This window comes from Anolis carolinensis, unplaced genomic scaffold (assembly GCF_035594765.1).
Source record: "Anolis carolinensis isolate JA03-04 unplaced genomic scaffold, rAnoCar3.1.pri scaffold_11, whole genome shotgun sequence".
In the NCBI taxonomy this organism is placed as follows: Eukaryota; Metazoa; Chordata; class Lepidosauria; order Squamata; family Dactyloidae; genus Anolis; species Anolis carolinensis.
Window position 1 is genome coordinate 23247029 of NW_026943822.1, and position 144179 is coordinate 23391207.

General features: G+C 40.5%; 2 protein-coding genes across 3 annotated transcripts in view; both read left to right on the top strand.

Moving 5' to 3' along the window:
• The window catches only part of LOC100566515 (uncharacterized), an 8456-nt gene extending 8424 nt beyond the window's left edge, over window positions 1-32 (top strand). For both annotated transcript variants that reach the window (XM_062962996.1, XM_003227433.4), the window contains exon 7: window positions 1-32. This exon is cut by the window's left edge and continues 294 nt beyond it. The gene's annotated coding sequence lies outside the window, so the exon portion shown is untranslated.
• An 11926-nt stretch (window positions 33-11958) lies between these two features.
• On the top strand, window positions 11959-73709 carry chrfam7a (CHRNA7 (exons 5-10) and FAM7A (exons A-E) fusion). Its single transcript, XM_062962997.1, has 10 exons — window positions 11959-12338; window positions 19065-19204; window positions 39255-39299; window positions 47134-47243; window positions 62380-62459; window positions 62791-62958; window positions 67579-67773; window positions 68038-68124; window positions 70104-70213; window positions 72946-73709. The coding sequence occupies exons 1-10, from the start codon at window positions 12284-12286 to the stop codon at window positions 73462-73464; spliced, it is 1509 nt and encodes a 502-aa protein (XP_062819067.1). The 5' UTR covers window positions 11959-12283; the 3' UTR covers window positions 73465-73709.
• The last annotated feature ends 70470 nt before the right edge of the window (window positions 73710-144179 follow it).

Below are 144179 nucleotides of genomic sequence, written 5' to 3' on the forward strand. Positions count from 1 at the left end.
AGGTGGATATTCCACGTTTTCGGTCTCCTTTAGCTACCCTTAGACTTTTTTTGTGAACTGACTATATTTCAGCTTGCTTTGTTATTGACATGTTTTAATAATAATAATAATAATAACAACAATAATAAAATACATACCAAATAGGGAGCAAGCTTGTTTTTCTGCTGCTCTAGAGACTAGGGCACAATGGAGTGGCTCCAGATGGTAATAATAATAATAATAATAATAATAATCATCATCATCATCATCATCATCATCATCATCATCATCATCATCATCATCTATCTTGTTTGCTGTGTCATACAATGTCATTGTGTCAATAACAACAACAACAACAACAACAACAATAATTAAATACATACGAAATAGGGAGCAAGCTTGTTTTTCTGCTGCTCTAGAGACTAGGGCACAATGGAGTGGCTCCAGATGGTAATAATAATAATAATAATAATAATAATAATAATCTATCTTGTTTGCTGTGTCATACAATGTCATTATGTCAATAACAACAACAACAACAACAATAATTAAATACATACCAAATAGGGAGCAAGCTTGTTTTTCTGCTGCTCTAGAGACTAGGGCACAATGGAGTGGCTCCAGATGGTAATAATAATAATAATAATAATAATAATAATAATAATAATAATAATAATAATAATAATAATAGTCTATCTTGTTTGCTGTGTCATACAATGTCATTGTGTCAATAATAATAATAATAATAATAATAAACCTTTATTTATATACCACTCCATCTCCTTGAGAGGATTCAGAGCGGTTTCCAACATAAACATAAAAAACATTCAATTGTCAAAAAAACACCATATAACAAAGGTAAACATAGTCAACATAATAAACAACATCATAAGACAGAATCAAAACAAATGATATTAAAAACAGACACAATTACCAACCAAGAGCTGTTTGATAGTGGGATATGTAGTCTGGTGGAGCCTGCTTCTTTGGAAGTTTTTAAACAGAGGCTGGATGGGCATCTGTTGGGGAGGATTGGATTGTGTCTTCTTCAACAGCAGAATGGAGTTGGACTGGATGACCTTTGGGAAAGCAACAACTGGCTGAACTTTACATATTGGCCACTAGGTGGCAACCTTAACCTTAAGAAAAGATCTAAGTTTGGAAAACTTTCCCACCATAGTTTCTTTTTGCATTTTTGCCAATTACAGGTCCTTTGAAACTCTCAAATTCCATAGCATTGAGCCTTGCAATTTAAGACCTTGCTACACTACAACTTCCAGGATTCCATAGCATTGAGGCATGGCAGTTAAAGACACTTCCAAACTACAACTCCCAAATTCTATAGCATTGAGCCATGGCAGTTAAATACCTTGCTAAACTACAACTCCCAAATTCCATAGCATTGAGCCATGGCAGTTAAATACCTTGCTAAACTACAACTCCCAAATTCCATAGCATTGAGCCATGACAGTTAAATACCTTGCTAAACTACAACTCCCAAATTCTATAGCATTGAGGCATGGCAGTTAAATAACTTGCTAAACTACAACTCCCAAATTCCATAGCATTGAGCCATGGCAGTTTAAGACGTTGCCAAACTACTGTATATACTCGAGTATAAGCCGACCCGAATATAAGCCGAGGCGCCTAATTTTACCACAAAAAAAACTGAGAAAACATTGACTCCAGTATAAGCCGAGAGCAGAAAATTTCAGAAATAAAAATCGATACCAATATAATTACATTAATTGAGGCGTCAGTAGTTTAAATGTTTTTGAATCTTTACATCAAACTGGAATTTAAGGTAAGAGTGTCCAACTCTGATCAAATCATGATTCTCATCTTCTTCAATGTCAATGTGCTTATGTATCCTTTTAATAATAATAGAGTAAAATAATACATATAATAATAATAAATACAGGAAAATAATACATGTAATAATAAATACAGGAAAATAATAAATGCAACACCAATAATACAGAGTCTCACTTATCCAAGCTAAACGGGCCAGCAGAAGCTTGGATAAGTGAATATCTTGGATAATAAGGAGAGATTAAGGAAAAGTCTATTAAACATCAAATAAGGTTATGATTTTACAACTTAAGCACCGAAACATCATGTTATACAACAAATTTGACAGAAAAAGTAGTTCAATCCGCAGTAATGTTATGTTGTAATTACTGTATTTATGAATTTAGCACCAAAATATCGGATATATTGAAAACATTGACTACAAAAATGGCTTGGATTATCCAGAAGCTTGGATAAGCGAGGCTTGGATAAGTGAGACTCTACTGTAATATCAGAGTGAAAGAATAAATGTATTATTAATAATAAAAATAGAGTAAAATAAATGTAATAGTAGCAACAATAATAGAGAAAAATAATAAATGTAGTAATACCAATAATAATAGAGAAAAATAATAAATGTCCCATATATTCTCGAGTATAAGCTGACCCAAATACAAGCCAACCAGGACCCTCACCCACGTATAAGCCGAGGAGGGCTTTTTCAGTCTTAAAAAAAGGCCTGAAAAACTAGGTATAAGCCTAGTTATGTGTTGTCGAAGGCTTTCATGGCCGGGATCACAGGGTTGTTGTATGTCTTTCGGGCTGTGTGGCCATGTTCCAGAAGCATTCTCTCCTGACGTTTCGCCCACATCTATGGCAGGCATCCTCAGAGGATGCCTGCCATAGATGTGGGCGAAACGTCAGGAGAGAATGCTTCTGGAACATGGCCACACAGCCCGAAAGACATACAACAACCAAGCCTAGTTATATCTCCCAAATTCCATAGCATTGAGCCATGACAAATATCTTGCTAAACTATACCTCCGAAGTTCCATAGCACTGAGCCATAGTGGTGCAAAACTGCATTAATTCAACCATGCAGATGCACGCCATGTCTGCTTTTCCCAGGCCTATGAATAAATGATCTGCCTAGTACGATCCATTGGGTATGATTGACGGCTGACTGATCCACATCCAGTGTGAAGGGCACTCCAGTTATTTTTTGTATATATCTGTATCTCCCTGGAAGCAAAGTGGGGGCCTATTTAGAAAAGGAAGAAGGGGGAGAAACTATCAAGGCTGCATCATAATCTCATGCCGACAGTTGCAATTTCCAGGCAAAGCGGCGGGAATCTTCGTTTCCGCCGGGTGACACCCTTGAGCCGCAGCTGCAGGGAAACAACGTCAAGCGCAGGTGCTTGGAAAGCGTCGCATCCAAAATGGGCAAAAAAAAAAAAAAGGGTCAGACTGTTGTCCAGGCCGAAAGGCATCCTTCAGACCCAACAAGGGATCCCCAAACTAAGGCCCTCCAAGGCATTTACCTGGCCCTCGCCCTCAGTTTTAGACTTAGGCTCACAAGTACCCAGCCTTCCAAGCAGCAAGCCTATTCCATTGTATTCCAGCTCGTCAAACAAGGATTTGCATAAGAAGGAAACAGCTAGGCTTTGAGGCTGCAAGGCTATTCACTGCTATTCCACCTGGCCAACAAATGATTACCATCAGCCACAGCAACATGTGGCAGGGCACAGTTAGTATCATATACAGTGTATACATATAATATTGATAATATTATAATGTAATCTATATATATAAAAGAGTGATGGCATCACGGCGACCCACAAAACAACAAAACTACAGGCCCCCCAACCTCGAAATCTGACAACACAACCCATCATCCACGCCTCTAGGTTGATACAACAAAAAGAAAAGAAAAATAAAGTCCTAATTACAGGGAGAGGAATAATTGCTTTTATCCAATTGCTGCCAGTTAGAAGGCTAAGCTCCTCCAACTTGGTCTCCTAGCAACCCAGTAAAAAATAATTAAAAAACACTAAAAATAATTTAAAAATTAAAAATTTTATTAAATGTATTAAAAATTAATACAATAAAATAATAAAATATAATAAATAAAAAGATAACTTACAATAAAATTAATTTAAAAAATACAAATAACGTCAAATAAAAATTACACAACAATTTTTAACCAATACCACCACCACTTTGCCACAGCAACGCGTGGCCGGGCACAGCTAGTATAATACTAATAATAATACCATATAATAATATTAATTATATATTAAATGTAGTATTATTAATAACATTACAATACAGTGGTATAGTACAATCTATATATATAAAAGAGTGATGGCATCACGGCGACCCACAAAACAACAAAACTACAGGCCCTCCAACCTCAAAATTTGACAACACAACCCATCATCCACGCCTCTAGGTTGATACAACAAAAAGAAAAGAAAAATAAAGTCCTAATTAGAGAGAGAGGAATAATTGCTTTTATCCAATTGCTGCCAGTTAGAAGGCTAAGCTCCTCCAACTTGGTCTCCTAGCAACCCAGTAAAAAATAATTAAAAAACACTAAAAATAATTTAAAAATTAAAAATTTTAAATTTAAAAATTTAAATATTTAAAAATGTATTAAAAATTAATACAATAAAATAATAAAATATAATAAATAAAAAGATAACTTACAATAAAATTAATTAAAAAAATTACAAATAACGTCAAATAAAAATTACACAACAATTTTTAACCAATACCACCACCACTTTGCCACAGCAACGCGTGGCCGGGCACAGCTAGTATAATACTAATAATAATACCATATAATAATATTAATTATATATTAAATGTAATATTATTAATAACATTACAGTACAGTGGTATAGTACAATATAGTAATAAAAGGTAAAGGTTTCCCCTGACGTTAAGTCCAGTCATGAGGATTGGAGCTCATCTCCATTTCTAAGCCGAAGAGCCGGCGTTGTCCGTAGACACCTCCAAGGTCATGTGGCCATTGGCATGACTGCATGGAGCGCCGTTACCTTCCCGCCGGAGTGGTACCTATTTATCTACTCACATTTGCATGTTTTCGAACTGCTAGTTTGGCAGAAGCTGGAGCTAACAGAGGGCGCTAACTCAGATCCCGGGATTCGAACCTGGGACCTTTCGGTCTGCAAGTTCAACAGCTCAGTGCTTTAACACACTGAGCCACCGGAGGCTCCACTAATAATAATACAATATAATAATATTAATTATATATTAAATGTAATATTACTAATAACATTACAGCACATTGGCACCACTTGAACTGTCATAGAGTCATGGGAATTGTCATTGTACAAGGACTTGGATCATTGGATTGCTGTGGGTTTTCTGAGTTGTATGGCCATGTTCCGGAAGCATTTTCTCCTGACGTTTCGCCCACATCTATGGCAGGCATCCTCAGAGGTTGTGGGGTCTGTTGGGAGCGAGGCAAGTGGGGTTTATATATCTCTAGGGTGAGAGAAAAAAGCGCTCTTGTTTGTCTGAGGCAAGTGTAGATGCTGCCATTGGCTACCTTTATTCGCATTGAATGGCCTTGCAGCTCCGAAGCCTGGCTGCTTCCTGCCTAGAGAATATTCTCTGTAGGGAGGTGTTACTTATGTCCCAAAGTGGGGCACAAATAAATATGATATAATAACGTGTCTGAGGCAAGTGTGGATGTTGCCATTGGCCACCGTGATTCGCATTGAATGGCCTTGCAGCTTCGAAGCCTGGCTGCTTCCTGCCTAGGGGAATATTCTCTGTCGGGAGGTGTTATTTATGTCCCAAAGTGGGACGCAAATAAATATGACATAATAATGTGTCTAAAGCAAGTGTGGATGTTGCCATTGGCCACCGTGATGCGCATTGAATGACCTTGCAGCTCCGAAGCCTGGCTGCTTCCTGCCTAGGGGAATATTCTCTGTCGGGAGGTGTTATTTATGTCCCAAAGTGGGGCGCAAATAAATATGATATAATAACATGTCTGAGGCAAGTGTGGATGTTGCCATTGGCCACCGTGATTCGCATTGAATGGCCTTGCAGCTCCGAAGCCTGGCTGCTTCCTGCCTAGGGGAATATTCTCTGTCGGGAGGTGTTATTTATGTCCCAAAGTGGGACATAAATAAATATGATATAATAATGTGTCTGAGGTAAATGTGGATGTTGACATTGGCCACTGTGATTCGCATTGAATGGCCTTGCAGCTCTGAAGCCTGGCTGCTTCCTGCCTAGGGGAATATTCTCTGTCGGGAGGTGTTATTTATGTCCCAAAGTGGGGCGCAAATAAATATGATATAATCATAATAACAATGACAACAACTCCCAAGATTTTGTCGCCTGGAGCCAGGGCAAGCGGCTTCAAACTATCTCCGACGAACCCGCAAAAAGGAAATGACTAATAGCGAGATCTCTTCTATGCATTCTTAATCTGAAGGAAAAAAAAATAGTATTTCCCCAAAGGAAGTGGATTTCCAAAGGATATTAGTAAATCCTCGGCCCACTAATTAAACATCCTGAGATAGCCTCCATAAAATAAAATTAACGTTGCCTGGGGAACCATATCTAAAACACATGTCATTTGTATTAGAGGGTACATTGTGTTTCTTGATAATCCACAATTAAGCGTGACCGTTGATGAATCAACCGTGTTGAATAGGGGGAGTCTTTGCTTCCCGTCATCTGGAACATATACATATTATACACACATATGCATATATATGGTATATAGGTAAAAGTAAAGGTTTTCCCAGACATTAAGTCCAGTCGTGTCCGACTCTGGGGGTTGGTGCTCATCTCCATTTCTAAGCTGAAGAGCCGGCGTTGTCCATAGACACCTCCTAGGTCATGTGGCTGGCATGACTGCATGGAGTGCCATTATCTTGCCGCCGTTACCTCGCTGTTGCTGGAGCAGTACCTATTGATCTACTCATATATGCATGTTTTCGAAATGCTAGGTTGGCAGAAGCTGGGGCTAACAGTGGGAGCTCACCCCACTCCCGGATTCGAACTTGGCAACCTTTCAGTCTGCAAGTTCAGCAGCTCACCTGCATCATCGGAGGTATATGATACAGTATATGGTGTGTATATATATATATATATATATATAGAGAGAGAGAGAGAGAGAGAGAGCTGTGCCTGGCCACGCATTGCTGTGGCGTATGGGAATCCTTTGTTGGACAGTTGGAATAGCAGTGAATTACCTTGCAGCCTCAAAGGCTGGCTGTTTTCTTCTTATGGGAATCCTTGTTTGATGAGTCAGAATGCAACAGAATAGGCTTGCTGCTTGGAAGCCTGGGTACTTGCGTTCTAGGGGAATGGTTTTTCAGGCTGCTAGAATTGCATTGAATAGCCTCGCTGCTTCAAAGCCTGGCTGCTTGCTACCTTGGGGAATCTTTAGTTGGTCAGCTTTAATAGTACAGAGTAATATCACTGCTTAAAAGCCTGGCTGCCTTCTACTAAGGTTGATCCTTTGTTGGTCTGGTTGAATTGCACTGAATAGCCTTGCAGCTTCAGTGCCTGGCTGTGTTATGTCAGAGTATTAGCAGCGCAGCAGTAGTTGGATGGAAGCAGTGGAGCGCAGAACAAAGAGATTCTCAGAGACCTTGGTAAAACTATTTACAAAGTTTTACTGAATCAACACAAACAGACGACAGATGACAGATGAACACAGGAAGGACTCAAACTCTAGGCAACCGAACTGACGCAATCAGTTTGCACAAACACTTGTGTCTGGATACTCCCTAGTTCCAGCCAGTGGTTTTGTTGTTTACTCAGTCCTACAAACGTACAATTATATATATTCTTCCTCTTTCACTCTTGGTATTTTTAATGCAAAGCATGAATATGCCGAAGGATTGAAACGCAGGCCTTACGGTTGAGAAAAAGGCAAACCTATATTTGTGCAATAAAGTGAGAAACAAACACGACTCAACTCCCCAGTGCTTTATAAATGTCACAAGGATTACGCTGGCTTTGGAAGATGAACTCGGGAGAGGCGACGGCGGCGGGAAATATCGCAAAGGTCAGAGCGACAACCCAAGCGGGCTTTTTGCCGAGTCTCGCCAGGGAGTTCCTCTTTGTCTTGCGGCTGTGAGATCAAGAGCAGTCTTGCCGTGGGTTGCCTTTAAAGCATAGAATAGCTTTGCAGCTTCAAAGCCTGTCTGCTTCCTGCCTGAGGGAATCCTTTGTTGGGAGGGTGTTAGCGGGCCCTGATTGTTTCCTGCCTGGAATGTCCCTTGTTTTCTGAGTGTTGCTGTTTATTTACTGCCCTGATTTTAGCTGCCAAAAGTGCATCTACACTGGGAATAGCCTTGCAGCATCAAAGCCTGTCTGCTTCCTGCCTGGGGGAATCCTTTGTTGGGAGCGTGTTAGCTGGCCCTGATTTGTTTCCTGCCTGGAATGTCCCTTGTTTTCTGAGTGTTGCTGTTTATTTACTGCCCTGATTTTAGCTGCCAAAAGTGCATCTACACTGGAAATAGCCTTGCAGCATCAAAGCCTGTCTGCTTCCTGCCTGGGGGAATCCTTTGTTGGGAGCGTGTTAGCTGGCCCTGATTTGTTTCCTGCCTGGAATGTCCCTTGTTTTCTGAGTGTTGCTGTTTATTTACTGCCCTGATTTTAGCTGCCAAAAGTGCATCTACACTGGGAATAGCCTTGCAGCATCAAAGCCTGTCTGCTTCCTGCCTGGGGGAATCCTTTGTTGGGAGCGTGTTAGCTGGCCCTGATTTGTTTCCTGTCTGGAATGTCCCTTGTTTTCTGAGTGTTGCTGTTTATTTACTGCCCTGATTTTAGCTGCCAAAAGTGCATCTACACTGGGAATAGCCTTGCAGCATCAAAGCGTGGCTGCTTCCTGCCTGAGGGAATCCTTTGTTGGGAGCGTGTTAGCTGGCCCTGATTTGTTTCCTGCCTGGAATGTCCCTTGTTTTCTGAGTGTTGCTCTTTATTTACTGCCCTGATTTCTACACTGTTGCATTAATGCAGTTTAATAATAAATAAAGTTATTATTATTATTATTATTATTATTATTATTATTATTATTATTAATGCCACTTGGACCGCTGTGGGTCAATGCAGCGGAATCCTGGGAGTTGTAGTTTCCCAAGGCCTTTCTCTGTCTCTGCCTCCCCCAAACTATAACTCCCACAGCAAAATAGTGTCAAACCGCATTCATTCTCCAGTGATGATTCAGCCCAGGGCTGGCAGCCAAACAAGTCTGTGTAAATTTGCAGCCTTATTATCCTTCTGAGCATTTTTATTGAGAATATCGTTTGATTCATAATGCTGTTTTTCCCTTCCTTTTTTTTTTTTTTTGCTCTTCCTTTTTTTCCTGGTCTTTGGGCAATATTAATCATTTATGCTTCTTCTCTCGCTATTTTAGCTGCCACTGTAAAACAAGGCGGGATGAACATTTCCAAAAGCAAAATGCTGGGAAAACACGATACGATACTTACAGAAGCCCGAGGTGTTTCTGAGCATGTCGTGAGTTCATTCCCCCCTGACTAGTGTTTCTAGGTATGTCTACCAGGCATGGGCAAACTCCGGCCATCCAGGTGTTTTGGACTGCAACTCCCACCATTCCTAACAGCCTCAGGTCCCGGGAGTCATAGTTTGATGAGGTTCCAACGACAACTAACCAGGATTCCATATCATGGAGCCATGGCCAAACTCTCCAAATAGGATGTCATTCCAACGTTCGAACTCTCCCAGTGGAATATCAGCCTGATCCACTGACCAAACTTGCTGAATAGGATGTGAGTCCAATGTCCAAACTCTCCCAGTGGAAAGTCAGCCCAATAATCATCATTATCATCATCATCATCATCATCATCATCAATTTCTTCTTGGTAGGATGTGAGTCCACAGGCCAAACTCTCCCAGTGGAAAGTCAGCTTGATGATGATGATGATGATGATGACAATAACGACGGTGATCCATTCCTTCCTAGTAGGATGTCAATCCAATGTCCAAACTCTCCCAGTGGAATATCAGCCTGATAGCAACAGTAACAACAACAACATAATAATAATCCATTCCTTCCTAGTAGGATGTCAATCCAATGTCCAAACTCTCCCAGTGGAATATCAGCCTGATAGCAACAGTAACAATAACAACATAATAATAATCCATTCCTTCCTAGTAGGATGTCAATCCAATGTCCAAACTCTCCCAGTGGAATATCAGCCTGATAGCAACAGTAACAACAACAACATAATAATAATCCATTCCTTCCTAGTAGGATGTCAATCCAATGTCCAAACTCTCCCAGTGGAATATCAGCCTGATAGCAACAGTAACAACAACAACATAATAATAATCCATTCCTTCCTAGTAGGATGTCAATCCAATGTCCAAACTCTCCCAGTGGAATATCAGCCTGATAGCAACAGTAACAACAACAACATAATAATAATCCATTCCTTCCTAGTAGGATGTCAATCCAATGTCCAAACTCTCCCAGTGGAATATCAGCCTGATAACAACAGTAACAACAACAACATAATAATAATCCATTCCTTCCTAGTAGGATGTCAATCCAATGTCCAAACTCTCCCAGTGGAATATCAGCCTGATAACAACAGTAACAACAACAACATAATAATAATCCATTCCTTCCTAGTAGGATGTTAATCGAGTGTCCAAACTCTCCCAGTTGAATGTCAGCCTGGTAATAATAATAATACTAACAACAACAACATAATCATCAGCATCATCACCATCATCATCAATTCCTTTCTATTATGATGTTATTCCAGTGCCCAAACTCTCCCAATGGAATATCAGCCTGAAAACAACAACAACAAAATAATAATAATAATCCATCCTTCCTATTAGGATGTTATTCGAGTGTCCAAACTCTCCCAATCAAACATCTCCCTGGTAATAATAATAATAATAATAATAATAATAATAATAATAATAATAATAATAATAAACCATTTCTTCCTAGTAGGATGTTCCAGTGCCCAAACTCTCCCAATGGAATATCAGCCTGATAACAAGGACAAAATAATAATAATAATAATAATAATGATAATAATAATCCATCCTTCCTATTAGGATGTTATTCCAGTGCCCAGATTCTCCCAATGGAATGTCAGCCTAGTAGTAGTAGTAGTAGTAGTAGTAGTAGTAGTAATAATAATAATAATAATAATAATAATAATCCATCCTTTCCATTAGGATGTTATTCCAGTGCCCAAACTCTCCCAATGGAATATCAGCCTAACAACAACAACAACAACAACAACATAATAATAATAATCAATTATATCCTAGTAGGATGTTATTCCAGTGCTGAAATTCTCCCAATGGAATATCAGCCTGATAACAACAACAACAACAACAACATAATAATAATAATAATAATAATGATCAATTGTTTCCTAGTAGGATGTTATTCCAGTGCCGAATTCTCCCAATAGAATATCAGCCTAACAACAACAACAACAACAACAATATAATAATAATAATAATAATAATAATAATAATAATAATAATAATAATAATCAAATGTTTCCTAGTAGGATGTTATTCCAGTGCCGAAATTCTCCCAATGGAATATCAGCCTGATAACAAGGACAACAAAATAATAATAATAATAATAATAATAATAATAATAATAATAATCCATCCTTTCTATTAGGATGTTATTCCAGTGCCCAGATTCTCCCAATGGAATGTCAGCCTAGTAGTAGTAGTAGTAAAATAATAATAATAATAATAATCCATTCCTTTCTAGTAGGATGTTATTCCAGTGCCGAAATTCTCCCAATGGAATATCAGCCTGGTTATAATAATAATACTAACAATATAATAATAATACTAACAATATAATAATAATAGTAACAATATAATAATCCCTTCCTTCCTAGTAGGATGTGAGTCCAATAGCCAAACTCTCCCGATGATGATGATGATGATGATGATGATGATGATGATGATGATAATGAATCCCTTGCTATTAGGATGCCATTTCCCAGTGGGGTCCCAGCCTGCCCCGTGGGCCCCCCAACCCCCTCTGACCCCCCCCTCCTGCTCCTCCCTCCCTCCCACAATCCCGCTGCAGAAGCGCTTTTGGCACCGGGACAAGGCTGGGATCTCCCTATAAAACCCGCCTCCGCCGCCGGAGAGGCTGCATTCTTTCTTCCTAGCCTGGCTTCCTCGCTTGCTTGCTTGCTTCCTTCCTTCCTTTGCTGCTGCTCTGCCTGCGGTGGGTCGGTCTCCTCGGGAGGAGGCAGCCCCGTCACGTGGGGAAGGAGGAGGAGGAGGAGGAGGAGGAGGAGGAAGCCAGGCAGGCGAGGAAGCCGAGGCAGGAGGAATCCCAGCACAGAGAGAGAGAGAGAGAGAGAGCCTTCCCTTCCCTTCCCGGATTCCCAGCCTCTCCTCTTCGCTCTTCGCTCCTCTCTCCGGAGCCCTGCCTTGACTCCACAACTTTGGGGGCTGGAGGCTTTGGGGGCTCCTTCTCTGGCCCGGGATGGGGCTCCCGTCGCTCTCCGTGGTGCTGATCCTGGCCGGAGCCATGGTCCCAGGTGAGTGGGTGCCTTCTCCTTCCTTCTCCTTCTCCTCCTCCTTCTTCTCTTCCTTCTCCTTCTCCTCCTCCTTCTTCTCTTCCTTCTCCTTCTCCTCCTCCTTCTTCTCCTTCTCCTCCTTCTCCTTCTCCTCCTTCACCTTCTTCTCCTCCTTCTCCTTCTCCTCCTTCACCTTCTTCTCCTCCTTCTCCTTCTTCTCCTCCTTCTCCTTCTTCTCCTTCTCCTTCTCCTTCTTCTCCTCCTTCTCCTTCTCCTCCTCCTTCTTCTCTTCCTTCTCCTTCTCCTCCTCCTTCTTCTCTTCCTTCTCCTTCTCCTCCTCCTTCTTCTCCTTCTCCTCCTTCTCCTTCTCCTCCTTCACCTTCTTCTCCTCCTTCTCCTTCTCCTCCTTCACCTTCTTCTCCTCCTTCTCCTTCTTCTCCTCCTTCTCCTTCTTCTCCTTCTCCTTCTCCTTCTTCTCCTCCTTCTCCTTCTCCTCCTCCTTCTTCTCTTCCTTCTCCTTCTCCTCCTCCTTCTTCTCTTCCTTCTCCTTCTCCTCCTCCTTCTTCTCCTTCTCCTCCTTCTCCTTCTCCTCCTTCACCTTCTTCTCCTCCTTCTCCTTCTTCTCCTCCTTCTCCTTCTTCTCCTTCTCCTTCTCCTTCTTCTCCTTCTTCTCCTTCTTCTCCTTCTCCTTCTTCTCCTCCTTCTCCTTCTTCTCCTTCTTCTCCTCCTTCTCCTCCTTCTCCTTCTTCTCCTTCTCCTTCTCCTCCTCCTTCTCCTTCATCTCCTTCTTCTCCTCCTTCTCCTCCTTCTCCTTCTTCTCCTTCTCCTTCTCCTTCTCCTTCTCCTTCTTCTTCTTCTCCTTCTCCTTCTCCTCCTCCTTCTCCTTCATCTCCTTCTTCTCCTCCTTCTCCTCCTTCTCCTTCTTCTCCTTCTTCTCCTCCTTCTCCTTCTCCTTCTTCTCATTTTTCTCCTCCTTCTCCTCCTTCTTCTTCTCTTTCTCCTTCTCCTCCTTCTCCTTCTTCTCCTCCTTCTCCTCCTTCTCCTTCTTCTCCTTCTCCTTCTCCTCCTCCTTCTCCTTCATCTCCTTCTTCTCCTCCTTCTCCTCCTTCTCCTTCTTCTCCTTCTTCTCCTCCTTCTCCTTCTCCTTCTTCTCATTTTTCTCCTCCTTCTCCTCCTTCTTCTTCTCTTTCTCCTTCTCCTCCTTCTCCTTCTTCTCCTTCTCCTCCTTCTTCTCCTCCTTCTCCTTCTTCTCCTTCTTCTTCTCCTTCTTCTCCTTCTCCTTCTCCTCTTATGTTGAGATGCCTCCTGTGGGCCCAGGTGGAAGGGGAAGATAAGAAGAGGGTTGACAATGCCTTCCAGAGTCCATCTCGGGTTGTAGTCCCAACTTTCAAGGAGAAGGCCACCAGCAAAAAGGACCACGGTGTCCTCAAAACTATAGAGCAGAAGCTTGTGGTTCTCCTCTGGGTCAGTGGGATGGGAAGTCCATCCTGGGATGTAGTCTGAACTTTGAAGGAGATGGCTATGAATCGTAGTCCAAACTTTGAAGGAGATGGCTATGAAATGTAGTCTAAATTTACAAGGAGATGACTGTGAACCGTAGTCCAAACTTTCAAGGAAATGGCAGTGAACATAGTCGAAATGTTCAATCAGATGGCTATGAACCATAGTCCGAACTTTGAAGGAGATGGCTATGATTGTAGTCCAAATTTTCAAGGAGATGGCTATGAATGTAGTCTGAACGTTGAAGGAGATGGCTATGGATGTAGTCTGAACTTTGAAGGAGATGGCTATGAATGTAGTCTAAATTTACAAGGAGATGGCTATGACTGTAGTCTGAACTTTGAAGGAGATGGCTATGGTCTGTAGTCCAAAATTCATGTTGTAGCCTGAACTTTCAGTGGGAAGGAGAAGAGTGTCTTTAAAGCTATAAAGTCCAGGCTGGTGGCTCTCCAGAGTCAGTGGACTGGAAAGCCTGTTCCGGATTGTAGACTGAACTTTCAAAGAGATGGCCATGGTCTGTAGTCCAGACTTTCAAGATGGTTGTAGTCTAGACTTTTAAGGAGATAGCCATGGTCTGTGGTCCAAACTTTCAAGGAGATGGTCATTGTCTGTAGTCTGAACTTTCAAGGAGATGGTCGTGATCTTTATCCAAACTTTTAAGGAGATGGCCATGGTCTGTGGTCGAGACTTTCAAGGAGATGGTCATTATCTGTAGTCTGAACTTTCAAGAAGATAGTTGTGGTCTGTAATTTGAACTTTCAAGGAGATGGCCATGGTCTGTAGTCCATATTTTCAAGGAGATGGGTATGGTCTGTAGCTCAAACTTCAGGTTGTAGTCTGAACTTTCAGGGAGACAGCCACCCATGGGATGGAAAAAAGTGTCCTCAAAACCATAGAGAAAAGGCTGATGGTTCTCTCCTGGGTCAGAGGGCTGGAAAGTCCATTCTGGGCTGTAGTCTGAACCTTGAAGATGGCTAATGTATATAGCTCCAATTTTGGGTTTTAGTCTGAACTTTCAAGGAAATGGTCAAAAGTGGGAAGGAAAAGAGTGTCTACAAGGCTGTAAGGAAGGGGTTGGTGTCTCTCCAGGTCAGTGGGTTGAGGAGTCCATTCTGGGCCATAGTCCAAACTTGGATTATGTATCATTGTCTGAACTTTCGAGGAGACTACCATGGTCTGTAGTCCAAACTTGAGATTGTAGCTTGAAGTTTCAAGGAGATGGACATCAATGGGAAGGAGAAGAGTGTCCTCAAAGCTGTAGAGTGGATGCTGGGTCAATGAATTGCAGAGTTCATTCTGGGTCTTAGTCCTAGTAGATTACAAGGGCAAGACCAATGCGGTCCATAGTTGGGGATATTGGGATCTGGAGTCCAAAAAAAAAAGGAACTTCCCTGGGTCAATGAATTGGAGAGTCCATTCTGAGTCTTATTCCTAGTAGATTACAAGGGCAAGACCAATACAGTCCATAGTTGGGGATTTTGGGATCTGGAGTAAAAAAAAAAGGAACTTTTCCAAGTTCTGGCCTGGATAGACTGATGGTCTGAGCCAGTAGAAAGCAAAGCTTGCATACATTTTGCCCAAACTGGCTCTGTTTCCTTTTCTCTGCATAAGTGGACACATTGTCCAGGCCATTTCGGATGGATTTATGGAAGACTTGGTGGCGATATATTAGCAAGATGGATTTCTAAGCTTAATTAGTTTTGACGGGTCATTCTGACAGGTCATTCTGACTCTCCTCCTCCTCCTCCTCCTCTCATCCAAGGCCCTTCTTGTGCTGGTAATTCCCAAATTATCTCTATACATTATGTTCTCCTGGCAAATCCCTGCTGGACTCCAGCCGTGAAGTTTTATATTTTCAAAAAAAAAAAAGATTGTAATGGCTTCTTGGCTGCAGGAATCAGAAATGAGTGGTTTTCTAATTCTTCCATCTCTCAGCCCCTTAATACTATGAATACATAATGTTCATCATTGCCAATAATAATAATAATAATAATGTATATTGACTTGTGATTTTGTGATACGAAATCCAGCATATCTGTCTTGTTTGCTGTGTCATACTATGTTGTTGTGTCAATAATAATAATAATAATAGTAATAATATACTTTATTTATATTCCACTTTAATTCACTCTATCTTCCGTGCTGAGGAGCTTTGTCATCCTTAGACATCCTCCGATCGATGTCCTTAAGGGCAGCCTTATTACCTTCCCGATAAAAGCAGTACCTATTTATCTACTCGCATGTCTGCTTTCGATCTTCTAGGTGGGCAGGGAGCTAGGGCTAACGACAGGTGCTCACCCCGACCCAGGCTCAAACTGCTGACCTTTCGATCGGCAGGATTTTTCTGCAACTAGCAGTTTAGCCTTTCCAAAGATGCCCGTTTAGAAGAATCAAGGAGCTAGTCCTCATTAAGTCTGGGATGACAGTGGCTGATGGATAGACTCCATTGGGTGAAATGCAGAAAGTCTCACTCTCTCAGCCTCAGAAGAAGAAGGCAATTGTATCTTCTTGCAAAAAAGGGGGTTGGATTGGATGGCCTCTGGGGTTCCCTTCCAACTATGGATTTACATGAAGACTCATAACAGCAACAAGCAGACTCTCTGTAACCAGAACCCTTGGTTAACTGAGAGTGTTCATCCATCCATTCATCCATCCATATATCTCCATCTACCAATCCCAATGGTTAAATTAGAATCTATATAATAATAACCTGAAAGCTGCCAGGTTCGAATCCCACCTGGGGAGAGTGCAGATAAGCTCCCTCTGTCAGCTCCAGCTCCATGTGGGGACATGAGAGAAGCCTCCCACAAGGATGGTAAAAACATCAAAACATCTGGGCGTCCCCTGGGCAACGTCCTTGCAGACAGCCAAGTCTCTCACACCAGAAGCAACTCAGGTTGCTCCTGACACGATAATAATAATAATAATAATAATAATAATAATAATAATAATAATAATAATAATAAAAATTACAATCTGCCAACTGCAAAAGGCCACCCTGCTGGGATCTGCGCGCATCATTCGAAAATACATCACACAGTCCTAGACACTTGGGAAGTGTTCGACTTGTGATTTTGTGATAGGAAATCCAGCATATCTATCTTGTTTGCTGTGTCATAATAAAATAATAATAATAATAATAATAATAATAATAATAATAATAATAATAATAATAATAACCACACAGTCCTAGACACTTGGAAAGTGTTCGACGTGATTTTGTGAAACGAAATCCAGCATGTCTATCTTGTTTGCTATGTCATACAATAAAATAATAATCTTTACATGCATACATGTATTATTATTATTAATAATAATAATAATAATAATAATAATAATAATAATAATAATAACAACAACAATAATAATCACACAGTCCTAAACACTTGGGAAGTGTTCAACTTGTGATTTTGTGATATGAAATCCAGCATATCTATCTTGTTTGCTGTGTCATACAATAAAATAATAATCTTTACATGCATACATGTATTAATAATAATAATAATAATAATAATAATAACAACAACAACAATAATAATCACACAGTCCTAAACACTTGGGAAGTGTTCAACTTGTGATTTTGTGATATGAAATCCAGCATATCTATCTTGTTTGCTGTAATATAATAATAATATTATTATATTACATTATTATAATATAATATTCACTCATACACATATGTATACATAAACCTTCTCTGGAAGCATTTCAACAGAGGTTGGAGGGCCATCTGTCGACATGGATTAGATTGTCTTTTCCTGCATGACAAGGGGTTGGACTAGATGGCCTTTAGAGATCCCTCCCAATTTTATGAATCTACATACATACATATATACATACACAAACATCTGTACGACATGATTGTTGTACATGATGGAACGTTCAACATTCGTGTTAGACTCAGAACTGTGACAATCTGACCATAGTTAGGAAATAATATGAATTTGCATGCCATGGCTAATGCAGAGGCATGGGCTCTGTTGTGTTGGGCACAGAGTTGTTGAGTTGTGCCTCATTGTGCCAGAAAATATCCTATCGCTTTAATGCCGCCTGCAGTTGTGCCAAGAGCTGGCTCCAAGCAGGGATTCTTTAGGGCAGCTGCCATGTCTGGTATCCAACTGCGCTTTAGTTTGTGATGCCACTTTGTCAAGTGTGGTGTAAATCCCACCCTGCTTTAATAAATAGTTAATAAGTGGCAGAGCTGAGGCTGAGTCTCGGGATCCCAGCTTTTATCCTTTTGGACCCAGTGTGATGTCTATGATATTATTCAACAGGAGAGCGGTTTCGGGAAAGGTATCTCTGAGTCATTCCACTCACAGCTTAGCAACTTGCTTCCGGCCGGGAATCCATTCCCGTAAGTTATTGGGATGATTAAAAATCAATGCTGGAATCCTTTGTGTTAGTTCTAACTAAAAGGTGCATCTACACCATAAAGTTTGGCACCACTCGAATGGCTATGGCTCAATGCTATGGAACAATGGGAGTTGTAATTTTACAATTTTACTACTTCGACTGTATTGATCAGATCTTCCACATTTGATAATATTAGATCAAGAGTAGCTGATCTCCTTGTTGCCTCTTCTACCTTCTGGACCATAAAATTGTCTGCAAGGCAAATGAGGAATTTGTTGGACTTTGTGCTCTTGGCCGAGTTTGTTTTCCAGCAGATATCAGGATAGTTAAAATCGCCCATGAATACTATATCTCTTCTTTGTGCCTGTTTGTACAACTCCTGGGATTCCATAGCATTAAGCAACGGAAGTTCAAGTGGTATCAAAATGCATTAATTCTATAGTGTAATTCAGGCATGGGCAAACTTGGGCCCTCCCGGTGTTTTGGACTCCAACTCCCACAATTCCTAACAGCCTACCGGCTGTTAGGAATTGTGGGAGTTGGAGTCCAAAACACCGGGAGGGCCCAAGTTTGCCCATGATTGTTGCTATGAGCCAATCGTCCATATATGGAAGGATGTTGTTGAAATCCAAAACACCTGGAGGGCCAAAGTTTGCCTATGACTGTTGCTATGAGCCAATCATCCATATATGGAAGGATGTTGTTGAAATCCAAAACACCTGGAGGGCCAAACTTTGCCTATGACTGTTGCTATGAGCCAATCATCCATATATGGAAGGATGTCGTTGAAATCCAAACACCTGGAGGGCCAAAGTTGGCCCATACCTGGTGTAGATGTCATGAAGAAAGGAGTGTGTTAAGCTTCTTATTCTTTTCCCTCCGTCTCTCTCATAGTTTCCTTACAAGGCGAATATCAGAGGAAGCTCTACAAGGAACTCCTCAAGAACTACAACCCATTGGAAAGACCCGTGGCCAACGATTCCCAACCTCTCACTGTCTCCTTCACCCTCAACCTCCGGCAAATCATGGACGTGGTAAGTCTTTTTACTCAAATCATCCTACAATTTAAGTCAGGCATAAATGGTCATAAAGTCCCCTTGATGACCAACCATGGAGTGAGAAGACCAGAAAGTTGGGTTGAATAAGACACCTTGAATGTATAAAATCAATCAATGTATTCATCGATGACATTTTATGTGTCCTTCATCCTATTCATGTTAGTCGAATCCATCCTTGTTTCCCTTTACGATTTGGGTCAGCCATAAATGGTCATAAAGTCCCCTTGATGACCAACCATGGAGTGAGAAGATCAGAAAGTTGGGTTGAATAAGACAGCTTGAATGTATAAAGTCAATCAATATATTCGTCGATGACATTTTATTCATGTTAGTCGAAACCCATCCAGGGAGAAAGGTGAGTTATAAATCCAATAAATATATCTGTCGATGACATTTCTCTTGTTTTGAAGGATACTCATGATTGCATTAATCCTACAATTAGCCGCTTTGTGGCTTTGTGGAGAAAAAAGTGGGGTATAAATAACCACAACCAACCATAAACATTACCGTAAACATAACCATGAACGTGAAAGTAAACGTGAACGTAAACATAAGCGTGATATTTAAGTTAGTTGGACCTGAACGGAGCAAGAAGTGGGCCAAGTTGATGTTCATCTGGATTCATCTGAGATCAGGTATCCATCTAAACATCCTGAGATTTGTAGTCTAACAAGTCTTCTCTTCCCAAAAGCGCTGGTTCCTCTCCAAACTACAACTCCCACCGTTCCATAGTATTGAGCCACGGAGGTTAAAATGGTGTCAAACTGGATTAATTCTACAGTGTAAAACAGTGTTTCTCAACCTGTGGGTCGGGACCCCTGGGGGGGTCGCGAGGGGTGTGTCAGAGGGGTCGCCAAAGACCATCAGAAAACTACAACTCCGAAATGTCAAGGTCTATTTTCCCCAAACTCCACCAGTGTTCACATTTGGGCATATTGAGTATTCGTGCCAAAGTTGGTCCAGATCCATCATTGTTTGTGTAGGTGAACGACAACTCCCAAACTCAAAGTCAATGTCCACCAAACCTTTCCAGTATTTTCTGTTAATCATGGGATTTCTGTGTTCCCAGTTTGGTTCAGTTCCATCGTTTGAGTTCAGAATGCTCTTTGATTGTAGGCGAACTATAAATCCCAGCAACTACAACTCCCAAATGGCGAATTAATACTCCTCTGAACCCACCAGTATTGTGCCAAATGTGGTCAAGTGGATGAAACTGGCCTCCTGAATTGTTCCTGCTGCATCTTTCGAGGTCACCTCTCCGCTTAATTCCTGAGATTTGTAGTGTAACAAGTCTTCTCTTCCCAAAAGCGCTGGTGCCTCTCCAAACTACAACTCCCACTGTTCCATAGCTTTGAACCATGGAGGCTACGGTAATATTTTAGCCGCCTGCTTGCCATGATCTTGGCTGTTTATCTTTCACAACGGTGGAATGGTTTCCTCTGATTTACGGTGGGCATTTATCTCTTTTGCTGCCCACGATTACAACGAGGAGCATTTTACGCCCGAATAATGCGCTCCAGCGCTGCATAGAAGGCAATGGATGGGATGGACGACTCCGTGACTCCCTCCTTTTTTGTTCTCAGATTCCATCGCAACCTTACTGTGCTAACAATGTTGTGTAGGTGGGTCGGTATCCAGAGTGGATGCGGGAAAGGCTTTAAGTGTGTGGTTTGCTGACAATTACTTGGATTAACCGGAGACAAGGCGTTCCTGGGAGGAACACTAAGAGCGAATTAGTGGAAAATCACATCAGGGAGAAGTGACTTTCGATCCCAACTCTTTCTCAATCGGTTCCTTTCTACGGCTCGAACTCCAAGCTTGGAAAAGTTCCTTTTTTCGACAACAGTTCCCAGCATACTCCATCCCGAAGGGTTTGGCTCTACAGCTCCCAGACTTCTCTCTCCAACTTAACAGTTGGGTGGCTTTGGAGATTACAATTCCCCAAATCTCTGTTGGATTTTTGGTTGTGTGTATATGAAATGTAAATCAAGTGTTTCTGCTGTTTTGTAAGTGAGTGTTTCAGCAAATGAAACCGTTAACAGCAGGCCAGTTTGACTGACAGGCTGCTGTGACCTATAAGGCATGATTTCCAGCCTTGGAGGTCGGAACTTCCTTCGGACTAATCTCTCTATTACTACGGTGTCTGCCCTATATTTTGAACAATTTTTTGGACTACAGCTCCCATAATCCTCACTATACTTTGAACGGTAGCTCTACAAATCTCCCAGCTAACATGGCCTTTGGCTTTCTGTTTGGACTACAATTCCCAGAGGCCTCCAACATGGCTACTACCTTATCTTTGGTATTACAAGTTCCCAAATCCCCCGACCAGAAAGACCACTGGTTGACTTTGTAGACTACAATTCCCAGAATCCTGTTTCCAGAATCCAGAATCTTTGGTATTGCAAGTCCCCAAATTCCCCCGACCAGAAAGACCACTGGTTGACTTTGTAGACTATAATTCCCAGAATCCTGTTCCCAGAATACAGACTCTTTGGTATTACAAGTCCCCAAATCCCCCGACCAGAAAGACCACTGGTTGACTTTGTAGACTACAATTCCCAGAATCCTGTTCCCAGAATCCAGAATCTTTGGAATTACAAGTCCCCAAATCCCCGACCAGCAAGACACTGGTTGACTTTGTAGACTACAATTCCCAGAATCCTGTTCCCAGAATCCAGAATCTTTGGAATTACAAGTCCCCAAATCCCCCGACCAGCAAGACACTGGTTGACTTTGTAGACTACAATTCCCAGAATCCTGTTCCCAGAATCCAGAATCTTTGGAATTACAAGTCCCCAAATCCCCGACCAGCAAGACACTGGTTGACTTTGTAGACTACAATTCCCAGAATCCTGTTCCCAGAATCCAGAATCTTTGGAATTACAAGTCCCCAAATCCCCTGACCAGCAAGACACTGGTTGACTTTGTAGACTACAATTCCCAGAATCCTGTTCCCAGAATCCAGAATCTTTGGTATTACAAGTCCCCAAATCCCCGACCAGAATCCTGTTCCCAGAATCCAGAATCTTTGGTATTACAAATCCCCAAATCCCCTGACCAGAAAGACCACTGGTTGACTTTGTAGACTACAATTCCCAGAATCCTGCAGCCAGTATGGTCACGAACTTACCCTTTGCACTATGATCCGTTAAATCCACCAACCAGCCTTACTATTGACCTTTGAGACTACAACTCCCAGAAACTCACAGCAGAGTGGCTGACTTACCATTTGGACTACAACTCCCATATTCCCACATCCGGCATAGCCAGTGGGTTACAAATTGGATTGCAACTCCCCAAAGCCCCCAGCTATTCACTTCTTGGAATACAGGTCTCAGGATTCCAGGGGATTCTGGGAATTGTAGTCCAAAAGGTGGGATTTCAAAGCTGTGCATGCTCTTTCCTTCTATCCAAACATTACTATGTGATTCTTCCCAATTTTATTTCTCGGTAGATCCCCCTAAAAGAGTTTTATTGCAACCCATTCCCAGCAATTTCGGGTTTTGTGGCTTCTCCCTCGAATGATTTACAGCTCCGTAATTGTTCTTTCGGCACCGAAATTGTTTCCTCAGATGCTTCCAGAAACTACGTTTTCTCGGGCCTCTGCTTCTCAGCGTGGTCCTAATGGAATATATATATTTTTTTGCAATCCAATCGCAGCCTCTTTGATATCCAAATGCACATTTAATATGAAGTCGAACCAACTTGTCTGGGATGTATTTATGCGTTTCCAATATCCTGCATTTGGGATTGGTGTTCTTTTTTAAAAATTTGCAAGGTCTTTAGTCTTCTTTGCAAACTACAACTCCCAGGATCTCGAAGCATCGAGTGGCACCAAACTGGGCTAATTCTTCAGTGTGGATGCACCTGAGAATAGCTTCATAATGGTCCCATATACCGTATATACTCAAATATAAGCCAACCCGAATATAAGCCGAGGCATCTAATTTTACCACAAAAAGAACTGGGAAATCATTCACTCAAGTATAAGCCGAGGGTGGGAAATTTCAGAAATAAAAATAGATACAGTAGAGTCTCACTTATCCAACACTCACTTATCCAATGTTCTGGATTATCCAACGCATTTTTGTAATCAATGTTTTCAATGCATTGTGATATTTTGGTGCTAAATTTGTAAATACAGTAATTACTACATAGCATTAATGTGTAATGAACTACTTTTTCTGTCAAATTTGTTGTATAATATGATGTTTTGGTGCTTAATTTGTAAAATCATAACTTAATTTGATGTTTAATAGGCTTTTTCTTAATCTCTCCTTATTATCCAACATATTCGCTTATCCAACGTTCTGCCGGCCCGTTTACGTTGGATAAGTGAGACTCTACTGTACCAATAAAATTGCATTAATTGAGGCATCAGTAGGTTAAATGTTTTTGAATATTTACATCAAGCTCTAATTTAAAATAAGACTGTCTAATTCTGATTCAATCGTTATTCTCATCTTCTTCAATGTAAATGTGCTTATGTATCCTTTTAATAATAATAGAGTAAAATAATACATGTAATAATAATAATTATTAATACAGGAAAATAATACATTTAATAATAAATAGAGTAGAATAATAAATGCAATAATAGTAATATCAGAGTGAAATAATAAATGTATTCTTATTAATAATAAAAATAGAGTAACATAAATGTAATAGTAGCAACAATAATAGAGTAAAATAATAATTGTAATAATAAATAGAGTAAAATAATAAATTCAATAATAATAATAATAATAATAATAAGATCAGAGTGAAATAATAAATGTATTAATAATAATAATAAAATAGAGTAAAATAAATGTATTAGTAGCAACAATAATAGAGTAAAATAATAATTGTAATAATAAATAGAGTAAAATAATAAATTCAATAATAATAATAATAATAATAAGATCAGATTGAAATAATAATAATAGAGTAAAATAATACATGTAATAATAGTAATAATTAATACAGGAAAATAATACATGTAATAATAAATAGAGTAGAATAATAAATGCAATAATAGTAATATCAGAGTGAAATAATAAATGTATTATTATTAATAATAATAAAATAGAGTAAAATAAATGTAATAGTAACAACAATAATAGAGTACAATAATAAATGTAACAATACCAATAATAATAGAGAAAAATAATAAATGTACCATATATTCTCGAGTATAAGCTGACCCAAGTATAAGCTAACCAGGATTCTCACCCGAGTATAAGCCGAGAGGGGCTTTTTTAGTCCTAAAAAAAGGGCCGAAAAACTAGAATCATAGAATCGTAGGGTTGGAAGAGACCTAACGGGCCATCCAGTCCAACTTCCTGCAACTAGGCTTATACTCGAGTATATACAGTAAATGGAAGTGCTTCAAAAGAACTAGGAAAGTGAATCAAAATGACATTAAATTAGCAACCGTCTTCGAATGGGTGCCCAGAAGATATATAAGCTGCTTATCGAAACACAGCAGCCCTTCGCGCTCGTAGTCGTCGAGAAGAGAAGCTCATCAAATCGGCATTGTTCGCCTAATTGTTTGCGTTTTTGCAGGTAGATTGGAGTGGATTTATACATCTATATACTCACTCCAGTCTCTACCCCACGCACTATTTTCCCTCTCTCTGCTTCGGATTTGCTCTTTGTCGCTCAGAGAGAAATCAAGCAAGAAAGAAAGTCCCCCTTAACGGAGACTGAGAGACTTAAAGAAGACCACGTTGGCTTCTAAACCATCTTGTGTTCGCAACGATTTCAAGTTTTCTCCCCGATGGATGATGGGATTAAAGGAGCATCGACTTGGCACACTTTAGTGTCCTTTTTTATCATTTCAGGACAATTTTGCAAAAGTTTTGTTTGCATTGCAGCGTTGGCTGAAGTCTTATGTTGCCCTTGAACAATGATAATCCAAACTGAAATGGATGCATGGAAATGCAGGGCCGGGCTGTGGCGCAGCTGGTTAGTAGCCATCTGCAACAAATCACGACTGACCAAGAGATCGTGAGATTGAAGCACGGGTTGGATTGAGCTCCCAACCATTTGATAGCCTAGCTTGTTGTTGACCTAAGTAACTCAAAAGACAGGTTGCATCTGTCAAGTAGAAAATTTAGGTACCGCTTTATGGAGCCCTAGGTGGTGCAGCGTGTTAAAGCACTGAGCTGCTGAACTTGCACTTGCCACAGGTTCGAATCTGGGGAGTAGAGTGAGTGCCCACTATTAGCTCCAGCTTCTGCCAACCTAGCAGTGCAAATGTGAGTAGATCAATAGGTACCGCTCTGGCGGGAAATCACGACTGACCGAGAGATCGTGAGATCGAAGTCTGGGTCGGATTGAGCTCCCAACCATTTAATATCCTAGCTCGCTGTTGACCTAAGCAGTTTGAAAGACAAGTTGCATCTGTTGAGTAGAAAATGTAGGTACCGCTTTATGCGGGAAGGCTAATTTAATTTCTGGGAGTTGTAGGCCAAAACACCTGGAGAACCACAGGTCGAGAACCACTAGTCTATGGGGTCCCTTCCAAGTCAATACTACTACAGTAGAGTCTCACTTATCCAACATCCACTTATCCAACGTTCTGGATTATCCAACGCATTTTTGTAGTCAATGTTTTCAATATATCGTGATATTTTGGTGCTAAATTCGTAAATGCAGTAATTACGACGTAGCATTCCTGCATATTGAACTTCTTTTTCTGTCAAATTTGTTGTATAACATGATGTTTTGGTGCTTAATTTGTAAAATCATAACCTAATTTGATGTTTAATAGGCTTTTCCTTAATCCCTCCTTATTATCCAAGATATTCACTTATCCAAGCTTCTGCCGGCCCGTTTATGTTGGATAAGTGAGACTCTACTGTATTTCATAATTTCATATGGTTTGCAAGTTTATGACTTGCAGGGATGAGCAGGACCATCGATGTGAGTTCATGGAGAAAAAGACATACCGTATATACTCGAGTATAAGCCGACCTGAATATAAGCCGAGGCACCTAATTTTACCACAAAAAAACTGGGAAAACATTGACTCCAGTATAAGCCGAGGGTGGTAAATTTCAGAAATAAAAATAGATACCAATAAAATTACATTTATTGAGGCCTCAGTAGGTTAAATGTTTTTGAATATTTACATAAAGCTCAGATTTAAGATAAGACTGTCCAGCTCTGATTCAATCATTATTCTCATCTTCTTCAGTGTCAATGTGCTTATGTATCCTTTTAATAATAACAGAGTAAAATAATACATGGAATACATTGATATTTGCAGCATTTTAATGTTTTAATGATTTATATAGGGTTTTAATGGCATGTTTTATATTGTATTTGATGGTCTGATTTTTGTGTATTTGTTTGTTTGTCTTGCATGCGAAAGACCTATGGTCTAAGCATTAAATAAATTTGGATTTGGATTTGGATTTTAATACATGTAATAATAATAATAATAATAATAATAATAATAATAATAATAATAATAATAAATACAGGAAAATAATACATGTAATAATAAATAGAGTAAAATAGTAAATGCAATAATAATAATAAGATCAGAGTGAAATAATAAATGTATTAATAATAATAAAAATAGAGTAAAATAAATGTAATACAGTAGAGGCATTAAGGAAAAGCCTATCAAACATCAAATTAGGTTATGATTTTACAAATTAAGCACCAAAACATCATGTTATACAACAAATTTGACAGAAAAAGTAGTTCAATATGCAGTAATGCTATGTAGTAATTATTGTATTTACGAATTTAGCACCAAAATATCATGATATATTGAAAACATTGACTACAAAAATGCGTTGGATAATCCAGAATGTTGGATAAGCGAGTGTTGGATACGTGAGACTCTACTGTAGTAGCAACAATAATAGAGCAAAATAATAAATGTACCATATATTCTCGAGTATAAGCTGACCCAAATATAAGCCAACCAGGACCCTCACCCGAGTATAAGCCGAGGGGGGCTTTTTCAGTCTTAAAAGAAGGGCTGAAAAAACTAGGCTTATACTTGAGTATATACAGTAAATTAATTATATTTGTGCATTATTTGTTTATTAACTCTACAGTGTGGATGCCCCACAAGGTGACTTGGAGAGAGCTCACCCGTGGAAAGAGTTCGAGTTCAACTCACTGAACACGCAAATGCAGCACGCCGACGTGCCACACGCTGAGCTTTGCCCCTCTTTTGTAATTGGATATATTTATATCATGCCCTGGCACTCGCGCAGAATTAAAAAGCGGGCAGAGGGTGCTTGAACCGTGCGCGCCCGTTGCATAAAAATGACTCGCGGAGTTGTAATTCTCTCGCTTTCGCCGGCTTAATGGGGAGCGTTCCCGTCCTCTGACGTGCCGAAGTGCTGAGGCTGTTGTTTTAGCCAAAGATGTTAAATACGGCCGCTTTTATGTTCTAGTTCAGATGGTCTCTGTGGCCATCCATCACGTCCCATCGCTCTCCGTCATCCCGTCCAAAGTCCTTAATCACAAGTGACGTTTTCTAAATGCTCACTTTGAAATGTGTATAATATATACATATTTAAGCCTCTGGAATGCATTGAACCTCTTATGAAATGCATTTTGTTATTGGTGTGCATCTATACTGTAGAATTAGTGCAGTTTAACAACATTTTGGAGCCCTCCGGTGACGCAGCGGGTTAAACCACTGAGCTGCTGAACTTGCTGATAAAAAGGTCGGAGGTTCAAATCCGGAAGCAGGGTGAGCTCCCGCTGTTAGCCCCAGCTTCTGCCAACCCAGCGGTTCGAAAACATGCAGATGTGAGTAGATAAATAGGTACCGCTCTGGCGGAAAGGTACCCAAATCCATAACCCATAAAATGGATTAAGGGAAGTCCTTGTACGAAGATCCCATTTCGTTAACTTTTTTAGTACAGTAGAGTCTCACTTGTCCAACACTTGTTTATCCAACGATCTGGATTATCCGACGCATTTTTGTAGTCAATGTTTTGAATACATCGTGACATTTCATCCACACCTATGGCAAGCATCTTCAGAGGTTGTGAGATCTGTTGGAAACTAGGCAAGTGGGGTTTATATACCTGTCGAATAATGTTCAGGGTTGCTGTGAGTTTTTCGGGCTGTATGGCCATGTTCCAGAAGCATTCTCTCCTGACGTTTCTCCCACATCTATGGCAAGCGTCTTCAGAGGTTGTGAGATCTGTTGGAAACTAGGCAAGTGGGGTTTATATACCTGTCGAATAATGTTCAGGGTTGCTGTGAGTTTTTCGAGCTGTATGGCCATGTTCCAGAAGCATTCTCTCCTGACGTTTCTCCCACATCTATGGCAAGCATCCTCAGAGGTTGTGAGATCTGTTGGAAACTAGGCAAGTGGGGTTTATATACCTGTCGAATAATGTTCAGGGTTGCTGTGAGTTTTTCGAGCTGTATGGCCATGTTCCAGAAGCATTCTCTCCTGACGTTTCTCCCACATCTATGGCAAGCATCCTCAGAGGTTGTGAGATCTGTTGGAAACTAGGCAAGTGGGGTTTATATACCTGTCGAATAATGTTCAGGGTTGCTGTGAGTTTTTCGAGCTGTATGGCCATGTTCAAGAAGCATTCTCTCCTGACGTTTCTCCCACATCTATGGCAAGCATCCTCAGAGGTTGTGAGATCTGTTGGAAACTAGGCAAGTGGGGTTTATATACCTGTCGAATAATGTTCAGGGTTGCTGTGAGTTTTTCGAGCTGTATGGCCATGTTCCAGAAGCATTCTCTCCTGACGTTTCTCCCACATCTATGGCAAGCATCCTCAGAGGTTGTGAGATCTGTTGGAAATGAGGCAAGTGAGGTTTAGATATCCGTGTAAGTTCCAGGGTGGGAGAAAGAACTCTTGTCTCTTTGAGGACAGCCTCTGAGGATGCCTACCATAGATGTGGGAGAAACGTCAGGAGAGAATGCTTCTGGAACATGGCTAGACAGCCCGGAAAACACACAACAACCCTGTGATACCGGCCATGAAAGCCTTCAATAACAATGTATGGGAATACATTGTCAGTCCTTCCAGAGTTCTTGGGTCGAGCAGCTTTTGCATTCGGTTCCTTTTTCTTACAAAGTCCTCCGAGTGAAGCAAAGTCATTCAAGTTTACCTACAGAACTCGCTGTACAAAGATCCTTGGCGAAGATGTTTTCCTTCCTTCTTCTTGTGCCTCCCACACATTGCTGTGACGGGAGCCTTGTTTGCATACGAAGCCTGGCAACTTTCTGCTGCACATCTAAGCTTCCCGTTGAAAAGCTGACCCAGGCCGGGGCCCAACCTGTCAATGTCTGGAAGCGAGTGCCGGCTTTAAGGATTAGTTCAAGCATTTTCTCAAAGACAAAGACATGAATCTTCTTCTGTTCCTTTGCCGTTGAAAAGAGGAACTTCGGAGACTGAAGCAAAATATGGAAATGCCAAGGGATTGTTTAATACCATACATACTTGAGTATAAGCCGACCTGGGGCATATTTTTAGCCTTAAAAAAGGGCTGAAAAACTCAGTTTATACTTAGGTATATATGGTAATTATTGTACATACTCGAGTATAAGCCGACCTGGATATAAACCGAGGGGCACTTTTTCAGCCTTAAAAAAAGGTTGAAAAACTCAGTTTATACTCAGGTATATACAGTAATTACCGTACATATTTGAGTATAAGCCGACCTGGATATAAACCGAGGGGCACTTTTTCAGCCTTAAAAAAAGGTTGAAAAACTCAGTTTATACTCAGATATATACAGTAATTACCGTACATATTTGAGTATAAGCCGACTCGGATATAAACCGAGGGGCAATTTTTCAGCCTTAAAAAAGGGCTAAAAAAACTCTGTTTATACTCAGGTATATACGGTAATTACCGTACATTCTCGAGTATAAGCCAACCCGGATATAAACCGAGGGGCGCTTTTTCAGCCTTAAAAAAGGGCTAAAAAAACTCAGTTTATACTCAGGTATATATGGTAATTATCGTACATACTCGAGTATAAGCCGACCCGGATATAAACCGAGGGGCACTTTTTCAGCCTTAAAAAAAGGTTGAAAAACTCAGTTTATACTCAGGTATATACGGTAATTACCGTACATACTTGAGTATAAGCCGACCCGGATATAAACCAAGGGGCGATTTTTCAGCCCTAAAAAAGGACTGAAAAACTCAGTTAATACTCAGGTATATATGGTAATTACCATACATACTCAAGTATAAGCCAACCCGGGTATAAACCGAGGGGCACTTTTTCAGCCTTAAAAAGGGGCTGAAAGACTCAGTTTATACTCAGGTATATAGGTAATTACCGTACATACTCAAGTATAAGCTGACCTGAATATAAACCGAGGGGCACTTTTTCAATCTTAAAAAAGGGCTGAAAAACGCAGTTAATACTCAGGTATATACGGTAATTACCATACATACTCGAGTATAAGCCAACCCGGGTATAAACCGAAGGGCACTTTTTCAGCCTTAAAAAGGGGCTGAAAAACTCAGTTTATACTCAGGTATATACAGTAATTACCGTATATACTCTAGTATAAGCCGACCCTAATATAAGCCGAGGCACTTAATCTTTGTGAGTTAGAGAGTTTGGGTTTTGGAAAGCCTTCTCCTCGTTCACAATTATTTTGGAGTTTGTCGGTCGGTTGGACGTCACCCAATAATTCTCCGCCAGGAAGCGACAACTTAACCTTGGGTTATCATCGGAAGATGCGGATAATAATTAAGCCGAAAGTGCAGAGGAGGATCAGATAAGCCGTAATGAATGGATTAATCTCCGGGTCTCTTTTAAGAAGGATCATGCGAGAGTAAATAACAACCGCAAAGAGATGGAGCCATCGCGGCACCGGCAACTTGGCCTTATCTTAATTCTCAGAGGAAATATCTCACTCCGCTGGAATTACGGAATGTTTGTCTGGAGAATGAGACATTTTTATGATAAGGTGTGTGTTCGGTGCTTGGTTATTATATTGACATTACACTATCGTGGCTCCCTGTTTCAGTCATTGCAGAGGTCAGAACTCTTTATCAACCGGTCGATGGCCCGTATTATCTTCCCGATTTCCTTTTTGTGTAGCATCGCTACAGTACAATGTTGTGACTCGCAATGCTAGCCCATAGACACACACAAAAGCCACGTTTTCAACAAGACAGACCCTCCAACATGGGCATTTCCATAGTGTTGGAGAGCAGGAGGATCAATGGAGATACCTTATCCATCAGTCTCTGGAGCATGTTATTATAATAATAATAATAATAATAATAATAATAATAATAATAATACTTTGTTTATACCCCGCCACCATCTCCCCAATGGGGACTCGGGGCGGCTTACATGGGGCCATGCCCAAGACAATACAATATAGCAAAATATAAAAACAACATATCATAATACAATTAAACAATACAATAAATAATAAATAAGTTATCTCTTGTGGTTTATGTGGCTTCCTCTTGTGGCTTGTTCATTTCCAAAACAATAGCCTAACACATCTCCATGGGTCTGCATTGCTTAAAACATGTGCTTTCTCCCCATATGTGGGTTAGTATTATGAGATGCCGGAGATGAAAAAAGAGGGAAGCCTTGCCTCTGTTTATGCACTGTCTGTCTTTGTTGTCAGTTGTATAATAGCACTGAATGTTTTCCATACCCCGTAATCTTCCCTGAGTCCCCTCAGGGAGATAGAGCAGAATATAAATACAGTATATTACTATAACAAGGACTTCTTTCTTATGATCCTCAGTCTTTGAATTTCCCAATCTCAGGACACATTTGGACACCTTCTCCTTGTGTTTCAACAACGGGTCAAAATCCGTTTGATGCTGGTTGCTGCCATGGATGCATCTACACTTTCTCTTCAATCTGGGGCTGGTTTTTAATATGAATTTAAAATGTTTTGTCCATGGTGCTGAACCCTAGACCTCAACTAGCTTCAGCACTTCGGATAGCTCCTTTAAGGTTCATGCTACAAACTGGATTGGATTGACTCATTTGATTCTGGTCGCTGCCATGGATGCATCTACACCTTCTCTTCAATCTGCAGCTGGTTTTTAATATGAATTTAAAATGTGTTGTCCATGGTGCTGAACCCTAGACCTCAACTAGCTTCAGCACTTTGGATAGCTACTTTAAGGTTCATTCTATAAACTGGATTAGATTGATCCATTTGATTCTGGTCGCTGCCATGGATGTATTTACACCTCCTCTTTAATCTGGGGCTGGTTTTTAATATGAATTTAAAATGTGTGCTCCATGGTGCTGAACCCTAGGCCTCAACTAGCTTCAGCACTTTGGATAGCTCCTTTAAGGTTCATGCTACAAATTGGATTGGATTGACTAATTTGATTCTGGTTGCTACCATGGATGCATCTACACCTCCTCTTTAATCTGGGGCTGGTTTTTAATATGAATTTAAAATATGTTGTCCATGGTGCTGAATCCAAGATCTCAACTAGCTTCAGAACTTCGGATAGCTCCTTTAAGTTTCACGCTACAAACTGGATTAGATTGACCTCCCTACTGACCTGGGAGTTGCCAACTGACACTATCCAAAAAGTATGGAATGTTCTTCCATTTGTTGTACTTAAACTTTTTATTACAAAGCTACACATTACTGTGCTGCTAACCCATCTTGGGGCCAAGAATAATAATAAAATTATTATTACTAATAATATTACCATCTAATGATATAGTACAATACAGTAATTAAATGCTTATATTGTGTTATGCTAATAATATATTGTATGTACATTGAGAAGAGCGGGATATAAATGTAGTAAATAATAACAATAATAATAATAAATAACTGTTTTAATCAATGCACAAGAATTGGGGAAGGGGAATACTCCTTGTTTGTAGAAGCCTGTAGATCAGGGTGTTTTCTGGCCAAAGCATCTTTCTCATATTCTGTCTCAACCATATGTACTACTTTCCCCCAATGCATCTTTGAAATGCTGCCTTCCAGAAAGACGTGGAGATGACACACGATGCTCCTGAGTTTGTCAGTTCGGTTTTATTATTCTGAATAATGAGCTTTTCTTTCTGCACATTTTATCCTTGGGTTTTTTAAAAAAAAGATTCGCTCCCTTTTCCCCTCCCTTCCTCCCTCCCAGGTTATTCCGTGTGCCTGAAGGGAAATCTGAATTATTCATCCTCAGTAGGTTGCTAACCTCGCCTAGAACTACCATTCTCTTCGCGGCGCATGGGACTGGGAGGACGTTTCCACTACAGGCCATTTGTGTGAATATTTTCCTGAAACAAGATGGGGAGGTGATAAAATATAAATGCTCCCTCGGTCCCTTGTTATATTTATTATTGATGGCAGGACCAGCGTTGGTTTGCTTTCTCAGTCTTGGAAAGCCACAGGGAGACCTTGGTCAAGCTGCTCTCTCTCAACCTCAGAAGAAGACCTCCTTCTCCAAACAAATCTTTCCAAGAAAACCCAAACAAATTTGGGCACAAAAATCTGGAAATGTACAACTATTAAAATAAACATAGTGTCCCTACTTCGCGGATTTTCACTTATTGCGGGTGGTCCTGGAACCAAACCCCAGAGATAAGTGAGGGTTGAGAGATTTCATGGGAAAGTTGGGGAGGAAATTCACGGGAGACATCATGCTTTCATGGGTGTCTATGAAACAGCAAGTTGTTAACATTAAGGGCAGTTCAGGCAACACTGTGTTAGAGTGAGAAGCTAAACCTGAGTTCTCTTGTTCGTGGTTCAAGGCAAACCTATCAGAATGTAGAATGACCCTCAAATCATTTCAAATTTTATAGTTTACACATGAAGTCGCCTTACACATGGGTATATACCAGGCATGGGCAAACCATGGGGTGTCTTTTCTGAAGCAGCTATGCATGGAATAGTTTCAATAGTGGCATCAATAGTTCGTGGCTTCTATGGATTGGAGTTTGGTGAGGCACCAGCCCTCTTTGCAAAGAAGGCTAAAGACCATATCAAACTACAACTCTCAGCATTCTACAGCATTGAGTTATGGCAGTTAAAGTGGTTCAACACTGCATTCATTCTGTAGTGTAAATGCACCCCATGTTGCAATGAATCCATCTCAAGTTTACTCCATCTATAGATGTGCTCCAAAGCATTGGATCCAATCCTCCATATTATTTCTTGTCAGTCTCCTTTCCTCACCAACTGCTCAAATAGTCATGCTTGTCGCACCTCAGGTTAGCTTCACCTTGCTAAAGACACCAGGCTGCACACAGAATGTCGTCTTTTGTAGTTTATTAGGAAATAGAGAAAAGGCAGTTCATAAAAGTCAAAAGTTTAGTTCCAAAAGATAGTTGCAAAGACAAGGCTGCAAGAAACAAATCCATAGAGACAATAGACATAAAGCAAAGTCCTTTCAATAGACACCAAAGTCCCAGAAACAAAGATACATCCAAACCATAAGATAACACAGGAAAGCAGTCTTGGTTCTTGATTCAAGCGAGGAAATTGCTTTGACGAAGATTTCCCTCTCAGCCGACTGCTTTAATAGCATAACATGAAGGCATTTCTTTGCCCTTTGACCTCCCTCTTATTTGGTATTCTAAGACTTTTGCGCAACTCCCGAAATCCCAGATGACTAACCCGATCGAGAGATGCGGCCTCATCATCAAGGCCACAGGCTTCGTTAGTATTATCAGACTGAGGCTGGGAGCTACTCTCCCTTTCTGCTTCTTGCACCTGAGAACCATCCTCGTTAACAACATCATTTCTTCCCATGGGAAAGCCTCCCTGCTCTTCATTTTCCACAGCAGGAACACCCTGCACCTGAATCCCATAATTCCCATCCAGTCATCTTGAAACTCATCCTGAACCTGAATCCCATCATCTTGAAACTGCATCCCAGAATCTTCATCAGAATCACACAGAGGCTGAGTCACAACAATGCTCTTCATTTTTATTTTATTAGATATTATTTGAAAAAGTCATTTTTTTGTATTTTCCAAAATGCATAATGTCGTGGGTGAACTACAACTCACACCGTGAAACTCCATCAGTGGTTAAAGTTTGTCATCTTGGGCAAGTTTGCTCTCTAGATGCATCATCGGTGGGGTCCGTTGTTGTTGATTGTTGATTTATTGTTGTAAACTTGTGTTTTTGTTGTTTTGTTTTTATATTGTGATGTTTGGGCAAGGCCCCATGTGAGTCGCCCCGAGTCCCTTCGGGGAGATGGGGTGGGGTACAAGAATAAAATTATTATTATTATTATTATTATTATTATTATTATTATTATTATTATTATTATCCGTGAGGTCTCTGGCTGTAGGTTGCACTACAACTCTCACAATGGTGGGTTAATCCCCTCAAAGTCCTCCAGTAGGTTCAGTTAGTCATGGGGATTCTGTTGCCAAATTTGATCCAGATCCGTCACCATTGGTGGCCACAATGTCTCTGGGTTTAGGAGAACTACAACTCCCAGAAATGAAGGTCAATTCCCTTCAAAACCTACCAGTATTCTAATTTGGGCATATTGGGTATGAGTGCTAAATTTGGTCCAGATCCATATCTCTGGATGCGAGTGAACTACAACTCCCTGAAATCAAGGTGAATCCCCCCAAAGCCCTCTAGTACTTTTAGTTGGTCATGGGGGTTCTGATGCCAAATGTGGTCCAGGTCCATTGTTGGTGGGTGCCACAGTGCTGTGTCTTGATGCAGGGTGAACTACAACTTCCATCCTTTCCGAAATGCAAGGAGCAAAACTTCTTCAGGATGTCAATCTTTCTCTGGCCTCGACGAGAAATGCTCCAAAGTCTTCGGGAGGGGGGAAAAGCTTGTGAAAGCCTTCCCTTTTAGGCAGACGTTGTCAGCCGGCTGCGTTGTTTTTACGGTCGAGCAACAATTGCCCGGGAGATGCGTTTTGTGGGAAGAGGCTCTTCGACACTTCAATCCGATGGGGAACAATTATTTCCGAGGAAGCACGCTCGTTCGTGCCCGCTGCATTTTTAAAAACGAGGGGGAGAAAAATCGTTTTTCCACAACATGCATCTTCAACGCTCACACAACGTTGTGCGCCCTGCCAAACTGTACAAATTTGCGATTCGGGAACAAGTGGAAGGACATGGTTCTTCACTTCCTTCCCTTTCCCTTGGTGCTGTTCTTGACATTTGAGTAAAGAGGCTGCTAAAAGCAAGCGCAAACACAGAAGTAGTCCTAGGAATTGTTTTTTTCCCTTTTAAAACATCTTTTTTTGGATATTGGCATATGTAGCCAACCACTCAACTTGCTGTTATGGAGTACCGCATATGCAATGCTTACTCATGTATAAGTCGACCTCAGGGCCCTTAAACAAACATTCGTATGAAACCAAAAGTATCCCAGCCATTGAAATATTTAAAAGCAAGAGCTTAAAAAGACACGACTAACACTTAACAGATTGAGAAATAAATTTGCTGATATACATTGGCTATCTAGTTAAATACTGTGTAACCAGGCATGGGCAAACTTTGGCCCTCCAGGTGTTTTGGACTTCAACTCCCACAATTCCTAACAGCCTACCGGCTGTTAGGAATTGTAGGAGTTGAAGTCCAAAATACCTGGAGGGCCAAAGTTTGTCCATGCCTGGTATATACATATGTGTAAGTCGACTTCATGTATAAACTATGAAATTTGAAATGAATCGAGGGTCATTCTACATTCTGATAGGCTTGACTTGAACCAAAATCAAGAGAACTCAGGCTTAGCTTCTCACTCTAACACAGCATTGCCTGAACTGCCGTTAAAGTTAACAACTTGCTGTTTAATAGACACCCATGAAAGCATGATGTCTCCTGTGAATTTCCTCCCCAATTTTCCCACATAATCTCTCAACCCGGTGTACTCTATTTTCGGCTCTCATTTGTAAACAGAGACTTTTGTTGATCTCTGTAGCTACAAGTGGCTTCTGGGAACCCTCCTTATCACTCAGCTTTTCACTCGAAACCTTATCTACTTTTAACTCCTTGGACTGGCCTTGAGGCCTTGCACTTTCCAAGCCAGTTTTCTCATCATTTCCTAGACCTGAATTTCCCAGACTTGAGAGTCATAGGAAAGTCCACAATCCTCTCTAAATCCTCAGGTAAACCATCAGCCTCTGGCTGATTTACAACAGGACAAAACACATTCTTCCCCATGTAAAACAATGGGGCTCAGAAACATTGGAAGAATAAAGAGCTTCAAGCAGTGACAGAAAGACAATCAACACAACAAAGAGACTTCCAAATTTTTCAAGATCAGATGTTGGAAATGAAAAAAGAAATAAAGGAGGAAATAGGACAAATTAAAAACGAATTAGCGACGGTGCATGATGAGATTAAAGACATTAAAAGTAACAAATATTTTGGTCCGGTGTGAAATTAATAATAATAATAATAATAATAATGTCTGTATTCATTTGAAGCTTCAAAGAAGTGGTTTCTCACATGCCGTACTGTTGTCCCTGTGCATCATACATGCAAGTGAGCATTGCACTATTTGGTTACACCTCAACAAGGCACTATTAATGCTCCCTCTCTGCAAAGTAGCCCATGTATGCACATTTAGAGAAGCATTTATATGCATTAGTCTTTTTATGCATCGCTTCTATCTTCCCTTTTCGGATCGTTTTTATCCCAGTGTTGATTCCAAGGAACAGGTGGATACTAGGTGCAAAGCTTAATAATGGATTAACGGCTCCCTGCTTGACTGATGCATTACACAAATGTTTGTATGGCTTGCAAGTAATAGCCTTGCCATTAACATTGATGAGGCATTGCCCAGAACTGCGGCGGTAACAAGCAACACCTTTATGAAGCCATTATTAACAAAGCCTCCAAGGAAACCACACCGATAATGACTAATGAGTGACTCCGCGGTGAGAGCAGGGCAGAGGGAACAAGTCCATTTCCACCACGGTTCTTAAATAACTGCTTGGCTCAAAGGCTGACAGGGTTTGCTGGTGATGGATTGACTCTGGCGATGTGAGGAAGCACAGAGAAATAGGACTGACGGGCTTACAAAATAGGAGTATCAGTGGCAGCTTGTGGTGTGGTGAGTGAATGAATTGGACCAGAGTCAAGAACCTTGAGTAGATCTTCCCATGTTGACGTGAAAGCCCAGATTGAATTACGTCTCCTAAGACATGAACATCACAAGATGCTGCAGGAATGTCCAGCAAACTCTATCCCTTTTGGGCTTGGTCAACCTTCAGGTGGACCTCCATTGGCTTTGACTCTGCCCACCATCAGCTGTAGACCTCCCTTGACTTTTTCTTTGCAGTCCTTCATAGGAAACAAAGGTGTTCTCCACATCACTTCTTAGAAATGAAGAATCTCTTTCACTACTCCGAGCAACCGAATGATTGGATTGTTAGTCAAGATTGGTCAATGCTATACATCTGAAACTAGCTAATAGAAGATATTCCAGTTGGCCTTCCACTTTTGGAGTTTTGACTTTTGTGGTTGTGATTATTCACAGATTGGATGAAAATGTTATCTCTAGGAACCACTCGTTTCTCCACATTCTTCATTCAAAGTTCATCATATACTCCAGGTATGGGCAAACTTCGACCCTCCAGGTGTTTTGGACTTCAACTCCCACCATTCCTAACAGTTTTGGGAGTTGAAGTCCGAAACACCTGGAGGGCCGAAGTTTGCCCATGCCTGATATAGTCGCAGTGAAGGATCTAGAGATTTTTGGACAAAACGCTTCTCTTGGAATCTCTAGGTCGTCCTATGAATTCTATACCGAACTTCAGGTGGAAGTCAACCATAGGGTCCTGCTGGAGAACCTAGAAAGTCCTCAGAGAAATTTGTGGAAATGAATATCCAAGTCCTTCCACCAAAAGTTGACTTTAGAATCATGAACTTCAGGTGGAAGTCAACCATAGGGTCCTGCTGGAGAACCTAGAAAGTCATCAGAAAAATTTGTGGAAATGAATATCTCTTTATTATGAGTGTGAAGCTATTTTAGAAGGCCTGGAGAATAAGGAGGAGGTTGCTATTATACAAGCTTTTTCTTAAGATTATAACTCTTATCAGAAGAGAAATAATGCCGATCTTGATTTGTTTCTTTCCTTTCCTTTGACAGGATGAAAAAAACCAGGTGTTAACCACAAACGTTTGGCTCCACATGGTGAGTGTAAATGCTCTGGGTCTTTCTTTGGAAATTGTGATTTTCTGAATGTGTTTTTGAGGTCAGGAGAACATTATCGCAAAGAGTCAGGTCGTATTTCTAAGGTTTCGTGTATTTGGCAAACATAACATTGGCCTAAACTCGATGGATGGAAGGAGTATTTTAAAAATATTCCCCAAATGTGGTTTTGAGTTTTGAACAGAAAATCTGACAGAAGTATGGATTTCTACACTTTGGGACATTTGTGTAGAAAATTCGCACATTTTGCTCAGAACGTAGTATTTTCTGTTCAGAAAGCAGAATTTTTCTGGAGAATCATTCTGCACGGAAAATTGTGTTTTGTTTGCAGAAAATTCTAAAAACAACTCCAGGCTCTGTCATGGTGACCCCGTGCCATTTGCATTTGTCATTTTAGTTGATTTCCACATGCCAATCATAGGTGTCTCTTATAGTCACCGATGGGCAAATCAGTTCATATTTATTGTAAATTAGTTCTTTATCGTTCTGCATCTTATACTTTGAAATTTTTTCAATCTGGGAGCACAAATCTCAGCATGTCAATGGCATCCACAACATCTCTTTTGGGAAATGAAAAAACCAACTGGGAAGGGAGATGCTAATTCAATTTGTCATCGATGTAGGTGTCGGCACCAGATGCCAGAGTTTCTAAAGCAAATTATTCAAGCGCCGACAGTCCAGAAATCATTGTGTGTAGAAGAGATGACGCTTTGTTCTCAAACACAGAGAGAGAAAAGTACCTACAAAATGGATTCATTAAGGATGTGGCGGTTCAAGATGAGTTGTCTCCCACACTGGACCTGATCCAGAACTCTCCGACTGAATGATCGAGATATATCTCGGCCTTCCTCTTCCCTTCTCTGGATGATTTCGCATCCTCTCTGTTCGTGGGCCAAGTCATGTTTTAAGCTCTCCTAGGCTTGAAACATTGGCCTCCGTACAGAGCCATTCCTGCCAGTCACTGGCATTTTGACACACAATCCAAATGGATTTCCATTCTTTTCCAAAGAGAGAGCCTCGAGATCACTTTTCTTGGGCAAGTTGAGGAAACGTTTCTTGCAATGGCTGTATCTCCAGAGGCACTTGCATCCACAAAGAAAATTTTGAATTTTGAAACTGTAGAATCAATGCAGTTTGACACCACTTGGCTCAATGCAATAGAATCCCAGGAGTTGTAGTTTGGACGAGACCATAATACAGTAGCATCATGACATAAGAATGTTCCAACGTAACTACGTTTAACTTACAAATCCTTCTCTATGATCTTATGAAACCATCTAGATGGTCTTTGAGGGTCCCTTTCCTTAGCTATAGTCTTCTGATGGCCTTATGAGATCATGTAGATTTTATTTATTTATTTATTTACAGTATTTCTATTCCGCCCTTCTTTCTCACCCCGAAGGGGACTCAGGGCGGATTACAATGAACACATATATGGCAAACATTCAATGCCAACAGACAAACAACATACATTAGACAGACTCAGAGGCATTTTTAACATTTTTCCAGCTTCACGATTCCGGCCACAGGGGGAGCTGTTGCTTCACCGTCCAGTAGTGGCTGTACTTCCTCATTCCTTTCCTCGTGTTTTGCTGGCAGTTTTATGGTGTTGTAAATTAGCCTCCCTGCATAAAGCGTCCCTAAATTTCCCTAATTGACAGGTGCAACTGTCTTTCGGGGCTGCATAGGTCAACAGCAAGCTGGGGCTATTAATGGTTGGAGGCTTAACCCGACACGGGATTCGAACTCATGACCTCTCGGTCAGTAGTGATTTATAGCAGCTGGTTACTAGCCAGCCCGCCACAGCCCGGCCTTTGAGGGTCCTTTTCCTTATCTATGGTCTAATGAGACCATCTAGATGGTCTTTGGAGGTCTCTTTGCTTACCTATGGTCTTATGAGATTGTCCCCAAACTAAGGCCCTCCAAGGTCATTGACCTGGCCTCTGTCCTAAACTTTAGACTTAGGGTTGACTTAAGTCTGAAATGACTTGAAGGCACACAACAACAACAATCCTAATTTTGGACGATTTCATCATAGTCCGGCCCCGCAACAGTCTGAGGGACTGACAATCAGTCCTCCACTTAAAACGTTTGAGGACCCCTGGCCTATAGGAACCCTATTGAAAGTGCTGAACTCTGTCTCTAAGATATATCCATCTCCTTGGATAGTTGTTTTAGAGACCGCAACATGGATACACTGCTCTACAGATAGTAGTCTTCAAAGAATGGAATCGGTTTAATTCGTAGTGTCGGTTGTCAGTGTCAGAAGCATTGGAGAGACAAGAGCTAACCGTTGGCCCTCCTGGCGGAAGTCTATCTCCCGCAACCGACATCTGTAGAGCCGCAGGATATGTCGAAGCATGACTTTGATCACAGCCGGCCTTGACAGCGTGGTAAACAACATGCTGGGTTGGGAAAGAATAGCGAATGGCCAGGCAGGAGCTGCACAAGAGGTCAATGGGGCCTGGAATGAGGCTTTCGTGGAGAAGAAGGGAGCAGAAGTGTGTGACTCTCCAAAGGTAGAGCAAATGATGGGCGCATTGATGTGCAAATGGAGGAAAGTTGGCACGACAGGTTGACCCTGTTGAGGAGGCTATCGAGGGAGTTCAGGTCGATAGGGTATTGTCAGCTCGCCTTGTTTGCTTTGTCTTAGACTCTTCAGGTTGCCAATTTGCAATGCTGCGAAGAAATAAAGTTGTGGCAGCATTGCAAAGCCAAAGCCCGCATGGCAATTTCCGTGGTGGTAACTTAGGCACGCATTAGGTTCCCTTATAGAAGCAGATGGACATGGTAGGTATAATGCAGCTACAATGGTTCCTTTCATTGGGATATTTTAATAATAATAATAATAATAAGAAGAAGACCTGGCTCTGGCTCACGAATGGGACCCTGAAGAAGGAGACAGAAGGCCTGATCCTTGCAGCCCAGGAGCAAGACATCAGGACAAAAGCAATTAAGGCCAAGATTGAAAAATCAGCTGATGACCCAAAATGCAGTCTGTGCAAGGAAACCGATGAAACCATGGATCATATCCTCAGCTGCTGTAAGAAAATCGCACAGACAGACTACAAACAGAGGCACAACCATGTGGCCCAAATGATTCATTGGAACTTATGCCTCAAGTACCACCTCGCAGCAGCAAAGAACTGGTGGGATCACAAACCTGCAAAAGTATTGGAAAATGAGCACGCAAAGATACTGTGGAACACAACACACCAGACATCACAGTTGTGGAAAAGAACAAGGTTTGGATCATTGATGTTGCCATCCCAGGTGATAGTCATATTGACAAAAAGCAACAGGAAAAACTCAGCCGCTATCAGGACCTCAAGATTGAACTTCAAAGACTCTGGCAGAAACCAGTGCAGGTGGTTCCGGTGGTGATGGGCACACTGGGTTCCGTGCCAAAAGATCTCAGCCGGCATTTGGAAACAATAGACATTGACAAAATCACCATCAGCCAACTGCAAAAGGCCACCCGACTGGGATCTGCACGCATCATCCGAAAATACATCACACAGTCCTAGACACCTGGGAAGTGTTCGACTTGTGGTTTTGCGAAACGAAATCCATCATATCTATCTTGTTTGCTGTGCCATACAACGTCGTTGTGTTGATAATAATAATAATAACAACTTTATTCTTATACCCCGCCCCATCTCCCCGAGGGGACTCGGGGCGCCTTACCCAACACAACCATGTAACAACAACAACTAGACAATAAAACAAATATCCCAACAATAAAACATCAGCGTCAATAAAACAGTCATAAAAAACCAACATACAGAATAAAATGTTAAAAACAGGAAACTAATACACGGATCTGGGCCAAAGTGCAGAATATTTCAAAATCGGGGAGAGGTAGTTTCACATCTAAAATAGTCAATAAAGTGCAATATAATACTGGCAAGGCATGGCATTTTAATCTAATGATTTTATCTTATATTGCTGCTATAGTCCCCCCCCCCCCCCACCTTTGAAGTTGACTGAATTGCATTGGTGGTTGTTTTATATTACTATTGATATTATTACTGTTGTATAAACCTTCGTTTTAACTTCTGTTTTATCATCTTCTTGTGTGTATTGTTTATGTATTTGCATTGTTACTTTTGTAACATTGTGAGCCACCCCGAGTCCCCACGGGGAGATGGTGGCGGGGTATAAATAAAGTATTATTATTATTATTATTATTATTATTATTATTATTGACACAACGATGTTGTATGACACAGCAAACAAGATAGACATGCTGGATTTCGCTTCACAAAACCACAAGTCGAACACTTCCCAAGTGTCTAGGACTGTGTGATGTATTTTCGGATGATGCGTGCAGATCCCAGCAGGGTGGCCTTTTGCAGTTGGCAGATCGTAATTTTGTCAATGTCTATTGTTTCCAAATGCCGGCTGAGATCTTTTGGCACGGCACCCAATGTGCCCATCACCACCGGGACCACCACCGGGACCATTATTATTATTATTATTATTATTATTATTATTATTATTATTATTATTGGTAGATATAATGCAGTTAAATGCCATGGCTCAATGCTATGGAATCCGGGGAGATGTAGTTTTAAGAGGTCTCACCAAATTATGGGAAAATGTGAGACAGAATGTGTTTCTTGCACATTTCCTCATTTGTCATAAAGCCCTTTTGTGGTCTTCTCTTCCATCTCGTTCCCATGTCTTTTCCTTTCACACGAGAAAGACCTTGAGTGGAAAACAGCCTCACAAGTCAGACCTAACACGTTACCTCTAAATGCCAAGCTAAATAGGATTACACAGGACCAGCCTTTGCTGGGGAATTAGCTTCTAACAAGCCTCTTCTAGAATGCACTTGAACTCCCATTAGCAGCTTACACATTCATTAAGCGAACACAGCATCCGACATACTAATGAACTAAACATGCCTATAAACAAGGTAGCAACATGTGCAGCATGTAGCATTAATATACATAGCAAGTACAGAGCATAACGCGTATCACATTTCTTTGATTTTAGGACACACTTTCCCCCTCGTACAAACATTTGTAAAAATGGGGCACATCTTAGAATCCCATCTGCTTTTCATACAAAAATAATAATAATATTAATATTAATAATAATATACTATTTTATTGTGTCATACAATAAAATAATAATAATAATAATAATAATAATAATAATAATTTAATACTACACTTTATTTATATTCCACTCTGTCTCCCCGAGAGCAATTTACAGATAAATATATGGCAAACATTCAATGCCGTTATACAATTGAAAAAGGCAGACAGTACACAAACAAAGGCAAGGCTTCCCTCTTTTTTCATCTCCGGCGTCTGGAGCCTGTCATCCATGGATGTCTTACTGGTTGAACCACCAGCATGTTTTTCAGGAGCACTTTTTACCTCCCCGCCAAAGCGGTACCTATTTATCTACTCACATTGCTGTGTTCTAACTGCTAGGTAGGCAGAAGCTAGGCTGATAGCGGGAGTTCATCCCACCTGTGGCTTGAATTGCCAACCTTCCAGTCGGCAGGATCTTCTGTAGCTTGTGGTTTAACCTGCTGTGCTTTTTACCTCTCTGCCAAAGCGGTACCTATTTATCTACTCATTCTAACTGCTAGGTAGGCAGAAGCTAGGCTGATGGCGGGAGCTCATCCCACCGTGGCTTGAATTGCCAACCTTCCGGTCAGCAGGATCTTCTGTAGCTGGTGGTTTAACCTGTTGTGCTTTTTACCTCTCTGCCAAAGTGGTACCTATTTACCTACTCGTTCTAACTGCTAGGTAGGCAGAAGCTAGGCTGACAGTGGGAGCTCATCCCACCCGTGGCTTGAATTGCCAACCTTCTGGTTGGCAGGATCTTCTGCAACTGGTGGTTTAACCTGCTGTGCTAGTATAATATAATGTAATATTTTATATATAATATAATAATAACATAATATAATATATAATATAATAATAATGTAATATAATATAAAATATAATAATAATGTAATATAATACAAATAATGTGTTTCACTCTGTTGGTAGTCCTAAAATTAATGTGTACCTTACAATCGATGGTGTCTTAGAATCAAAGAAATATAGCATATATCACAATATAAAATATAATAAGTATGAAAACACTGCAGTTCCTAAGCACAGGATCTTGACATTTATGCTCCTCATGGAAACAATTAGACATTTTTCTCAAATGCAGAATGACCATATTCAGATTAAAGTTGTGGAAACTAACATGGTGTAGCATTATATGGTTGCACATTGCAAATGGTTGTGCATGCAGCATGCGACTGAGCTTGCAGGTGGATATTTAGCTATAATTATTATTATTTATAATAATTTATAAATATATAATATATTGTATATACATCTAATATTGATAATAATATTATAATGGGATACAATATTATACTTCAGTAGAGTCTCACTTATCCAAGCCTCGCTTATCCAAGCCTCTGGATTATCCAAGCCATTTTTGTAGTCAATATTTTCAATATATCGTGATATTTTGGTGCTAAATTCGTAAATACAGTAATTACTACATAGCATTACTGCCTATTGAACTACTTTTACTGTCAAATTTGTTGTATAACATGATGTTTTGGTGCTTAATTTGTAAAATCATAACCTAATTTGATGTTTAATAGGCTTTTCCTTAGTCTCTCCTTATTAGCCAAGCTATTCGCTTATCCAAGCTTCTGCCGGCCCGTTTAGCTTGGATAAGTGAGACTCTACTGTAACTAAAAATAATACAAGAAAATAATAAAATATAATAAATAAAAAGATAACTTACAATAAAATTAATTAAAAAATACAAATAACGTCAAATAAAAATTACACAACAATTTTTAACCAATACCACCACCACTTTGCCACAGCAACGCGTGGCCGGGCACCGCTAGTATTACCATATAATGATATAGTACAGTATAGTATTTTAATGCTTATATTGTGCTATGCTAATAATATATTGTATGTTCATTTGATTTGTAAGCCGCTCTGAGTCCCCTTCGGGGTGAGAAGAGCGGGATATAAATGTAGTAATTAATAAATAATAAATAAATAAATAAATAAATTCACTAACAAGGCAGTGTAGCTTGTGAGCATGGAATTATGCTCCGTTTCCAGTGTGTTTAGTGGAGAAATATGCTGAGCAGACACTAATCAAATGGTTTGCTTGTTCGTGTGAACTTCTCACCCGCCGGCCTTGAAACTCTTTGAAAAATTCATTTCTGACGAGGGCTTTTATGTGACCAGAATGCTACTTCCTTCCTATTAGGAGACATTTTCTCAAAATCTTGGGCCTGCCTTGTTCCGTTGGAGAACAGGATTTGCTCACGTATCTTATCCGAGAGGAGACCTTTCGCCGTCCAGGCTAATGTGCTTCTAATCGGTTATTACAGTCTAATCATTTCTCGGCTAAAAGGAAACTCTCCGAGTTATGGCTCCAAAGACAAATGTAATTGGAGGAAATGCATAGACTTTGCAAGCCCCCCAAAAATAATAATTTGCCATCGTCCAATTTTACGCTTGAGGCAACCGGAGCGGTAAGTCACAAACACACCGAAAATATCTTTCCTGGGCCGTCGTGTGCGATAGGGTGACCCAAAATGCAATTTTAATGCTTTCAATTTGTTTTCCTGCTTAAGGTGGCTAAATGTGCCATCTGTAAAGGGTTTGTGTTTATAAGCAAAATGTTGCTTTTTTGCGAGACCGGAGCAATACTTTCATTTAGGAGGGAAATCTGGACTGTGAGGCTGGAGAAGAACGCGGGGCCTAATGGAAATGGAAATGATTGTATTTTTGGACTGCTTTTCTTTCTCATTTTCAAGTATTGGACAGACTATTACCTACAGTGGAATATGTCGGACTATCCGGGAGTGAAAAATGTCCGTTTTCCAGATGGACTGATATGGAAGCCAGACATTCTTCTCTATAACAGGTAAGCTAACTGTATGTAAATAGAGAGAAAGAAAGATACATAGATTAAATGAATCCACAACACTTTTGTATTATGGTAATTTTGTCTGCTGTAGGAGATTGTTATTATTTCACTGCAATACTGTATTTCAGTATCACAATGGAGGTCACAGACATTGTGATCCTGCAACGATATCTTGTTGCTTGTCTTAGGATCCATTTTTAGAAATGAAGAAATGCATTGTATTTTACTAAATTCCTTGTATATTGCTGATGCACTGGCTCCTGCCTAGGATTCAGAGGAGCTATCCAAGGTGCTGAACCATTGCCTTCAAACCAAGTTCAGCACTTCGGAGAGTTCCTTTAAAATTCTAGTTGTTTGTGCATATTTATCTGAAAAATGTGCACCACGATAAAGGTTCAAACCATAGAACACAATATGTATATTAGAGCATCATATACATAATAATGTTAACAATAATATGAATAATACAAATAATAATAAGATTTATAGACTGCAATCATCCAGATTTAAATGCTACACAGAGCAGTTTTCAATATAAAATATTGAAAATATATCAGACATATATCAACAATATCAACAAGATTCCAACTAAAGTTTGTTAGCGACTCAGTATGTGTACATCCAGTCTCTCCAAATGCATGTAATATGTTGTAAAACTCAATATATCAGTGTGTAATCACTTGGCTCAAACTTGGCTTGGAGTCAAAACAAATCAAAGTCTCTGTAGTCTTGGAGCAGTTCTGTAGGACTCCTCAGGATGTAAATGCAGTCAGTAGGCTGTAGCTTCAGTTTGTTGACAGTTTGTTGTGCATATTTATCACCAGATCCTGCTCCCATTGGTCACAGTGACCAACTGGTTGAGATTGGGGCACCCACAATGGGTCTGGAAACCAAGCATTTTGAGAAACAACTTGGGCGGTTGGATATGTTTAGTTTGGAGAAGAGAGAAAAACAAGAAATGGTATGATAACCACCATTAAAATACCTGAAATGCCCTGTAGAGGATGGAACAAGCTTGCTTTTTGCTACACCGAAAACTAGAATGCAATCCAACTAATTCAGATTACAAGAAAAAACATCCCGCCCAAACTTTTGGAAAAACTTTTTGAGCATAAGAACAATTCAACAGTAGCATAAACGGCTTTAGAGAATCTAAAACTCTCCCTGTTTGGAGGTCTTTAAATAGAAGATAGATGGGACGAGATCGGGCAGAGTGGGAACTGATATTGAATAAAAAACTAAAATATACATATGCCTCGGACCTACAAGAAAATTGGTTAAAAATTTATTTCTTTCTTTATTTATTTCAATTATTTATACCCCGCCCTTCTCACCCGAGGGGACTCAGGGCGGCTTACAAGTGGCAGTTGATGCTGTTACACTGATATACAATGAACTAAAATGTTAAAACAGTTAAAAACAGTCATAAAATACAATATAAAAAGTTTAAAACAATGTTTCATAGATTGCATATAACACCGAAAAAAATTAGGAATTATGTATGAAAACACTCAAAACAAATGCTGGAAATGCAAAGAAAACAGGAAGGAACTTATTTTCATGCTTGGTGGACGTGTCCAGAAACAACAAACTATCGGAAAAGAATACATGAGGAAACACAGAAAATATTACAAAAGTCATTCCCGATGAAAACAGAACTTTACCTACTGGGACTATCTGAGAATATAATGAACTTTGACCAGAATGAGGACATTATTTTTGCATCTATATCGACAGCCGCAAGAATAACTTTTGCCAGAGATTGGAAACAAGGAGAAATTCCTACAACAGATCTTTGGTTAGAGAAATTGAATGAAATTTATGATATGGATAAAAGGTTTCCCCTGACGTTAAGCCCAGTCATGTCTGACTCTGGGGGTTGGTGCTCATCTCCATTTCTAAGCCGAAGAGCCGGCGTTGTCCATAGACATCTCCAGGTCATGTGGCCGGCAAGACTGCATGGAGCACCGTTACCTTCCCGCTGGAGTGGTACCTATTGATCTACTCACATTGGCATGTTTTCGAACTGCTAGGCTGGCAGGAGTTGGGGCTAACAGCAGGCACTTATTCTGCTCCCGGGATTTGAACTTGGGACCTTTTGGTCCGCAAGTTCAGCAGCTCAGCGCTTTAACACACTGTGCCACCAGGGCCCCCGATATGGATAAGTTAACCTATTTAATGAAAACAAACAGAGGAAACGTGATAAAAAGGACAGACTGGAGAACATAAGAAGAATACAAGAAAAAGGCAAAGAAGGAATATTATGTATACCTAAAATTTCTAATAAAAAAAAATAGAGGATGGATGGGCATTTTTCAGGTGTGCTATCATCGAATATTCTTCCACGGCGTGGTGTTGGACTAAAATCCATGCCATTGGGCTAAGATCCATGCTGTTGTGTTGTCGAAGGCTTTTATGGCCGGGATTACAGGGTTGTTGTATGTTTTCCAGGCTGTGTGGCCATGTTCCAGAAGTATTCTCTCCTGACATTTCGCCCACATCTATGGCAGGCATCCTCAGAGATTGTGAGGTGAAGATGCCTCTGAGGATGCCTCACAACCTCTGAAGATGCCTGCTATAGATGTGGGTGAAACGTCAGGAGAGAATATTTCTGGAACATGGCCACACAGCCCGGAAAACATACAAGAATCCATGCCATTATTATTTTTAAGACACTCAAGAACTTCTCCAAAGTTGTCTCCTGGCTTCCTGCTGTTTCTCAGGCAGGTTGCCCTTTCCGAAGGATGTTGTGTGTTCACAGCTGTCTGTGCCCATTTGTCTTGCCAAGCTGGCCGGCCAACTGTCCGCTGCACAGGGACAGATATTTATGCTCTGGATGGAAGCTCTTGCCTGCTGACCGCATGTGAGAGAGAAGGATTAAGCCAGACAGCGTGTTTAAATATTCCCAGGTCGCTTGTCATTTCGTTTTTCACTCTCTGGCTCTCCTGGCCTAGCTTCCTCCCCGCTGACTCTTTCTGTTGTTTGCAAAATGTAATACCAAATCCCCAGCTGAATATGCATAGTCAAAGGATGGTTCATAGAAGCATGCACGAAGCAAACAAAGGCCAGGGCAGCGCATGACCTGCAATGTGTCAAACCCAAGGCATGCACCCTCCAAATATTTTATAAATAGAAATGTCTCTCTGTTGCCCCACGGTCCTGTCTTCACCCCGCAGTGAGCATGGCTCCATCTGTATTTTGCTCAAAAGCTTTCTGACCTGCTTCCACATCAATCGGTGGCTGCATTTTAAAGTCCTACAAATTCATGTGATTTCCACTTCCCCCGCACAGGGTAGGCATTCTTGTTCGCACTTTGCTGTAATATACAAAAATTGATCCTGAAATACACATGTTGTGTATGGTGCCCAGTTCAACTTCAAACAGGCTTTGGTTTCAAAAGTAAAAAAAGGAAAAAGGTTATGCTTTTCCTCTATCCCAACTGCCACTGCCTTGACCTTGAAGAGAACAAAGAAGAGGAAGGTACATCTCCATCATGTCTAGGCCTAGAAGCAAATGAAAGGCCTTCCCTCCATCTCAACTGCCACTGATTTATATCCTTCCATCCCAACTGCCACTGCCCTAAGTTTGAAGGAAAAGAAGAAGAGGAAGGTACATTTCCATCCTGCCTAGGTCTAGAAGCAAATGTAATGTCTTCCTTCCATCTCAACTGCCACTGATTTATATCCTTCCATCCCAACTGCCACTGCCCTAAGTTTGAAGGAAAAGAAGAAGAGGAAGGTGCATCTCCATCATGTCTAGGTCTAGAAGCAAATGTAAAGTCTTCCCTTCTTCTCAACTGCCACTGCCTTCTATCCTTCCATCCCAACTGCCACTGCCCTAACTTTGAAAGAAAAGAAGAGGAAGGTACATCTCCATCCTGCCTAGGTCTAGAAGCAAATGTAACGTCTTCCCTCAATCTCAACTGGCACTGCCTTAGATCCTTCCATCCCAACTGCCACTGCCCTAACTTTGAAGGAAAAAAAAGAAAAGGAAGGCACAGCTCCATCATGTCTAGGTCTAGAAGCAAATGTAATGTCTTCCTTCCATCTCAACTGCCACTGCCTTAGATCCTTCCATCCCAACTTCCACTGCCCTAACTTTGAAGGAAAAGAAGAAGAGGAAGGTGCATCTCCATCCTGCCTAGGTCTAGAATCAAATGTAATGTCTTCCTTCCATCCCAACTGCCACTGCCCTAACTTTGAAGGAAAAGAAGAAGAGGAAGGCAGAGCTCCATCATGTCTAGGTCTAGAAGCAAATGTAAAGTCTTCCCTCCATCTCAACTGCCACTGCCTTCTATCCTTCCATCCCAACTGCCACTGCCCTAATTTTGAAGGAAAAGAAGAATAGGAAGGTACATCTCCATCCTACCTACGTCTAGAAGCAAATGTACGGTCTTTCTTCCATCTCAACTGCCACTGCCTTATATCCTTCCATCCCAACTGCCACTGCCCTAACTTTAAAGGAAAAGAAGAAGAGGAAGGTGCATCTCTATCCTGTCTAGGTCTAGAAGCAAATGTAAGGTCTTTCTTCCATTTCAACTGCCACTGCCTTCTATCCACCCATCCCAACTGCCACTGCCCTTAACCGTAACCATCTGCCACTTCCTTGGCTGTAGAGAGAGCCAAGAAGAGTTGGATTTAAGCCTCTTCTCCATGCCCTTTTCTTTGTAAGCCGAAGGGAAAGGAATTGTTCTGTTCTGTTTACTTATAAAGCACAGTGTACAGCTAATAATAATAATAATAATAATAATAATAATAATAATAATAATAATAATAATGTGTTGTCAAAGGCTTTCATGGCCAGAATCACTGGGTTGCTGTGAGTTTTCCAAGCTGAATGGCCATGTTCCAGAAGCAGGTTATACAGCTTGGAAAACTCACAGCAACCCAATAATAATAGTAATAGTAACAACAACAACAACAACAACAACAATAATAATACTTCTATCAGGGTGGAAGGTGACCCTGTTATACTGTTATACTGTGGCAGAGAATTCCAAAACTTGGAAGTAGCAGCCAAAAAGTACTTTTATCTTTTTCTCACCTCTGAGAATGTTGGATCAGAGGATCCGAGGAAAAGAGCATTTCCTGAGAATTATAAATTCCGAGCAGGCATTTTGCCAATGCGTATGGCTTCATGATAGGCTTTTGATAAAACTGTGGTCCCATCAGGGCTGGCATGAAATAAAAAAAAAAACCACAGAACAACAAATGCACTTTGAGCTTAGGTTCCCCTCCTGTTTTTCCCTTTGGTCTTCTCGGCAGGCTTAAATGGATTCTTGCTTCTCATTAGCAATTCAATTTCGATAGCAGCACAACCTTGGATTCCTATGGAGTTTGCCTTCCTTACAGAAGATGATTACAACATGGGTTCTCTTCTTCTTCTTCTTCTTCTTCTTCTTTTCCTAACTGGCTTTGAACAGCTGAAGATCAAAAGCGCCTGTTATTTTACATGTCACTTTGGTTGAAAGTGCAGGCGCCACAGGAACCGGTTGGAAGCTGCTTCCCGATTCTCTTACTTCCCTGGGCTCTCAGGAGAGATCAGGAGAGAGCGGCAGTTCCCTGAACATTAACTGGGAAGTCGGACTTCTTGAACTAGGTGGGAGGTGGGCCAAAAGTAAAGACACAGTATTGAACATGAAAGAGATGTCTGCATGGGAGTCTGAGTCCAGGCATCGCCAGGCGTGGATATTTTGCATTCGGTAACTCAGACAGACTCTTGGGTTTCGGGAGGATCATGAGATGACGCGACTCATTGAGCAGAAAACTGAGAAAAGCAGAAAGCAGCAGGAAAAGAAAATGATCACATAATAGATGGACTGATTCCATCAAGTAAACCATGGCTGCCCTGAGTTTGCAAGAACTGAGTAGTGTGGTTCATAACAGGATCTCTTGGAGGTCTCTCATCCAGGAATATTGGATGACTTGATGGAACTTAACAACAAATACCAGCAGATATGAAACAGAAAGGATTATTTTCTTGAGTCCAAGACCTCATTCTGGTTTTCTGAAGAACAAATATACCCACCTGTGTTTGAACTAGGTCCACTTTTTCACCAATGATAACTTCAAGCAGTCGAGCCTTATTATGCAACTGTTTACACTCAGGGACACACCACATTAAACCCTATTGGTCGTCCAAAATCAAGTAGTGTTTCTCAACCTGGGGGTTGGGACCCCAGTTGAGTCATGAGGGGGGTGTCAGAGGAGTCGCCAAAGACCATAAGAAAATATTCATGCCAAGTCTGGTCCAGATCCATCATTGTTTAAGTCTCTATGGATGTTGGTGAACTACAACTCTCAAACCCAAGGTCAATGCCCACCAAACCCTTCCAATATTTTCTGTTGGCCATGGGAATTCTGTGTGCCAAGTTTGGTTCAATTCCATTATTGGTTGTGTTCAGAATGCTGTTTGATTGTAGGTGAACTATAAATCCCAGTAACTACAACTCCCAAATGACAAAATCAGTCCTCTCCAACCCCATCAATATTGAGCGTATCGGGTATTTGTGCCAAATTTGTCCAGTGAATGAAAATACACCCTGCATATCAAATATTTACATTATGATTCGTAACAGTAACAAAATGAAAGTGATAGAGTAGCAACAAAAATAATTTTACTTTTGAGAATCACCACAACATGTAGAACTGCATTAAGGGGTTGCGGCATTAGGAAGGTTGAGAACCACTGGAGTAGATCCATTGAATTGTTTGGATTTACATTGATTCAGGGGTCTACTTTTGTTGGGAATCCTGACACTATTGAGGCCGTCTTATGCGTAGAAAAAGTACCATGGTTGGTGAAGCCTTGAACGCATGATGGATTGTGTTCCTGGCTGGGAGAAACGCAACCTCAATAAGCATTAAATGGACATAAGGACATGAAGAACATGGCCTGGAAAGTTGTGCTCGTCCCTATTCTCAACTCCATCCCGGCGTTCCAGCCTCTCTGCACCGCATTGGATTAATCGGTTGAAGAGCAGATGCTGCACATCTTCCGCGCCATGTGTTTCCAAGACCGGAGGCACAGTCAGTTGGCTGCTCCGTCGGAGGAACCGTGCCAGCCCCGGAGCAAGAACCATATTCCTCCAACCTCCTGTGGCTCCTGCCCTTCTCGACATGTCTCTCCCAGGCTGGAAGGATAAACAAACATGGCATCTGTCTTCTCCACTTCCTCTCCTGGAATAGGCCGCTTGCTTTCTTCTGCCGTGGAAGCAACGCCGCATTCTGGTTTCCTTGGTGCCTGCGAGAGGCTCCAGTCTTCTTTGCCATATGTCCTTTGATTCAACACATCCTTGCTCGGGAGAAAAGGAACCACATTGTCTGCCTTTGTCTCAAAGAGATGTGTTTCCGACAATGGTAGTGTTGTGACTCAGCTGGAGTCTCAGAGTGACTTTGATGGGGATTGTGGGATTCAGGTTCCAGATGTTCAAGATGATGGGATTCAGGTTCAAGATGCCTCTGATGGGGATTATGGGATTCAGGTTCAGAGTGTCCCTGCTGTGAGAGATGAGGAGCAGGGAGGCATTCCCATGGCAGGAGATGGTGTTGATGATACTGGAGATGATACCGAAGCTAGCCAGGTGCAAAGGGAGGACAGCTCCCAGTCAGATAGCATGCAGACAGAGGCTGCTGGCCTTCGTATATATATTTTTTATTATGAAGTTTATAAGCAACTTGCACCTTTCTTGTTACAATAATAATTCTCTTTTTCTCAATATAATAAAATACATACATGAAGTCAGGGTATTGGGGGGGGAGAAAGGGTAGGTAACTTCGACATAAAGGAATACATTGACATAAAAGGTGAATGACAATATTGAAGCAACAGAAAAAACAAAACAAAACAAAAAACAAAAACAAAAACAAAAAGACTCACAACAACAGCTTGGGATATACATGTATACAGTTGCTTTAATGTCCTTGTTACTTCCAGAGCTCTGGATATGGTCCTTTTGTTTTATTTTTCCTGTCTTTTAGTTTTGTAGTTACACATATTTAACTACCTTTATTTTTATGTTGTTATCCCCTGGAATTTCCTTACTCAAACACTACCACAATGGTAGTGTTGTGACTCAGCAGGAGTCTCAGGGTGACTCTGATGGGGATTGTGGGATTCAGGTTCCAGATGTTCAAGACGATGGGATTCAGGTTCAAGATGACTCTGATGGGGATTATGGGATTCAGGTTCAGAGTGTCCCTGCTGTGAGAGATGAGGAGCAGGGAGGCATTCCCATTGCAGAGAATGGTGTTGATGATACGGGAGATGATACCGAAGCTAGCCAGGTGCAAAGGGAGGATAGCTCCCAGTTAGATAGCATGCAAACAGAGGCTGCTGGCCTTGACGAAACGGAATCTCTGGATCGAGCTGGCCGTTTGGAATTTCGGGTTCGCAGGAGTGTTAGATTAGCAAACAAGAAAGAGGTCAGAGGCCAAAGAAATGCCTTCATGCTGTGTAGGGAATATTAAAGAGTGTGCTGAGAGAGAAACCTTTGTCAAAAGCAACGTCTCATTTGAGCTTAGAAGCAGCTCTTGCTTTCTCAGATTATCTTGCAGCTTTGTGTATTCAAGTTCATGGGACTTTGTCATGCATTCATGGATCCTTGTTTTCTAATGCCTAATGTTTTCTTGGATTATTCTTCATAGCCTTGGTTTTGCGACAGTCTTTTGGATCTTTACTTTTGCTTTTTAAGAACTATTTATTTCCTAATAAACTACAAAAGACTTCAACTTGTGTACAGCTTGGTGTGTTCAGCAAGGTGAAGCTAACCTGAGGTGCGACAGGTAGCTTGGTTTCTACTTGGAGTATGCATTGTTACCAATGGTTCTCCTTCATCTCGCTGGTCCTCTTGATGCTGCAGATGCTGGTGATGCCTCATATTGTTTTTTCTGCTGTTGTCACTTTCCCTTCCTCTCAAACAATCACCTTTCCGCTCCTTCTCTCCGACCTGACAAATCCAGTTGGCTTAGCGCATGTTTTGAGAGAGCTTCCCTCTATCCCCATGCTGCGTTTCACAATCAATTGTTCGGGATGAACCTTGCTCCGGAGTTCTTTGTGGAGCCAGCTGCATCTTGTTGTCAAGTTCTTGTTTAGTTTTTCCGCACTCGTGTTAAAACCTTGACCTGTGTAGCTATATGAATCTCAAAACAGGGGGAAATGAAAGCGAAGGGCTTCCAAAATGCTTCAAGGAAGGTCAGCATGGGCTCAGAACAGGTGTGTTCAACAAGATCTTATCAAAGATTACAAAGACTATATTATTCCAATGCCTTGGGCAGCTAGTTTGTTTCAAGGCATGATTCGGTGTTGTTTATGACATACAAAGCCCTAAATGGCGCATGTCTAGCCTATCACAACCTCTGAGGATGCCTGCCATAGATGTGGGCGAAACGTCAGGAGAGAATACTTCTGGAACATGGCCATACAGCCCGGAAAATATACAACAACCCTGTGATCTCAGCCATGAAAGCCTTCGACAACACATTGTCTAGCCTATCGATTGAGTCATATTTCTCTGTGTGAATGATGATTCTGGAGACCAGGATTTGAATCCCAGCTCAAGCCATGAAACCTTCTAGATGTCATTGTGGAAGTCACATTCTCTCAGCCTCAGGTGAAGGCCATGGAGAACCTCTTCTGGACAAATCTATTCAAGAAGATTTGTTCAGAGGTCATGAGTTCGAAGCCAGCCTGGGTCAGAATGAGCTCTTGACCATGAGCTCTTGACCATTAATAGTCTAGCTTGCTGTTGACCTATGCAGCCCGAAAGACAGTTGCATCTGTCGAGTAGGAAATTTAGGTACCGCTTTGTGAGGGGAGGCTAATTTAACTAATTTTCAACATCATAAAAAAACCTTTCAGCAGCTTGCGAAAGAATGAGGAAGTACTCCATCAAGGACTCGGTGTCACAAGTGGATGATGAAGCGGTAGCCGCAATCGAGCAGACCCTCATGAAGCCCGAAATTGGAACATTAATTTGCCTCTTTGTCTGTCTATATATGTTGCATGTCTAATGGCATTGAATGTTTGCTATGTATATGTGCATTGAGATCCGCCCTGAGTCCCCTTCAGGTTGAGAAGAAAGGACAGAATATAAATACTGTAAATTATAATAAATAATAGTAATATGTTCACCTTAGATTAACATAAGCTAAAAATGTCCCGAAAAGTACAATTTTTATCAAATGGAGACACACAGATCGTAATGTCATGGACCCCTTAGCTGAACGTGGACATTGTGAAACTTCTCAGTACAGTTTTGTACATATGTAAGGATATTTACGAAGGTGAAAATCCCAGGCAGAATAACATCCATCACTATCAACAATATCATCGTTGTTGTTAACCTTCTTTGCTTACACCGAGAGGAATGATTTGTCCTTGTCGGCGTTGGAGGATCTTCTCACCTGGAGATTCTGAAGATCTTCTATATGCAAAGCCTGAGCAGAAATCATCAGGATTTTCATTTTAATTTGGCTGGTGAGGGGTTTAATGTGCAGCCAAAGAGATCCATCCACGCTTGGCTCAGCCGCACTAAATATAGTCTCCGGAAGAGACTGGGAAAGCACAGTTGTGTTTTGCAGCTGAGCATATGCTTCGCTCGGAAAAAGACATCTTGGCAGACTTTTGTTTCTCTTCAGTCTTTGCCAACATTTTCATTTGCCAGTTTATCAACTTCTGTAAGTGTTCTAACTGAAGCCATGATGACTCGAGTTAACCAAGACCCTGTCACTAGTACGGAAATGGAACAGACAGCCGAATAAGAAAGGAAAGGCTTTCTTCAGACAGGAAACAATCAGGGTCAGCTAACACCTCCCAACAAAGGATCCCACCAGGAAGGAAGCAGCCAGGCTTTAAAGCTCCAAGGCTATTTGATTCTAATCATAGTGGCCAGTTGCAACATTCAAGCAGAAAAGAGTTCTTTCACCCTGGACATCATTCCACAGATATATGAACCCCACTTGCTTAGTTTTCCAACAAACCTCACAACCTCTGAGGATGCCTGCCATAGATGTGGGCGAAATGTCAGAATATAATGCTTCTGGAACATGGCCATACAGCCCGGAAAATTCACACCAACCCAAAGGAAAGGCTGTTTAATAATATATATAAAGTAGAGTCTCACTTATCCAACATTCGCTTAGCCAACGTTCTGGATTATCCAACGCAGTCTACCTTTTAGTAGTCAATGTTTTTGTAGTCAATATTTTCAATACATTGTGATATTTTGGTACTAAATTCGTAAATACAGTAATTACTACGTAGCATTACTACGTATTGAACTACTTTTTCTGTCAAATTTGTGGTATGACATGATGTTTTGTTGCTTAATTTGTAAAAATCATAACCTAATTTGATGTTTAATAGGCTTTTCCTTAATCCCTCCTTATTATCCAACATATTCGCTTATCCAAGCTTCTGCCGGCCCGTTTAGCTTGGATAAGTGAGACTCTACTGTACAAATAACATTACATTATTTTGAGGCATCAATAGGTTAAATGTTTTTGAATGTTTACATAAAATTGTAGTTTATAATAATAATAATAATAATAATAATATAATAATAATAATACTTTAAGAAGATAAAACTGTCTAAGTCTGATTACCTATATACTTGAGTATAAGCTGACCCGAACATAAGCCAGCCAGGATCTTCACTCGAGTATAAGCCGAGGAGAGCTTTTTCAGCTCTAAAAAAGGGCTGAAAAACTAGCCTTATACTCGAGTATATACAGTACATTAAAATTAAGTACAGTAGAGTCTCACTTATCCAAGCTAAACGGGCCGGCAGAAGCTTGGATAAGCGAATATCTTGGATAATAAGGAGGGATTAAGGGAAAGCCTATTAAACATCAAATTAGGTTATGATTTTACAAATTAAGCACCAAAACTTTATGTTATACAACAAATTTGACAGAAAAAGTAGTTCAATACGCAGTAATGTTATGTTGTTATTACTGTATTTACGAATTTAGCACCAAAATATCATGATATATTGAAAACATTGACTACAAAAATGGCTTGGATTATCCAGAGGCTTGGATAAGCGAGGCTTGGATAAGTGAGACTCTACTGTAACGAAATCTAATAAACAGTAACAGAAAGTAAAATTTAGAAACATTAAAGTTTTGAAAGATCTAGATAGTGGGTAAGGGGTCAAACATAAAAGAAGGGAAGGGAAAAGAAAATGATAAGGTGATAATATTTTTTTAAATGACTCCAAAAATGTGTTGCCTGATTATCAGAAAACGGATGAGAACAATGCAACGAAAGCAAAGGGACAGGAGACGATAAATAGTTTCCCGCTTCCCATGTTTTGTGGCCACATCCCACCCAAGGTTGCCAGCTTAGCGGTAGCTTTTGACAGCTGTGATGTTTTGCTCTCCGTGGCTGCCGATTCCAAACACACGCCTTGCTGGGAGATTGACAAATGTATTAAACACAGTGTTGGAAGCTTTCTGCTGGCAACGTGAGCAGTCGGAAGGCGACAGCTGGGAACTTGATTCCTTTGGAGTGCGGTGCCGAGCTTTGTTTGCAAACCGTTCCTCTATCCATCCTGGTTTTCGTTCTGTAGGATTGCCCGGGCGTATGCCTACCTAATCCTTTTTGTAACATTTTTTAAAAAAAGTTTTGTTATTTTGCTCTGGGAAGAAAAGTACTTGAAGAAATGCATCCGGCTTTCAAGAGGCTCTCAAAGGAAACCCTTAAAAGTGACCTGCTTCTCTTGAGCAGAAATGCAAAATAAAATATATATATTACCTTCAAATAGAAATCAACAAAGATGCAGAGCTTTTCTTCTTCTGAAGGATACAGGCTGAAGGATGCCCTAAGGCCATCAGACAAAGCCTTGCTCCAAATCTGTCGTTTATATGGTTAGATAAGCTACGGACGGAAAATCTAGTCCCGTCTCCTCTTTTATAGATTGACTAGCTGTGCCCGGCCACGCGTTGCTGTGGCAAAGTGGTGGTGGTATTGGTTAAAAGTTGTTGTGGAATTTTTATTTGATGTTATATGTATTTTTTAAATTAATTTTATTGTAACTTATCTTTTTTATTTATTATATTTTATTATTTTGTTGTATTATTTTTAGTTATTTTGTTATAGTATTTTATTGTATTAATTTTTTAGTGTTTTTAATTATTTTTATTGTATTATTTGTATTTATTTTATTTTTTATTCTTTTATTAACACTGGGCTGAGTGGGTTGCTAGGAGACCAAGTGGGCGGAGCTTAGCCTTCTAAGTGGCAGCAATTGGATAAAAACAATTATTGCTCTCCCTCTAAGTAGGACTTTATTTTTCTTTTCTTTTTGTTGTATCAACCTAGAGGCATGGATGAGGGGTTGTGCTGTCAATTTTCGAGGTTGTGGGGTGTTTACTTTTGTTGTTTTGTCCGCTGCCGTGATGCCATCACTCTTTTATATATATACTAGCTGTGCCCAGCCACGCGTTGCTGTGGCGAAGTCTGGTGGTATGGGAAATAAAGTATTGAGGAATTGGTGGTAGTTAAGGTCAAGGGTCCCCTGGGCTGAGTGGGTTGCTAGGAGACCAAGTGAGCGGAGCTTAGCCTTCTAACTGGCAGCAACTGGATAAAAACAATTATTCCTCTCCCTCTAATTAGGACTTTATTTTTCTTTTCTTTTTGTTGTATCAACCTAGAGGCGTGGATGAGGGGTTGTGCTGTCAATTTTCGAGGTTGTGGGGTGTTTACTTTTGTTGTTTTGTCCGCTGCCGTGATGCCATCACTCTTTTATATATATAGATAGATAGATATAAGCCAGATGTCTGTTGGATGTGATGCAAATGCAGCAATGTTTTTCCTTGGATTGGATGCCATTCCTGAGTCCCATGTTTTTAAATCTCCATGTTGATTTTGGATCATTTTTCACCAACGTAGGATGGAGATTTGAGTGTTGCATTAGGATTCCAATAAACCAAGGATTCAATCTCTGCTTGATCATGAAAATCCACTAGTTAAGAACTGAAGTCACTTTCCTAAATCTCCAAATTCTTCTTTTTTGCTCCATCTGGAAAATCTGAATCAGGTGAAGTACGTTCCCAAGGCTTCCACACTATCCATTATATGTTGCACAAGGAAATAACGAATTCATTATTCTTCTTGTGTGCCTTTTTAGGGCTGAGAGTAGGTCACTCTCAGAAGACCACTCAGTGTGTTTCCATAGCTAAACAGGGGACCAAACCCCTGTCCTCCAGAATCATAATTGGGCCGGGCTGTGGTGCAGTTGGTTAGTAGCCAGCTGCAATAAATCACTACTGAATTCGAAGCCAGCCCGGGTCGGATTGAGCTCCCGACCTTTAATAGCCTAGCTCGTTGTTGACCTAAGCAGCTCGAAAGACAGTTGCATCTGTCAAGTAGGAAATGTAGGTACCGCTTTATGCAGGGAGGCTAATTTAACTTATTTACGACACCATTAAAAAGTCTTCCAGCAGTGTGCAGAAAGGAATGAGGAAGTACTCCATCAAAGACTTGGTGTCACAAATGGACGGTGAAGTGGCAGCTCCCCCGTGGCAGGAATTGAAGCTGGAAGATGTTAAATTGCCTCTGTGTCTGTCTATATATGTTGTATCTCTAATGGCATTGAATTTTTGCCATGTATATGTACATTGTGATCCGCTCTGAGTCTCCTTCGGGGTGAGAAGAGCGGAATATAAATAATGTAAAATAATAATAATAATAATAATAATAATAATAATAATAATAATAATAATAATTCAGTGCTCAAACCTCTATGCCCCTCTATGTCACCAGCGGGATTCCAGCCAATGCATTTGATATTGGCCGATTCCAAAGTTGGTTCTCCATATGTTGCAAGACATCTAACCTTTTGTTTAGATCTTTTATATTTTATATTTTTATATTGTATTTATAATTTTTAGCTGTTTTATATACTGTGTGTTTTAACTGTGTTTAGGCATCGAATTGTTGCCATTATTGTACGCCGCCCTGAGTCCCTTCGGGTGAAAAAGCCGGGATATAAATGCTGGAAATAAATGAAATAAATAAGACTTTGGTGGCCCAGCTATGGCAACCACATCTTGGTACACTTTTCTCCATTATACCAAACTGAATTTGACAATTGATGGAATAATTTTCCTTTCCTTTGTTCTCGTTTCAGTGCAGATGAGCGTTTCGATGCCACGTTTCATACCAACGTTTTGGTGAACTCCTCTGGATATTGTCAATATCTTCCCCCAGGTAAGAATAGGTCCGGATCGGTACAGAAATGACATTTCTCAGGATATTGTGGCGGAAAATCAGCGGGATGGAGCTTTGCCACAAAACTCCACCAATGAAGTTATACTGGGGCTGTTGCAATTGCAAAAAATAGGTTTTGGATTGAGTCTCAATGGATCGGAGAGAGTCACGGTGGGCTTAGCTTTTGGAGATATCTCTGGATAAGCATTGGGGATATGTGAAATAATTCTTCTGTGTAAACCTTGGTGTCTGGTTAAAAAAAGAGCCACCGAAGTGGAGTGCACAAAAACGGCATCTACTCACCGGTATTTCCTGGTGAACTTCCACGTAGGAATATTCAAGAGCACTTGCTCCATCGACGTGCGTTGGTTCCCCTTTGATGTCCAGAAGTGCAAACTGAAGTTCGGCTCCTGGACGTACGGCGGATGGTCCCTGGATCTGCAAATGCAAGAAGCTGAAATCTCGGGGTACATTTCGAACGGCGAGTGGGATTTGGTGGGTAAGTTCCGTGGGTCTTCTTCCAACATTGGGTTGCTCCAGTTTAGCAGAGGAGACCTATCTCTATATATAAAAGAGTGATGGCATCACGGCGACCGACAAAACAACAAAACTACAGGCCCCCCAACCTCGAAATTTGACAACACAACCCATCATCCACGCCTCTAGGTTGATACAACAAAAAGAAAAGAAAAATAAAGTCCTAATCAGAGGGAGAGGAATAATTGCTTTTATCCAATTGCTGCCAGTTAGAAGGCTAAGCTCCTCCAACTTGGTCTCCTAGCAACCCAATAAAAAAATAATAAAAAACACTAAAAAAATAATTAAAAACACTAAAAGATTAATACAATAAAATACTATAATAACAGAAAATAACTAAAAATAATACAAGAAAATAATAAAATATAATAAATAAAAAGATAACTTACAATAAAATTAATTAAAAAATACAAATGACGTCAAATAAAAATTACACAACAATTTTTAACCAATACCACCACCACTTTGCCACAGAAACGCGTGGCCGGGCACAGCTAGTATTCTTATATAAGGTGTACATTCAAAGAAGTCTTCTCAAGAAATGTTCTAGGTCCCCCGGTGACTGTATGGTATGTTTCCATTAGGAGTTACAATACAGCCTCACTGGAGGAACTAGAAAAATCCTACTGAAGAATTTTCACAAGGAGTGAAACTCTATAGTGATTTATTTATTTACAGTATTTATATTCCGCCCTTTCTTCTCACCCCGAAGGGGATTCAGGGCAGATCACAATGGACATAGACATGGCAAACATTCGATGCCATACAACATACAGACAGAGACAGATACATGGAGGCAATTTAACATTTTCCAGTTTCCGGCTTCATGAGGATGAGCTGCTGCTTCATCATCCACTGTGACACCAAATCCTTGATGGAGTACTTCCTCATTCCAAACGCTGCTGGATGATTTTTATGGTGTTGTAAATTAGTAAAATTAGCCTCCCCGCATAAGCGGTACCTAAATTTCCTACTTAGGAGCCTCCGGTGGCCTAGGGGATAAAAGCCTCGTGACTTGAAGGTTGGGTTGCTGACCTGAAGGATGCCAGGTTCGAATCCCACCCAGGGAGAGCACGGATGAGCTCCCTCTATCAGCTCCAGCTCCATGCGGGGACATAAGAGAAGCATCCCACAAGGATAGTAAAACATCAAAACATCCGGGTGTCCCCTGGGCAACGTCCTTGCAGACGGCCAATTCTCTCACTCCAGAAGCAACTCCGGTTGCTCCTGACACGAAAAAAAAATCCTACTTGATAGATGCAACTATTTTTCAGGTTGCTTAGGTTAACAACGAGCTGGGCTATTTTAATGGTTGGGTGCTCAATCTGACCCAGGCTGGCTTCGAACCCATGACCTCTCGGTTAGTAGTGATTTATTGGAGCTGGCTACTAACCAGCTGTGCCACAGCCAGGCCGCAGCCCGGCCCTGCGCCACTAGTGCAAGTTGTTGATATTCCATGTGTTGTTGAAAGCATTCATGGCCAGAATCACTTGGTTGTTGTGAATTTTCCGGGCTGTATGGCTATGTTACGGAATCATTTGCTCCTGATGTTTCACCCACATCTATATAGTTTATATAGGTATATAGTTTCTAATATACCTCACAACCTCTGAGGATGCCTGCCATAGATGTGGGCGGAACGTCAGGAGATAATGCTTCTGGAACATGGCTATACAGTCCAGAAAACTCACAACAGCCCATTAATTGTGGCCACTATGTACATGCTCAACATTGGAGACAATGTTATGAAGGCAACTATAGTTTATTTATGTAGGATCTCTGCCTGAATTGACCCCCAGTTAATGTGAGTAGAGCAATAGGTACTGCTTCTATGGGAAGGTAATGGCGCTCCATGCAGTCATGCTGGTGACATGACCTTGGAGGTGTCTAGGGACAATGCCGGCTCTTCAGCTTAGAAATGGAGATGAGCACCAACCCCCAGAGTTGGACACGACTAGACTTAATATCAGGGGAAAACCTTTACCTAACTTTAACCTTGACTTCAGGATAACACTTAAAACTGTTCGAGTCTTCCTTTTGTGCCTTCTATTTTTGGATAAACGGTTCCCTCTGGTCAACGAGAATAGTCTCATATGGAAATGATGCAACCTCGAGAGAGAGAGAGCGAACGAGTGTTAAGGAAATGCCATTTATTTCAGAAAGTCCCGGCGGACTTAAAACTATAGGATATGTAAAACTCCTTAAAAGGGCTCGGAGATGAGATTTGCAAAAACATCTCAGGGATTTAGAGGTAGGAGTGGGCCTTTCTTCTCTAAATCACCCGAGGGATTAGCCAAATCTCAACTAATGCTCTCTTTTCTTCCCCTTGTACATTGCTCACGTTATCAACCTTTTAATTCTCGGAAACATGAATATGAATCGGAGCTGCGGTATTATAACAAGTGTTCCGAAAAGGCTTAGCAACATTGATCTATACCGTCCATCTTCTTGGATTCCTTTTTCTTACCCAACCACCTGATCTACTTCTAGTTCAGGAGTAGATGTGAAAGTGGTGAGATTTCTACCTAAAATGGACAGGATCCATTGTAAATCCCTTCTTCTTGGGGATCGGGGAGTTTTCTTAGAGCTTAAAAGGCTACAAATGGGATCCCAAGGAACAGGACAACTGGTCAAATATTGTATAAATTCCATTTTGTGGTCAACAAATTCAAGACACATCTCAACTTCATACTGGCTACCATAAAATCCAGATTATCTAAGCAGATAATCCACATTATCTGCTTTGAACTGGATTATATGAGTCTACACTGCCATATTAATCCAGTTCAAAGCAGATAATCTGGATTTTATATGGGACCTAAGACCATTAGATCCTTTTCACACATCAGTCCAAGTGACATCAATAAGTCAACCTCATCATTGATATTGTGCCGTTTCCACCAAGGTGGAGTCCATCATCCTTCATCAAAAGTGTCTAGTTTCCTGAAGTTTGCAAAAAGTTTCTTTTTGATTACTCTCCTGGTTGCAAACAAACACAAAAGTAACTATCCCAAGTTCTGTCCACTTCATTGATGAAGCTCACCAGCTAGCAAGCAAGAGATAATGGTACAAAACCTGTTCTCAGGTTTTAGACTCCAGCCCTGGGACCTTCAGAAAGGTTTGAGGTATGTTCCGTCTCCCAGGAGTTTGATTTTACAAGCTGCCCATAGTTGTAGAAATAGCACCTGTTTGCATTTGTTCCAGGGTTGCTGCAGATTCTGCAGCACTCTGATAGTCAGCTATTAGTAGAGTTTGTAGCCAGCTCAGCAAAGCTTTGCTGCTTGCAGCCTGCAAATGTATCTTATTGTCCTGGGGAAAGAAGGCTCCATTTTGAGAAGCCTCTTGCCTTCTAGACTGAAGAAGAAAGAACTTAGATGTGCTTGTGTGGCCAAGCCTGGTCAACTCTGACAAAGCCATCGTAAGTACTGACCTGCCTTTAAAACCAGTGCCGAGCATAGATAGGGAAAGACCTGTTCTTTCTAAAAATAGTAACTTAGCACTGGGGCAGGGAATATCTCAGGATTTCTCTGCCACTGGAGGAAGTTCTGCCTACTTCGCCTCAAAAACTAGCTTGGAGCTTAGATAGTTATAGACCTGCTCTTTCTGATAGCTCAGGGCTTGGGTAAAGAGGACCTCAGGATCTCTTCGCCTTTGGAGAAAGTTAAACCAGAAACTAAAGGGGTAAAGCAAGAAAGGAACATCTGCAAGGTTTTATAAGTTGACTGTTTATATTTGCAACCTTAACTACGTATGCCAAGTCTGCCATAGACTTTGCAAAAATAAAATTTTGTTTGATTGTTCAACTCAAAGTGCCTTTGGTTACTGGGATTTCCAGAGCTTCTACGTAAGGCCCCGCAGTTCACCTGGGCAAAGGAAGAAGCACATCTCAAAGCTTTAAAAGGTGCCTGGGTGTGACGGCATAAGGTACAATGTATGGATGACCACGTTCAATCTCTTCAAGTTGTCTGTTGACTTGTAGTAACCCCATGAAGTTCATATTTAGTATTGTTTTATGGACTCTACCTTCGGCAAAGAGGACCCAGAATGGGGTTGCCAGTTCCTTCTACAAAATACAGCCCACCACATCTGGAAGTCATTGGTAGTCTCCCATCCAAGTAGTAACCAGAATGACCCTGCTTTGAGGTACAATGTATGGATGACCACGTTCAACCTCTTCACGTTGTCTGTTGACTTGTAGTAACCCCATGAAGCTCATATTTAGTATTGTTTTATGGACTCTACCTTTGGCAAAGAGGACTCAGAATGGGGTTGCCAGTTCCTTCTATAAAATACAGCCCACCACATCTGGAATTCATTGGTAGTCTCCCATTCAAGATCAGATGTGATCTGGTATCTTTAAGGTATTTTAAGCCCATCAAACCTATGGATATCTGATGATTCCATGAATTTAGTGTTTTCTTAGGCAAGGTGGCTTTGAACGTTCCTTCTTCTGAACTGGTATTCGTTGATGGCCTCCAAGTATTTGCTAGGATTGACTCTGTTTAGCTTAAGATCAATAATTGATAAGATATTGAGGTCCTTCCTATCCCACACATACGTTTCATTCGTCTTTCCTGAACAGGCGTTCCTGGGAAAAGGACCGAAACCTTCTACGACTGTTGCAAAGAACCCTATCCAGATGTGACCTTCACGGTGACGATGCGACGGAGGACGTTGTATTATGGGCTGAACCTCCTTGTCCCGTGTGTTCTCATTTCTGCTCTCGCTCTTCTCGTTTTTCTTCTGCCGGCAGACTCTGGAGAGAAGATCTCACTCGGTAAGCATATGGTTTTGTTTCCAAGCAAAGATAACGCGGCGTGTGTTTCCTTCCTTAATACTGCATTTGATGGGCGCAACAGAGAATTGGCACAAACCGAACCCCCTGAGAAATCACAAAATGCTTGGATAGCTGGCGAATGAAGATAAGTCTATGGCGTGCAAAGGGATTGGAGTACGATGCACACATTGCTTTGCTATTTTCGCGCTTTCCTTTTCTTCCAAGTTTTAGCCCTGACACCAGAACCTATCATTTGTTTTTCAGGGATAACTGTTCTATTGTCTCTCACCGTTTTTATGCTCCTGGTCGCCGAAATTATGCCAGCCACATCCGATTCGGTGCCATTGATAGGTGAGTCCTTGCAAGGTTCATGTTTTGAAGGGAAGACCTCAAACGTTGGCGGAAATGATATCTTTACAAGATCGGTAGCCCTGGTGAACTTCTCTGCTGTTCCCGTAATTGCCGTTATAGGCTGTTTTTAAAATGTGTGTTTTTGTGAAATGCCTGCTATTTTTATTTTCTCCTTTGGAGGGTGTCAAAGCATTTATAAAAAAAATGACGGAAAGGTTAATAAAAGAAGAGCTCGGTTAGGTTCAGGAGCTCAAAGGAGAAGAGCTTCTCAGTTGCGATGCCACACCTCTCGAGTTTCCTTCTGGAGAGCCAACGCTTGACTTCTGCCCTGTTTTCTTGGAAGCGGATCTATTTCCAGAATTGCTCTCTACTTCAGTCCTCCAAGTGCTAAATGCCATTCCCCTCATTTTTTTAAAAAAATGTCTAGCATACTTGCACTGTAGTTATTATATTCGTAAGCAAGTGTTATGGATATGCAAGTGCTCCATATTCAGTAAGGCTACGTAGTTGGGTTGGAAGACAGCCCGGGCTGTGGCGCAAGCTGGTGAGCAGCCAGCTGAGACCAATCACTCTGACCAAGAGGTCATGAGTTCGAGGCCAGCTCGGAGCCTGCATTTGTCTTGTCTTTGTTTTATGTTAAGGCATTGAATGTTTGCCTTATATGTGTAATGTGATCCGCCCTGAGTCCCCTTCGGGGTGAGAAGGGCGGAATATAAATACTGCAAATAAAAATAAAATAAATAAAGACCATGCAAATGCCCTCTGGTCCACCTTAAGAGCCAGCAGACACACAGTAGAAGTCTGTTTTGCCCGAGGCAAAGGCTCTTTTTGGATTCAGAGGCCATAAGCACAGAAATGGCTAAGATTACAAGATTTCATTCAGAAGACAGCCAAAACATCAAAGCATGAAGTACAAACCTAGCAAGTCTATACCGAAGAATGCACATGTCTAATTCTGCAGCATCTTTCCCGGTATATGCAGGACCGGCTCTAGGTAATTTTCAAGTGTAAGCAAGGAGTATTTTTGGTGCCTTCCGCAATTGCGTAGTTCGCCTATAGCTTGAGCCGCCCCTGGGTATATGTATAAGCAAATCCCCTAAGTCAGCATTGTTTTTTCCATCTCTGTGGCATGACCCTCAACTTATCCATGGATCATATCAATATCTATACAGTGTTTCCTTACTACTTCGCAGTTCACTTTTTGCGGATTCACTGTATCACAGTTTTTCAATAAACTCTAAAAGACTATTATAAATCATAAAAATTGTAATTTACAGCCTAAGGAAGGAAGGAAGGAGAAGCCAAAGGGAGAGAAAAGGAGCCCAAGTGGCAATGGGAGGAAAATGAGGCAATTTTCAACACAGGATTCGTTGATAAAGACTTAAAATAGTGTATAACTACTAAAATAATGTATAAACATTAAAATAAATATACTATCCCTACTTCACGGATTTTCACTTATTGTGTGTGGTCCTGGAACCTAACCCCAGCGATAAGTGAGGGAACACTGTAATTTTGACCCTCAGTCCTGCCCTTGACTTACACATGAGGTTGGCTTATATCTGGGTTATACTAAATAGCTAATGTACAATATTGGCTATTGTTCTTATCCATTTGTTAAGTGTTGGTTATTCCTTTTAAACACGTATTTCAATGGCTAGAATTCTGTTAGTATCATACACATATTTAAGACCCTTATGGCACGTTGATGTATTTTTTACTTTTGGTGCACTGAGCAAAGAATGTATTCCTTTCCTGGATGGGTCAACCATGAATATAGTCATTTCTGATGGGCTTCAATTCAATGGTTAGGTGTCACTACATGTATAATTCGAATTCTCCAACCGTAAAATGAATCTCAGAACAAAACAAAAACACCCGACCACTTCTGTAGGGGATTTATACATGTGTAGTGTTGTTTGAGTCGAGTGTTATATTGAAAAGAGTAATCTAATGTCCTTCTTCGTCACCCTTTGCAGCACAGTATTTCGCCAGCACGATGATTATCGTCGGCCTCTCCGTGGTTGTGACAGTCATTGTGTTGCAATATCACCACCACGATCCGGACGGGGGCAAAATGCCCAAATGGGTAAGAGCCAATTTGAAGCCTATATTATTTTCTCCCTCCATCCAGAGCTTGCGAATTCTTTAGGCTCCCTAAATCCGAGCTCAGCAAGGCAGAGTGAGAAAGGCATTGGGGCAACGGCATTGCAATTCCATGCACGTACCAGCCTGCCATGTACAAATTAACCGACTGTAAGCCCTGTATGTGACACACTGTCACACAGACACAGCGGTGGTAATGTATATTTTATTTACTAAAATGTTTTACGCTGCCTCTTCATCCACAAAGGCCCTCGGGGCAGCTACCAAATCAATTATGGATTGCTTTCCAAAGAGAGCTTAGAAATATGAACACTGCCATTAGAAATACAAATATTAAAACCCACCCAGATGAATCAGACCACAGATTTACAGGGTTCTCAATGCCTGTGCGGCCTTTCCATGTACCTTCAGAAACAAAATGCATAGAATAACATTCTGGGAAATATCCATTGGAAAGGCAGAAGGCGAACACGAACCAGTCCTACCCATGGTAGACCCAACCATCCATGGGTCTACCAGAGAAAAGAACATCCAGAAATATCTAGATCATGACACAACCACAGTTTCTCTGGTACAAAGGAGAAGAGCATCCATCCTTATTGGATGAACTGCAAACCATTGGGGCGATAGATCACACTGTTTTCTTGGCCAATCTCAACATTATGCAGGAACTTCAGGAGGAAGCTTCTCCTATCCTTGTTAATACTTCAGGGATGGACAATGACCTGTGTCCTACTGGGTTAAAGTTTCTATCAAAGAAGACTTTAATCTTAAGTTTGGAAGCCACACGAAATGGGCTTTGACTTCCTTCTCATCAATTCAATGGATAAGGAGAGTTAGATGTTTCGAACCATCACGGCTTTCAGATACAGATGTCCCTCCATATTCATGGGTTTGACTTCAGCTGGATTCATTATTTGTGGATTCAATTTATACTTCTCTCTCGGACTCTGTAGGTTATCCAGTACAACACTATAATCAACTTGTTCCAAAAGTTGACCACAGAATTGTGCTGAAGGACCTAGACAAGTGATGGCCAACCTATGACACGCGTGTCAGCACTGACACGCCTAGCCATTTTTGCCGACACGCTGCCGCATGCAGATTGATTGGATGACTAGATCTTTTGTGGCCAAATTCGGTGTGATTTGGTCCAGTGGTTTTGTTGTTTACTCCATGGGAATTATGCACATTACATTATCATTATATCATTCTATTATTATTCTATTATTATTGTAGTATATTATCATATTATTACTATTATATTATTATTATATTATTATTCATTATTCATGACTACATTGAAACTAGAATAGAGAGAAATCAGCATGGAAACTGCAAGAGGTACCATAGATTGTTGTACATGGAAATAATGGTAGTAAATAGTTTTTGATTTATTAAATACAGTTATATATTACAATTATACATTTTTGTTATTTAAACTATACATATTGCGAAATTATGGGGTATTTTTCTCAAAGTGACACACCAGGGCAACCTTTTGTGCTTAGTGTGTCAAAATTCACCAAAAAAAAAACCTAGCATGACTTGGGTGGTGTGTCACTTCGAGGAAAAAACCATAATTTCGCAATATGTATAGTTTAAATAACAAAAATGTATAATTGTAATATATAACTGTATTTAATAAATCAAAAACTATTTACTACCATTATTTCCATGTGCAACAATCTATGGTACCTCTTGCAGTTTCCACGCTGATTTCTCTCTATTCTAGTTTCAATGTAGTCATGAATAATGAATAATATATAATGAATAATAATATGAATAATGAATAATATAACAATAATGTAATAGTAATGATATGATAACATACTACAATAATAATAGAATAATAATAGAATGATATAATGATAATGTAATGTGCATAATTCCCATGGAGTAAACAACAAAACCACTGGACCAAATCACACCCAATTTGGCTACAAAAGACATAGTCATCCAATCAATCTGCAAGCGGCAGCGTGTCAGCAAAAATGGCTAGGCGTGTCAGTGCTGACACGCGTGTCATAGGTTGGCCATCACTGCTCTAGGAAGTCCTTGACTCTTGACCAGTCTGTTATTTTATGTCCCAATTTAATTATTTCTGTCAGAATGTCCATTTGCATAATCTCAAGTACTTTAGTAGTCCATTCATGTACGAGGGCTATCCAGAAAGTAGGTTACGTTTTGGATTTTAAAAAGGACAAAGTATAGGATAAATTATTTACCATATGCAGCTGAAAGACACATTCCAAGACTACAATCTCATGTAATCCCTATTGAAATTTAGGCACGTTTCATATAGATAAATGAGTTTGAAAAGTACTGCTCCAGTAAATTCCCCGCTTGTGTCCTCAGCTCTTCCCCCTTCTCCCTTCCTGCAGCGTAGCCAAAATGCTGTGCTGCTAGACATGCCCCCATTGTTGGAAATGGAGGAGAGAGGCGGCAAATTTACTGGGGCAGTACTTTTCAAACTCATTTATCTATATGAAACATGCCTAAATTTCAATGGGGAATAAATGAGATTGTAGACTTGGAATGTGTCTTTCAGCTGCATATGGTAAATGATTTATCCTATACTTTGTCCTTTTTAAAATCCAAAACGTAACCTACTTTCTGGATAGCCCTCGTATGTCTGGTATTTCTTTTTGTCTCCATTTTTTGGCTATGATAATTCTAGCGGCTGAATGATGCGTTCTCTCCCATGTTCCCCAGACCAGGATCATCCTTCTCAACTGGTGTGCCTGGTTCCTGAGGATGAAGCGGCCTGGAGAGGACAAAGTCCGCCCCGCCTGCCAACACAAGCAACGCCGATGTAGCATGTCCAGCGTGGAGATCAACACGGTCAGCGGGCAACAATCCAGCAATGGGAACATGCTCTATATCGGATTCAGAGGCTTGGAAGGGGTCCATTGTACTCCGACCACCGATTCGGGCGTGATTTGCGGAAGGATGACGTGTTCCCCGACGGACGACGACAACCTCCTCCACAGTGGACACCCTTCGGAAAACGACCCGGACCTTGCGAAGATCTTGGAGGAGGTCCGCTACATCGCCAACCGGTTCAGAGACCAAGACGAGGCGGAAGCCGTTTGCAACGAGTGGAAGTTTGCCGCTTCCGTCGTGGACCGCCTCTGCTTGATGGCCTTCTCGGTTTTCACCATCATCTGCACCATCGGCATCCTGATGTCGGCGCCCAATTTCGTTGAGGCCGTTTCGAAGGATTTTGCTTGACGTGGGAAAGTCGGCGAGTTATAGATTAAAAGGGGGGGAAAAGAGTTACGTAGCAATAGCCTGTTCGGTGCACTTATATCCAGGATGTGGGGATGCAAACCATGTTGGGGTGGGCACAGTATTACAAAAGGACATTATAAGAATTAATAGTCCTGGCAGTTGTCCTGGGCCATGTGTATACGGCATCACCAGCCCTTGAGATAACCACGTTTGGTGTTTGGAATAAATTATTTAAATTAAGTCTATCAGCATCTTCTTGGCATTATTTGATCACCTTCCAGAATCCAAGTTATCAAATTTTTTTTCGTGTCAGGAGCCTAGGATAATCCAGAACCTTGGATAAGTGAGTCTTGGAAAAGTGAGACTCTACTGTAATAATAATAATAATAATAATAATAATAATAATAATAATAATAATGATAATAATAATAATTTTTTTCATGTCAAAAGCAACCGGAGTTGCTTCTGGAGTGAGAGAATTGGCCGTCTGCAAGGACGTTGCCCAGGGGACATTGCCCGGATGTTTTGATGTTTTTACCATCCTTGTGGGAGGTTTCTCTCATGTCATGGAGCTGGAGCTGATAGAGGGAGCTCATCCGCACTCTCCCCGGGTGGGATTTGAACCTGGCAGCCTTCAGGTCAGCAACCCAACCTTCAAGTCACAAGGCCTTTATCCCCTAGGCCACCAGAGGCTAATTAATTAATTAATTAATTAAGTTATCAATTAATCCCCTTCTTAAGCTTCCGTAGAATGGAACCATGACTATTAAAGTGGAACAAGAGTGGTTTTGTACCCCAAGGAAGCACGAGCACTCGAAAACCAGACAAGAGCCAATATAACACACTATATCTTTATTAAAGCCATTATTTATCCCAAGGAAATCAGGTATAAAGTCTGAGTAAGGAATAGTTCTTTTAGAAAGTCGGTGGTAGTTCCAAAATGGGTAAAGGAAAAGCTCAGATATTATAATCCACAATGAGAACTCGATAGCTTTCCAAAGAAATCAAAGTGTCAATGAGTTGAAACAGAGAAACTGTCAGAGTAATTTGCAGCGCAGCAGTAGTTGGATGGAGTCAGTGGAACGCAAAATGAAGAGACACCCAGAGATGTTAGTAAAACTATATACAAAGTTTTACTATATGCAGTAATAATCAAGACAAACAGACTTGCAGACAATGGACAAACACAGGACTCTGACTCTCAGCAGACAGCACTCGACACAACTCAGAACAGAACTGATGCAATCAGCAATGCACACACACTTGTGTCTGGACACTCCCCAGTTCCAGCCACACATCAAGGACATCACAGCTTCTCAGTAATTAACTCTTTCCAGACTATAGCACACTCTGGATGATGCAATCAGTATGCAATACAGACAAGACACAAATTTCATTTAAACACTACCAATACACAAATCCCACATTAACAGAAACAAGGCTGGCAGGAACAGAGTTCAATCCATTGGAAAAAACTTCATAGCAATCAAAGCAGCAAAGTTGTCAAGGCTGAGGCAAACTTGAATCAGGAACAAGGAATCAACTGAAGTAAAGTCAAGGTCTACTCAAGAGTTGTGGCACGGTACGGCACGGCCCAACTGGAACTGGAAAACTTGGCTTGGAAACAAACAAGAGCTGGAGACGAAGAAAACCTCTCTCAAGGAAGAGCAACGTTGACACCACAACAATTCTACTGAGCAAAACACTTTTAACAGATTCCAGGTGTTTTGGACTTCAGCTCCCACAATTCCTAACAGCTGGTAAGATGGCTGGGATTTCTAGGAGTTGAAGTCCAAAACACTTGGAATACCAAAGGTTGGGAACCACTGGCTTAAATGAAGGAGGACAAGATTGGGTTTCTCCAGAATTCTCCCTAAGTCAGCAGTTCTCATAGTGTTCTCCGTGGAGCCCTTGGGCATACTAAAGGGCCCCGCAGTTTTCTCCTCCTCCTCCCTTCACTGAAATACAGTTACGTTTATGTTGGTCAAAATTTTTGCCCATGCCTGATAAACACAAACACACTCTTCTTGGGGCTCCAACATGATGGATGCAGAAGGAAATGTGACAGCTACACAATTATCTATAAACTACCACCAGTTTGTACAGAACTGTCCATTCTTACTTTGGAGTTGGATGCAGAAGGAGACATGATGCCTAGCCATACATTACCGCTAATTTCTGAAGAATTCTTCATTCTTACTTTGGAGTTGGATGCAGAAGGAGACATGATGCCTAGCCATACATTACCGCTAATTTCTGAAGAATTCTTCATTCTTACTTTGGAGTTGGATGCAGAAGGAGACATGATGCCTAGCCATACATTACTACTAGTTTCTGCAGAATTCTCCATCTATCTATGGCTGAAGAAAGAGGCATGACAGCTATATATTACTCCAGTATGCTTTTTGAGAAAGGTTGTTGGGAAGCATGGGCCATTCTAGTAGCAGAATGTAGGACTTGATGGGCCTCCCATTTGATCCTCTTGTGTTTTGAAGGACAGAGGAATCCCACCCAGTAAAAATAGATCTCTTTTCGCTTGGTTGCTTCGCCATAAACAAGCTTTGGATTAGACCCTCAGCTCGGCTGTTGTATTCCTCTTCATCAAACCAAAAGAAACAAGCATGTCCAAGTCTATCTGACATCCCAGGACTTGACTAAATGCGCAAGAGGCAGGAATAACTCCACGAAGATTTATCATGTACAATTCTTTGGGTATTGGACATCCAGTAATATTTCACAGCGTTTCAGTCGACTGTTGAGGAGTTTGCTCGGATCCCCGAACCATTTGACATGTGAGATGGATTCAGTCGGTTTTGCTTCATTACTCAGCAAGGATTTTTCTTTCATCCTCAGTGTGGGAAGATGTTTATATCTTCTCATTAGTGCTCGAGGTCAACAATAAGGAATAACATTCAAAGTGTGCTATATGGCCCTCGAGGATTGTTTAGATTCTCCACTGTTGTTGTATTAAAACCAACCCTGAATAAATGAAAGGAAGAATTTCGGAGTGAAGTAATAACAAGTATCTCAATATGGCATGAGAATTACCATCGGTTTCCACCTCTGTGTAACCGTGGGGTAAATAGCTTTTTTTCTCAATCCAATCTGCCCCATAGAGATGTTGTATGGAAATAAAACTAGGAAGATAAGTTTAAAATCCAGCTCTTTGTAATCATACCAGCGCAGTGTTTTGAGGAGCAGGATGGAGATGCAAAGCAAGGCCAAATCTAGAGAGGCATGGAACGCCGTTACCTTACCACAGGAGCAGTACCTATTGATCTACTCACATTTGCATGTTTTCGAACTGCTAGGTTGGCAGAAGCTGGGGCTAACAGCAGGCGCTCACTCCGCTCCCCGGATTTGAACCTGGGACCTTTTGGTCTGCAAGTTCAGCAGCTCAGAGCTTTAACATGCTGCGCCACCAAAGGCTCCTTACGTACAGTTGATGGCTTATCCAAAAACAGGGCCTACAACTACAACTACAACTACAACTACTGGGTAAAACTGATTGCCGTGGCAAATGATAGTCTGCCAAAACTGTGCCTGTTAGAGCAGATAGAAAATCAACATCAGACCTCTTGGCTAGCTCATCTGACAAAATACATTAGGAGTTGTGGACTTCTGATTCAGTATCCAAATCTCTTAGAAGAACTAGACCCAAAAATAGTTGCTCAACGAGTACTGGATATAGAAGGCCAAAAAGACATGGCTACCCTCAGTAAAGCTGGCTCATTCAAATGGCTAAGTCGCTTTAAACATACTGTCCAAACAGCCCAATATCTAAAGACAGAAATGCCTAAACACCAGAGCTCGATTTAAGCTGCTGGATACGATGGTCAAACACAGAAGGTTTAATCAAATTCCAAACAACGAAAAATTTTGTATTTGTGGAGCATCAGAGGTGGAGGATATTGCACATGTCCTGTTCAGCTGTGAATTGTATAAGAAAGAGAGAGACCATACATTATTCACAAAACACTCTGGGACCCACATATTAAAACTTCATTTTTGTTAGCCGGCCAGAATCCCAAAATAACACACAAAACAGTCCTTTTCCTATTCAAAGCAACACAGCTGAGAACTGCGTATTTGGAACCAATTGGGGTACATTGTAAAAGTGATGCAGATATTTGGCCTGAATGGGATCTTGTTGACAGCTTGTTTATTTTAACTTCTTTTGTTGTATGTTGTATGTATATATGTCTATGTGTTAAATGTTTTGATACGGCCGATGGGCTAATCAATAAAATGTGATTGAGGTAGGAATATTCATTGGAAATGAAGAATGATGGACATTTGGGCTCTTCGCGACCTTCTCCATCCCTCATGGAGGAAATCTGGGATGGAGATGATGCCGTCCTAACATCCCCCAATGCTGCCCCACATAATTAGGAGGAGTGAGTAACCTGCCATCTCTTTCCTGCCAAGCCACCTGGCAACAGACCAACTTGGGAGCAATTTTCATTTGAGTCCGTCTAGGTGGGAATCTGCTGGTGTAGCAGAACTAGCCATCAGGGCCGTTAATGGGATATTGCTTGGCTTGAAACCCAACACATTGTCAACTGGCAGCTGCCTTTGCCAGCAGACCGTGATCCATAAGCCAGCCCAAAACTGATGTCCCAAAGACGTTTCCAACAGAGCTTGGAAAATATACTTTTTAGCCTGTACCTCTCATGAAGGTACATACTGCATGGTGTATCCTGGAAGCTGTCCTTAAAAGATCATCTGCCCAAAGTTTGGTTTTGAACTACAAATCCTATTACTGGTCATGGTGGTGGTGAATTCTGTCCAAGGACCTAATCCGACGCAAGTCTTCTTCTCCTGCTTCCACACACTTATTTAATTATTTATTTACAGCACAGTAGAGTCTCACTTATCCAACATAAACTGGCCGGCAGAATGTTGGATAAGCGAATATCTTGGATAATAAGGAGGCATTAAGGAAAAGCCTATTAAGCCTGGTATTATTACATTTATTATTTTACTCTATTATTGTTGCTACTATTACATTTATTTTACTCTATTATTATTATTATTTCACTCTGATCTTATTGTTATTATTGCATTTATTATTTTACTCTATTTATTATGACTTGTATTATTTTCCTGTATTTATTATTATTATTACATGTATTATTTTACTCTATTATTATTAAAAGGATACATAAGCACATTTACATTTAAGAAGATGAGAATCATGATTGGATCAGAGTTGGACAGTCTTATCTTAAATTTGAGCTTTATGTAAATACAGTAGAGTCTCACTTATCCAACATAAACGGGTTGGCAGAACGTTGACTAAGTGAATACGTTGGATAACAAGGAGAGATTAAGGAGAAGCCTATTAAACATCAAATTAGGTTATGATTTTACAAATTAAGCACCAAAACATCATGTTATACAACAAATTTGACAGAAAAAGTAGTTCAATACGTAGTAATGCTATGTTGTAATTACTATATTTACAATTTAGCACCAAAATATCATGATGTGTTGAAAACATTGACTACAAAAATGCGTTGGATAATCCAGAACGTTGGATAAGCGAGTGTTGGATAAGTGAGACTCTACTGTATTTATATTCCGTCCTTCTCACCCCAAAGGGGACTCAGGGCGGATCACATTGTACACATATAAGGCAAACATTCAATGCCATATAAACATAGGACAGAGACAGAGACAGACGCGGAGGCAATTTAAACCTTCTCCAGCTTCCAGCTTCCTGAGGATATGCTTGATTCTGGCCACAGGGGGAGCCGTTGCTTCATCATCCACTGCGACGGCAACTTCGCAACTTGAGTCAAGCCGTATGTAAAGTCACATAGTGGGTTTCAATGCCTGCATTATTTTGTTTGTTTGTTTGTTTGTTTGTTTGTTTATTTACTTACAGTATTTATATTCTGCCCTTCTCACCCTGAAAGGGACTCAGGGTGGATCACAATGCCCATATACATGGCAAACATTCAGTGCCATTAGACATACGACATATAGACAGACACAGAGGCAATTTAACATTTTCCAGCTTCCGGCTTCATGAGGGTATGCTCGATTCCGGCCACAGGGGGAGCTGCCCCTTTACTGTCCACTTGTGACACCGAGTCCTTGATGGAGTACTTCCTTATTCCTTCCCGCATGCTGCTGAAAGTTTTTAATGGTGTTGTAAATTACTTAAATTAGCCTCCCTGCATAAAGCGGTACCTAAATTTCCTACTTGACAGATGCAACTGTCTTTTGGGCTGCCTTGTGACACCGAGTCCTTGATGGAGTACTTCCTTATTCCTTCCTGCATGCTGCTGGAAGTTTTTAATGGTGTCGTAAATTAGTTAAATTAGCCTCCCTGCATAAAGCGGTACCTAAATTTCCTACTTGACAGATGCAACTGCCTTTTGGGCTGCCTTGTGACACCGAGTCCTTGATGGAGTACTTCCTTATTCCTTCCTGCATGCTGCTGGAAGTTTTTAATGGTGTCGTAAATTAGTTAAATTAGCCTCCCTGCATAAAGCGGTACCTAAATTTCCTACTTGACAGATGCAACTGTCTTTTGGGCTGCCTTGTGACACCGAGTCCTTGATGGAGTACTTCCTTATTCCTTCCTGCATGCTGCTGGAAGTTTTTAATGGTGTCGTAAATTAGTTAAATTAGCCTCCCTGCATAAAGCGGTACCTAAATTTCCTACTTGACAGATGCAACTGTCTTTTGGGCTGCCTTGTGACACCGAGTCCTTGATGGAGTACTTCCTTATTCCTTCCTGCATGCTGCTGGAAGTTTTTAATGGTGTCGTAAATTAGTTAAATTAGCCTCCCTGCATAAAGCGGTACCTAAATTTCCTACTTGACAGATGCAACTGCCTTTTGGGCTGCCTTGTGACACCGAGTCCTTGATGGAGTACTTCCTTATTCCTTCCCGCATGCTGGTGGAAGTTTTTAATGGTGTTGTAAATTAGTTAAATTAGCCTTCCCGCATAAAGCGGTTCCTAAATTTCCTACTTGACAGATGCAACTGTCTTTTGGGCTGCCTTGTGACACCGAGTCCTTGATGGAGTACTTCCTTATTCCTTCCCGCATGCTGGTGGAAGTTTTTAATGGTGTTGTAAATTAGTTAAATTAGCCTTCCCGCATAAAGCGGTTCCTAAATTTCCTACTTGACAGATGCAACTGCCTTTTGGGCTGCCTTGTGACACCGAGTCCTTGATGGAGTACTTCCTTATTCCTTCCCGCATGCTGGTGGAAGTTTTTAATGGTGTTGTAAATTAGTTAAATTAGCCTTCCCGCATAAAGCGGTTCCTAAATTTCCTACTTGACAGATGCAACTGTCTTTTGAGCAAGCTAGGCTTTCATGGTCTCCTGGTGGTCCAATGCTCAGCTAAGTTACCTGGTTGAGAGAATATAACTTGTCCAAAATCATGCAGTGGCTTTCCATGGCTGAGCGAGGTTCAAATTCTTGTTTCTTGGCCCAACATTAAGCCACTCCTCGCCCCGGCTCTCTGATAAATATCACACAAGGGACGAAAAGTCTTGGAAACTCCTGATTTCCGTCTTCTTTGAGACGTTTGCTTAGGTCGCAGTCCAAGCCACACTGGATGGAGAGTTGATTCACATCTTGGCACACGAAGGAACCGAGGCCAAAAGCAGTAAAAGCCGGGTAATAACACCTCCATTTCCATTAGCAGCCAAAAAGGAACTTCCCTTGAGATCCAGGCAGCTTCTGTCCCGTGCGAAATAGCAAACCGCTTTGTCGGCAGAGTACATTGAGTCCCGAGAGGCCTCCAAAATGCTAACATACTCTCTTTTCTGGCTTTGGGTTGGACTAATAAAGGTATCACCGTGATATGCATTTTGCATTTTTCCCCGTTATTGGTGCACACTGCCAACAAGGCTCGGGATGTAAATCCTCAATTCAGCATCCTTGAAGGCAAGGGCAAATCATTACCATCGTTCCCTCTGGCTGTGCAAAGAAAACAAACATTTCTGCCTAGTATTTCTATGTATAGCATCCTGCCTAGTAGTTCTGCATAGTATGCTCTCAATAGTATGTCTATTATCTATCTATTCATTCATAGCAACTCAAGTGGTGTCAATCTGCATTAATTCTACAGTGCAGACACACCCTTTGCCTGGAGGTCTTCCCAGTTCCAAAGGGTTGGCACTTCCAAAAAATAAATTAAAAATCAAAATATTATTAATCTGTTGAGTGGTCTGAATTTTTCCCCATGTCTCTCTGCTGTCAGTTTGGTTCGGAGGCCATCAATTCACTTTCGCTGCGGACTCACAAACTGCATAATTGATTTGCCAACGGACGGGTGCCAAGAACTGTCACGGACCTGCAGATATAATCTACGGCCCTTTTTTCTGCAGACCGTGGTCAGACGGATTTCCCCGCCTTCCGGAAGGGAGGAGGGAGCGAACGGTCCATGGAAACCACGTCAAATGTCTTGCCCTGTGAATACGAACTCAGAGCAGAACAAGGGAGTGGAGCTCGTTTTCATGCTCGGGTCAATGCAGAGGTTTTGCTTGGAAATTTCAGCGATTCAAGCTGGAGCAAAGAAAGGCTGGAAAGGTCAAGAACATTCATATCTTTTCTTATCTTTGATGAGTCAAGATGTCTCTGCATGCTGAGACAATTCATTAAAAATGGTCAGCTGATATAATACCTACCTATCTATCCATCTCTCTTTCTCTATCCATTCATCTATCTGTCCATCCATCCATCCATCCATTCATGTCTGTCCATCCATCCATCCATCCATCCATCCATTAATCTATATCTATCTATCTATCTATCTATCTATCTATCTATCTATCTATCTATCTATCTATCATCTATCTATCTATCTATCTATCTATCTATCTATCTATCTATCTATCTATCTATCATCTATAATCTATCTATCCATCCATCCAATTATCGATCTATCATCTATCTATTATCTATCCATCTATTTATTCATCTATCTGTCCGTCCATCCGTCTGTCCATCATCCATCATCTATATTCATGCCTGTCTGTCTGTATGTCTATCTGTCTATCTATCTATCTATCTATCTATCTATCTATCTATCTATCTATCTATCTATCTATCTACCATCCATTTATTGATCTGTCTATCATCTATCTATCATCTATCTACTTATTCATCTATCTGTCCATCCTTCCATCCATCTGTCTGTCCATCATCCATCATCTATATTCATGTCTGCCTGCCTGCCTATCTATCATCTATCTATCTATCATCTATCTATCTATCTATCTATCTATCTATCTATCTATCTATCTATCTATCTATCTATCTATATCTATATCTATCTATCATCTATCTATTCATCTGTCTATCATCTATGTATCATCTATCTACTTATTCATCTATCTGTCCATCCTTCCATCCATCTGTCTGTCCATCATCCATCATCTATATTCATGTCTGCCTGCCTATCTATCTATCTATCTATCTATCTATCTATCTATCTATCATCATCTATCTATTCATCTGTCTGTCCATCCATCCATCCATCCATCCATCCATCCATCCATCCATCCATCCTATATCAATTCATGTATGTCTGCCAATCTATCTATCTATCCATTCATCTGTCTATTTATCTATCCATCCATCCATCCATCCATCCATCCATCCATCCATCCATCCATCCATCCATCCATCCATCCATCCATCCATCCCCTATTTATTAATGTCTGTCCAACCATCCATTTGTCTGTCTATTTACCCATTAATTGATTCATCCATCCATCCATCCATCCATCCATCCATCTGTATCTATCTATATTTATTCATCCATCCATCTATCCATTCCTCTGTCTGTCCATCCATCATCTATCTATCATCTATCTATCTGTCACCTATCTTTGAGTGCAGCTACATTGTAGAATTGATGCAGTTTGACCCCACTTGAACTGCCACGGCTCAATGACATGGAAACATGGAAGTTGTAGTTTTGCAGGATCTTTAGACTTCTCTTCCAAAGAGAATTGCCGCCTCACCAAACTACAAATCCCAAGATTTCACAGCAGTGGGCATGGGCAGTTCAAGTGGCATCAAACCACATTAGTTCTACTGTGTAGATACACCTTAACTTCCCTATCCAGGTGAGAATAAATTCCGGTTTTCAATGTATTGCTTTATTTTATTGTTTTTCCTCACCAAAGGCAGACGGCACTGCTCTCATTTGGTTTGCGGCCACATGTGTCTGTCAAGGAATCCAATCAGGACAGATTCCGATCCAAATCCCTTCCAACCACCCTCGATATTCCCAGCATATCCCGCTCTGCTTTCTCAGGCTCGAGATAAAACCCTGTTAAGAGGGAAAAAATGTGTTTTTCTCGCAGACACAATGAGGTTACCGATAAAGGGATCATGAGTGTTAAAAGAACAGATCCGCCTTCAAAGGGGAAAACAAAAATTGCACATGGATTGGATACTATTACTGCAATATCCAGTCCTTATCCTTTCTTTGGGTGGTGTGTGTTTGTATTTTTCCTCAAGATAATTATTTCGAATGGGACGGCGCTGAGAGCGATAGGCTTACTTTGGGAAAGATTACACGGCTCCAAGAAGCCCGGTGCTTTAATCTGTCCCAGAATTTATTTTGTATTATTCACTAGCTTGTGCACCCGGGTTATTTTTAAAAGTCAATTTTATAATTTTACAAAATGCTTATGTACCCTTTTAATAACAATAGAGTAAAATAATACATGTAATAATAATAATAAATACAGGAAAATAATACAAGTAATAATAAATAGAATAAAATAATAAATGCAACAATAATAATAAGATCAGAGTGAAATAATAAATGTATTATTATTAATAATAAAAATAGAGTAAAATAAATGTAATAGTAGCAACAATAATAGAGTAAAATAATAAATGTAATAATACCAATAATAATAGAGAAAAATAATACAGTAGAGTCTCACTTATCCAACACTCGCTTATCCAACGTTCTGGATTATCCAACGCGTTTTTGTAGTCAATGTTTTCAATACATCATGATATTTTGGTGCTAAATTTGTAAATACGATAATTACTACGTAGCATTACTGCATATTGAACTACTTTTTCTGTCAAATTTGTTGCATAACATGATGTTTTGGTGCTTAATTTGTAAAATCATAACCTATTTTGATGTTTAATAGGCTTCTCCTTAATCTCTCCTTGTTATCCAACGTATTCACTTAGCCAACGTTCTGCCAACCCGTTTATGTTGGATAAGTGAGACTCTACTGTATTTACATAAAGCTCAAATTTAAGATAAGACTGTCCAACTCTGATCCAATCATTATTCTCATCTTCTTCAATGTAAATGTGCTTATGTATCCTTTTAATAATAATAGAGTAAAATAATACATGTAATAATAATAATAAATACAGGAAAATAATACAAGTCATAATAAATAGAGTAAAATAATAAATGCAATAATAACAATAAGATCAGAGTGAAATAATAATAATAATAGAGTAAAATAAATGTAATAGTAGCAACAATAATAGAGTAAAATAATAAATGTAATAATACCAATAATAATAGAGAAAAATAATAAGTGTACCATATATTCTTGAGTATAAGCTCAAATTTAAGATAAGACTGTCCAACTCTGATCCAATCATGATTCTCATCTTCTTCAATGTAAATATGCTTATGTATCCTTTTAATAACAATAGAGTATAATAATACATGTAATAATAATAATAAATATAGGAAAATAATACAAGTCATAATAAATAGAGTAAAATAACAAATGCAATAATAATAATAAGATCAGAGTGAAATAATAATAATAATAATAATAATAATAATAATAATAATAATAATAATAATAATAGAGTAAAATAAATGTAATAGTAGCAACAATAAGAGAGAAAAATAATAAATGTACCATATATTCTCGAGTATAAGCTGACCCAAATATAAGCCAACTAGGACCTGAGTATAAGCCGAGGGGGGCTTTTTCAGTCTTAAAAAAAGGGTTGAAAAACTAGGCTTCTACTAGAGTATATACAGTATATTAATGCATATGGCAAATGCACCTGAGGCCATCACTGGTTCAAAAACCAAACGTGCCATTGATTTTTGATGAAGGCTCTATTTTGGCAAGAGCTCAAAACCCGAATCTTTCTGTGCCGCCCAGGACGGATCCTTGACACGAAGCCTTTTGTCCCTCCAATTATTTAATCTAACAGAACCTCCTCTCGCTTTCCCTTCTTTTTCTTTTCCGAAGAGGCGATTTTCTCCTCCCAACGAAATCTGTAAATAATGGCTGTCATTTCCATCTTCACATATTTCGAGGGCTTTGCAGACTCAGCGGGAGAATGGAAATGTATTCGCACATCACTCGCTTTGGATTATCCTTCTGATGAAATAGAGAACTGGTTTATATATATATATATATATATATATATATATATATATATATATATATATATAAAAGAGTGATGGCATCACGGCGACCCACAAAACAACAAAACTACAGGCCCCCCAACCTTGAAATTTGACAACACAACCCATCATCCATGCCTCTAGGTTGATACAACAAAAAGAAAAGAAAAATAAAGTCCTAATTAGAGAGAGAGGAATAATTGCTTTTATCCAATTGCTGCCAGTTAGAAGGCTAAACTCCTCCAACTTGGTCTCCTAGCAACCCAATAAAAATAATAAAAAACACTAAAAATTAATACAATAAAATGCTATAATAACAGAAAATAACTAAAAATAATAAAATATAATAAATAAAATATAACTTACAATAAAATTAATAAAAAATTGCAAATAACGTCAAATAAAAATTACACAACAAGTTTTAACCATTACCACCACTACTTTGCCAGGCACAGCTAGTGTGTGTGTGTGTGTGTGTGTGTGTGTGTGTATATATATATATATATATATATATATATATATATATATATTTAAAAATCCAGCCTTTGTTCTTCTTTCTCTTGTTGCAGGCATCCCAGAAATCATCTGCTATCATCTTGGAAGTGCAGCAATGTCCGATTTCTTTTCCAAAGAAGCTTTGGATGCATCTACACTGTAAAATGAATGCAGTTTGACGCCTCTTTTAATTGCTGTGGCTCAATGCTCTGGAATGCTGGGAGTTATAGTTTAACAAGGTCTTTAACTGCTCAGTGCTATAGAATTTGAGAGTTGTAGTTTGACAAGGTCTTTAACTGCCAAGGCCCAATGCTATGTAATTTAAGAGTTATAGTTTGGCAATGTCGTTCCATGGCCCAATGCTATGGAATTTGGGAGTTATAGTTTTGACAAGGTCTTTAACCGCCATGGATGAATGTTATGGAATCTGGGAGTTATATTCTGACAAGGTCTTTAACTGCTATGGCTGAATGTGATGGAATCTGGGAGTTGTAGTTTTGGCAAGATATTTAACTTACATGGCTCTATGCTATGCAATTTGGGAGTTGTAGTTTTGGCAAGGTTTTTAACTGCCATGGATGAATGTTATGGAATTTGGGAGTTATAGTCTGACAAGGTCTTTAACTTCCATGGCCCAATGGTGTGAAATTTGGGAGTTGTAGTCTGGCAAGGTTTTTAACTGCCATGGCTCAATGCTATGGAATTTGGGAGTTGTAGTTCTGCAAGGTCTTTAACTGCCATGGCCCAATACTGTGAAATTTGGGAGTTGTAGCTTGCAAGGTCTTTAACTGCCATAGCTCAATGCTATGGAATTTGGATGCTGTAGTTTGGCAAGATCTTTAACTTCCATGGCCCAATGCTATGGAATCTGGGAGTTGTAGTTTGGCAAGGCCATTTCCCTTCCCCTCTTACCCGAGGATCTATTTCCCACACAACGAATTGATTCACGAATTTAATAGAAAATATTAACAGGCACGGACTGGAAAATAGAGACAGATCGGTGGCTGATGAATCCTTCGGCTCCTTCTCCATCGATACCAAGCGCGCAAGGGCCGCTCGCCGTTATTGGAATGCGATAAAAATTGTACTACCTTTATAATCACAAGTGGGCAGAGGTAATTGAAAGCGGCCGTGATTTACAGATACGTTCACAGAGGAGCTCCTTCGGGCTCTTTTAGCTCGAGTCATTTCCATGCTTTCGGAAAGTATTCCAATTAATGCTCTTTGTTAATTTAACGGAAGAATCAACCAGTGACATATAGGTATGAATAAGCCATTGCGGATGAATCACCAAATATGAAATTCCAGCTTAATTTAATATATGAATAGACTACAAGCTGTGAGAGTTGAATGAAAAGTAATGCCTCCACCTTCGTTACTTAGGTTTAGATGGGAATATTTTAATAAATCAAATGCAGAAATAATCTTTAGAATGTGCTCTTCAACTACCACTATTCACTTTTCCACATAATCACCAGACAATTGGATACATTTCTGCCAACAATGAATAAGTTTTCTGAAGACGTCACGGAAGAAGTCAACACTCTGGTTCCGCACCCAACGCCTCACAGTTCTCTCAATGTCTTCATCAGATCTTCTTTCATTATCGGGAACAATTGGATTCTCTGATGAATCTCCTTTGGGATGACACCTTCTGCTGTCAAGAATTCAATGATTGCACATTGCTTAAGTTGCATTGACCGACTGTCTGCACAGAGTTCCATATTTTGCACTTTAACAACACAACTGTCTAATGCTAAGGCTTTCCCATCTGCGCAGAGTTCCATACTTCACACTTTAACAACACAACCATCCAATGCTAAGGCTTTCCCATCTGTGCAAGGTTCCATACTTCACACTTTAACAACACAACCGTCTAATGCTAAGGCTTTCCCATCTGCGCAGAGTTCCATACTTCACACTTTAACAACACAACCGTCCAATGCTAAGGCTTTCCCATCTGCGCAGAGTTCCATACTTCACACTTTAACAACACAACCGTCCAATGCTAAGGCTTTCCCATCTGTGCAAGGTTCCATACTTTAACAACACAACCGTCCAATGCTAAGGCTTCCTGCCAAATGAAACTGTAGAGGAGAGTCTCCTGAACCAGCCAGTACCTACCGCATACCAGAACTGCCATCTGTTGAGGAGTTATGAAGGTGGAGGCATTACTTTTCATTCAACCCTCATAGCTTCTGGGAACTGAACTCCAGGCATTCTGGATGCAAAGCACACGATCTCCCTCAGCACTCTGGCCCCGATCATTGCCACGGAGGGAATAATTTCCTTTCCCAGTTTCTATTTAAATTCTGTTCAGATGCCCAGCATTCATAAAACTTTAAGATCAGAGTTGGAAGCTCTGCAGACGAGCCTTGTGGGTGGGTGAGGCATCCATGTTTTATTAGCTTCACAACAAAGGAGTTTTCATAATGTGTGTAATCTTCTGCATTGTGCTTTGATCTCTACAGTGAACAAATCATTTCTTTTAATCAGTTGTATACATCTTGGGCTCAGGAACAAGGCCGGAGCTTTCATCCATAGTTTTGTCCCTTGAAGTCTTGTGAAGTCCAGTTGTGGCACGTGACACAATGCCTGGTTTCAAGCGCCTGATGCATAATGCAATTCTCCCCAGCAATTATTTTGTGCCGTCCATGAATATGTTGCTGTTTTTCATTTTGGGGCTAATTGCTTCTGTCACATACGAGGTCAAGGAATGTTGTCATTAATTGCTTTTTAAGAAGATCAGAAGACATTGTTCTTGCGATTCGGGAGAAAAGATGTCATAACAACAGTGTACCAGAAACAATACATGTGTATTACATTGGAATAATAAGGCACAATACAATTTTTTTATCATTGGGGAAAAAAGAGAAAGTGGAATATAAATACAACGAATTAATGAATTAATACAGTAGAGTCTCACTTATCCAAGCTAAACGGGCCGGCAGAACCTTGGATAAGCGACTATCTTGGATAATAAGGAGGGATTAAGGAAAAGCTTATTCAACATCAAATTAGGTTATGATTTTACAAATTAAGCACCAAAACATCATGTCATACATCAAATTTGACAGAAAAAGGAGTTCAATACGCAGTAATGTTATGCTGTAATTACTGTATTTACGAATTAAGCACCAAAATATCACGATATATTGAAAACATTGACTACAAAAATGCCTTGGATAATCCAGAACCTTGGATAAGAGAGTCTTGGATAAGCCAGACTCTACTGTATGATGTATAACTTCATAATGATGGAGCTACAAAATGCAACCATATGAGAGGGTTTCATTGGTTATGGGACATGTTGTACAGTGGGATCCTTTGCACAAAAAGGCATGTTGTACATTGCGATGCATAATGCATCAAGCACATTGTACAATGGGATATATAGTACATCCAGAGACATTGTGCCTTTTGATCATTGCCCAATATTGGCTCCACTTGCCCATTAGCATCAATGGTATATCTACTAGAGATGTGCATGAAAATTTTTCTCTTCGTTTCATTCATGTTGTCGTTTCATATCGACCATTCGTCTACACGAAACAACAGACAACAGTTTTGTACGAAACAATAGGCAACACAAAAATCTGAGCGGGGGGGCAGTCCCTGAAGCCCTCCCATTGCCGCCAATAGCACAAAATTTTTTGTGTTTTTCGTTAGCAAAACTAAAATTTGTGTCATATAGGCATTAGTGGGACAAGAATATGATAATGTGACAACACAAATGAAACTACACGAAATGAACAGCAATTCCACACAAATAATGTGACGACACAAATGAAACTATACAAAATGAACAGCAATTCCAAACAAATAATGTGATGACACAAATGAAACCATAATGTGACGACACAAATGAAACTACATGAAATGAACAGCAATTCCACACAAATAATGTGATGACACGAATGAAACCATAATGTGACGACACAAATGAAACTATACGAAATGAACAGCAATTCCAAACAAATAATGTGACGACACAAATGAAACCATAAAGTGACGACACAAATGAAACTACACGAAATGAACAGCAATTCCACACAAATAATGTGACGACACAAATGAAACCATAATGTGACGACACAAATGAAACTACACGAAATGAAGAGTGCTTCGACACAAATGCACAACACTAATATCTACGTCTCGGTTCCCCTTATGAGAATGTGCGCAATGACGCAATTTGGCTTTTCACAATCATAAGAGAGTTTATGATGACATAATAACGTCCCGACAGAAATATGAACCCACTGTTTTTAATTGCAGAGAGTTAAGCATATGTATATGCTTCTCAGGAGGCCTTCAGCACCAATTTGAACGGAAACTTGGAGTAAATTCATCCTCCCGTCCACATTGGCTTCCGTAGGCTTTAAGCTTCAGCATCAGAGTAATAATAGCACCAGAGCACAGCACACAACTTTAAACCCAAGGAAGAAATGCTAAAGTGGAGTAATGCATCCAATATTAAATTCACATTTTACCAGCACCGCTGAAAGCCACGCAATATTACGCATAATTCTTTTACGGGGCTGCTTTATGTTCCATTAAATTATGAGACACATCGCGTCCGACTTCCCCGAGGGACTCTTAGTCCTGCTCTCGCTTAAATCATCGCCCCCAAAGAGTTCCCCTCGCTTGCCGTGCCGTGTCTCACTTTTTAGTTTCACAAACATTCCCAAACTGTTTCGCTTAAATCTGTTGGAGAGGATGTATTATTTAAAAACTCACTCCTGCATTTATTTCTTGAAATATTTATGGCCCACCCTCTACTGAATGATGTATCTAAAAGGTACATTCACAGGGTGGTGTGTGAAGCAAGAAACGCCACTAATTTAAAACAATGTACGCAATACAAATGGTTTACAAAAGACTAAAAACATCCAAATATATACGGAAAATTGTAGTACAGTATGATCCTCTGTATCCATGAAGGAACAAATGGTATAAGGTTGAAATATACAGTAGAGTCTCATCCAACACTCGCTTATCCAACGTTCTGGATTATCCAACGCATTTTTGTAGTCGATGTTTTCAATAAATTGTGATATTTTGGTGCTAAATTCGTAAATAAAGTAATTACTAAATAACATTACTGTGTATTGAACTGCTTTTTCTGTCAAATTTGTTGTATAACATGATATTTTGGTGCTTAATTTGTAAAATCATAACCTAATTTGATGTTTAACAGACTTTTCCTTGATCCTTCTTTATTATCCAACATATTCGCTTATCCAACGTTCTGCCGGCCCGTTTATGTTGGATAAGTGAGACTCTACTGTAGTACGATCCTCTGTATCCACAAAGGAACAAATGGTAGAAGGTTGTAGAACAATATGATCCTCTGTATCCACAACAGAACAAATGGTAGAAGGTTGTAGGACAGTACGATCCTCTGTATCCACAACAGAAGAAATGGTAGAAGGTTGTAGGACAGTACGATCCTCTGTATCCACAACAGAACAAATGGTAGAAGGTTGTAGAATAATATGATCCTCTGTATCCACGAATGAACACACGGTAGAAGGTTGTAGAACAATATGATCCTCTGTATCCACGAATGAACACACGGTAGAAGGTTGTAGAACAATTTGATCCTCTGTATCCATGAAGGAGAAAATGATAGATTCTAGTACAATATGATCCTCTGTATCCATGAAGGAACAAATAGTAGAAGGCTGTAGTGCAATGTGATTCCCTGTATCCGCAAAGGAACAAATAGTAGAAGGCTGTAGGACAGTATGATCCCCTGTATCCACAGGAACAGTGTTTTTGGTTTCATTTGTCCACTTCCAACAAAATATGGCTACTCTTGGCATTTTCTAGGTCCTCCACCCCAACTCTGTGATATTCTTGAGCTGGAAATCCTTCATTTCAACAGGGCCTACTATTATTTCTAGTGTTACATATTGATGTGAATTTGGGAAATGATCCCTTGCAGACCGGGAAGAGAAAATCCTTTGCAAACCTGTTGTCTCTTCCGTCCTTCTTGCTCCTTCTCTATTTATCAATGTCAAATAGAATTTGTTTCCCTTTAAATTATTTGCGTGTTTTGAATAGGCTCCCGAACCCTACTTAGGGAGGGAAAATACCAATGATAATACGGTTATTTGTCTTGTCAGAGATAACTCGATATCGCTTGCATTTAATAAGCTAAAACAACAGGGCTGGAGTAGTTACATTTGGTAGAACTTTTTTAAAAAGGGTTGCAAAGGACGTATGAAAGAGAAGACAATGCAAGTGGGAGGTCAACGATTCCATAGACCTTGTCAGATGGAAATAAGTCAAAAATATGACTGTTCCTGATATTTTGATGGGCAGAAAACCACAATGCTATGTATTTTTCTTACTTTCGTGGCAGTCTTGTGACCCTAATGCTAATATAGAAACTTCAGGGAAAGTTGGGATTTCTATTTTATTTTTTTTTAGGCTAGAAATAAGCAAAGTTTTCCCTCTGTCACTGTGAACCAGAAATCTTTTTGTAGTTACAAATAGAGTTCCAAACTATAACATTTGCAGATACGTGGATGGCAAACTTTTGAATATGGAAATGCAACCTTCATGATTCAGCTTTAGATCAGTGACCTTCTCTCCGATAAAGGCTCACTCTTCATGGACTCCGTGCTCAGCCCCAAAGGGATATACATATATTTGTAGCAATAACCTTGGGTTATCCCTTCTGAAATATTATGGAACTTTAATTAAGGTTTGTGGAGAATGTGGGCACCTCGAGGAAAGGTATGATTGGCAGAAAATTAAGACGTCCTTATGATTGGACTGGAGGAGAGAGAAGGAAAAGAAATGGACAGCTAAGGGCCAAGTTTCAACATTGAGAAGATGGAGAGGAACTTTGCAGAATTATATCCAAGGATATAATTTCTCAAGAATTTCCATCTTGAAGGATGCAGCAAGTCATATTCGATATCTCCCGCATCCTCAAAATAAACTATGTGAAAACTGATAGAAGTTTGGGATTGTTGTGTGTTTTACGGGCTCTCTGTCCATGTTCCAGAAGCATTCTCTCCTGACGTTTTACCCACATCTATGGCAGGCATCCTCAGAGGTTGTGAGGTATATGAGTTTGGGATTCATCTCTGTTGGAAGATAAGTACCTTTAATAGAGAAATGTCCTCAAAGTCCTGTCTTAAATGGGCAGAGGATTCTCTACGAAAGTGGTTGGACCTTCTTGTGGAACATCTACATTGGGTTCAATGCAGCAAATGCAATATTTGGATGTATCAATATGAGTCTAAGGTCTAGAGATGTCATAGCACTGCTTTATTGTTAGTGTCCAGTCCGGGAAGGTAACTCAGAATAGAATAATTCTGCTTCTGTTCTGGATATCATCATTCAAGAAGGATCTGGAGATGGTAGAATGTGTCCACAGAAGGGTGACCAAAAATAGTCAAAGATGTACTCACAGTTGGAACAGAGGAGAGTGAAGGAAAAGAAATGGACAGCTAAGGACCAAGTTCCAACATTGAGAAGATGGAGAGGAACTTTCCAGAATGATATGCGAGGATATAATTTCTCAAGAATTTCAATCTTGAAGGATGCAAGAAGTCATATTAGATATCTCCCGCATCCTTAAAATAAAGTATGTGAAAACTGATAGAAGTCTGGGATTCATCTCTGTTGAAAGATAAGTACCTTTAATAGAGAAATGTCCTCAAAGTCCTGTCTTAAATGGGCAGAGGATTCTCTACGAAAGTGGTTGGACCTTCTTGTGGGACATCTACATTGAGTTCAATGCAGCGAATGCAATCTTTGGATGTATCAGTATGAGTCTAAGGTCTAGAGAAGTCATAGCACTGCTTTATTTTGTTTTGCTCACGATAATGGAATAATTCTGGCTCAGTTCTGGATATCATCATTCAAGAAGGATCTGGAGATGGTAGAATGTGTCCACAGAAGGGTGACCAAAAATAGTCAAAGATGTACTTACAGTTGGAACAGAGAAGAGTGAAGGAAAAGAAATGGACAGCTAAGGATCAAGTTCCAACATTGAGAAGATGGAGAGAAACTTTGCAGAATTATATGCGAGGATATAATTTCTCAAGAATTTCAATCTTGAAGGATGCAAGAAGTCATATTAGATATCTCCAGCATCCTCAAAATAAAATCTTTGAAGACTGAGAGAAGTTTGGGATTCATCTCTGTTGGAAGATAAGTACCTTTAATAGAGAAATGTCCTCAAAGTCCTGTCTTAAATGGGCAGAGGATTCTCTATGAAAGTGGTTGGACCTTCTTGTGGAACATCTACATTGAGTTCAACGCAGCGAATGCAATCTTTGGATGTATCAGTATGAGTCTAAGGTCTAGAGATGTCATAGCACTGCTTTATTGTGCTTTGGTCCCAATAATGGAATAATTCTGCTTCCGTTCTGGATATCATAGTTCAAGAAGGATAAGGAGACACTAGAAGGGTGACCAACAATGGACAAAGGTCTGGAAACCAGAACTCTTTATGGTTTGGAGAACTGGGTCTCCAAACTAATTCTAGTATTCCATAGCAGTTAAAGTGGTGTCAAACTGAGTGAATTCGACCGTGTAGATGCACTCTGTTAATACATGGGGAGTGTCAGATGGTGTTTTAATTCAAGAACTATTAAAAGTATAAAGATTCAGGTGATGATGAATCTCCAAGAGCTAGCGACTGGGATTACAGTGCGGAAGAAGAAGATTCATTGAAAAAGAGTAGGTCTCCTAATCTATTTAAAGACATTTTAGCTGATTAATCATCCGCCTCTCTGCTAATTAATTGGTTTGTCAGCTCATTAAAATAATGTACCTCTCCTCAGATCCATGCCATTAGCTGCTTTTTTGATATATGGAAGGAAATGTGAGGAGACGGGACAGATAATGAATAAGAGACTATGCCAGGGATCCCTAAACTAAGGCCCTCCAAGGCATTTACCTGGCCCTCGCCCTCAGTTTTAGACTTAGGCTCACAAGTACCCAGCCTTCCAAGCAGCAAGCCTATTCCATTGTATTCCAGCTCGTCAAACAAGGATTTGCATAAGAAGGAAACAGCTAGGCTTTGAGGCTGCAAGGCTATTCACTGCTATTCCACCTGGCCAACAAATGATTACCATCAGCCACAGCAACACGTGGCCGGGCACAGCTAGTATCATATATTGTGTATACATATAATATTGATGATAATATTATAATGTAATATAATACTAATAATAATATAATATAATCATATTAATTATATATTAAATGTAATATTATTAATAACATTACAGTACAGTGGTATAATACAATATAGTAATAAAAGGTAAAGGTTTCCCCTGACGTTAAGTCCAGTCGTGTCCGACTCTGGTGCTCATCTCCATTTCTAAGCTGAAGAGCCGGCGTTGTCCATAGACACCTCCAAGGTCATGTGGCCAGCATGACTGCATGGAACGCCGTTACTTTTTTGCCGGAGCAGTACCAATTGATCTACTCACATTTGCATCTTTTCGAACTGCTAGGTTGGCAGAAGCTGGAGCTAACAGCGGGCGCTCACTCCGCTCTCAGGTTTGAACCTGGGACCTTTCGGCCTGCAAGTTCAGCAGCTCAGTGCTTTAATACACTGAGCCACCGGAGGCTCCACTAATAATAATACAATATGATAATTATATATTAAATGTAATATTACTAATAACATTACAGTACAGTGGTATAGTACAATATAGTAATATATAATGCTAATTTTTTGCTGTGCATATAATATATTATATTATTAGCACAGCAAAAAATTAGTAATCCATAATTGGAAAAGTCATTGACCTTCTCTGGTGCCTGAGCAAACTATAACTCCCAAGATTCCATAGTATTGAGCCATTTAGTGGTGCCAAATTACATCGATTCTACAATGTCGATGCACCTTGTGTAGTTTTACTCCTTTTGCAAGTACGGTGGGATGTTGAATTTTAGAGATCGCTCCACTTTGTGAGGTTTATTGACGACTTTACAAAGTGTACAAACAGAGCCTGTGGTCAGAGTTCATCTCCATTTATTCCGTGTGAGTTATTGTTAGTGTCCAGTCCGGGAAGGTAACTCATTCGTTTTGCCGTCCGCTGCCTGTGCCCGCTGTGTCATTCATCCCATTGATTATGTATATTTCCTCCCGGTTTTACACAATAAAAGTCCCCGTAGTGAATAATCAGAAAAAGCCTGTGATACTATAAATAAAGCCCTGTCTTGGGAAGTATTTTTTTTGCAGATGACAAGCTAAGTAGCTGATTTAAATTCACAAAAGAAGTGACTAGTTTTATGATTTCTCCTCTTTCTCCCCGGTTCTGTCATTCATGTCTCCACAGAGTGCAAAATTACTATTTCAACCTGTTATTGAATTTTTTTTGTATGTTCAGATTCATTCATAGTTGTCATCCCTCTTTGTTTGGATAAAAATTCATCTTCCTAATTGAGTTAATAGTGTAATGGCTGAGATCACATAATGTATGTGTGGTATTATGCATTGATTGTGCGACACAACGCTTGTGCTGAATGGCAATGTGGCCCTCGGATGGATAACTCAATATGAATCTAAATGCATGGCGATGGAGACATTTGTCGAATGTCTCCATCGCCGAAAAGGACCACAAGAAACATCTAGTCCAGCTCATCATCACAACTAAAGCACTCCTGAAAGATGTGCATCCCATCTCCATTTAAAGACCAAAGATGGAGAGCCCATTACCTTTGAAAGCAATGTTTTATAGTGTTGATTATGTGTTTTCTTGATTATTTGTTATGCACATCTGTTATTGTGTCTAATGTTCGAAATGCTGTTTTTTAACTATGTTTTTTAATGTTGGAAACCGCTCTGAGTCCCTTGAGGAGATAGGGCGGTACATAAAAATTATTATTATTATTATTATTATTATTATTATTATTATTATTATTATTATTATATTTTATTATGACACAGCAAACAAGATAGATATGCTGGATTTCATATCACAAAATCACAAGTCGAACACTTCCCAAGTGTCTAGGACTGTGTGATGTATTTTCGGATGATGCGCGCAGATCCCAGTAGGGTGGCCTTTTGCAGTTGGCAGATCGTGATTTTGTCAATGTCTACTGTTTCCAAATGCCGGCTGAGATCTTTTGGCACGGCACCCAGTGTGCCCATCACCACCGGGACCACCTGAACTGGTTTCTGCCAGAGTCTTTGAAGTTCAACCTTGAGGTCCTGATAGCGGCTGAGTTTTTCCTGTTGTTTTTCGTCAATGTGACTGTCACCTGGGATGGCGACATCCGTGATCTAAACCTTTTCCTTTTCCGCAACTGTGATGTCTGGTGTGTTGTGTTCCAGAACTTTGTCAGTTTGGATTAGGAAGTCCAACAGTACCTTTGCGTGCTCATTTTCCAATACATTATTATTATTAATTATTATTTATTATTATTATTATTATTATTATTATTATTATTATTATTATTATTATTATTTCCATTCTATTGTTTCCAAATGCTGGCTGAAAACTTTTGGCATGGCACCCAATGTGTCCATCACCACCGGGACCACCTGCACTGGTTTCTGCCAGAGTCTTTGAAGTTCAATCTTGAAGTCCTGATAGCGGCTATTATTATTATTATTATTATTATTATTATTATTATTATTATTATTATTATTATTATTGAATTGCTCTTTAGTAAGTTCTTACTAAAGTTTAGGTGCATCTCGCTATAGGCGAGCATCCTAATGTTCAACATTTACACAAATTAGTAGCCACTGCCAGAAGGGACAGAAAGTTTCATCTATGCTGACGATTGTGCCATCACTGCCCAAGCAGAGAGCTTTGAAACGGTTGAACAGAAGCTTTAGGTGCTCTTACTGCCTATGACAGAGAAAACCATCTGATTCCTAATCCATCTAAAATACAGGCATGTGCTTTTCACCTTGAGTAGACAAGTATCTCAAGCCTTGAGGTTGACCTGGGAAGGAACCCCACTGGAGCATTGCAGCACATCAACACACCTGGGAGTCACTCTGGACCATGTTCTGACTTACAAGAAGCACTGTCTGGGTCTACAAGTGGGGTCTATGACATGTGAGTGTGGAGAAGACCACTACAGACCACCTACTACATGCACAATGGAGGACCAACTTCTGGCCAAAGGAATTTTAGTATAATGCCAAGTTTTAAACTTTGTTTGTGGTTTTTCTAAATATTATAACTGTATTCTCAATTCGCTTCTGACACAAATAATATTAATAATAATAATAATAATAATTATTATTATTATTCATTGATTCATAATAATGATTCATTGGAACTTATGCCTCAAGTACCACCTCCCAGCAGCAAAGAACTGGTGGGATCACAAACCTGCAAAAGTATTGGAAAATGAGCACACGAAGATACTGTGGGACTTCCGAATCCAGACTGACAAAGTTCTGGAACACAACACACCAGACATCACAGTTGTGGAAAAGAAAAAGGTTTGGATCATTGATGTTGCCATCCCAGGCATTGAGGAAAAACAACAGGAAAAACTCAGCCGCTATCAGGACCTCAAGATTGAACTTCAAAGACTCTGGCAGAAACCAGTGCAGGTGGTCCTGGTGGTGATGGGCACATTGAGTGCCGTGCCAAAAGATCTCAGCCGGAATTTGGAAACAATAGACATTGACAAAATCACGATCTGCCAACTGCAAAAGGCCACCCTGCTGGGATCTGCACGCATCATCCGAAAATACATCACACAGTCCTAGACACTTGGGAAGTGTTCGAATTGTGATTTTGTGATATGAAATCCAGCATATATATCTTGTTTGCTGTGTCATAATAAAATAATAATAATAATAATAATAATAATAATAATAATAATAATAATAATAATAATAATAATAATAATAATAATGTCGAAGGCTTTCGTGGCTGGAATCACTTTTTTCGGGCTGTATGGCCATGCTCCAGATAATAATAATTGCTCCATTGTGTGCTAGAGTGTGTCTATACTGTCGAATTAATCCAGTTTGACACCCCTTTGACCACCGTGGCTCAATGCTATAGGATCCTGGGAGTTGTAGTTTGGTGAGAGGCCTCTTTGGCAGAGAAAGATAAAGACCTTGTACAACTACATTTCCAAATATTCCACAGCACCAAGTTGTATCAAACTACACTGATTCTCCAGATGCAACCCTTTACTTCCAACATAACTATAGTTTTAATTCAACTCTTTGCCCTTTTAACTCTTTTCTTCTACCTCCATAAGGCATCACTAAACTTTATGAGACACATACATATAAAACTGGAACCGTTAGCAATCCTATACTTTCTACCTTTGGGTCCTTTGTTTCCTGTATATTTTGCATTTCTGATTCCAATGTTGTGCTGGATGCCGGATGAGAAAATCGCTTCCTTGCCGCCTTTATAGATCTTGCTATGGAATTAATTTGGTGACATTTTAATTTTCCAGTTGTTCCGCACAGAGGGGAAGAAAGGACAAGCCACGGATGAAGCATCCAAACAACCGGAGAGGACACCAAAAAAATGACAACGCTTTCCTTCCCACAAATTATACTAGATAGTTAGTTAAAATTCTGCTTGCATGCGCCTATAAAAACGGCAAAGGGAACGTTTCTTTTTCCAATAAAAGCAAAACACAAACCCCATTATTTTAGCAGCTCACACAAATACTATATATTTAAATCATCCCGGTAATAAACAACCCCGAGACTATAATTTGATGGCTCCTGAATGCCCTCGAGGGCCTGTCCTGATGCATCCAAGCCAATGTTTTATGGGTGCTTATTAATTTTACTTTATTAGAGATGCTCACCCATGGCTCATAATTTCACGGTCTCAAATGGCTCAAATGCCTTCCCGTTAATGTCTATTCACTTATCAAAGGCTAGTCTGAAAACAACTTGACCTATAAATGAGAAACAAGAAGGGAACGGCAGAATAATTGTGGCCAGAAAACTATTGGTGTTGCACGCTCAACTGCATTTACCTATAGAAATGGGTCCGACATTGTACATTGAGTTCAAGGAGGGATATTACTTTGAATTAGAGGTGGAAGGTTACATTGAATTCAACATGGTGTGGAAATCACCTATCAGACAGATGGCAAGCCATTTAACCAATCTGAAAGTCCAAATCAAGGTTACAGTAATGTCTGTTATAGAACTCCAATATGTAGATGATAACGTAATGTATGCGGGACAGAAATAGAGAAGTCTTAAAGAATCAGTTGAAGGCCAACCATGGTATGGTGAAAACTGACACAGCAATTGGTTTGAATGAGGTCCACTTTGCTGACCTAAAGGTTGCCAGTTCGAATCCAACCCGGGGAGAGTGTGGATGAGCTCCCTCTGTCAGCTCCAGCTCCATGTGGGGACATGAGAGAAGCCTCCCACAAGGACGGTAAAACATGAAAACATCCAGGCAATGTCCTCTGGTCAAAATACTTGCAGACGGCCAATTTTCTCACACCAGAAACGACTTGCCATTTCTCAAGTCACTCCTGATACAACAAAAGGACTCACTTTGTGATGCATCTACTAGGCATGAGCGATCCATGGAAAAAAATGGTTCTAAACTCACTTCAAAAGTAGGGGGTGCTGGCACTTCGATTCTGAAGTTACTTCCAAATTTTGTCTCCAAAATTTGCAGAATTTAAGAAATATTTGGAAATAGTTTGTTAATGGCTGATGCACATGCGCAGTCACAAAAAAACAGCCCCAGGGGGACTTATATGAGGCTCTCTGACCCTCATTTTTTGAGCTATCCTGATCAAATTTGGTACAGTGGGAGAACACATTCAACACTGCTTGCTCACCAAATTGCAGAACGTTTGCGTTATCCTCAGATTTATGGCGAATTTTCATAGCTTATATAAGAAATCATTTTAAAAAAATTGCAAACATCTGTTCCTGCTTTGAAATTGTTATTTCCTATTCAATTGGGTTTTATTCACTGTGAAGGTACTTCTTCTACTTGTGTAACTTTGTTTCTGTGCCCGTAAATCTGTGAAAATGTTGGACATTGGTGGAGCTACACTGCAGAACAAATGTAGTTTGTCACCACTTGAACTGCCTGGATTCATGCTATGCTCACCTGGGAGCTCTAGTTGTTGACTGTTATGAATCAGTGATATGGAATCCTGGGAGTTGTAGTTTTCTTTGCTCGATGAGGGTAAAGGCAACTCCTATAATTTCATAGCATTGAGCCATAACAGTTAAAAGTGGTGTCAATCTGCATTCATCCTCTAGTATAGATGGACTCCATGGAAGTCATCAAAGAGGTCTTCTCCGCACAGCATGTTGGTCACAATGTCTGGATAGTATAATATAGTTGAAAGTGAAACATATAGATTTCCTTGGAAGTGGAGCTAAAGAAGGCTTGCTAGATCTCCCCATGACCATAAATGGGTTGCCACCAGGTGGGAGGCAATATCACCACCGTATGCTACAGCATGACATTTCGTGAATTAATTGGCTTCCGAATTATTCCGTATGGTTTTTCTTTTTAAGGATGCTGCGGAGAATATGGATTGTCCCATTAGCACTCGCGGCAATCGCAAAGATGCAAACCACACTCAACTGTTTATCTTCCGTGGCAGATAAAAAACCAACAAAACCAAGAAGCAAATCACAAGTCCACAAACGCTACCGTGTCATGCTAGACGAAATGCATATTGATCTCTCTTTTAACAATCCAGCTGTTTCCTATCTACGGAGAGGATTTTGGCTGCCAGAGAGAGGAAGGAGAACGAGAAGAAGAAGCCAAGCGACGGCGGATAAATTAGCTCTCTCACTTCGGGAGACAGAAAAATCCCCCGAGGAAAATCTATAAAGGAAACTTCCCTGCTGCCTCGGTGACCTCCAAGCTGTCATGTTTTGATTTTAGATTAGGCAGCAATGTCTGATTCCCGAGGCATAGCTAAGCAGAGCTTGGGAAGGTGACTTTTTGGATGGTAAGTCTCAGGCTCCACAAGCCATGCTGGATTCTGGGAGTTGCAGACAAAACACGTTGCCTTTTCTGAGGGTTCATCTACATTGTAGAATGAATGCAGTTTTGATGTCAGGAAATCAGGCCACAAATTATGTAATGTATAATGAAATATATAAACATAGGAAATGGAAGTTGCTGCTCTGCTAGACCTCGTGAGCATGCATCCGTGCCTCACCTAAAACGTCTGCTTCATCTATTGAGATGGTCATCATCCCCAAGTATCCATTGTGTTTCTTTGTAATTTTTAAGTCCCTCTCCCTTAGGAATATGTTGGATTGGGGATGGAAAGGGCCATGCATTGCTATCCATTTCCTAGATGAAAAAATGGATTCCTATCATTTAGGAAAGCCAGGCTAGAAGAAGAACACCATGGCAAGAACTTCCCGCAGTTTTCACCCAGTATGGATGTGTTCGATGAAATTATTCTATGCAGAAGTACACAGAAGACAAATTGTGCAAACCTCCACTTTTTGAGAGTTTTTGAAATGACCTTGTTAGGGTTTTGTGTGTGTATGTGTTGGCTTTTGTGTGTTCTTTTTTTTTTTTTAGCAATCCCTTTCCTTTCATTCAGTGATGGCTTGTGCTATTTGGCTTGATGATTATTTCTAGCCTCAGCTGAACCTTCGGGCTCTTGCATCTCAACAACTTCAATACTTTTGATTCCCTATGGTGTACATGCCAACATCTTCACTGTTGTTCCCTGATACTCAGAGAAGATTGTTTCCTCCATCATAATAATAATAAGTCGTATGCGGTAACCATTTAGCACTTGATGCCCCAAATCCCAGCTGGGTTCAGGAGATTGTTATTCACTGATTAAATAGGAAACACAGTTCTACTTTCCTGTGAATGATATTAATAAGAGGACTGTCTCCCTAGCTTTTGATACCGCACTCCCTAAAGCCATTACTACACATTATATGGATGATTGTCCCTTAGTGGTGGCAATAATGTCAAGGCAAATGGTTTTGAAACTAGGAGTATTTACTGAAGTTGCATCATATCACTTTCATAGCTTTGGAGCTGCTATAGAGAGGTTGGCTAGAGTGTTCAAATGCATCTATATTGTCAAATTACTGCAGTTTGATGCCATGGCTCAATACTATAGAATAGTGGGAATTGCTGTTGCCACACCAAAATCCATGGATATAGAGGGCCAACTGTATCCAATATCAGCCAGAGAACGAGAATATAATCTGACCTTGTAGCAGTCAGATATTTTATTAAACCAGGTTGTTTGGAAGTAGCAGATAATAACCCCAAATCTTCTGCTCAATGCGATTGCTTCACTGCTTCTGAAAGATCAGAAATGAGATGGTTCTCCCTTTCTCTGCCTCGCTTTCTTTCCAAACCAAAGCGCAAAAATCTTTAATATTCTGCAGCTTCTTCAAACGGAGTTAGATCTCCTAATGGGTCTTAGAGAAAAGAGAGTCGGAAAGGTTGTACTTCAGGCATACTTTGCTGTCTCTGCTAATAATGAAAAGCTCAGAACACGCAATATCATCAGCCCTGGATGTCATTTTGTACTAATTGGGATAGCAAAGGGGCAACCTAATAAGATCAGACTCTTCCCGCCGACAGCTGATGCACTAATGCGTGTTCTGCTTATTGTAAGCTGTATTTAAATTATCTCCAAGGTAGGAGTTATATACGATCTGATATCAGGAGGCGATTTATACCCACCGCTTCATAAAGTCTACTTCTTCGTTCTGCTAGGGATTCAACTTTTAATACCCAACTCTCATGGAGCACAAAGAGATCGAGCCACCCGTATCTTTCTATACATCCGAGGGATGCACTCTTTTTGCCAAGGGTTAGGAAAATCCAGCCAAGAGGGTCTTCAAAACAGTATCTGGGCATCACTTGGCATCTTCAAAAAAGCATCAATGTTATGCCAACTGGCTGTCCAAGCAAGAGGATCGGAAACAGCCAGGAGGTAAAGACTCCAGATGGCAACCTCTAAACCATTGGCATTTCATGCGACTAACATTTAAAATCTGTGTGCTTATGTTCTTTATGAGAAATAGAAAAAGAGAATTATGGAACGTCAGAGATGGAAGGGATTGCAAAGAACATCAAGTCCAATCCCCTGCCAAGAAGGAATATATAGCTATGGCATTCGTGTGAAATGCCCACAAGGTCATCTAGTCAAATCCTCTGTCACAAAGAATTATGCAATCACAGAACTCCAGGAAAATGTCCATCCAAGAACTGTTTAAAGATCTCCACAAGATGGAAAGCTTACTACCACCAAAGATGGAGAGTCCACAATCCTCCAAGTCCTGAAAGTTTTATATCCAACAACTGTTTAAAAATCTGCAAATATGGAGAGTCCACTACCCTCCAAGTCCTGAAAGATGTCCATCCAACAACTGTTTAAAGACCTCCAAAGAGGGAGAGTGAGCCCACCAACTTCCAAGGCAGTCTATTCCACTCTCAAACATCTCTTAAAGTAAAGAAGTTCTTCAGATATTTAGGTGGCATCTTCGGTAATTTGAATCTACTAGATTGTGTTTGACTTTCTGGAGCAGCAGAAAGCAAGCTTGCTCCATCTTTGACAATGTATCTCTTCTGATATTTAAATATGGAGGTTGTATCTGTTGGTGTATTTTGGTGTAAGGGTGAAATGTTGAATCAAGTGTTTTGCTGTAGGGGTTTTGCAACAGTGTATTCTGGCATGTTTTCCAGCAGCACACGGGTTAATGGCAGGCCAGCTTGAGTGATAGCCTGCCTAGCCAATAGGTCAAGCCTTCCAGTCTCAGAAGTGCGGACAGGACATTCGTCATTCTGCTATGGAATGTGGGAGTTGCTGTCAGAAGAGCTTCGCTGACGATCAGCAAAGAGTGAGGACATGCTTTGCCTTGCTTAGGGAAGCATGGGTCCTATGAGCGATGGACTTTGTAGTTGTATATATTTGTATATAATAAAGCTTTGGAACTGCTGTGATCAGCTGAATTACAACTGTGGTGTCGTTTGTCAGTGCTGCTTAGCCGGATGCTTAAGTAGTTTGATGGAGGATGGATTGGTGAGAGGCCTGACTCACCAATAAATCAGGGTGGTTCGAAGATGATTAACCCTGTCAGTATCAATTTTTGCTCAGTTTCCCCTTTGGGTATTTAAAGATCTTGAGTATCACCTTTCAATCTTTTCTTCTCCAAGCTCAATATACCCAACTCCTAAGCTGTTCCTTGCAGATCTCGGTTTCCATACCTTTGATCATCTTGGTTGCCCTTCTATGGACACGCCCCATCTTTTCAATATCCTCCGGATTGGGGATGGACAATCAGCAACCACATTTCCAGGCATCCCGGTGATCAAGTGAACACTAAATTCGTTGTGTGGTTCCCTTTTGCTGTGAGCCTCCGCAGCGAGATAGAAACGCTCGACACATTTGGATCCCAGCCAGAGACTTCTAAAAGAGAAACAGAAAATTGGAAGCAGCACCAAGACAATACATTCCTGAAAAAAACAAAGCTTGTCATCCTTTATGATGTTTAATTGATGAGGGAAACCCCAATGCCGGCTTCCAACTGGTTTTCTGCAAGAACATCAGAAACGGATTGCGATTGTTCCAGCGGGAGGATTCCACAAGTCCTTAGATTGACTAGATCTTCCCATTAGATCAAAGGCTGGGATGTCATGGGTTTATCTAGGAGTAAGACTAGGAATAAGGAGAATTCTAGTCCAACGATTCTGGAAGATACAAGGTTGTGGGCGAGATGTCTGCAGTTACAAGTAGATCATGAAACCTGATATGAATAAACCTTCTTGGTCTTGATCAACACTGCCATAGAATGCATGGTATGGTCTACAGTTGACCGAATAATAATAATAATAATAATAATAATAATAATAATAATAATAATAATCTGACTTAAGTTGCATCTACATGAATGAAGTTTGACACTGCTTCAACTGTCACAGCTCAATGCAAAGGAATTGTGAGAGTTGTAGCCTTTTCTGCCAAAAAGTGCTGGTGCCTCACCAAACTACAACTTCCAAGGCTCCATAGCATTGAGCCAGGGCAGTTGAAGTGGCGTCAAACTGGATGACGTCTACAGTCTAACTGCACTCTCAGAGAGAAGGGTGAAATATAAATAAAGTATTATTATTATTATTATTATTATTATTATTATTATTATTATTATTTCGTGTTAGGAGTGACTTGTGAGAGAATTGACTGTCTGCAAGGACGTTGCCCAGGGGACGTTGCCCGGATGTTTCTGATGTTTTACCATCCTTGTGGGAGGCTTCTCTCATGTCCCCACATGGAGCTGGAGCTGACAAAGGGAGCTCATCCACGCTCTCCCCGGGTTGGATTTGAACTGGCAACCTTCAAGTCAGCAACCCAACCTTCAAGTCAGCAGTCCTGCCGACAAAAGGGTTTAACCCACTGCGCCACTGGGGGCTCCATTATTATTATTATTATTATTATTATTATTATTATTATTATTATTATTATTATTGGAGCTGTTGTTTTACAAAGTCTTGAACCTTCTCTGCCAAAGAGTGCCAACTACAAATCCTAGCATTCGATCAAATTGAGCCATGAAGCCTTGCAGCTTCAAAGCCTGGCTGCTTCCTGCCTGGGGGAATCCTTTGTTGGGAGGTGTTAGCTGGCCCTGATTGTTTCCCGTCTGGGATTCCCCTGTTTTCAGAGTGTTGTTCTTTATCCACTTTCCTAATTTTAGAGTGTTTTAAAAAAATATTGTGTTCATTCTCATAGTTTCCTCCTTTCTGTTGAAATTGTCTGCATGCTTCATATGGATTTTGTGTTTCTATTTCTTCTCTGTGAATATTCAAGCCTCTACAGAACATGCCAGACATGGCTTTTTTTAAAAAAAAAGAAAGGCGAAAAATAAGCTTATATTTTGTTTCCTTCATTATAAAATTATGCGCCTGGGATTCTTCTCTCTCTCTCTTTCCGCCTTGGGTTCCTTGGAAGTTTTTTTTTCTCCTCCTTTAGTTCAAAGCAAATGAGTAAACAATGTGTCAATCTTTTATTAATGATGCTCTTGATACAGTTCTCTTTCACCGCAGTATATTAAATGCATTCTGTCACTTGTTTTTTTTCCCCCCGGAATAAGTTTTGCATTTATTTAAAGGACGCTTCCTGGCTGTTTTGCCATGCTCCGCTTCCTTCTCTTTTCCTTGTTTCTGCTCCTAGGTGAACTGTAAAAATTTCAAATTAAATGGGCTTATTTTAATAATGCTTCATGCTTGGCTGTTCAAGGGAACGCGGCATTATATTCCGAGCGGCCCGCATTTATTTCCTTTTCCATGTCCCATTCATGGGAGGTTTGTGCCAGAAAATGTCATTACCGCCATGCCTTTGGTTTGCGCAACGTAATTTAAGAAGTCACTTCTTTTTAGGATAATGTCCTAATTATTCATCGCAAGGAAACCTCCGAATATGTCTCCGGGAAGTATTTAAACTGTCAAAGGGCCGGGATTGATGGCCGGGATTACAATCATGATGCATCATCGGGGAATTAGAACAGGAGCGCAGGAAATAAACGCCGCATAAATCATCAAAACAATGGGTCGGGGAGAAAATGGGGAGGACAAATCAACATTTGTTTTTTCCCCCCCTGCATTGTCTGTCAATAATATAAAAGATATTCCGGAATGGCACATTATAGCCTTACCCAGGTCTAAAAAAAATATGAAAATTTTTTTTTGGAAAAGTTTGTTCCCAAAAGGGTTGCTGTGAGTCTTTCGGGCTGTCTGGCCATGTTCCAGAAGCTCTTCCTCCTGATGTTTCGCCCACATCTGTGGCAGGCATCCTCAGAGGTCGCGAGATATGCCTGCCAGAGATGTGGGTGAAACGTCAGGATAGAATGCTTCTGGAACATGGCCATGCAGCCCGAAAGACTCACAACAAGCCAGTGATTCTGGCCACGAAAGCCTTCGACAATATATTGTTCCTAAAAGCCAACTAAGGAGAATATATTTTTGGGCATGGAGTATTTTTAAGTGCAGGAAATACCCGTTTTCCACCCAAATGGAAGTGACTTCTACATCACTTCCTTAGGTACATCTACATTGGAGAATTAATGCAGTTTGATGCCACTTTCACTACCATGGATTGATACAATGGAACGGTAGCATGACAACATTTTTATCCTTCTTTGTTTGCATCTACACTATAGATAATAATGCAGTTTGACGCCACTTTCACTACCATGGTTCAGTACAATGGAGCTGTAGCATTACAAGGTCTTTATCCTTCTCTGTTTGCATCCACACTGTAGATATATAATGCAGTTTGACGCCACTTTCACTACCATGGTTCAGTACAATGGAGCTGTAGCATTACAAGGTCTTTATCCTTCTCTGTTTGCATCTACACTGTAGATATATAATGCAGTTTGACGCCACTTTCACTACCATGGTTCAGTACGATGGGACCCTGGAGTTATAGCATTACAAGGTCTTCTCTGTAGATATAACACAGTTTGACACACACACACCCAGAAATGCTGTTGCTATGGAATCCTGGGATTTGTAGTTTGCCGAGGCACCCTCACTCTTGTGCAGAGAGGCGAAAAATCTTATAAAACTACAACTCCCAAGATCCAACAGCATTGAGTCATAGCAGTTCAAGTAGGATCAAACTGCATTCGTTCTATATGCACACAGAGAAGGCTCTTTCCTGGATTCCCCCATTTGGAAATTCCCAATGTTTGTCTTAAAGCAAGAATTTTTCCACAATTTCAAAAACGTTCATTAAAAACAAAAGAAATCTAAATGCTCCACCAGTTCAGCTTTGGATTGCATGATGCCTTTCTCAATGTCTGTAATGACAGTTGGATCATGAAACCTGATATGAATAAACCTCTTGGCCTTGATCAACACTGTTACCGAATATAGAAACCAACGACTTTGTCGTGAAATAAAAGTAGGAACCTGTCCTGCAACACACATGAAAATTGTACTTTTTCCCTGCATGAAAAGCACAATTTTCGTGCATGTTGCAGGATACGTTCCTTAAACGCGTCAGGCGGTGTGCAAACAGGCAATTGTCCAAATTACACCCTTCTGTGTTATCCATTCTCAAGGCAGACTTTATAAAATCAACAGGTTTCCAAAGAGACGTAGAAACGAAAGCACGACGTGATTGGAAGTAAATGCAAGGGCAAAACATAAACATGACGAGTAAAAACAAAATTTACCCATTCCTCTTCTCCCTTCCCGGCATGCATACGTCAACACAGAAATACACACAATAATAAGAATAATGCAGCCTTACGGTTTGCATGCCAGGAATTATATGCCTGTCCTTGAGCAACAGAAGTTTTTATGCTGCTTTGTAATTACTATAGCAACCACAAAAATATTTGCGATCTGGCTTGGTGGCAAGAGGCAAGAATAATAACTCCATGGTTACAATTCAACCTTAAATCTTAAGGACTGGTGTGTTTTATTAACGATTTTAATCATTGTAATTCAACTATGTGTTAAATTAGCGCAGCGGGTTAATCTGTTGAGCTGCTGAACTTGGCAGTTCAAATCCGCAGGACAGGGTGAGCTCCCGCTGTTAGTCCCAGTTCCTGCCAACCTAGCAGTTTGAAAACATGCAAGTGTGAGTAGATAAATAGGTACTGCCCCAGTGGGAAGGTAATGGTACTCTATGCAGTCATGCTGGCCACACTGGAAAATGGATACGGCAGGCTTCCGGTATCCGGCAAGCAGAAACAGATAGCGATTCACCCGAAATGCACAAGACTTTTAAGCTAACTGAACACTCACAAATCTAGAAACGAGGAGGAGTTCATTTGCCTTGAGTTTGTTTTTTTGTGTGAGAAGTACTAGTAATTAGCAATTTGCATCTCTTCAGGGGATACTTTCAAAGAGCAGCATGTTTGTATACAAACATTTGGGAGAAAGGAATATATTAGCGGGCTGCGTGCATTCTAAAACCCTCTAAAGTAAATGTTTTCTCTGAAATTAGTATCAAGAATGTTGGAATATCAAGTCAAACAATGTTCGTAAAAATCAAAACTAGGGTTAAAACTGGGACGGTGGGTGGAGTCTTTGTGGCCACACCTCCTTTTGTGATGTCACGGCACTCAGCCAATGGGGTTGCAGAAAATTGTAAACATTGTGCATTACTTCCTTCAAAAGAACATTCGTGAAAAATTTCATCCACTCTGTAATTTGGTTTTTCTGTTTTCCTTCTTGATTCAATTTCTTGGTCATTATCATTCTTTCCCATGAGAATAATAATAATAATAATAATAATAATAATAATAATAATAATAATAATAATAAAAGACAAAAAAACAGTACAAGAAAACCGCACTACAAACTAGAGCTGACAGCTGGCACAACAAAACACTGCATGGAAAGTTCCTTGATGAAATTGAAGGAAAAGCTGATAAGGAGAAGACCTGGCTGTGTCATACAATAATAATAATAATAATAATAATAATAATAATAATAATAATAATAGACAAAAAACCAGTACAAGAAAACCGCACTACAAACTAGAGCTGACAGCTGGCACAACAAAACACTGCATGGAAAGTTCCTTGATGAAATTGAAGGAAAAGCTGATAAGGAGAAGACCTGGCTGTGTCATACAATAATAATAATAATAATAATAATAATAATAATAATAATAATAATAATACTTTATTCTTATATCCCGCCCCATCTCCCCAAGGGGACTCGGGGCTGCTTACAAAGGGACCATGCCCAAACAATATAAAAATACAACAGTAGAAACAAATCCAAACACAGCAATAAATACATCAAGAAAAAGCCTATTAGATCCCGATATGTCCAAAGTACAATAGCCTCAGTTTAGATGAATGGGACAAGGGTCTTCTCTCAACACAGGATGGATGACTGAGCTGATAACATCAATGTTGATCTGTGAAGGCGCATCTACTATTCACGTAGTTTGACACCTATCTAATGGCTCATTGTTGTGGAATCAAACCACCTCTTCCGTCATATTCTTCCTGCAACGGGGACATTTTCCGTCTCTAATTGCAGTGAATCATTACATACAAATGGCAGGATTGGCATTTTGTTTAAATGGCAGCGTAATGAATCCTTTCCCGCATTGTCACAGTAGCTTGTCCAATTCTGAATTAGCCCAGTTTGCTCATTCATTAAAGTTAAAAAAAAATACATATCCGGATGATGCAGGGTGGCCGTCCAAAATGAGATCCAAATCAGATTTACAGACATGGAGCAGAAGGCTGTTTTTCACTCTTAGTTGAACGTTAAGACATAAATATGCAAAAATTCTGTGGGTGAGCGAGAGGGAAGAAATGCTACTCTTTAAGGAATCCAGCTTGGGGATTGTCCTCAAATAACCCCATATCCACAGGACAGATATCCAACAATTGGAGTTTTCTATTGCAATATTATTTTCCACACAGAAAACATCAGCACATTTTGCACAAGAAAGCCTTCTAATTACAGATTTTTTCTGTGCAGAAAAAAAAACATAGTTTGTGCTGGAATTACTATTTCTACATTATTTTTCCACCATGTGTGAATTTTGTGCGAAATGAGTCCCAAACTGTGAAAATTCTCATTCGTCCAAGATTCTTGGAAATCCTGGGAAAATCTGACATGGAGAAAGATGGTCTGTCAATTGTTGTTGTTGTTGTTGTTAGTAGCAGTAGTAGTGTCCCAATTTTCTCACATGGAAAGAGATGGATTTTCAAATACATGGTATTATTATTTTACTGACACAAAATTATAATAACAAAATATATATTTGAAAAATCCATGTCTTTCCTTATTATTATTGACACAACGACGTTGTATGACACAGCAAACAAGATAGATATGCCATATTTCGTGTCACAAAATCACAAGTCGAACTCTTCCCAAGTGTCTAGGACTGTGTGATGTATTTTCGGATGATGCGTGCAGATCCCAGTCGAGTGGCCTTTTGCAGTTGGCAGATCGTAATTTTGTCAGTGTCTATTGTTTCCAAATTGCCTTTGTCCTGATGTCTTGCTCCTGGGCTGCAAGGATCAGGCCTTCTGTCTCCTTCTTCAGGGTCCCATTCGTGAGCCAGAGCCAGGTCTTCTATTATTATTATTATTATTATTATTATTATTATTATTATTATTAATTGCCTTTGTCCTGATGGCTTGCTCCTGGGCTGCAAGGATCAGGCCTTCTGTCTCCTTCTTCAGGGTCCCATTCGTGAGCCAGAGCCAGGTCTTCTTCTTATCAGCTTTTCCTTCAATTTTGTCAAGGAACTTTCCATGCAATGTTTTGTTGTGCCAGCTGTCAGCTCTAGTTTGTAGTGCGGTTTTCTTGTACTGGTTTTTTGTCTGCTGTGTTTTGAAGAGTTTCTGATTTTTGACTTCAATCAAAGCAGGTTGTGAGACTCTACTGAAATACTACTATGAAATGTATGGCTGCTGCTACTACTACAACAACTACTAGTACAGTAGAGTCTCACCTACCCAAGACTCACTTATCCAACATTCTGGATTATCCAACGCATTTTTGTAGTCAATGTTTTCAATACATCATGATATTTTGGTGCTAAATTCCTAAATACAGTAGAGTCTCACTTATCCAACATAAACGGGCCGGCAGAACGTTGGATAAGCGAATATGTTGGATAATAAGGAGAGATTAAGAAGAAGCCTATTAAACATCAATTAGGTTATGATTTTACAAATTAAGCACCAAAACTTCATGTTATACAACAAATTTGGCAGAAAAAGTAGTTCAATATGCAGTAATGCTACATAGTAATTACTGTATTTACGAATTTAGCACCAAAATATCATGATGTATTGAAAACATTGACTACAAAAATGCGTTGGATAATCCAGAACGTTGGATAAGCGAATGTTGGATAAGTGAGACTCTACTGTACAGTAATTACAACATAACATTACTGCCTATTGAACTACTTTTTCTGTCAAATGTGTTGTATAACATGATGTTTTGGTGCTTAATTTGTAAAATCATAACCTAATTTGATGTGTAATAGTCTTTTCCTTAATGCCTCCTTATTATCCAACAAATTCACTTATCCAACGTTCTTCCAGCCCGTTTATGTTGGATAAGTGAGACTCTATTGTACTATTAATAACCAATGCACACACATACAGATTCCTATGTGTAATATCCCCAGTACCCATTAAATATATTGATTTCTGGAAACAAGAAGACCATTTTTCCCTCCCATCCAACTGTATCTTCATCATCTGTACTTCATTAATTTGTTCAGTCCATTAGTTGATTCAGGCAATTTAGTCCTTAATAGATGAGAGAAATGAAGACGTTACCTCCCCGGAGAGGATTGTTGTTTGACAACTCGAGAGGAGCTGGAGCCAGACGAGAGAGGCCGAGGCAGACGAGCGGCTCCGTTTGTCAGAGGCAATTGGTGTCCTTCTGCCCCTTTTCCGAGAGAATTAGAATTGTCAGCAATTAGATCCAAACAATTAGACTAATTTGGAACTCAGACCTGTGCTGCTGCACTCAGAGCTCTAAAACTATATGTATTCGAAAATGATTGCAAATTGCATTAGGGTTGCTGCTTTCAGCAAAAGAGTGCATTAAATTGCCATCAGAGTTTAAAAATACTACTACCCTGTTTCCCCGAAAATAAGACATCCCCAGAAAATAAGACCTAATAGAGGTTTTGCTGAATTGCTAAATATAAGGCCTCCCCCGAAAGTAAGACCTAGCAAAGTTTTTGTTTGGAAGCAGGCAGGATCGGTAAATGTACATGCCATAGATTGTTGTACATGGAAATAAAGGTAGTAACAAGAAATAATAATAATAATAATAATAATAATAATAATAATAATAATATATGATAATAACTTTATTCTTGTATCCCACCTCCATCTCCCAGAAAGGACTCACAGGGACAAGCCCAACAACAACATAAATTTACATACGAACAGAAATTAAAAACAGTAACTTAAAAACAGTATAGCGATAAAATATAATATAGAAATTCTTGAAAGGATTCACAGTTTGGTTATCTATTTATCTATTTAAACATTTGCAACTCATAATGTGCACCTTGCTTATCCACTATTGCAACCTCATTGTTTTTAATTCGATGTTTTAATACCACGTTGTGTTTTTTTTTCGGTTGCTGTGTATATATTATTATTGGTTTTTGTTATTTTTCTTTGATGTTTCATATTTTATTTTATCATTGTTTTGTATCTGATTTTGCTGTAAGCCCTTCGGGGGAGATGGAGGCGGGATATAAATAAACTTATTACAGTAGAGTCTCACTAATCCAAGCTAAACGGGCCGGCAGAAGCTTGGATAAGCGAATATCTTGGATTATAAGGACTGATCAAGGAAAAGCTTATTAAACATCAAATTAGGTTATGATTTTACAAATTAACCACCAAAACTTCATGTTATACAACAAATTTGACAGAAAAAGTAGTTCAATACGCAGTAATGTTATGTTGTAATGACTGTATTTATGAATTTAGCACCAAAATATCACAATATATTGGAAACATTGACTACAAAAATGGCTTGGATTATCCAGAAGCTTGGATAAGCGAGGCTTGGATTAGTGAGACTCTACTGTATTATTATTATTTGGTTATGCTGGTTTGTGATGACAACTACTGTACAGTAGATAATACATTTTCATTCTTTAAAAATTCAACCATAAATGTGAATTCTTCTTTGTGGAAAAATAAGACATCCCCTGAAAATAAGACCTAGCGCATCTTTGGGAGCAAAAATTAATATAAGACACTGTCTTATTTTCGGGGAAACAGGGTAGGAGTAGGAGGGGAAACTCCTATTGCAAGCTGTTAGCTCATGTTCATGTCAAACTCTGGATGTCTGCAATTGTGTCTACACCAGGCCTGGGCAAACTTGGGCCCTCCAGATGTTTTGGACTTCAACTCCCACAATTCCTAACAGCCGGTCACAAAGCAAGTTAACTGACAGGTTAACTGTATTTCATCACATAATAGTCGCACCCCATTTTTTTTAGTATTTTTGTGTTCCTCTGGTAGGCTGTTAGGAATTTGTAGGAGTTGAAGTCCAAAATACCTGGAGGGCTGAAGTTTGCCCAGGCCTGATCTACACTGTGGAATTAATGCAGTTTGGCACCACTTTAACTGCTAAGGAATCCTAGGATTTCTAGATTGGTGAGGTACCGGCACTCTTCGGCAAAAAAGGCTAAACACCTTGTACAACTATAACTCCTCCTATTTCATAACCTTTTCCTCTCCTTAATAATAATAATAATAATAATAATAATAATAATAATAATAATAATATAACACACACATATTATTATATAAAATAATATTATAATAAACACATACATCAAACAGTCCTAAACCCTTGGGAAGTGTTCGACTTGTGATTTTGTAATACGAAATCCAGCATATAGTTCTTGTTTGCTGCGTCATACTATGTATTTGTGTCAATAATAATAATAATAATAATAATAATAATAATAATAATATAACACACACATATTATTATATAATATAATAATATAATAAGCACATACATCACACAGTCCTAAACACCAGGGAAGTGTTTGACTTGTGATTTTGTAATACGATATCCAGCATATCTATCTTGTTTGCTGTGTCATACTATGTCTTTGTGACAGTAATAATAATAATATATAATAATTATCATCATCATCATATTATTATTATTATTCATATTCATATTATTATTATTATTATTATTATTATTTTATTTTTGTATCCGGCCTCCCTCTCCACAAGAGGACTCGGAGCGGCTTACATGGGGACGAGCTTGGTCAACATCATAGAATACAATCACATTAAAATACATACACATATAAAATACATATATTAAAAATGTAGATAACTGTGTCCTATTTGTTTCCTAGAATATAATCACATTAAAATACATACACATATAAAATACATATACGTCTTTTAAAACATGTATATACAGTAGAGTCTCACTTATCCAAGCCTCACTTATCCAAGCCTCTGGATTATACAAGCCATTTTTGTAGTCAATGTTTTCAATACATCGTGATATTTTGGTGCTAAATTCGTAAATACAGTAATTACAACATAACATTACTGCGTATTGAACTGCTTTTTCTGTCAATTTTGTTGTATAACATGACTAGCTGTGCCCGGCCACGCGTTGCTTAATTTTTCTTTTCTTTTTGTTGTATGAACGTAGAGGCGTGGATGAGAGGTTGTGCTGTCAATTTTCAAGGTTGTGGGGCGTTTAGTTTAGATGTTTTGTCCGGGTCCATGATTCCATTACCCTTTTATATATATAGATGTTTTGGAGCTTCATTTGTAAAATCATAACCTAATTTGACGTTTAATAGGCTTTTCCTTAATCCCTCCTTATTATCCAAGATATTCGCTTATCCAAGCTTCTGCCGGCCCATTTAGCTTAGATAAGTGAGACTCTACGGTAACTGCATCCTATTTGCTTATTCTCCGTTGCCTTTCATCATCCACTGTCAGGACCCAGACTGCAGAGCACCAATAACCATGCGCAGAGGCCAGAATCTATCTAATATCTTTATTAAAGAAACATATAAAGTCAATAAAAATAAGTGTAGAATATAGTTCAGAAGTAGACCTTTCAGGAAAGGTCAAATATAGTCCAGGAAAACAATGTCCAATATGAGATATTAAGGTCCAAAGTTGTAATCCAATAACCGAAACACACACTTTGCCAAGCAAAGTGAGGGGAAATGACAAGGTCCTTTAGTCCATGGAACTTGATGCGAGGCTGAAGAGCAACTAGATTCTTGGCAAACAAGGCTTGATTCAAGGCAACAAGAAACGAGGAACAAGAACAGGGTCCGTGGCGAAATCCGTGGCGAGGTCCGGGGAACAAGGCAGGGCTGGGACAAGAGCAAGGTCCTGGAAACTGGAGTAGCGTAGTCCACACACAATCTACTCCCGAAGCTGACGAATTGACTCCGCAAAGTTTCCTTCGCGGTAAAACACCTAAATAGGGTCTCGTTTTCCCGCCAAAGAACACTTTCTCTGGGGAACAAGAAACGAAACCTATTCCGTGTCCAGATGCAGGACTCCTTAAACTTTCCCAAGGGAAACAGACTTAATCATCTAATTGTCTGGCAGCTATCCTGGTGCTCCGGCGAGTCGCCTCCCGAGCGCTTCTATCTTGATTATAATAAAGGCGGCGAGAAAATGGGGGAGATTTCTGCTCAAGGCTTGTTTGGCTGACTTCTTGTGGACAAACATCTTGCAGCTGCAAGGGCTCCAATTCCGGCAGAAACGGTGGGAAACCCAAGTTTTCCTCTTCATCTGTCACAACAGTACTAGGAACGGGACTACATGGCCCATGAGTCATCACATCCACTGACTATTATCTATATAGCAAGTGAGTTTTATTTGACCCATGCCCGCTAAGGTATTTTGCCTTCATTGCTTCTATTTCAACTTTATTTTCCATTGAATGCGTTAAATCACAGGCATAGGATTTTGCGGAGACGGGGGAGTTGTACCGTACACCAGAAGCGAGTCCTTCAAAATAATATTATCCGCAAGACTTCCCTGACTTTCAAACTCCCAATTCTCAGGGAACCTGGCCCACTTCTCGTGGCTTGAAAGGCAGAGACTTCTGAAGCCTCTTGTCCCGTCGTGCGGAGCATCTCACCATGTGTGGGATGTGAACATTTCCAAAGGCCACAGGTTTCCCATCTGCCACGTAGATACACCTCCTCTTTGGCTGCAGCTGCATTACTAACACACCTACAAAATGAATATTAAAATAGATCCTGTTTTCTGTGTACATTTGTTGTCTTTCTCCGAGACATTTCTCCCACATTTCACTTGTGCGGATATACCAAGTATGGGCAAACTTTTTCTGTTAGGAATGGTGGGAGTTGAAGTCCAAAACACCGGAGGGACGAAGTATGCCCATGCCTAGGATATACAGTCCACATTTGAAGGTTTGAGTGCATCTACACTGTAGAATGAATGCAGTTTAACACTATTTGAACTGCCATGGCTCAATGCTATAATAGCATAGGAGTTGTAGTTTAACAAGAATCAGGCTCTGGCACAGCTGGTTAGTAAAGACCAAAATCCACTGCTTGTGGTGATACGAAAATAATTAAACAAATTCAATATATATATTACAATAACATATATCCAAAAAACAGGACTGTCCCAATCGCATATAAGTAGAAATCAGCGGTTCTTCTCTTGAAGTATAAGGCCAGGTTTTTCATGTGAGTAAATGTTCTGTTCTTTATTATATATGAGTAGACTCCAGTTCCCATATAACTTGACTCAAACCTGCAACCGGTTTCGACTCACAGGAGTCTTCGTCAGGCGGTTGGGTCTACAAATAATACATATCATAAATATATACTTGCAATCAAACAATTTGTAAAGAAAGTTTACAAAAAAATTTTTTTTACAACAAAGTATATTCAGGCACTCTACTTAAATAAACAGAAAAGGTTCAACTTTTGAGAAATTCACCAACAGTTTTCTGGATAGGTGGATCCTAAGGGGACATAGATAGTGGCTAAAGGTAGTATTACATTATGACATGTATAATACAACATATATAAGTTAGCCAGCTGCAATAAATCATTACTGATTGAGAGATCATGAGTTCGAATACAGCTCGGGTTGGACTGAGCCCCCGACCATTGAACAGCCTAGCTCGTTGTTGACCTAAGCAACCCAAAAGACAGTTACATCTGTCAAGTAGGAAATTTAGGTACCTCTTTGGTGGAGGCCAATTTAACTAATTTACAGCATCATAAAAATTGTCCAGCAGAGTGCAGAAAGGAATGAGGAAGTACTCCAACAAGGACTCAGTGTCCCAGTGGATGATGAAGCAGCCGGAATCGAGCATACCCTCATGAAGCCAGAAGCTGAAAAATGTTAAATTGCCTCTGTGTCTGTGTCTATAAGTTGTATGTCTAATGGCACTGAACGTTTGCCATGTATATGTGCATTGTGAAAGACAGTTACATCTGTCAAGTAGGAAATTTAGGTACCTCTTTACGGGTGGAGGCCAATTTAACTAATTTACAACACCATAAAAATTGTCCAGCAGAGTGCAGAAAGGAATGAGGAAGTACTCCAACAAGGACTCGGTGTCCCAGTGGATGATGAAGCGGCCGGAATCGAGCATACCCTCATGAAGCCGGAAGCTGAAAAATGTTAAATTGCCTCTGTGTCTGTGTCTGTATGTCGTGTGTCTAATGGCATTGAATGTTTGCCATGTATATATGCATTGTGATCCGCCCTGAGTCCCCTTCGAGGTGAGAAGGGTGGAATATAAATATAAATACTGGAAATGAATGAATGAATGAATGAATGAATGAATAAAATTATAGGAGTAAGGGCCAATCTTCAGATGTCCATGGAAGCAAAAGCATCTCCAGGTGGTCTAGAAATGTCCATACAGGTAAAGCAGGTCCATGAACAGGTCCATGGCTGAGAAGAGAGTCTCCAGAAAGAGTAAAGCAAGAAAATATGCCATTCATTCAGAGACCTATGGCAAGGCAACAAAGTGTGTATTGGAGCACATTGTTTGCAGCAACGGAATAGACTTGGCTGATGCTTTGCCCCAGGAACAGCATCTCCAATATTGCTTTCCCTAATCAATTCAATATCTCCGTCCTGTTAACTTCACTCCTTGCTTCGCTGCCCGGGACCTTCACGCAATGCCAGTTGGCTGTTATGATTTCACTGTTTATTCTGCTGCGATATAATGGGCCAGCTTTTTGGAAGAGGAATCGTGGAACAAAGCGGAGATATTTTGGGTCACGTTTCCTTTGAGTCCGGTATGCACTCCGGGAAGCGGAGGCAAAGAGCAACAATGCCGAAACGGAGGCTGTTGATTTATACAGACAATTAACGCTTTCACCTTGATGTAGAGAAACCGACGGAAACAAGGACAACCTTGTAGATATTGCCCTCAATTGAGCAGGTGGTGGAACAAAACCAACCAGGTGTCAGAGCCAGGGCTAGATATAATTGTTCGGTTCATAAAGAAACAATGCCATATGTAGGCGCTTATCCGATGTGGGTTAATATCCGGTGGTGAATTTGCAGCTCTGTCCCTTTTTACTGGAGACCTGTCCTCTACCCCGTTGACCCAACCATCTGGACCAAGGACGAAACAAATGTTTGGTCTATTTAATAATTCCATTTTGCCCGTGTTTCTTGCCGCGGATACACCAACAAAGCTGTTGAGCGTTGCAAGATGCAATTTTAAAAGCGCCATGAAAAAGAGCGGGTGGAACGCATTTTCAGAGCCAAAGGAGAAAAAGTCACAAAAATAGGACCTGGTCCAGAATATAACGATGTAATAATCTGTGGTTAGAGTTATTATTACATTTAGCAGGATTATAGAGTTAGATCTATAAAGATACAATAGTGTTTTGCCTCTCTTTTCATTATAGTCAGGGTTGGAGGTCAGAACCCGATTGTGTTTCAGTTACATTTCTTTCTTTCTTTCTTTCTTTCTTTCTTTCTTTCTTTCTTTCTTTCTTTCTTTCTTTCTTCTCTGGATGCCTGGCACAGACGTGGGTGAAACGTCAGGAGTGAAAGCTTCTGGAACATGGCCAGACAGCCCAAAAGAGTCATAACAACCCAGCAATTCCGGCCATGAAAGCCTTTGTTGCACCCCAAACCAGACATGTAACACACAAGCCGTTTATTGAAGCAAAATATATATCTATGCGGATTTAAGGCGGAAAGTCAGAGTAAGGAATAGTTCTTTATACAAAGTCAATTGTAATTCAGAATGAGTTTGGAAATGTCCAAATTGTAATCCACAAATGAAACTTGCTAGTTTCCTCCAAGAAAATCAAAGTTTGTCCATGAAACAATAGCAGGAACATAGCGCTGCAAATCTGCAAACCCCAAATCCACTTGAAAAGTCTCGTAGCAGGAGCAAGAAAGCAAGGTAAACAAGGCAGAGTCAATCTTGATTCAGGAACAAGGAAAACCTGGTGTAAGGAGAGGTCTACTCGGGAGTCGCGGCAAGGGGCGGCTCGACTGGAACTGGAAACTGGGCACGGATATAGGAGACAAGGCAAGGAGCTGGAAACTGGAACCTCTTCCGAGGAAAGGCAAAGTTGACACCGCAATGAGAATACAGTGAGGGGCACTTTTAAAGAATTCCAAGTTTGCAAAATTAAGGAGTATAGAACCCACAAAAATTCTCATGGGAAAGTTGGCCATTATCCAATTTGAGAGCTAGCCTTCGACTCCGTCTCACTCCCTCTCCTGCTCCTATCTTTTGTAACAAATTCCTTCCGATTAAAAGTCTCATCTTCACCCAGGTCAACACCAACTGGTGTAGGTAACAATGAGGAGACGTCTGAATGTTCGCCAATTAGCGGTTCTTCTTGAATAACCATATCAGGCAGCTGCAAGGCCAAGGGGCCCCTGTCCGGGGCAGAAATGTCTGCAAAATCCACAACATCATCTGTTTCCAACTCCATCTCTTGATGGAATACAGGCCATGATGGCTGAGCTAATACACGGTTAAATTGCTTTTCTCCCCTTTTCTTGATACTAGAAGCGTTGACCATGCAGCCACATTAATTGACAGCGCTTTCAAGGTAGACAGAACAACATCTCAAACGATGCAAAACTACTGTATGGAATGCTTCTATAAGCAAAGTATGCATTTCCTTCCTTCCTCCGACTCGGTTTCTCAATCCGGACTCTTGGGCTTTGCAAATCGGTTGCCGCAACCTCCAAGGTCATTTGTTATCTTCTAAAGTTATAGAAACAGCTTCCGGTGCTCTTTGCAGCATATTACACAGAAGTTTAATTATAGGTGTGCTATTCATTTGTTTTTATTATTAACGGTAAGCAATTCAGCAAGCGATTGGAAGCAATTAGGAGCGCCACAGGTAATTGATGCTTCATTAGCCAGGATGGTCTATCTTTGGCACATCCTTTTTCTAAGAGACTATGTAAACTTATCCGTAATGATGCTGCATAGACTTCTATGGTGGATGAAGATCACTTTGATTGCAAAAAAAATGGAGTTAAGAAACCAATGAATGTAAACAAATGTAAACAAATCACTGCATCTAGTTAGAATCTATTCCAAATATATTTATCTCTGTCTTAGCTCCAGGTACTTTTGTTCAAGAGGTGAAGAAAGTGTCTCATTATGGCTCAAAATATTGCAGACTTTGGTGCTTAGTTGGTTCTATCCAAATTTGTAATGGTTTGCAATTACAGTAGAGTCTCACTTATCCAAGCTAAACGGGCCGGCAGAAACTTGGATAAGCAAATATCTTGGATAATAAGGAGGGATTAAGGAAAAGCCTATTAAACATCAAATTAGGTTATGATTTTACAAATGAAGCATCAAAACATCATGTTATACAACAAATTTGACAGAAAAAGTAGTTCATGTTGTAATTACTGTATTTAGGAATTTAGCATCAAAATATCATGATATATTGAAAACATTGACTACAAAAATGGCTTGGATAATCCAGAAGCTTGGATAAGCGAGGCTAGGATAAGTGAGACTCTACTGTACTTCAAACCGAGAAGTTAAAGATGAAATTATGTTGGTCAAAAAAGAAGTTAGAACTATACAACAGGAGTTAAGAGATATTCAAAAAGATAGGACAAGCCTAGTTAAATCACATTAAAGGTTAAACCAAAAAATTGATAGACTTGAAGAAGCAAATGGTAAATTAGAGAGTCAACAAGAACAAATGGAGATAAGAGATAAGAGAAGCGGAATTCCAACTTAGGTTCAGGGATATAGAAGAAAAGGAAGGAGATGATTTGAGAAGTATAATTATCAAAATTACGGCAGAATTAATAAATATTAATTGATGATTCTATTCCACCCAGAGATGTCAAAACACAGGTGGAGTCTACACCTGGTGAAATAATGCGGATCCAATCTGGAGTAGTTGCTCCGGAGCTGATCTAGGCACTCCTTCTCCAACTATAACCAATGCAAAAAATGTTTCCCTCCCATTTCGTTCCCAAAAGCAATTACTCTCTTCTGAAGAGCGCTACCTGAAACAAAATGTCAAGCCGGTGGCAGAAATGCTTGTCCGTCATCATGCTCATACCACAGAAATGTGCGTCTGGATTAGAGGGTTAATTTCCCCCCTTTCTCCGTAATGGCTGGAGCTATTATGTTCAGAGGAGGTGACCTTTTTCTCTCCGGCGCGTATTGTACGGAAGCGAAGAGGAGCAGCCATTTGAAAGCAGAGCCATCAAGCCTAATTGGGTGCGTTCCTTCATGTATGGCCAACTTTTGCAATGTCAATTTGCATTCTTTTTCCACCCACAGTGACAGGAAGAAGAAAAAAAAGATGAGAGCTTGACATGTTTTAATGCGTTCAAATGGGTTTGTAATACTAGGATATCATTATGGTTAGAGCCTGGAAAATTTAGTTTTTGCAAATAATTCATTCTGGTCATCCCGTGCAGTGACCAAAAAGCAATTCTTGGTTATTCTGTATTCCAGTGTTAGCAATAACTTGATCAGTACTTCTTAAAGCAATATAGTGATATATATATATATATATATATATATATACACACACACACACACACACACACACACATATATACTAGCTGTGCCCGGCCACGTGTTGCTATGGCATAGTCCTAAGTGGGGTTTAGTGGGGTTTTCTTCGTGGCAGTCAAGGTGGCCTAGAAAGGATTTATTTAATATTATTTATTATTTATTTCCCTCCTTTCTATCCCGTCCTTCTTACCCGAAGGGATTCAGGGCAGCTCACAATCTGGCAAAAATTCAATGCCAATATACAATACAAGAAGATAAAATATAAGCAGTTAAAACAATTGAATAATTTAACAAAATACAATAAATAGATTTAAAACCATACTAGGGATTTCCCTAGGTATGAAGCAGCCAGGCTTTGAAGCTGCAAGACTATTCAATAGTATTCAAATTGGCCAACAATGGAGTCCCCTAGGTATGAAGCAGCCAGGCTTTGAAGCTACAAGGTCACTCCTTGGAAAGTAATGAGTATTGTGGCCAAATTTAGTGTGATTTGGCCCAGTGGTTTTGTTGCTAACTCGGTCTTAATTATGCACATTACATTTTTATATGGAGCCCCCATTCTCTCTGTGATTATGATTATTACGATTCTTCTTCTAGTTATAAATATGTATATTCATATGTGATTGGTATGCTATGGAATGAAACCCCTATCCTATCTCTGATAATTGCAATTATTATGATTATTGCAACAATTCATTTTAGTTATATGAGAAGAGTTTTAGATACCATAAAATCATGCTGGAGGGCTTAGAAAATAGGCTTGTGCCAATTGGCTGGAGGGCGATCCATTTTCGGGATCTGAATTTTGTTGGGTACCCAGATCTGTTTTTGGGAATCTCCTGAATATCAACTAATATTGGGCGAAATAAACATGGTGGCTGAGCCCTTACCGTTATGAGTAACTGAACAAGCCGAACAAGCCAGATTGACTGAAGGGAACCGACCAAAACGAATCCATGTACAAGCCTATTAGCAATGCCCGGAGAAGTGGTCTCTCTAGGGCCCCATCTACACTGCCATATAACGCAGTTTCCTAAAGCAGTTTTACTACATTGAACTGCCATATAATGCAGTTAAAGTGAATTATGGAACTGCATTATATGGCCTAGACCTCCAGAGTGTTTCCATGTTCAATTTTCAACCTATTATTTTCATGTCACCACAAAAATAATTCACTATATTTACCCCCAAATACGGGTGTAAATCCCATTTAAAATAGCTTCACTGAATCAACTTTATCTTCCAATATGTTTACTCACCCTTCAGTGATGGATCCAATGGATTTCCTTCCATCCTCGATAGAATGCAACATTTCCTGCTCAAATATGGCCATGCTCACATGGTAAAATGAAGGATGTCTTTAAGTGCTTGCCTTTGATTTCTACTTCTTTTTCTTAATTCAGAGAGATAATTGCTGTGATTGCAGAGTAAAGCGGCCGCACGGACAGAAGATAAAGGGCTTGATGATTAATTCATGCAGTTTGATCAACAGTCGAGATGAATAATTCAATTATCTTCTGAAAACATCTATCGCATTCAAGATCCGAAGGTTGCACTACTGATAGCGATTTTTCTCCACTCTGCAAATGATGAATTTGGCTAGTCCAGCTCCTACCCCAATCCTTCTTGAGTACTTAAGATGTTAATAATAAAATAGTTTTGAAACATCTTGAGTCTTCATTGCCAAAGAGTGCTGGTGCCTCACCGAATTACAACTCCCAGGATCCCATAACTTTGAGGGAAAGCAGTTTCAGACTGTGTTCATTCGACAATGTAGATGATCCCATAGTGTTGCCATGTTGTTGTTGAACAATGTGCCCCTTTACTTGAAGGATCTATAGTTCATCAAGGACACCCAAGCAACATAAAATGAAATAATTCATTTTTCCATTTCGCAAAGTCTCCGTTACCCCCACAACAGACCACCAGTGGCTGTGTCGCACCTCAGGCTAGCTTCACCTTGCTATATACACCAAACTGCACTCAGGTTGAAGTCTTTTTAGTTTATTAGAAAATAGAAGATAAATGGTTCTTAAAAGGCAAAAGTAAAGTTACAAAATAAAGCCTTCTAGAATAATTCAGGAAATCACAAGGAATAAACAAAGTCCCATTAGAGCTTGACAAAGTACCAGGAACATGAACACATAGGCTGCAAGATAAAACATGAAAATGAGAGCTTGCTTCTTGGTTGAACGAAAGTTGATTTGACAAAGGTTTGTCTCCAAACACATTGCTTTAATACCCTTTGCAAAACATGAAAGCATTTCTCTGGCCTCTAACCTCCCTCTTGTTTGCGATTCTCACACTCCTCCGAACCCTGAATTCCAAACGGTCAGCTCGATCCAAGGAGCCCGTTTCATCAAGGTCAGCCTGCTCATTATTTATTATTTATTTATTTACAGTATTTATATTCCGCCCTTCTCACCCCTAAGGGGACTCAGGGCGGATCACATTACACATATAAGGCAAACATTCAATGCCTTAACATAGAACAAAGACAAAGACAAACATGGGGCTCCGAGCTGGCCTCGAACTCATGACCTCTTGGTCGGAGTGATTTGTTGCACTGGCTGCAGCTGGTTGCTCAACAGCCTGCGCCACAGCCTGGGCCTGGGTTCAGCATTAGTTTTCTGAACCTCGTTATCAGACTGAGAACTGTCCTCCTTTTCTAAGTCAGTTTGCACCTGGCTAGTTTCAGTATCATCAACATCGCCAGGCAGGACCCTCCCTATTTTAAATTCGACCTCAATGCCACACAAAGCCTGTGTATAATCAAAGTGTATCTCAATAAGCGGAAAATTTATTTTTATGTGTAACGTTTTGGAAGCCTCTCCAAAGAGAAACTTATTGACACTCTTGGATTCTTGTTCCGCTCCGGCAAAGGTGCTAAGCCAAGCTTTTTTCAGCAAAAAAAAGGAGCATTCAAAATGGACTGTGTTGCTGATGTATTGGTTAATTTAATCGACACCATCCCAAAAGACAGGAGGCTTTCTATTTCAGATAAGTTCATGTCTTGGCTGTTCCAGCGATTCTTAGAACCAAGCGCATCAATACGTTTTTGCTGAAACAAGCACAATTGCCTCTCTTTTCTTCTGCTGGGGACTGAACTGCAGCCATTTTTCCTCGCTTTCTTCAATGCATCAGGCAGAACACATTTTTTTTATTATTTCATAAATCTCAGCCCACTTTCCTATGGCTTGGAGCGCTCCAGCGTTACTACCCTTGAGGCTGTTTATTGGAGCGCATAGACGCACGATGCATTCAAGGTTTGCGAAGCCTGTCCCTGGAAAGAATTGAGAATTGCCTTTCTCAAAAAATATGGAGCTAACTCTTAACCCCTCTTCGGCAAAAGAATGATTGTAGTCCAGTTTGCACAGAGAGTGCCAGTTTTGTTCCGCAGCATCCTTGAAAGGGAAGAGTAATGTGCTAAATAACTCAAGGTGCATCCACACGGTAGATCAGGGGTCCCCAAACTAAGGCCCGTGAGCCGGATGCGGCCATCCAAGGTCATTGACCTGGCCCGTCCTAAACTTTAGACTTAGGGTTGACCTAAGTCTACCTGGTCTTTGGAGGTCTCTTTCCTTACCGATGGTCCTATGATACTGTCTAGATAGCCTTTGGGGGCCCCTTTTCTTACCTTTCTCTTATGAGACCATCTAGATGGGTTTTGGAGGTCACTTTCCTTACCGATGGTCCTATGAGACTGTCTAGATGGCCTTTGAGGGTCCCTTTTCTTACCTATGGTTTTATGAGATTGTCTAGATAGCCTTTGGGGGCCCCCTTTCCTCACCTATGGTCTTATGAAACCATCTAGATGGTCTTTGAGGGTCCTGTTCCTTATCTATGGTTTTCTGATGGCCTTATGAGATAATCTAGATGGCCTTTGAGGGTCCCTTTCCTTACCTATGGTCTTATGAAACCATCTAGATGGTCTTTGGAGATCTCTTTGCTTACCTATGGTCTTATGAGATCGTCTAGATGGTCTTTGAAGGTCTCTCTGCTTAGCTATGGCCTTATGAGACCATCTAGACGGCTTTTGGAGGTTACTTTTCTTACGTATGGTCCCATGAGAATATCTAGATGGCCTTTGAGGGTCCCTTTCCTTACTTATGGTCTTATGAAACCATCTAGATGGTCTTTGGAGGTCTCTTGGCTTACCTATGGTCTTATGAGATCGTCTAGATCGGGGGTCCCCAAACTAAGGTCCTCCAAGGTGATTGACTTGGCCTCTGTCATAAACTTTAGACTTAGGGTTGACCTAACTCTGAAATGACTTGAAGGCACACAACAACAACGATCCTAATTTTGGAGTATTTCATCATAGTCTGGCCCCCCAACAGTCTGAGGGACTGTGAACCGGCCCTCCACTTAAAAAGTTTGAGGACCCCTGATGTAGATTGAACACAGTTTGGTACCACTCCATGCTATGGGATCATGGATGTTGTAGTTCTACAAGCTCCTTCACCAAATAGGCCTGGTGCCATACCAGACTACAACGCCCATCATTCCATAAAATTGAGTCATCATAGTTAAAGTGGTATCAAACTGCACTAATTCAAAAGTATAGATGCACCCATATTTTAATAGATTCTGCCTCCTCTTTTCTCTGGAGGTCTCAAAGAATAAATATATTGTTCCCACACACAAGGTTGAAGTAGTGTCAAACTGCATTCATTTTACAGTACAGATGCACCCATTACCTCATCAGTATTTTGAATTCATCCCTTTCTGTAGCAGAGTTTTAAATGATAATAAAGGCACGAAATGAAAGAAAATGCAATCCATCCCAAACAGAGATGCTGCTCGTTTTCCAACGCTCGCTCTCCGTGAAATTTAACAACTTTCTTTGGCCTCTTGAGATTTCGGAAATTTGCCTCCAGTTAAGAAAGCAGGCTGTCAATGCAGACAGGTTGCCGGCTACAAAGGGATCTCAGGATATAAATGCATGAATGTTTTTAATCCTTCCAATGTTTGTCAGCGCGGAGGCACTCCAGCATTTGCCAAGAGAGAAGAGATGATGGGGATTATTCAAATCACTGAAACAACTTTTGGCTCGGTGCTCCTGAGAGGCATCAAAACTCTGACCTTCCCCCAAATTGACAAGATTGCGCATTTCAAGGGTGTTTCTACGCTGTCGAATGAATGCGGTTTGACACCACTTGAACTGCCATGGCTCAAGGCTATGGCATCCTAGGAGCTGTTGTTTGCACAGGCACCAGCTTATGAGCAGAGAAGGCTAATGAGCTTGTAAAATAATAAATAATAATATACTTTATTTATATTCCACTCTATCTCCCCAAGGGGACTCAGAGCGGATCACAGGTACATATATGACAAACGTTCAATTCTGTTATACAATTGATAAAGACAGACAATACACAAACAGAGGCGAGGCTTCCCTTTTTTCATCTTCGGCATTCGGCTGTGCTCAACTTGGCCATGTGGAGGTGCTGTTGTTTCTTTTTCCACACCAAGGAGTCTCTCGTGCATTTTTAGGGCACTTTTACGTCCCCTATTTATCTACTTACATTGTTGTTTTCAAACTGCTAAGTGAGCAGAAGCTGTGCTGATGGCGGGAGCTCACCCCGACCCGCGACTTGAACTGCCAACCTTCCAGTCGGCAGGATCTTCGATAGCTGGCATTTTAACCAGCTGTGCTAGTTGTGGCCTCCGTGTGGATCCCATAGCATTGAGCTGTGGTGGTTAAAATGGTGTTGAACCGCATTAATTCTGCAGTGTGGATGTGCCCTTAGACTGCGTAACAAAATGCATAATGTAGCCCATAGTGCAAATGAGAAAACATGTGGTGGTGGTGGTGATGGTGGTGGTGGTGATGGTGATTGCTGCAACACAGACTCCTTAAAGCACCAGACCAGACATTAATAAAAATACAGTTTATTAGTTCACAACCAAAAGGAGCCCAAAAACAAACTCAAAAGGCTCAGAACACTTAATCTTCAGTGTGAAACACAGAATTCCCAGCAAACAACACAAAACCCCAGACCCTGGAAAATAACCCGGATTAAACCGGAGTATAATCCGGTTTAAAAACAAACTTTGTAAAACAACAAAGAAGGCACTCCAATTCTCAGCAGGACATCAGCAGGCATGAATTGATGACTAGCAGGGGCCCAAAGACATATGTCAAAGTCACCCAAACACAATGTTGACGTTGTTGAGTCCAATCCGGGTCAGAGAAGGAGAAGTCAGCAATACGAAATCCGGTCCAGGTCAGAGAAGGAGAAGTCAGCAATACGAAATCCAGTCCAGGTCAGAGAAGGAGAAGTCAGCAATACGAAATCCAGTCCAGGTCAGAGAAGGAGAACTCAGCAATACGAAATCCAGTCCAGGTCAAACATAGAGCCAAAGCGTAGAATGCAGCACGGCAAGTTCACAGAAGTCTTCCCAAAGTACATCTTCCCAAACAGCTCACACAGACACACGAACACCCAACAACACTTTGCTGACTGCAAAAGTGATCCATTTCCCAAACCCACTTTTATTCACAAATCATCCTCAGAACTAGAATCAGCCAACACCCTGCTAGCAGCTGCAGCCTGTTGCCTCAATTCCTCCTCAGAGCTAGAATCAGACAACACCCCACCAGACCTCCTTTCAGCTGAAGCCCCTTGCCAATCCCTCCACCTAGTCCATCTTTTATCCAAACCCATAATTCCCCAAGACCCAGCTGGATCCCCGCTGTGCCAACCCTCAAACGTGTCGCTACTTGTGGGTTCTCTAAAGATGTCCTGGATCTCTCGCACCTTAGTCCAGTCCATTATCTCATCCTCTAAACTTGTCATCCCATCCTCCTGATTCTCAACCCCCATCATCCCCTCAAAGCCCTCAAATGAGTCATCATCAGTAGGCTCCATAAGTATTTCCCGGATCCGCTTCCTTTGTTGCTCCTCATCGGAGTCTTGCTCACGAGTAGTCTTTCTTCCTCTTCTAGTGCACCTAGAAGTATCATTACTCAAAGACTCCATCACAACAGTGATGATGTGTATTTATGACCCGCATCTCCTTACATCTCAAGGTGGGGCACAACAAAGTTAAAATACACCATAATACTAAAATGGATTCAATAAAAGCACATATTAAAGCCTATTTCTACACATATTAAAACACACGGAACAATAAACATAGATCTGTGAAAATTCATAATTAAAAATGGGGAAAAGACAATATAATTCCATTTATGAGCTGTACGGTTTAGAGAGGCATAAGGTGAGCACTCTAATAATTTTGAATTAATTGAATTCAGTGTATTTGTTACAGGCTTGGACACTTCACGGAGAAACAAGCCGAGTAAATCAAGTCTGATTGTGACTCGAATGTACTAACAAACCCTAACCATGAAAATGAATCATTCCTTATGCCGTCTCCTAGCATACACCTGCTTTTTGCGCGGCTGAGGGTAATAGATAAAATGGGAGCTTCTAATGAGGTTAGCCAATGTTACATCAGCTATAAATTGGCCTGCGATTAGATTATGCTTCTGTTTGCCATTGAGACATTACTTCAAAAGATAAATTGGCTCGTCTAAGGAGAAAATCTATGTCTGCGGATAATGAGAAAGACAGACCTGGGGTGTGTCTACACTGTAGCGTTAATGCAACCCGACACCACTTCAACCACCACGGCTCAGTGCTATGGAGTCCTGGGAGTTGTAGTTCGACAAGGTCTTCATCTTCTCTGCCAGAATGCGTGGCTTCCTCACCCAACAAACAATTGGAAGAGGAAAGGATTCGCACAAACGACAAGGGGCTCCGCGCAATCCATTTGACAAGCAAATCTATCCACAGCGAACGTTATTTCTGCAAACAAACAGCTTTGTGTTCGGTGGTTTCAGAGGTAATTTCATTAGTCAATGGGAATTATTCATGTGCGTCATAAAACCGCCTAATCTCCCCTGTTTGTAGAGAGACTTCGTTAAATTGGATAATGATCTGACTGGAAAATGATTGCGCCGAGGCACCAAAGCCAAAAGTCGCCCAAAAGATAGACAGCAAAGCTATGCTATCTTGGCCTAGGGTTGCATCTACACTGTAGAATGAATGCAGTTTGGAACCACTTTAACTGCCATGTTTCAATGCTATGGTATCCTGGAAGCTCTTGTTCTGGCAGACATTGAGCACAGAATGTGTCGCAGGATGTTAGTACATAAAGTGATTGGGTTGTGGTGTGTTTTCTGCGCTGTATGGCCATGCTCCAGAAGTATTCTCTCCTGACGTTTCGCACACATCTATGGCAGGCATCCTCAGAGGTTGTGAAGTGATTTATAGTTTCCAAATCACGACTCCCTAAATCACGGCAAGCTGGATAGCAAGTGTCCCAGAAGCAAGCAAAATACAGCAGAGTCCTCTCATAGCAAAAACATGTTTCAACCCCGTCTATCAGCAGAGTCCAACTGACCTTGTCTACGCATTGTTTAGCAAACTCACGGATTCAGGTTTTCATCCAAACTATCCAGAGGCTGTAATCTTCTCCGTTGTACAATAAGAATAAGCAGATCCACTTTCCTTGTCCTTACAAACAATCAGAATCATCAGATAGTCACATACAACATAGGTAGATACTCACACAGAGTCACACAGGAGAGAGAAAGATGGATTGCTTCATCCTATTTATATAGCTGATAAGTCATCAGTGAGGGACACTGGCTGATGCAATAACTTTCACATGGTTATGACTCAGCCATTACCACAACCCCTTAGGTCATGACATCATGACATTCACAATCATACTCAGGTGCTATCAATATATTACAAGTTGGGGGTGATTTGAATGCGATTTTCCTGCTTCTTGGCAGGTTGGGCTGGGTGGCCCACAAGGTCTCTTCCAACTCTTATGTTTCTAGAAGAATTCTCTAGGAATCTCTTGTTCCTCTTGTGTGGTTCCATGGTTAACGTCCTGTAGAAGTCAACTTCTACTAGAAGTTGGCCATCATGTTGTGTTGGAGGACCTAAAGATTCCAACAGAATATATTGTCAGATTAAAAATATTATTCACATGTTCCATTGTTGTGGTAGTCCTGTACCCCAAATCCCATTAAGTGTGTGTGACGGCGTGAGTGGCGCCATCTATATGTGGATCTGGAAGTTGCAAGATTTGAATTGTTGTATCATGCCTGATTTTGCCTTTTCACCCTATAAATGTAGTTGGATTGATTGGTTATTTATAGTTGTCAATCAGTGTTGTTTGCACCAGTTATATCACTTCCTCAGCTCAATTGTTTGACTCCACCCTTTCCTGGAGTGGGTCAGGGTTTCCTTTTTCATTCCACCATCAAGCTTTCTATCAGATGGATGTGAGAGAGGGACTTGGCTCTAAAAGCCCTTGATTAAGTTACCTCAAAGCACCAATTCTGAGGTTCTTATCCTTGAGACATATGCTTCATGTTCAGGCCAACCTGAATGACGTTGAGGAGTCTCAAGCACCTTCAGATCAGTTCTTTGGCACCAGAGGAAGACTCTGTGTCTTCAAACATAGGCCATTTGGACTGAGGCTGAGGATTGCTCCGGCATTCACAGCCATTGAGAAAGAGGGACCTGGAAAAGCTTCTCAGCTGCAGAGCTCCTTGGACTCAAGACAATCAGAGACTGTAATGTATATTTTCCTTTACCCCTTTGAAACTTCCAGCTTATTGCCTTAAAGGGATAACCTTTTGAAACAATAAAACCAGTTTTGAGTTATCTACAGTGTTTTGATCCTTGGGAGTTCCAGCTTCCCTAAAGGAGGGCAAGAAAGATGTCACATCCATGCCTCTTTCGCTTAGAGTTATAGCCCCAGGCACGACGGCACAGAGTGAAACCTTATTGTATGTGTAATGTGCTTCATTGTATTACTATTGGAGTTTTGCTCCACCTCGGTCTCTCCTAGACACTATAGCACCACAATGAGTTCCTTCCCAATTGCCTTTTCCCCAAGGAAGGGTAGAGAATTTTAAGACACAATTGCTTACAGTTCTGCTAAAATAAAGTGCCGTCGTGAAATTCCTTATGACAGGACATAAAGCTCGGATATCAAACGTTCAGCCAATGCCGGATGAGTCAGAGCAGCGCCCGAGAAGACTCGATGTTGATCATTTGCAGGATTCTGGCCCGGAGCAGAAAAAAGCTTTAATTCAATATTTCCAGCAAGAAGCTCAGAGTTTATGTGACCCAGCTGTGTGTATCAGCTGCAAGACTTAATTGCCTGCAGACTATTGAATTAAAAACAGGACAGATGCTCTAATTCCTTATCGTCCCAAAAAGCATTCGGGTGCATGAGTCATAGTTGATTTGATTCTCGTGCAGGTTTCATTGCGGGCTGTTCGATCACAAGGATATCTTTTGGGGTGACAGGGCACCAATGCCTGTGATCATCGCCTGACCTTTGAGCGGAGGCAAAGGATGCGACAACCTTGCTTTGAGACTCCTGCGTTGCAATCGCATTTCTAGTAAACGCGCTCCAAGCTTCAGGGGCTCATTAAGAGATCGGTTTTCCCAGAGGTCAAGTTTAAGAAGGCGAAAAGACGTTCCTGTCCTTTGCCATAAAGCCAAACGCCTGAGAAATAGGACCTTGCCCTTCAGAATTTTTCAGAAGAGAAGTGCTTTGTGTTTTCCGTTCAATGAACGGAGCAGGAGATGTGATCAGGAAAGAAATGTTTGTTCACCCATGGTTATGGAGCTGGAGGATTCTCACCTACCGTATATACTCAAGTATAAGCCGACCCAAATATAAGCTGCGGCACCTAATTTTATCACAAAAAAACTGGGAAAACATTGACTCCAGTATAAGCCGAGATACCAATAAAATTGCCATATATACTCGAGTATAAGCCAACCCGAATATAAGCCGAGGCACCTAATTTTACCACAAAAAACTGGGAAAACATTGACTCCAGTATAAGCCGAGATACCAATAAAATTACCATATATACTCGAGTATAAGCCAACCCGAATATAAGCCGAGGCACCTAATTTTACCACAAAAAAACTGGGAAAACATTGACTCCAGTATAAGACGAGATACCAATAAAATTGCCATATATACTCGAATATAAGCCGAGGCACCTAATTTTACCACGAAAAAACTGGGAAAACATTGACTCCAGTATAAGCCGAGGGTGGGAAATTTCAGAAATAAAAATAGATACCAACAAAATTACATTAATTGAGGCATCAGTAGGTTCAATGTTTCTGAATATTTACATAAAGCTCAAATTTAAGATAAGATAAGATAAGACAGTATTTATATTCCGCCCTTCTCACCCCGAATGGGACTCAGGGCAGATCACATTACACATATAGGCAAACATTCAATGCCTTTAATATAGAACAAAGACAAGATAAACATAGGCTCCGAGCTGGCCTCGAACTCATTACCTCTTGGTAAGAGTGATTTGTTGCAGCCGGCTCCATTGAAGAAATGGACCGTTAAGTGTTTCCATTATTCCTATAACTCAACCATACTGAATTAAGGGCACCACCAAAGTACCTTTGTGCCTTGTAAAGTGCCATACAGTTTGGTTCCAGACTGTGTCCATGTCTCAGAGGTTATCTCCAGGCAAAAGAAAGCAGCACAAAAAGCCTCTTCTGCTTTTGGAGAGGTTCAGCTCCAAGCATTATTGCCTTTCCCAATGAGTCATGCCTTCTTTTCTCTATTTCCAACCTCCGTATTTTTGTGTTCAAGGCTTTCCTTTTCAAGGAGGATGAAAACTGGAGATCCGATCTTGTTTATAAAACCTCCCCTGAAACATGAAATTTGATCATAAAGACTAAGGCGGAAAGCAGGCTGGAATCGAACCATTGTTCTTGCTGCGATCAGGTTTGCATTATTATTATTATTATTATTATTATTATTATTTTATTATGACACAGCAAACAAGATAGATATGCTGGATTTCGTATCACAAAATCACAAGTCGAACACTTCCCAAGTGTCTAGGACTGTGTGATGTATTATTATTATTATTATTATTATTATTATTATTATTATTATTATTATTATTATTATTATATGACACAGCAAACAAGATAGATATGATGGATTTCGTATCACAAAATCAAAAGTCGAACACTTCCCAAGTGTCTAGGACTGTGTGATGTATTTTCGGATGATGCGTGCCGATCCCAGTAGGGTGGCCTTTTGCAGTTGGCAGATCATGATTTTGTCAATGTCTATTGTTTCCAAATGCCGACTGAGATCTTTTGGCATGGCACCCAATGTGCCCATCACCACCGGGACCACCTGCACTGGTTTCTGCCAGAGTCTTTGAAGTTCAATCTTGAGGTCCAGATAGCGGCTGAGTTTTTCCTGTTGTTTTTTGTCAATGCGACTGTCACCTGGGATGGCGACATCAATTATCCAAACCTTGTTCTTTTCCACAACTGTGATATCTGGTGTGTTGTGTTCCAGAACTTTGTCAGTCTGGATTCGGAAGTCCCACAGTATCTTTGCGTGCTCGTTTTCCAATACTTTTGCAGGTTTGTGATCCCACCAGTTTTTTGCTGCTGCGAGGTGGTACTTGAGGCATAAGTTCCAATGAATCATTTGGCCACATAGTTGTGCCTCTGTTTGTAGTCTGTCTGTGCAATTTTCTTACAGCAGCTGAGGATCTGATCCATGGTTTCGTCGGTTTCCTTGCACAGTCTGCATTTTGGGTCATCAGCTGATTTTTCGATCTTGGCCTGAATTGCCTTTGTCCTGATGTCTTGCTCCTGGGCTGCAAGGATCAGGCCTTCTGTCTCCTTCTTCAGGGTCCCATTCGTGAACCAGAGCCAGGTCTTCTCCTTATCAGCTTTTCCTTCAATTTTGTCAAGGAACTTTCCATGCAATGTTTTGTGGTGCCAGCTGTCAGCTCTAGTTTGTAGTGCGGTTTTCTTGTACTGATTTTTTGTCTGCTGTGCTTTGAGGAGTTTCTGATTTTTGACTTCAATCAAAGCAGGTTCTTCACTTTGCTTTACATGCTTTACTCCTTCTTCAGGGTCCCATTTCTTGCCTACTTGTGTACCTAATCCATATACATCCATCGGTAGGGAGGTTTGCTTACTTCCAGCACTCTCTCGGTCATTGACCTTTCTGCCTGGATTCATTCCATCTGTCACTTCGGTACAGTTCTTTCAGGTATTATGAGAAGAACAGCCTTCGCCTTGGAAGCCTGCACCACTTCAAGGCTCATCAGAGTTATTGATAGAGCTGAACAACCCTAGCCTTGAGGAGGAAGGCTCTTTGTTTCATTATCCAGCTTCTTTCTTTCTCCCTTTTTAAAAAAAGCATTTCATCCTTTTGAAAGGAAGGGCTTTTTGGTAAGTAATAGGAGAAAGGGGGAGGAAAGGTGTGGAGAAGAATAGCCGGGCGCTTTCACGAAATCGCTGGGGGAAGATGTGCAGATCCATCACGGGCGAGAACTTATTCGGGGTCCTTCAGCGATAGATCAGAACAGCTCATGATGAATCATGGCAGGAGGGGATCTATTTCTCCTCTTTATTGCGCATGTGACAGCAGGAACGGTTTGTCTGCAAAAGATATCCTTCTTTCCAGCTGCTCCTTTCTCGCAGCTCTTTGTAATTATTCTCCAAACTTTCCTGGTAGCAACACATTATATTGTGCAGAAGTTGACGCATTAGTGGTAGCAACGGGACAACCGCTTGTGTCTGTTTCCATGGACATCCTTCAGTTCTCCACTTCAGGTCCTTCCCGTGATGGTAGGGATGGAGTCATCATCTCTTTCATCTGTTTCCATGGTCACCCCTCAATTCTCAACTTTAGTTCCAGCTTGTGTTGGGTCTGTATGGATATTGGTTGCAATATTTTTGGTATTGTACACAGATATATCATAGAATTACGGAGTTAGAAGAGACTCCAAGGGCTCTTCTTGCCACTCAGAGAACTTCAACAAATGGTATGAGGCTCTTCTTTCTTCAATGCTATGCAGAAATGCCTGAGAAGGCTTTGTATTGTTGGATAAGGAATTCTTGATAGCTAAAGAAAAATAGAAATGTTTCAAGTTGAAGAGCACTTTTCATATCCTTGATGTAGAGCAGTGGTTCCCAACCTTTTTGTGACCTGGGACCACGTTGATCAGGGACCTCTCTCCAACATTAGATTCAAAAGGATTATGAATCAGTTTTTGGTCAACTTTAGATTTGGGTTGGTTATCTGGGATGCTGAATCAGAAAACCGCTTTGGATAGACCACATTGGATAGCTCTAGTTCAGTGATGGCCAACCTATGACACGCGTGTCAGCACTGACACGCCTAGCCATTTTTGCTGACACGCTGCTGCATGCAGATTGATTGCATGACTATGTCTTTTGTGGCCAAATTCGGTGTGATTTGGTCCAGTGGTTTTGTTGTTTACTCCATGGGAATTATGCACATTAAATTATCATTATATCATTCTATTATTATTCTATTATTATTGTAGTATATTATCATATTATTACTATTATATTATTATTATATTATTCATTATTCATGACTACATTGAAACTAGAATAGAGAGAAATCAGCGTGGAAACTGCAAGAGGTACCATAGATTGTTGTACATAGAAATAATGGTAGTAAACAATTTTTGATTTATTAAATACCGTTATATATTACAATTGTACATTTTTGTTATTTAAACTATGCATATTGAGAAATTATGGGTTTTTTTTCTCAAAGTGACACACCACCCAAGTCATGTTAGGTTTTTTTTTTTTTTGGTGAATTTTGACACACCAAGCGCAAAAGGTTGCCCATCATTGCTCTAGTTTCTGATTCAGAACATATGCCATCCAATGGTCACCATCTGCTCGCCCAGAGGTGATGTGGTCTATCCAATGTAATTTTCTGAATCAGCAACCCAAATAACCCCGGGAACAGGCCTCAAAACGAAGACACCAAGGCGTTCCTGCTTCCAGGCTCTGCTCAGGGGGAGGAGGAGGAGAAGCAACAGTCAGGAGGCTTGTTGTCTTTTTTGTGGATATTCAGCCTCTCCCCTCTCGACATCCCTGTGGCCTTGGCACTATAAGAGGATTTTGCAAGACCAGTCACTTTCATTGCAACGGTGTAGTAACCGTGAGGCCGTGGACTATAGTTCTTGGGGACCACTGGTGGTCCACAGACCACAGGTTGGGAACCACTAGTGTAGAGATGCTTCACTGTGCCATTGTGAAGCACCCATTGGAGTGTTGGTCTAGGAATCTGGAGACTAGGGTTCAAAATCCACCTTCTGTGCCAAAGCCTGTTGATGCCTCAGTAAATTATAATGCTCAGGAATCCATAGCATTGAGTCATGGCAGTTCAAGTGGTGTTAAACTCAACCAATTTCATAATATAGCTGCATCTTAGATCATCCCTGGACATTACATTATTCCTTCCAGCGTTCTCATTCTTTGTCTCCTTCCAACAATGCAAGGTTTTTATTGTCAAGATGCATCTTTGCTAAAGTCAGTTTTTCTCCCCTACTGCTTTGGCTTCATATTAGCTAAGCAATATTTCCCCACTTCCAAATCCAAAGTTTGCAGGAAGCCTAAAACGTTGAGAGTGTTGAATGGAGAGGGGGAAACTGAGCAGATTTAAAAACCGAGAAATATGTCAGGATAATTTATGAGATGACGTTTTGAAGAACTACAGCTTTCAGGTCTATAAAGAGCTGGAAGCGTCTCTAAATGAAAAGAAAAAGAACTGAGTGTGTGTGTGAAAGAAAACAACCCGTCAAAAGACCTTTTCAAATGCTTTTGTCTGCTTCAGCATTGGAGTCCCCCGAGAATTCAGAGGAAACTGCTGAGAAGGTTTCTGGGAAATTGCTCATTCCGATCGCCCGGGGAAACAGCCACTTATTCTGTAGTCAAATAAGAAAGATGATGAAAGGTGCTAGATTTTTTTATTTTTGGCTTTTAAAAGATAGTCTGTTTCTTGTGTCTGGATCAAGAATGGTCAAAGGACATCCTTGGGGCAAGGTATGGATCCATGGCTAGCTCAGAAGACCATAATTCTCATAAATTCATAGATTTTGGAGGCACCTCAAAGGACATCCTTGGGACAAGGTATGGGTCCATGGCTGGTTCAGGAAACCACAACTCTCATAAATTCATGGATTTTGGAGACACCTCAAGGGACATCCTTGGGACAAGGTATGGATCCATGGCTAGCTCAGGAGACCACAACTCTCATAAATTCATGGATTTTGGAGACACCTCAAGGGACATCCTTGGGGCAAGGTATGGATCCATGGCTAGCTCAGAAGACCACAATTCTCATAGATTCATAGATTTTGGAGACACCTCAAAGGACATCCTTGGGACAAGGTATGGATCCATGGCTGGTTCAGGAGACCACAACTCTCATAAATTCATGGAGACACCTCAAGGGACATCCTTGGGACAAGGTATGGATCCATGGCTGGTTCAGGAGACCACAACTCTCATAAATTCATGGATTTTGGAGACAACTCAAAGGACATTCTTGGGGCAAGGTATGGATCCATGGCTAGCTCAGGAGACCACATGGCTAGCTCAGGAGACCACAGCTAGCTCAGGAGACCACAACTCTCATAGATTCATGGATTTTGGAGAAAACTCAAAGGACATCCTTGGGACAAGATTCATGGATTTTGGAGACACATCAAAGGACATTCTTGGGGCAAGTTATGGATCCATGAATAGCTCAGGAGACCACATGGCTAGCTCAGGAGACCACTGCTAGCTCGGGAGACCACAACTCTCATAGATTCATGGATTTTGGAGACACCTCAAAGGACATTCTTGGGGCAAGGTATGGATCCATGGATAGCTCAGGAGACCACATGGCTAGCTCAGAAGACCACGGCTACTCGGAAGACCAGTACCCTCATAGATTCATGAATTTTGGAGACACCTCAAGGACCATCTCGTTCAGGCATGGGCAAAGTAAGGCCTGGGGGCTGGATGAGGCCCCTGGGCACTTACCTCAGGATCTCCTCATTTTCCCCATCCTCTTGGCATAAGTGCATGGTGGCTCACCACATCCTCATGCCAGAAAGAAGCGCTCTCAGCCACTGCATGTCTTGCCCTCCTCCTGACATAAGGACAGCTCGAAGGACAGCTCGAAAGGCAGCTCAAGGAAGGCTCGTGGCAGCTGAGAGCCCTCTGGAGCACTCTCTGCTTTCGCCTGTCTCACCCTCTTCCCAGCACTCTCAGAGAGCATTTTTGCATTTGCACGAGACATTTCTGTGCAAATTTGCAACCATCTCCATTCAGGCTACAATAGCTTCTGACTGCATGCAGGGACTTCAACAAATTAGCAACATGGGGGTGGGTATTTTGTGTCTTTTTCACCCATTCGATGAAAAACAGGCTTCGAGATTAGAAACGTCAACCGAGGACGGCTTGAGCAAATGGTAGGACTAATGGAGACAAACATAAAAGGCTGTCGCACAACCACAGATTCCCGGAGCTGTACGGCTGGAGGTAGCGTTTCTGCCTTTAATCAGGACTATTTCATCTCTCCCTTTCCAAGGCGAGGGTTTCCTTGGGCTTTGGCTACAATCTGAAAAATAATTGCCTTTCCTGGAAGGTCTGGTTGGCTTTATCTAAGCTGAAATACCTTGACTTGAATGAGAAAAACAGATAAAACAAATCGGCAGAGCACATTTTGAATCAAGGAGAGAGCGGGAAGCGCATTCAGTTCACAGTGGGCACACTTGAGACACACTAGACTCACAAGAAAAAGTATATTTGTGAATAAGGAAGATAACAAATTGCACGAAGCTTACTATTCATTGCCATTCTCCAAGCAGATCCCAACCTATTGCCCCTAAAATGCCCAATAATTAAGACTGGATCTACACGCTGTTGGAACTGTATTGTATGGGCAGCAGAGATCCATATAAAGCATCAAAATGCATTTTATGCATCTACACAGTCCACATGGAAAAGGATAAATCTCCAAACGTGATGATTCCCATCAATCAACTTGTTTTCCCATCAAGAAACATTTTTTATGACTTCCTTCCAACGTGACCCCTGTTTCATGGGAGAAATGTGTCTAAATTTCACATAAAAATGCAAAACTATGATTAATATTGAATGCCTAAGAGGACCTAGAAAATGCCTATAGAGGACGTGGACAAATGAAAGTAGATATGGGAGTGGTATCATATTTCCAAATATTCTTTCCAGCATTAAAGCAGAGATGGATAAAGTCAGGAAAATGGCCTTCAGACCCAATATACCTATTCACCTCTAGTCTCAAAGTATATATATGTTTATTTATAAACTGGTGTCCATCTAAATTGGTTTCCGAATTGAACTCCGAGCCTAAAATTGTAGCTCAAGGGAAATCCTCAGATCTCCTGTTTCAATCATAACCTCCCTCTTGTGCCGAGCGCTTCACAAAAAGCCTTCCTGCTGTTCAATGGGAGGCTTTGATTCCAAAACATTCAATTACCATATTGACGCTCCTGTTGAAAAGTTTCCGAATTAATAGAAACGCCATTGGACCAAGTAATTAAACGAGAGACATGATTTTTAAAAAGAAGCAGCAGCATTTGGGACTAATGAATATTTGATTGTCATGTCTATTGGTATTAAGAGGAGATGAGACAGGCCTTGGAACAAACGCTGATTCATCAAATATTAAGAGCTGGAAGCCGGTGAGAAAACATCCTGGAGATGCGACACTATTGAAAATACTCTTAATTTGGTGGAAACTGTGGTTTAGTATGGCACAAGCCTTTCCCAATGGATTCAGCACCTTAGACAGCTCCTTTGGTTCAAATCTCTGGAGTAAATGTAGTACCTTGGAGAGCTACTCTGGTTGGGAGCTCTGGGTCCTATTCCCAAACTATATTCAGCATCTAGGGCTGCATCTACACTGTAGAATCAATATGAATGTAGGTGTCGCACCTCAGGTTAGCTTCACCATGCTAAAGACACCAGGCTGCACACAGGACATAGTATTTTATAGTTTATTAGGAAATAGGCAGAAAGATAGTTCATAAAAGGTAAAAGTTCAGTTCCAAAATATAGTTATAAAACAAGGTTGTAATCATCAAATCCATAGAAGCATAGGCATGAAACAAGATCCTTTCAAAAGAAGCCAAAGTCTCAGAAATGAGAATACATCCAGGCTACGAGGTAACACAGGAACGCAGACTTGATACAGGAAAGTAGACTTGGTTCTTGACTCAAGTAAGAAGTTGCTTTTGACAAAGATCTCTCTTTTAGCAGACTGTTTTAATAGCATGACATGAAGGCATTTCTTTGCCCTTTGACCTCCCTCTTATTTGCTATTCGGAGGCTTCTATGCAATTCCAGTCAACTAGCACGATCGAGCTCAGCGGCCTCATTGTCAAGGCCATTGAGCTCGTTAGTGTTATCAGAGCTACTCTCCCCTTCTGCTTCTTGCACCTGAAAACCATCATCAGTAACAACATCATTTCTTCCCATGGGAAAAACTCCCTGCTCTTCATCTCCCACAGCAGGAACACTCTGCACCTGAATCCCATAATTCCCGTCAGAGTCATCTTGAAGCTCATCCTGAATCTGAATCCCATCATTATGCACTTGCATCCCAGAATCCTCATCAGAGTCACACAAAGTCAAAGGCTGAGTCACAATAGTAGGTTGGCACCACTTAGATATGCTTATCGTGGTTTTCTATGGGTGAGTACCAGTGGATGGCAACTGGTAGATGGAATATGTTTTGTATCTCCAAAACCAGAGTTGAGAGGAGAAAACTGGTGCCATTTTTGGTATCAACAGGTCAAATATACCCAGAAACAGGGCTAACATTGAAGGCATCAAAATGAGTGTTGCCTTACTAGTGAGTTGTTGTTGTTGTTGTTGTTGTCTCGAATCCAAAGGATTCTAGCAACCATCGTCCAAAAAAAGTGACCTTTCCAAACTCTGAAATAAATAGTCTAAGTAATATGCTCTCCCTTTTGAGATTCCTTAACTGGAAAATGTGGCAAAATTGTAATGCAACCCACGGGTTATGTTCATTCGACCTTTTCCGGACATGATGTATCGAAAATAATTAATATTAACCACAGCCTTAATGTGAAATAAGGAACTGAGTTGCGGACTGAATCTCCCAATGCTTAGCCACCAAGTCCATCACAGCTGCTCTGGCAAAACCTCTCTGCCGGAGAGATCGGAGAACATAAATCTTTCTGATCGGCTGGAAATCCTGACAGCTGCAAAAGAGAGCTTGAAAGCCACACAACAATTAAGTTTCGACATCAGGAGAGGCCTGACAATCACTGGAGCACACCAGAGGTGACTTTGGCTGCTTCGACACAAAGCCACCGCAATTGCTTTCTTAGCAGGAGGTCCCTTGGGGCAGCAAAGGAGGAGGAAGTGTTGCAAAGAAGGGGCGTGCGTGGAGAC

Excerpts from the sequence above, each read along its gene's own strand:
- chrfam7a (XM_062962997.1), top strand. The coding sequence starts at position 12,284 with ATGGGGCTCCCGTCGCTCTCCGTGGTGCTGATCCTGGCCGGAGCCATG. Across the intron at positions 12,339-19,064 it reads GGCCGGAGCCATGGTCCCAG|TTTCCTTACAAGGCGAATAT; the intron begins GTGAGTGGGTGC and ends TCTCTCTCATAG. Across the intron at positions 62,959-67,578 it reads CGGCGAGTGGGATTTGGTGG|GCGTTCCTGGGAAAAGGACC; the intron begins GTAAGTTCCGTG and ends TTTCCTGAACAG.